The sequence below is a fragment of the Phascolarctos cinereus genome, unplaced genomic scaffold, assembly GCF_003287225.1.
Source record: "Phascolarctos cinereus isolate Bilbo 61053 unplaced genomic scaffold, phaCin_HiC Scaffold_5;HRSCAF=322, whole genome shotgun sequence".
NCBI lineage: Eukaryota > Metazoa > Chordata > Mammalia > Diprotodontia > Phascolarctidae > Phascolarctos > Phascolarctos cinereus.
The window spans coordinates 426,305,045-426,429,920 of NW_027555958.1; the positions used below are offsets into that span (position 1 = coordinate 426,305,045).

The 124,876-nt window shown below is 40.9% G+C and overlaps 2 protein-coding genes and 1 pseudogene across 9 annotated transcripts in view; 1 reads left to right on the forward strand and 2 right to left on the reverse strand.

Annotated features, from left to right (window-relative positions):
- The window catches only part of DDR2 (discoidin domain receptor tyrosine kinase 2), a 246,942-nt gene extending 237,225 nt beyond the window's left edge, over positions 1–9,717 (reverse strand). The window contains exon 1 of the mRNA XM_078156524.1: positions 9,513–9,717. The gene's annotated coding sequence lies outside the window, so the exon portion shown is untranslated. The remainder of the gene's footprint in view (positions 1–9,512) is intronic.
- Positions 9,718–38,144: 28,427 nt separating this feature from the next.
- LOC110209995 (ubiquitin-like protein NEDD8 pseudogene) lies at positions 38,145–38,760 on the forward strand (annotated as a pseudogene).
- Positions 38,761–48,009: 9,249 nt separating this feature from the next.
- UAP1 (UDP-N-acetylglucosamine pyrophosphorylase 1) lies at positions 48,010–97,342 on the reverse strand. 8 transcript variants are annotated; one of them, XM_078156525.1, is made up of 13 exons: positions 97,182–97,342; positions 89,096–89,177; positions 88,445–88,767; positions 77,366–77,570; positions 75,450–75,625; positions 72,748–72,798; positions 68,055–68,227; positions 58,810–59,003; positions 55,828–55,968; positions 54,817–55,005; positions 53,154–53,204; positions 49,565–49,631; positions 48,010–48,475 (listed from the first exon to the last, which is right to left on the reverse strand). In XM_078156525.1, the coding sequence occupies exons 3-13, from the start codon at positions 88,722–88,724 to the stop codon at positions 48,383–48,385; spliced, it is 1,620 nt and encodes a 539-aa protein (XP_078012651.1). In that variant the 5' UTR covers positions 88,725–88,767; positions 89,096–89,177; positions 97,182–97,342; the 3' UTR covers positions 48,010–48,382. The 8 variants fall into 8 exon arrangements, with proteins under 8 accessions (XP_078012651.1, XP_078012652.1, XP_078012654.1 ...); XM_078156526.1 differs by lacking the exon at positions 97,182–97,342 and adding an exon at positions 97,013–97,096; XM_078156528.1 differs by lacking the exon at positions 97,182–97,342 and adding an exon at positions 96,887–96,968.
- Between the last annotated feature and the right edge of the window lie 27,534 nt (positions 97,343–124,876).

A 124,876-nucleotide genomic window follows, 5' to 3' on the forward strand; every position in this document is an offset into this window, starting at 1 on the left:
ATAGATCCTCAGCTCCTACCACAGTGCCCCCACATAGTACTTGCTTAACACATGCTTGCTAATTAATTAGCAGCCCCTCAGATAACTACCAACGATGCTGCAGCCAGAGGGAGTTATCATACGGCCCTCCAGCCTCTCCTCTCCCTAAGCTGACGCTCGCCCAGAACTTTTCAAAGGCTCGAGTAGGCTGTGTGCCAGCTGATCTTGTACCTTTCATTGCTCCTCTAAATTTTACCAGTCTTAGGGGAAATGATCAGGGCAGTGAGGCATGTTAGTAGTACAGGGCAGGCTCCAGAAGGCCTTCAAGGCTGGAATCTCCTTTGCCACACTTTGTTATAATTTTGAAAGGCAGCAAAATATATCAGAACGAACCTGTCTTAGAGCAAAAGAGCTGAATTTCAGTCCTGACACCAACCCTGTGTGACCCTATACGTTACTGTTGTTGTTATTGTTAATATCCTTTAAAAAAAAAAAAAAGATATCCCTGAGGAATAACAGCCTCAATTAGTTGAAAAATATCAGCGCCATGAATCAGTATTAGAAGCAGCTTAAAAAAAAAAATTCCAAGTGCATCTCCAATCAAGCCACTGGAGACTGATGTAGTAGAAAGAATGCTTGATTGGAAGTTAGGAGCCCTCTGCTCTAATCCCAGCTCAGACATATGGACTTTGGAAAAACCACTTCCCCCTTCCAGGAGGCCTCAAGTTTCCTCATCTGTCAAATGACAGGGTTCGATTCAATCATCTCTAAGCTCCTGTTCAGCTCTGACAAGTCACAGTCCCAAGACTAAAGTCATTTTCTTAGGGGACAATGACAATGATGATAACAAGCAGAATGACAACACCTTTTTTCTCACCCATCCAACCCTCTTCTGAACACACCCCAGGGTCTATATGACACAATTGGCAAGTATATTCTATTGGTCTTTAATTGTTTCCTGTGATTTCCTTCCAAACTGTAAACCTCCTTAGGACAAAAAAATGTCCTAGTAAGAATAGCTAACATTTCTTAATAATCATGGCTAGCATTTATATAGCAGTTTAAGATTTATAAAGTGCTTTCCACAGGTCAGCTCATTGGATCCTTACTACCCGGTGCTATCATTGCTGCTGTTGTTGTCATTTCAGTCGTGTCCAACTCTTCATGACCCCTTTTGGGCTTTTCTTGGCAAACATATTGGAATGATTTGCCATTTCCTTCTCTGGTTCATTATACAGATGAGGAAACTGAGGCAAACAGGGTTAAGCAACTTTCCCAGGGTCACACAGCTAGTAAGTATCTAAGAATCCAGATTCAAACTCAGGAAGATGAATCTTCCTGACTCCAGGCCCAACGCTCTGGTCACTGTGCCACAAAGCCCTGTGCTATTATCATCCCTATTTTACTGATGAGGAAATTGAGGCTGAAAAGAGCTAAGTCATTTGCCCTGGGTCATATAGTTAGTAGAAGCCCAAAGCAGGATTGAACACAAATCTGCCCATCTCCAAGTCCAGTGCTCTATCCACTACAAAAAAACTGCCCTCTCTTTATCTTTTTATCCCATGTAGAGCCTAAAATGGAACTGGGTAGGTAATCAGTGCTCAATACATCAACTAATATATTCCCTAGTTTTTACCATCCATCTAGCTCTGGAGGGTCTTGGTGTAAGAGACCTATCTTTGCTTTTTAGTGTTGGTGTTGTTAGCATTAAAACAAAGAGTAAAATCTGCCTAGCCTGGTCCTGAACACCAATCGAGGGAATGAAATACAAATTTGGGGCAAAAGTCATTTTTCAGAGTCTCATTTTTCAAAAATGATTTGTCTGGTAGGCTTCATATAGCATCCCAGAGAAACACACCACTGTATTCATTATTTGATGAATGATTATGATGGTGGTAGCTGGAAATAATGAAAAACTTAGGCATTTCAGTCTAGAAAAGAGTCAGACAGGAGAAAGAACCCAATAGGGAAAAGCTTGAAGGTGGTCCAAAAAAAATCAGACTTTGAACGGAAGTCACCTGTCAACTAGTCAATGTCATGACTATTATTAATACTATGAAAACATCTTGCCAGGTCTCTCAAGGGATAGTGGGCGTAGATGAGTGGGTGGGACTAAGGAATGGTTATAATCAGGGTTTTACTACACATAAATTGTTGAATCCTCATAGATGTTTTAGTAAGGTTTTATGTACTAAAAACAATGCAGTTTACAGTATTCAGCACCTAAAGTTGGGGTGGAAAAAAGGAAGTGGGATTGTTTGGGTAAAAAATGCCTTTTCCTATTGATCCATTCCACTCTTTCCTTTTCCCTAGTTCCAACCACTGTAAGTTCTAAGGGAATTCATTGAAGGGAAAGATCATTTTGGGGATGTAGAGGTGAAGGATCTCAGCAGGAGAGGAGATCAGAGAAAAGGTATAGGAAGAGAGGAGTGAGTATGGTGAAGAGGGAGCAAAGGAAGGAGGAAGAAAGGACAGAAAGAATCAGAGGTGGAGAAGAAAGAATGGATAAAAATCTCATTTCAGGATATTTCTGCTTAAGGGAAGAGTAGCAGTATGATTTTCAGCCTTGAAAAAGGGTATTTGAATGGCATTGCATGTCAGCACCTATACTGCTCACTCATTCAACTCAAGCAAGCCCTGATGATAGAGCCAAAGCCCATTGGTAACTGGAGGTTCTGTTCAGTTTAATTCACTTCAAAAAACATTTAGTGGGTATCTATTAAGTTCAAGACACAAAATGAAAAGGAACACAGTGTTTGCCCTCCAGGAGCTTACAGCCTGATATAGCCCATGCTGTATGATGTAGCATGAACAGAAGACGTGAGCACTACCATCAAATGATAATACTAACATCATCTGCTACACGCAATAGAATATATTCTTTTTAACTTCTTTAATTCTAGAAATGAGAGTTCTTTTAGATTTACTAAACTTATTTTTAAATTCACTAAACATCCAAATTTTAACAAAATTTCCAAAGAATGTTGTATTATGCCTCACCATTTTGCAACTGTGCTCTTTTTTAAAAAAAATTTAATTTTGCTTTAAGTCATACTGATACTGGTGGGATCTTTTGCCAAGGGCCAGTTTCATTAAGTTAAGTACTTGAGAAAAGATCCTTTCCTCTGGTTCCCCAGAATATGTAGTGCTTCCTCAAGTTGTGAACCACATTGCTCAGCAAAGGAGATGAGGCAAGCAAAGACATCCTAATAACTGGATTTCCTGTTCCCCCATGATGTAGAAGCCATGGTATCTTTGAAGCCAGCAAAGGTCATGGAGATACAAAATGACCACATAGAGTCACCTGATGGCCCAATCCAAGGGACAGAGAAGTTACAAGACTGCCCTTTCTGTTTCTATCCTGCCAGGGATGCTGGTGAATTATGAAGAGACACAGGAGTAACTCATACTCTCAGAGTGTATCAGAAGCCTTGAGAAGTTCATGAATTTATCTTCCCCCAGCAAAGGTCTTTAATGCTTTTGGAAAGAACTTGATTTCGAGGCTGAACTCTCCAGGTGTCCTCAAACCAAAAAAGATCTGAAGTTCGGCTGGGATATACATAGTTAAGAAAGCAATCACATAACCCTTGGGGGAGGAGGGGAGAACAACCACTTAAATAGGGAGGAGAGGAAGTAGAATGAAGAAACACCGAGGGAGGGTCAACAAAAATGAAGCCATAAAGAGAGTGAAATCATCTCCAGTCTAAATTTTTCTGAAGAGTACAAACTAGGTCATAATTTTTGAAGATCTATACAAATCCAGGGAAGTAGGTTGAGGAGAGTTGAGGTGCCCCATGATTATCAAGTCATTCTAGAGCTCAGTGACAGAGAAAAAAATGGGACATCCAAGCAGAGAAACCTGGACATTCTGTTGACTCTAGCAAGATGTTTACAAAAGAAAGTGTGGTACAATGGAAAGAACCTTGTATTTGGAGTCAGAGGACCTCGGTTTGAAATGAAGCTCTACTACTTACTATTTGTGTCATCTTGGGAAAGTCACCTCATCTCCCCAAATCTCAGTTTCCCCATATGTAAAATGAGGAAATTGGATTAAATGGTCTCTAAGGACCCCTCCATCTCTAAACCTATGACCCCATAAGAAGGCGTATTGCCACAAATGTAACAGATATCCCTAAATCAAATGTATACCCAGGGATACCAAGGAAGAGAGAAGGTACAGGCCCTAGGGAATGAGACAGGTTGAGGGAGCAGTGCAGGGGTATGTTAGTAAATGTTTAACAATCAGCTCTCCAGGAAGGTACTATTATTAACATTTTCTCCATCACTTTCTTATGTCTAGAAATCAATAAATCAATACCTGATTTGTGGTGGTTCCTGAGGTATATATACTCATGCTGAAAATCTCACAATAGGCTCTCATAAGCTTGTATAAACCGGCACTCTCACACCCTTGGAGTAGTAATAAAGATCTGATTACCAGGGGAAAGAGAAAGTAAGGGTAGAAATTGAGATACCATGCTCTTTACACAACTAATGGAGAGTTCTCATGGACCCATCTCCAAGATGGTTCCAAGCCGACCCAACTAATTACTACAGTGTCTAAAAACAACGAACTACATTTACCAGCCCTGCACAGATATCCCCTTTTCTAAAGTCCTACAGTCTGAATTCTTGTTGAAATTTAAAATCTGTATCACACAATTCAGCAGTGAATAATAGAACATATGTATGTGTATATATACATATACACATACATATGTGTGTGTGTGTGTGTGTGTGTGTGTGTGTATACACATACACATATACTGCTTGGGCCAAGCCAGGATGATTGCTTGCTATTTACTCTGTGTGTGTGTGTGTGTGTGTGTGTGAGAGAGAGAGAGAGAGAAGAGAGAGAGAGAGAGAGAGAGAGAGAGAGAGAGAGATTTTGTCTTTTGGGGCAGAGGGGCTGCCCTGAACTAGACTATGAGGTGAGAGAATGAAGGTACTAGGTGACATGATATTAAAGCTGAAAGGAGCAAAGATGTGTTTTTAGTTTTGCTGCATTGCTTCTTTCTTTATTTTTCTTTTTCGTTTTTTGTTACAAAGACTCACTGGGTAAAGGAAATGATATATTTGGAAACCAAGTTGATATAAAAAGATATAAAAATTTCAATAAAAATTAAAGCAATTTTGGAATTTCCTCTAATAGCTCTTCTTATTATTAAACACAATGATGAGTGTGCATAATAAAACATCAGAGCTCACTGAAGACTTAATTAAAGGGGCAGGCAAATGAACAAAACTGTTCCCTCCCACTTCTTCCTCTCCAGAGATGCTTACTGAGGAGGTCCAAGAGCTGCCCAACTGGGCCTAGGATGCTCTCTAAGAACTTTGAAGTCTTAGGTACTTTACTTCTAGAATTATCTTCTCCCACAAGAGTTTTTAAGAGCTTTTAGGATACCATTTCAGGGAAACAAAATCATTCTGAATTGGCATTACTATACTTCTCCTTTTTAATAAGTAGAGGATGTTTTTAAAAATGACAACAATATTCTTCCAGTGATGCTTTATGACCATGAGTCTTGAGATACTTCAGTCTCCAAAGAATTAAAGGTCAGAGCCACCCACAGGATCATAGGTTTAGAGCTAAAAGGGATCTTTGGAGACACTGAGTCCAACTCCCTTATTTTGTAGGTGAGAAAACCAAATCCAAGGAAGATAAATGACTTATCCAAGGCCGTGCAGCTAGTTAGAATCTGAAGCAGATCTTCCTGACTTCCAGTCCAGTGACCCATGCACCAAGGTCATGACGGGCATGAGTAGCTGTAACACATTGCCAGCTGAGAGTTGTACCAGAAAAGAGGTATCTATAAAGGATGTTGTCAGAAAGACACAACCAAAGGGGTGGCCCAGTCATTTAGCAAGAGGCAGTGGTGCCCAAAGAAGGACCTTGATATGTATACAATGTCAAAGGAACTAGAGAAAAGTTCCCAACCTGTTGCAGAGAATTTAAAGGAGGGCAAAAGCAAGAGTCATATAGGATGGGCCACAATCTGTATTACTAGAGGCAGCGTCCTCCATCAACAAGATCACAGTTCTACCCAAGTACCAGTTCAGTGTTAGTACTTAGAGAGCAAAAGTTGATTGAACATGAATTTCAGGAAATGGAGAGAGAGTATGGAGAAGCCAATGTTTATAGGAGATGACATTATGAGTTAGCATGTATTTGTAGTGAGTCCATTTTAGGGCATGTATTTGCTTTCATTTTCATTTGCCTGTGAATTGTGTATTTCCAATGAGTATGAAAAGTTATCTTAAATCAACTTTCATAAACAATCTCAGTTGGGGGATGGGGCAGGGACGCTGATTGATTGATTGATAGAGAGATGGGAGGGAAGCAGTTTAGGGGGAGAAAAAATCTGAGTTGTGGCAAGTAAGGGGAAGAAGAGTGCATTATTTCTGCTAATGAGGAGCTAAATTCAGTTATTTCTAAGTTTAACTGCTGTCAGCACCTTCTAAATTTTGGCACCCTGAGGCAAAGTGCTGATTGCCCAACCCCAGTAAAGTCCTTGCTTCAAGTAGCCATTTTTTTGCTCAATAAAGAAGGATCTAAAAAACTGAAAAAAGATCCTGACAGTGGCCCAAACTCCACCGTAAGGTCTAGTAGAACTCAATTCTGTATGGTCAGCTTTTTTGACTGGCCTTTTGGCTAGTGATTTATTTGGTGTCAGAGGTTCAAATCTCCACTCTTGTCATTTATAACTTGTGTGACTTTACCTCCTTCAAGAGGCCCCACCCTTCTACCCAGCCTCAATTAGAGTCACTAGGCTGTGACCCTATATAATCTGCCCTGCTGCTATGCCTTTTTGAAATTCTTTTCTATTATATTTTATACATATGTACATATGGTATGTTGGAAAGGGAAATAAAAGGGGAAGGGAAGGAGAAGGAAGAAAGGGGAAGACTGCCTGTGCCCTCCAGATTCTCAGATATTGCAATCTGCCCCATCTTTGTCCCCCAGGGACCACTGAGCTTTGCCATGTGCCCTGCATCTGAACCCTCTTAAAACTGTTGTTTTCCCCAATCAGCTCATGAGTTCCTAAAGAATAAAAACTGTCTCCATTTTCTATTTGTATTCCCAGCACTCAGCACAGTGCTTGGCACATAAAAGCTTCTCCATTCCATTCCAAAGGATTTAGAATGGGAAAGGACTTGAGAAGTTATTCTTAGCCTGGTTTCTTCTGTGAACTTGGATAAGGAAAAAATACATCTTTGTTTTCAATAACCTCTAACTGAAAGCTATCATTTCTTTTCATTATGAATTCTTTAAAAGAATTCTGCCGAGAAGACATTCATATGCTTCACCAGACTGCCAAAGGGGTCCATGTCTCAAAAAGGGTGAAGAGGCTCTGATCAAGTCCAACCCCTTATTTTATAAGCAAGAAGATGAAGTCCAAGGAGGGAACATGACAATGTCACATATGGTAGTATGAAATCCATAAGAAATCCCTCTGATTCGAATAAAATTGGTGTTTTTTAACCTCACAATACTCTAAAAACTACCTGAAAAGAAAAACCAACTCACAACCAAGCACAACAAGAGGCGAACAGCTATATTGGTCCAATGATCTTTCCTGTCTCAGTACCTGCACTTAGGAGGATATCTGGCACATAGTAGGTGCTTAACAAGGCTTGTTGATTCCCTAACTCCTCTTGGTAGCAAGTAACTTAATGTTGCGTGATATGCAGACCTACTGATTTTGGGAAAACAATTATGAAGCCCTCGTGGTACAAAGACTGTTTTGTCCCAGAAGGTGGGAAAGCACTGATTTGGGTGTTCAAAGTTCTGCCACTTGGTACCTGTTTGACCTAAAACAAGCCATGTTACCCCTGTGGACCTCAGTGTTCTCATCTGCAAAATGAAGGGGTAAGGCTAGACGCTCTCTAAGGTCCCTTCCAGAACTGAATTGTATGATCTGCCATGATATCCAAGAATAATAATAATGGATATTTATATAGCATTTTAAGATCTGCAAGGTTTCACATACATCATCTCCCTTGAGTCTCACTTCAATCCTATTAAGTAGGTACTATACGTATGTATTTTATCCCTATTTTACATATGAGGACACTGAGGCAGAGGACAATTATATAACTTACCCAAGTGTCAAAGGTAGGAATTAATACCAGGTCTTGCTGACTCCAAGTCTAGCATGCTGTGTCCCAGTCCCTAAGAGCAAAGATTCAGAACTGGAAGGAACCTTGAAACGCATCAAGTTCAACTTCCTCCTTTTACAAATAAGGAAACTGAGGCAAAGAAAACATAAGCAACTTGCCCAGGGTCACACGATACTAAGTGTCCAAGGCAGGATTTGAACTCAGGTCATCCTAACTCTGAATCTGGTGGCCTCCCCATCGCACCATGCCAATTCTATGAATGCAACATGGTACCACGGGACCAGCACGGGGGACTTGGGAATCAGGACAGGCAAGTGATAATCCTGGCTATGTCACTCTGTGACCTTGAACAAGTGGCTACACCCCTCTGGGCCTCATGTCCACATCTGCAAAAGGTGGGGGTTGGCCTAAAGGCTCTCTATGGGCCCCTCCAGTAGCATTACTCTATGTTATTCAAAGAGGAAAAAGGAAGAAACACAAACAGTCGGCAAAATGGTGCTGTACCCCCTGCTGGCTTGAACTGTGCCGAACTCTCCTCTCAAATGGCTGAGCTGACTGAGAACTCCGGCCAGTTGGAAAAATGTTCTTTTCCTTTGGATGAGACTCCTGAACACGGGCCAAAACTCAGAGATCCCAACAGAAAACAGTGGGGAGGAGGAGGAGGCCAGTAACAAAGGGAGAGACACCAAAGCCTTAGCACCAAGAAAGAATAAGAAATTTCCTCCTCTGTAAAATTGAAAGAGGGGGTGTGCTTGGATGAGATGCTTTCAGGGGGCCCTTCCGCCTCTAAAATCCATGAAACTTTTGGAAAGATGGCCCTGGGCCGCCTCTAGCACCCTGCCTGATTCGCTCCTCCCCATCCACTCTCCAAACTCCAGGCAAAGTTGTCTGTCCCGCTATTTTGGAGGGGGGAGGGGGGAGGGGGGGCGGAGAAATCTATTCTGAAGAAGACTGGCCTGCCCCACCCACCCGGAGCTGGGCCCTCGAAAAGAACTGGCCCCTTGGAACCCCAGCCTCCTGCATCGGTTCCCCAAAGTGGCTCCACAAAAAGCCCATCCGGCCTGCCCCCAGCTCCTCCATCTGTCTGCTCTTTGCCCCAACTCTGTTTATTGCCGCTTTCGACCGCTATTGAATCTCCTCTTTTGCTCCCTGCTTCTCTTGGGTTCCTGCCGTTCCCCTTCCTTTGCTCACACCAGGGGATTCAGCCCAAATGTGAAGTCTCCAATAATGTGGCCCCAAGGACGCGGGGCCCCCTGCCCTCCTCAGTAATCCTCTCTCCCTTTGCTCTCCTAAAACTTTCGGCTTGAGACGAGAGAGAGTTCTCTCTCTCTTTTTCTCTCTCTCTCTTTCGTTTAACTTTCGGTTTGAAGCAGCCCAAGAAGAGACGGGAGGGGGGCAAAAACAGAACTTACTTGAGTCCAAGGCCAGCAACCACTTCAGCCCAGAGCTAGTGGAGAGTTCTGATCCAATGTATTCCCCCAAACCCAGCAGGCAAAGTTGGGTGGGAAAGCCCGCTTCTCCCCTTGCTCACTGATGGAGGAGGCTGGGGGTGAGCATACATCCATCCACAGGCTAATGCAAGATGCCTTTGAGAGAAACCTCGCATTCTGAGGATTCCTGGGCCAGGGCCAGGGATCCCAGCATCCAACATATTGCACATTTGGTTTCAATTAGGAAGGGGGTTGGGGGAGGGAAGCAGGAAAGTCACCAATCAGAGCTGTTTTCTGTTTAAAGACTATTTCTCTTGACCCAAGGGACCACGGGCAAAGCTATAATTTACAGCAAAACCCATTCATAGAAGAAAAATATATGCATAACCATGGGACAACCTTAAAGACAGAGTGGCTTTCCGCCTCCCCCACCCCTCCTCTCCTTTCTCTGCTCCCCTCCCACCCTCACAGTCTTTCTCCCCACCCTGCACCCCCTACCTCATTTTCCTTAGTTGGGCTTAGATTACAAACAAAACTGAAGGGCTGGCTTCTTTTCCACTTTAACAGCTTGGAGCTTCCCAAATACTTTGGAAGAGCACATGGAGAGATCTGCAGCAATGCGCCCACGAAGGTGCCACAGCCATGAATTCTCTGGGCACATCATTCCTCTACTTGCTTGACCCCTCCCCACAGGAACCCAACACACATATACACAAAGTGCCACAAAACAAACAATGATGATGAGAGCAGTATTCCTTGTGCCACCAAATCCCTCCACTCAGCAGCTCCTTTTGGGGGTCCATTTGCTGCCCTGTATTTGTACTACTGAATAAAAACAAGCTTACTTTTTAATTGTTTTTAATTGTGTTTTTTTTCTTTTTATTTTCCTGGGGGCACAGCCAAACATCTTGTGAAAGGGGTGTGTGGGCGACAGGGGAGGAGCCTTAGCTCAGCTCTCCAAGATCATAACTAATAATCCACTCCATCCCAAAAGGCTGAGAGAGCCTTAACTCTTAAGTGGCTGGATTATTCAGTCATTGGCAAGTTGCATTTGCTGCTTAAGGTCCTAATATGAAATGCTGGCCAGGACAGCTGGGAATACGAAAGGCTCTGAGGGCAGGAAAGCCCATAGGTAGGATGGAGGGCAGTGCTGAAGCTTAGAGTGTATAGTCCCTCTCTTAGACCACTTTCATTTCCTTGAAAAAAGATGTTCCTCTATCAGCAGGGCCCCTGAATTATCTGAACCTCCTCTCTGCTTAGGCAAAGCAGCTGAGAATACAGAGTCACTGGATTCAGAGCAGAAGAAATATGAGGAGAAAACAAAAAAGAGAAGTAGGAAGGCGTAACAGGTCAGCTAGGAGCAGGAAGTCTGGGACAGCAAGTGTTTGACGGGAAGAATTGGAAGCCAGGAGATAAGGTTGGCCGTGGCATACAGGGCAAGAAATCCAAAGCAAAGTTGTCACAGCCCGTAGTCTGGGAAGCATCTGTACAGTTACTGCTGGGTTGGAAAGTCCTTCCTTTATCCCCAGCATTGGTTCAAAGTTCTGTGTTCTACAACATGAAAATGGTAGGGAGGACTTGGAGACAGTTCAGAGAACAGCCACAGTGATGATTAAAGGGTTGGAAAATAAAAACCCAAATGAAAAAATGTGAGGAACTGAGTTTACTTAGCAATGGGAAGAGAAGGTTGGGGAGTGACCAAGATAATAAGTAAAAAGAAAACTTTAACTTTCTGAGAACCTCATATTAGCAAACTGGGCCAATTCCTAAGAGGTAGGAAAGACTAAAGAAAAATTGTATTGTGTCTCTCCCCCAATCCAATACAGATGAAAACTGGCTAATGTTAGCATCAACTTCAGCCTTAAAGGCAAAAAGACAGTATTTACATACATATCTATATCTATATGAAAGAGAGAGAGAGAGAGAGACAGAGACAGAGACAGAGACAGAGACAGAGACAGAGACAGAGAGAAAGGAGAGAGAAAGAGAAAGAAAGTTATTTTCAGGGAGCCAGTCCTTAGCTCACCCTGTTATAATAGAATGCATATGACTCTGAGGTCTTTTTAAAGCAGAAGTTGGGGAGATGCATTCTTCTCCTCCATGATGATCACTGCCTTCCTGAGTGTCCCCTGCCCCTGACTCCCACAGCAGTGAGACCCAAAATCCCAAGGCAATTACTCTGATCCATCATACTATAGGGTATGCTCTGACAACATGACTTGCAATGATGCCAATTTGGCTACATTTCCCAACAAATATTTTCCCTGAAACAGATAAGAGTATAACAGCTAGATTTAGCCAGATTCTGATAATAAATCTGCTAGGAGAAGTGATCATCCTGGTATCCCAGCACCAGAATCATAAAGGGTGTCCTTTTTTAAAAAAATCAAATTGGTGGCCCCTAATAAGAAATTAGAAAATTTAGATTAGAAAAATTAGACTTCAAATAAATAGGTTTAAACAGCATCGGAAATTATTTGGGTTAGAATGAAGGACTTCTAGCAGTGAGGATCATTAAATAATATAAATTAATTTAGTGAGGAGACTGTGAGGTTTAATCCTGGGAGTCTGGTTAACAAGATGTTGGACATTGATTTATCTGAAAGTTTCTATGTAGTCCTGTCAAAGGGGAGAGGGAGAGCTTAGAAGACTTTTGAAGCATTCTTTCAGTCCCATAACCTTAAAGATCAGAAAATATCAGAGTGACAGTAGATACCCACCACTGATGAGTGTATAATATTCTGAGGTGTGCTGGAGCCAGCTCAAACCAGCTTTTGCGAGCTGATTATTAAATTTTCAGGGTGAGCTTTTAGACCTCAAAAATTGACAAATGCTATAAATCAGTTCTTAGTTTATTGTTTTGTTGATTGTCTAGACCCAGGGTGGAGATGTGGCCTTCTAGGTCCTTGGGTGTGGCCTTTTGACTGAGTCCAAGCTTTACAGAACAAATCCTTTTATTAAGGGGATTTATTCTGTGACGTTTGGATTCACTCAAAGGGCCACCCTTGAGGACCTAGATGGTGACATGTGACCTCAAGGCCACAGGTTCCCCACCTCTGATTTAGTCCAATTTGGACCTCAACAGAGATTCCATCTACAAGGTTCCTGATGAAGAATCACCCAGGCTTCACTTGAGGACCCCAAGGACCTTCCAAAGTAGTTTGTTCCACTTTGGACCAAATTTAATTGTCACGATGGTTCTTGTCATTGCAAGCAAAAAAATCTATCTCTTCATACCCATTATTTCTAGTTCTGCTCTCTGGGGACATGCAGAACAAATCTAAACCTTCCATACAACAGCCCTTCAAATATCCGAAAACAGCTCTCATACCACCCCCACCCCTCCATCTTCTCTAAATATTCCCTGTTTCATGTCAATGCGTGACATGGTTTCTAGTCTCCTTAATGTACTGGTCTTTTACCCCTGCATACATGCAAGTTCATTATTGCTCTTCATAAAATATGGAGCCCTGAATAAACCTGCCATTCTCAATCCAGCTCCAATTTTATAATCCCAAATGTTAAAATGCACTCAGACCAAGGCAGAGTAGCTATTGCTTCTATTGTTCTGGACATTATGGCTTTCAATATGCCCTTTTTGATTGTCACATTTCATATGAACTATTTATTGGCTATACATGTCAACTCTATCCTGATTTTCACGGTTGTTTTTTTGGACCCAAGTGGAGAATTTTACATTTGTTCTTATGAGCTCCTATTTAATTCAATTTGCCCCATTATTCTTGCCTGTCAAGATATTTTCTGTCCCCAGTTTTGTCTAACATATTATTTATTCCTCCCAGTCCTGTGTCATCTGCACATTTGATCATCACGTCATCTGAGATATCGTCCAAGTAATCGATTTTAAATGGTAAGGTTAATAGAGAAAAGGAAAGATGTGGGGAAGTCTAGTAGAAACATTCCATTAGAGGTCTCCCTCCAAGTTGATACCAATCCCATTAATCAATCTTTTAGGTCCATCTATTCAAGCTAGTTTCAGACACACCTAACTATTATTATCTAACTCACATGACTTTATCTTATCCATAAAGATATCATCAGACATCTGGTCAAATGGCTCAAATATGGGCATCTTATGTCTATGGTATTCCCCTTATCTACCAATCTATTTATTTAGATCACTAATGGCCATTTACTTCACAACTGTCTCAATTATGTGACACTGGAACACTCTATTTGGTCCTAAATCCCATAGGCCTTGAGAATTACGTCTTCTATTTCCATCTTATCCTCTCTCAGCATCCAATGTAGTTCTCTGCACACTATGGACATATAATAAATGCTGATGCCAGACTGATTGGTCTTAATTTTGATCCAAAACTAATGTTAGATAGGGAACAAGCCATTGCCAATTCACTATGACCTTAAGAAAATGATTTTCTCTGGGCTTCAATTGCTACATCTGTGTATGATTGAGAAAATTCAGCATTCATTCTCCCAAAGCATTTATTAAGCTCTAACTATATGTAATGCATTGAGGGAGACACAAGATACAGTAATGACATCCAGCTGTTAGAACTGGAAGGAACCTCAGAAATGATTTAGTGCAACAGATGAAGACAGTCAATTGCTTGAATGTTGTCTCAGATAAAGTGCTGATCAAATATGCAGATAACACAAGGCTGGGAGGAACAGATAATACATTAGATAAAATCGGGGACAGAAAATATCTTGACAGGCTAGAATGATGGGACAAATTTAACAAAATAAGAGCTCATAGGGACAAATGAAAACGGAAATGAAGACATTTAACAGATGAAGAAACTGAAAGGTCAGAAGACATAGTGACTTGGCCAAGGTCACACAAACAATAAGTAGTAGTGACGGGATTCACCCTGCATTTCCTAATTTAGAATACCATGATCTTTCTGGGCAGTTAGGTGGCTCAGCAGGTAGAATGCCAGGCCTAGAGCTAGGAAGACCTGAATTCAAATGTGGCCTCAGATATTTACTAGCTGTGTGACCCTGGGCAAGTTACTTTGTTTGCCTCAGTTTCCTCATCTGAAAAATGAGATGGAGAAGGAAGCAGCAAACTACTCTATTATCTTTGCCAAGAAAACCCCAAATGGGTCACAAAGAGTCAGACACAACTGAAAAGCCAACAATGATCTTTCTACTATACCATGATATTCCTTCCCATTCTTCAAAGAGCTTTACAATCTAGTAGCAATAAGGAAGAAATGAACATGGCTAAATATATCACAAATTAGAAGGGAATATGTTTATGACATGAAGTTGAGCAAGATATCACTTCTAGCTGAGGAGGGGATCAGGAAAAGTTTCATGGTGAAAGTGGCACTGGAAAAATGGCACAATATCAATAATTAGATATCGCCTTTAGGTATAAATCAAATTCAGTAAAGATGTATTAAACATTCATTCACTCAAGAAGTTCTTATTAAGCATTTACTACATGCCAGGCACTGAGCAAATTGTGAGGGATCCTACCTGGTATTTCTAGTACATAGCACTCCAGCTTCTAAAACAGTGATAAAAGTAATAACATGCAAAATATGCATCATAAACAAATTCAGAACCCTTGACCTTACCTATGAAACTCAGTCTGGCACACTAGAAAAGATACTGGATTCGGAATCGAAGACCTGCGTTTGAATACTTACTTTGCTTCATACTACATATACAAGCCATTCCAAGTCTTTGAGTTCCAGTTTCTTCATCTACAAAATGAGGGGAGAAGGGCTAGAAGATTCCTAAGGTTCCCTCCACATATAGATCTATAACCCTTGGCCTTTCCCCCTCATTCTTTATTTTGATATCCTGCCCAACATGGCCCTGATTCCAAGTCAAGCTAAATTTTAGCACCTAGATTAGTATCTGGAAAGAGTTCATTCTTCAGTGATGTCAGATAAGTGCTTTGGGAAGATTTTTTCTCAAGGTAGAGCTAAAATGTACCTTAAAGATCATCTAAGTCAACCCATTCATTTTAACCAATCGCTTGACTTGACTTACCCAAGCTAACATAGCAGGTAGCAAGAGAGCTAAATCCCCTGCTCTATGTCTGTGTGTATGTATAAACCCACACGAACACTTTGTTTTCTGAACTTGACTGTAATCCTGTAGAGGGCAAGGGTAATTCTTTATTCTTCATTTCCCCCTACCCAAAGCTGCTATTATAGAGCTGTGCACACAGTAGGCACTTGTTAAATGATAGCTTATTATCAATCAATCAATATGCATTTATTAAGCACTTATTGTATATCAAGCACAGAGCTTGTCACTGAAGATACAAAGACAAAATAAAAACAAATCTTGACCTCAGAGAACATAAATTCTACCAAAGAGATACAACATATACACAGAGAAGGCAATAGATTTGAGAATGAATACATATACATATATATGCATGTGTACATGTACTTATGTGTCTATGCACACATATAGCCCCTTTCAATGCCTATATACATGTCTGTGTGTATGTACATGTATATATGTGTGGACATCCCTATATGCATCAATGGATGTTGGTATATATACAGATATATATGTATATAATGTGCATATGTGCATATAGACATAGATATTACTAGCCAGTTTTTGGGAGGAGGCACCAACAGTTGGGGGGAGGGTTGTCACAAAAATAGAAAAGCCTCAATAAATCTTTGCCCACTGCAAAACTCATTTTCCATTCTCTGTATACATATCGCAAACATTAAAACCACTCAAGTGGCACAATTGCATTTGGGGAAGAGAATCAGGCAGATGGTAAGAGATAATATTTAAAAATATTTAAAAGTCACTAGATGTGTGACTTTGGACAAGTCACTTAACCCCAATTGCCTCACCAAAAAATAAATAAATAAATAAATAAAAGAATTCCTCCCCTATTCCTCCCTTCTATGCCCAAACAGTTGCCAAGCCCCCTGGCTCTGACTTGAAAGAATCCTTTGCCATCATCCATCCTGTCTTCTTCATATACATAACAACTGCCCATCAGATCTGCTTTACCTCTAACCTAGACTAGGTTCTCTCCCTTCTCCGATCTATCCTTCACATCATTCTCCTCCTCATCCACAGGCTCACCTGTCCATGTCGCTCTCCATCTCAAAAACGTCCACAGGTTCTCTTCTGCCTATCAAACAATCAACTCCTTAGCTCAGCATTCAAGGCTTTCCCCAGCCTGGTTGCAGTCCACCTTTCCAGCCTTATTTCATTCTTCTCCAGATGTTTATAGTTAGATAATCTGTGTAAAGCACTTTACAACCCTTAAAGCACTACACAACTATTATTATTGTTATTATCTAAATGTAAACTGTACCAGTGGGGGGAGGGGAAAGGGGCTTGACTTCATCCTGCCCACTCCACAGAAGGTCATCTCCCTCCTCCCCTGCTCTCTATGCCTAGATTGAACTCCTTTGATCTTCATGTTGTTATTCAGTCATGCTCCAATCTTTGTGACCCCATGTTGGGTTTTCTTGGCAGAGATACTGGAGTGGTTGGTTTGCCATTTCCTTCTCCAGCTCATTTTCCAGATGAGGAAACTGAGGCAAACAGGGTTAAGTGACTTGCCCAGGGTCACATAGCTAGTAAGCGTCTGAGGCCAGATTTGAACTGGGAAAGATGTCTTCCTGACTCCAGGGATGGTGCTCTGTGCACTGCACCACCTAGCTGCCCCTTGATCTTCATAGTTTCATGTTAAAATTCTCTTCATTCAAAGTCCAGTTCAAGGTCCACCACCTTCCTGAAGGTGTCCCTGGTCCCCAGAAATGAAAGTTATAAGATCGTAGGGTTTCAAAATCAGAGGCACTCTAAAGAGCACCCCTTTGCCCTTATCACTTTCTGTCTGGAATCAGATTCCCTTGTCCTATCTCCCCCTTAGAGTATGAGCTCCTAGAGGGCTGGGTCTGTGACGTTCTTTATCTTTGGTTCTCAGGCTTTACACTTAGTAGGTGCTTAGTATTTGTTTAATTGGCTGAGCATACCCAGCTCCCTTCTTATAACAATCTAACATCTAACAGCATGTTCTGGCAGAAAGTTCTGCCTCATGCTTGATATCATTCTCCAATGCTTCCAGATGAGCCCATTTCTTTATCTCCTGTCATCAGTGGAAAAAAGAAAATAGTTAGTCCAACTTTGCTATGCATTGATGACCTTCCTTCTGTCACTTGGAAGTTCTCAGCTGTTTGAGGAGGGATGACATAGTGAATAGAGGGCTAGGTGTCAGTAAGATCTGGGTCTGAATCCCTCCTTGCTAGCTGTGTGACCATGGGCAATTTCCTTAACTTCCCTGGGTCTCCTACTTACTTGTGAGGGCCAAATGAGATATCCTATGTAAGTAACTTTTCAAACTTTACAACACTATACAAATACTAGCTGTTATTGCTATTATCTAATAAAATGGGGATCATAATATCTGTAGAAGCTTTCTCACAAGGTTTTAGGAGGTTCAAATGAGATAATTTACATAAAATATTTTGCAAACCTTCAAGTGTCAATAAATATGAACTATCATACTTTATCTTACCTGCATCTTGTTTGGACATAGCTGTTTGTATGTTATCTGCCCCACTGGATTGTAAGCTCCCAGAGGAGAGGGGTTGTTTGGGCCTTCTTTTATATCCTCAGCACTTAGCACAGTGCCTAGCACATAGTAGAAGCTTAATAAATGCTTTCTGGCAACTTGACTGATTCGTATGAAAGATTTCATCTGAGAAATGTGAAACAGGAAACAAAAGATGGGCTAGTAATATAGCGAAAGCAAGGGACTTCCATTGAGATGACTATAATTTCAGGAGAGTGCAAAAAAAGACTGTCAGCACCCTTGGTAGACTCTTTGACATGAATTTATGGGAGAATATAGACAAGAGTTAAAGAGAAGTTAGGTTGTGGAGTGGATAGAACACTGAGCTTGGAATCAGGAAGACTCATCTTCATGAATTCAAATCTGGCCTCAGATACTTACGAGCTGTGTGACCCTGGGCAAGTCACTTAACCCTGCTTGCCTCAGTTGCTCGTCTGTAAAATGAGCTGGAGAAAAGAATAGCAACCCATCCCAGTATCTATCAAGAAAACCCCAAATGGGGACATGAAGAGTCAGACATGACTAAAGCAACTCAAAAACAACATGATAAGAACTGTCCATAGGATGAACAGGCCCTCACAATGGGATTGTGAATCACTGGAAGAAACAGCATGAGGTCCTTAAGAGCAGGGACTGCTTTTGCCTTTCTTTGTATGCCCAGTACTTACCACATGCTTGGCACAGTAGTTGGTACTTAAGAAATACTTGTTGACTTGACCTGACTTGACTTAACATTGATAAGATCATAGGTCCATGAGAATAATAGAGTATTATTATTGTTGGTGTTTTTAGGGACCTTTAGAAGAAGCCTAGAAGTTCCAAGAAATTGGGCAAGTCAGTACCTTTCATGTAGTTTTCCTTTGTGGGACTCCTGCCTGCTTTGTGCCTGCCTTAAAAAGCCCTCAGAGCTCAGGGGTTCATGTTGGCAAGTGCCTCTGACAGAAGGCGTTATGTAAATATTATATATATTATTCCATCATCTAAAACATCTCACATTAAAGATTATTTTTTTAAATTTCTTAATGTTCAGCCCACACTTCTCAATGCATAATTCCCTGCCATCACCCCCAAGTCATGTCATAAACACAACCGCTCAGCTCTTCATAAACACCCTATTTCAGAGCAGGGAGGAATTCCTAGCACCACTGTTATTTTCCACATGCTGTTCCTGTATGAAAAAATAGTAACATTCAAATGGCCTTGCAAGAGACAGACAGACCTTCCTTCTTTCTCCCTTTTTCTTCTCTGTCTGTCTCTGTCTGTGTGTGTCTCTGTCTCTCTCTTCTCTTCTCTCTTTCTCCCCCCCTGCCCCCCCATCTCCTCCTGAGAAGGTTCCACTGATACTCTCAAAGGTGACCATGTACGTGATAGGGAAGCAACCCAATATCACTCCAAGAAGAAAGTTAATAAGCTACAAGACCTCATTTCAAACCCATACACTGATATTTATCTAGCTCTGCGATTATGGGCATGATACTTACACTCTCTGTACCTCAGATTACTCATCTGTAAAATGGGAAGAAAAATAGTTGACTGGTATTCCTCTTTGAGTTGTTATAGGGCTCTAATGAAATACCGCAGATGAAATGCTTTGTAAACCATTTAGAATTACATTAATATCCACTATTATTTTGGATGGCAATATTATAACCAGTGGTATCTTTCCTGCACAAAAATGATAGGAAAAAAAGATACGCAAATTTTGTAACAGAGTCTCCTCATTCCCATTCACACCAGAAACATGTGCATCCTTCTTCCTTAACCAGATGCATCCTGCTTCCACTCTCAGGCCATCACTCAGGACCTGAGCCCTGCATAGGAGGCTTAGGTGCGTATGATAGATTACATAACACATAAAAAAGGGTATGTGGAACATTTATTTTATAGATGATGGACTTCCCTTTCCTGACTCCAGGTCTCCTGATCCCAAGAGTAGTCTGTGTTCTTTCCACTTTCCATAAGGTTTCATTATATCCTCATACCCATCATCTGGGCCCAGGATGAAAGCCATCACTAAAAAGTATCCCAGATTGCTAGGAGCCATGCCAAGAAACACACAAAGCCTTTGACTGGACCACTTAATCCAGGACCAAGCAGACCAGAAAAGGTTAGACTAGATCCAACTTCTCACATTAACTCCCTAGTCTAGTCCAGCCCAGGGATGTGGCCAAGAATTTACGACATAGGAGAAGATAACTCTGCTTCCTAGTTCTACTGCAATCTGTTAGTGTCTTCTAGAGAGTTACTAAAATAGATTGAGCACTCATGCATGACTTTGGAAAGTCAGCCTCAGTTTCCTTATCTATAAAATGGGGATAATAATAGCACCTATTGTAACCTTAGAGACCATTCTTCCCAAACCTTTCATGTGACAGATGAGGAAACTAAAATCCAAAGAAATGAGATTGTTTTTCCAAGGTCCCATAGTAAATGAGTTCCAGGTCCAGAAGTAGAAAACAAATCTTCCTGGAGTTGGAGGCCTTGTCAGTCACCAAACATCGATTAATCACTTACTTTGTTCCAGACACTGTACTAAATGGAGAGACAAACAAAATGAAATATGGCCCCTGCCCTCAAGGAGCTTACATTCTCCTGGGGGAAGACAACACATAAAAGGGAGCTGAAGTGGGTGGGGGGAGGGGCAGGGAAGGGTGGAGGAGGTAGCCAAGCAGAGGCCTGGTGGGGGCCAAGCCCAGAGAATAACGACCCGCTGCTTCATGCCAGAATCCTGGTTCTTCTCACTGATGATACTCTCATTCCTCCTGTCCCTCTGCTTCCTGATGCTCAGTTCTGTCCACAGAGATCCCACTCACACCCTTGCTGCTGTCTTCCGTCCTTTCTCCCCATTGCCTTCACAAATGGCTCTCCAGAAGTTGTTCCCTCTCCTCAGTGCATGGTAGCAGCTTTGGAACAGCTGAAATGTAGTGAGATTAAGCGTCCATCATTAGTTTCCATCGTTAGAGTCATTTCTTTTATTCTTTTACATTATATCTGCCAGGTGCTTTGGGAACCTCCCCCTACATACTCTGAATAATCTCAACTACCCAAGTGAATTTATTTCAAGAGCCGTTATTAAGTCCTTACTGTGTGCAAAGCACCCTACTAAGCACTGGGGGTACAAACAGAAGAGTGAGACAGTCAATGCTCTTAGAGAGCTCACATTCTAATGGGGGACACAGCACATATGGGAGGTTTCAGCTGCAAGGCTGATGAAAAGGTTCCAAGGTCTTTACAGAGCAGCAGCAAAGCAAGTGTTTAAGCCTTTTCTTTCATGTCATTTCCACTCATAAAATCATATTAGTTTTGGGTGCTGACTCATTTGACAGTGGCAAGAACTTTCCCTTGTGAAGGATGTCTATAAAAACAAAAATTTTTAGAAAAAGAATAAAAAGGGCAGCTAGGTGGTGCAGTGGATAGAGCACCAGCCCTGAAGTCAGGAGGACCTGAGTTCAAATTTGACCCTAGACCAAACACTTGACACTTACAAGCTGTGTGACCCTGGGCAAGTCAGTTAACCCCAATCGCCTAAAAATTAAAAACAAAAATTTTTTTAAAAAAGGATGTCTACACTTTTCATTAGACAGAGCCATGGCTGTAGCACCTAAAGGAGCAGTTGCCAGACTTCCTCTCCACAGGGTTTGCTTCCCATGATGATGGCACCAGGTTAGAAGCACTGCTCTTCCCAAGGCCCTTGAGTTCAAGTCCTAAGCTATCTCCATCAGAATGGGAGAGGAGATGGTGGTCAAGATGGTGGTGGTGGTAGTGGTGATGGTTTGATTTACCTGGCACATTCTGCCTCCTATCTCTCGAGATAGATTGTCCAGGACTCTCAAATTCAACTTTCTAGTGTAGTTCCTTAGGATGTGTCTCATACTAGGGCTTTGGTGAACAGTCTACTTATCTCTTCACCTGCATTTCACTCCAGCTTCCAGAAAATGGCCTTATAATCTCTTCTTTTATAGCTCTCTCTGCTGAATTTCCCATCATATTGTCCTCCAGTTTTTAGCAACACACATACACTCACACACATATGTATGCACACATGCACACGTGCTTAGCGATGTCCCTCTTACGTTGTTCCCTCAGAGTTGTGGAATACTCCCAGAACTTGGTTTGTCTTGGTCAGAGAGTCAAGGTCTCTGTCCACTTTGTCAAACAAAGAATTTTGGGCTTCTCCCTGCAATAGCTCTGCTGACCTCTCACCTCCCAAAAGGATGCCCAGGCTCACTGAATTCCTCTGTTATTCCTCAGGGCCCCAGGCATCCTTCATAACCAAGTGTGTGACTCCTCAAAACCCTACTCCTACATTCTCACAATACTTCCAGGGAGGGAAATCATCCTAGGAATCCAAACACCAAACCTAGTTGGTTTGAAGATACATAGAAGGCTCATCACTTCTAACCATCTCATTTGACATAATAACATAGCTAGCATTTATATAGCACTTTAAGGTTTGCAAAGAGTTTTACAAATAGTATCTAATTTTATCCTTCTATGGTTATTATTATAAAAGGCTGACGAGTCTATTAAGCAGCATATTTCAATATGTATAACTTCCACCAACAACCAAAGGTGAAGAGAGAATACCCAGAATCCCAGAATCTTGGAATCCAGGTTTGGAATGGATCACATAACGATACAATTATTTAAACAATAACACAAAAATGCATTTATTCTCTGCTTCACATTCCAGGCCATCACCAGACTTGACTGCTGTCTTGCCACTGGACTTTGATGACTCTGGACAAAAGAGTGAGGCTGATGACTTGTTTAACTCTGCCTTCCTTAATTCTGATTCACGCACAAGAAAGACATCACCAGGAGCAGCTAGGTGGCACAGTGGATAGAGCACTGGCCCTAGATTCAGGAGGACCTGAGTTCAAATCCAACCTTAGACACATAACACTTACTAGCTGTATAACCCTGAGCAGGTCACTTAACCCCTTTGCCTAGCCAAAAAAAAAAAAAAGACATCACCTATGATGTTATTGGTCCTCTTCAAAAATCAAAGGATGAACACCACCACCTCCAGCAACAACAATTTTATCCTTTCAACAACCCTGGGAGGTAAGTGCTATTGTTATCCCCATTTTACAGATGAGGAAACTGAGGTTTCCTAGGGTCACACAGCTGATAAATGTCTGAAGTCTCAGATCTTCCTGATGCCAGTCCTAGTGCTCTATCCACTGAGCCATCTAGCTAACTCTAGAAGGCACGCTCAGGGAGACCCTAGAAAAATGCTCAGAGACTCAGGGAAGAGAAAGCCTACAGAAACTCAGACTCAGTTCCCTTAAAGGGAAGTCTGCATATCTGCCATTTCCCTCCAAAAAACCACATATTCCCTGAGGAATGGAACCCCATGGCCAAGAGATGACAGCAGCTGGAAGCAATAGTAAAGTAACCAGGAATCCCTGGACAAGCATCGAAATGTTGGATATGAGCCTCCTGGACAATGAGGAGGAGTGTCTGGATAAGGTCTGCTGGAGAGAGGGACAGCAATTCCCCAACAATTCCACATTCATGGACCAAGAGGAACTAGAGCCACCGAGTAGTAAGGACTGAACTATAATATGAAGGGAACTATAATATGAAGGGGCAGCTAGATGGCATGGTGGATAGAGCACCAGGCCCAGAGTCAGGAAGACTTATCTTCCTAAGTTCAAATCTGGCCTCAGACACTTCCTAGCTGTATGACCCTGGACAAGTCACTTAACCCTATTTGCTCTGTTTCTTCATCTGCCAAATGATCTGGAGAAGGAAATTGCGAAACCGTTCTAGTATCTTTGCCAAGAAAACCCCATGTGGGGTCAGGAAGACTCAGATGTGACTGAAAAATGACTAAACACCAAAATAATCTAAAGGAGTAAACCCAGACCTTGCCGTTCCTTTGAATTAAAAGAGTGTCAACACACTAGTAGCAGTGAATGACCTGTCCTGTCCTCTTTTAGAGGGAGATATCAATCACAGGCCAGTATCACAATAGCAACAAAATCAGCAGCAGGGATATAACGCTTTCAGGTTTACAACATGCTTTAAGCAGGTATTATACCGTCCTCCCAACACCCCTAAGAGGCAGGCGCTGTTGTTATCTGTGTTTTACAGTTGAGGAAACTGAGGCAGACAAAGGCTAAGTGACTTCCCTGGGTCACAAGCTAGGAAGTATCTGAGACTGGATGTGAGCCCAGGTCTTGACTCCATGTCCACTGCACCATCTAGCTCCTTTATAGTCTACAGCATGAGCGTCAAACACATTGTCCACGTACATAATGTTCCCAAGTATGAGCTGAGCCAGATTAAAATGTAATTGGGAGATATTTTAACAAAAAATACATTAAAATGGCATTTTAAAACTAAACCAATATGGAGCCTGCAGGGATTCTTATATATATATATAGATTAGTGGTGCCTGTTTCTTTTTGAGTTTGACACCACTGGTGTAGGTTCCACACGAACAGTGGGATTCACTGGAGAGAGGAATAACACCTTGACTATTTATGGCCTCTGGTACAAATTCTTTGTGCTTTGCGTTTTCTGCTTCATGAAATAAAGCCTGTCCCATATTGATGCATTGTTATCCCAAGTGCTTGCATGGGATCTGGGAATCATTTTGTTTTTTCTATAGAGACTTCTTGTTGTTGTTCATTAGTCATACAGTTGTGTCCAACTCTTCACGACCCTGTTTGGGGTTTTCTTAGCAAAGATACAAAGGCAAAGAGTAGTTTGCCATTTCCTTCTCCAGTTCATTTTACAAACGAGGACACTGAGGCAAACAGGATTAAGTGACTTGCCTAAGGTCCCACAGTTAGTAAGGGTCTGAAGCCAAATTTGAACTCAGGTCTTCCTGACTCCAGGCCTGGTGATCTATCCACTGTGCCACCAAGCTACAAGCTATATGTAGATGTTCCCAGCAGACACTGTGATGGGTGAAAGATGAAAAGACTAAAGAAAACAAAGGTTCACACTTCTGAATATATTAATTTATTAAGCAATGCATGCCAATTGCTCAACGAACTGAGACCAGGCCTCCTTAACTTCAGCACAGGATCCAAATGGGTGAGGGGGGGAGAGACAGATTTTTATGCATTAAAAATAATTAATCAAATAAGGCTAATTAACTAAAAGAAAACAATTCACCAGGATACAAAACTGATTTCTAACTGGAGGAAAGATTAGGTACTTTGCAAGCTGGGAGGGGGAGAGTGAACAGGTGCATTTCCCAGAAATCAGAAAAAGAGGTGTCCCCCTCCTCCCAAGTGTCATGAACAATCAAAGGAACATGGAAATAATAACTGATTGATCAGGACAACGCCAGCTTTCACTTAAGACTTATGGGTTGCCTGAGACGTACAACTGTGAGAAAATTTGTCGTATCGGTCTTTGAATTTGGTCATCAATCTTTGGTTTCTGGTCAGCATAGCCTAGGTTCTTGGTTAAGGGTCTCTAAGCAGCAGGTAGAGGTAGGCGGTCCAGCTTCCCAGCCACACGGTGCTAGGTTCAAACAATGCAATACAGTTTTCTCTCAATTCCCGCAACTGAATAAAGTTTTCTCACAAGACAGAAATTGAACTAGACTCATAATTGAATAGAAAGGGAACTGAGCTAGTTACACAATTGAGTCACAAAATGGAATCAGTGTGGTTCACTCAGTTCCCACAATTAACCTGTGCTGTTCTATTCCCCTTAACACCCTGGATGGAAGCAAAGCAAGCCAAATTTTAAAGTCCCTGGGGAAATCACAGAGAGTGATTTGTGAGAAATCAAGTCAAGTTGTGCTAGGCACTGTGCTAGACACTGGAAATATAAAAATAAGCAAAAAGAAAGATAGTCCCTGCATTCAAAGGAGTGTACATACTAATGAAGTGAAGATAACATGTAAATGAGAGAAGGAAGGTACCAAGAATCATGGTGGAGAAGAAGTCTGAAGAGTCAGAAGAGGAATAAAAAAAAAATAGCTGCCCTGGCCACTTTCCTTAAAATAGAAGTTCTAGGAGGAATTGACCAATCGGAAGAATGGGCCACAGGGGTGTAGTGATCTTCCAGGGTGGGAAGATTGCTGGATCATGACAGATAAAGAAGACCAGAGAGTCAGAGAGGAATGTTTCCCTCTTATGTGCCAAGCAAACACAAAGGCAAAAGTGAAATAGTCCCTGCCCTCAAGGAGCATGCATTCTAATGAAGGAGAACATATATACATACATAAGCATTTACATAATGTATGCAAAATTAATATGAGGCAGTTTGGGAAAAGAATGCACCAGCAGCTGAGCAAATTGAACTCAGCTTGTACAAACCCAGAGGACAATTCTGCAGTTCTGGGCGGAGGTTACACACAGAAGAGGACATTCCTTTGCTCAAAGTCTTCCAGCTTAGAGACCCAGTGTGGGCAGGCATTGTGGTATGAGATGGTGTATATATATGTTAATTTATGTTATTTTATTTATTTATACTTTTATATTTAATTATATTATTTATAATTATATTTATTATAATATATTATCTATTGTATTTTATGTTATTTATAATTTTAATATAAATATATTATTATATTTATAATTTTCTATTTATATATAATTTATATGGTAATAAAGTAAACAATGCAGTCTGTCTTAAGATGCTTCCCCCAATCAACCCTGGTTGCAACAAGATAAAGCAGAAAGTTCACTAAATGAGGAGCTGGGAGACCCGAGTTCTTACTCTAAGCTCCGCCATTAATTCCAGCTATGGGTAAATCATTTCCTCTCCATGGTTTTCACAGATACCTAGAACACAGGAGCTAAAATGCCAGAGGTCCTCTGGTCCATTCTTCTCATTTACATGAGGAAGATGAGGTTTGAAATAGTTAAATGTCTCAACAAGCAATCACTCAGAGAGTTACTGACGAAGCTGGATTTCTTACCCTGGCTTCCTAACCCCTAATGTGAGCCTTTTCATACTCCATTGCCCCATCTGTAAAATGAAGAGTTGGATGAGGTGATCGTGAAGCTACTTTCCAGTCCTGTGATTCCTTTTTATGGGCTCTCCAGCTGGAAATTATCTTATAGACAGGGGTATATGCTGGAGACATGAGAGCTGATTGTTAAATTAGCAGTATGAGCATTTACACCTCAAAAATCAAAACATGATACAAATCAGGGCTTAATTTGTTGCTTTGTTGATCATCTAGATTTAAGAAAGTGATGGAGAAAAATGTTAGAAATACTAATTAAACTTAAATGTATGTCCTGTACATTTTTCATTTCCCAACACACTATTAGCACATTGGCAGCAGTTTCAAAGGATGGTCTGGGGAATCCTGGGATTCCTGAGGCCCTTCTAGTGGGATTGAAAAGTCAAATCTATTTTTATAACAATACTGACATTTTAATTTCTAATACGGGAAATATTGATAGATATAACGCATATAAACAAAAGGGGGGGGAGGTCCTCAATAATTTGAAAGAGTGCAAAGGAGTCTTGAAATCAAAAAGATGGAGAACTGCTGTAATAGAGACCATGTAAACCAACCCTCTCATTTTGCTACTAAAATAAATAAAGGCCAGAGAGGGTCAAACTTTAAAGTGCTAAATGCTAGCTATTATTATTCTTAAGACAGATTGACTTGACTTGATTTCTCACAAATCACTCTCTGTGATTTCCCCCAGGGACACTAAAATTTGGCTTGCTTTGCTTCTATCTAAGTGTTAAGGGGAATAGAACAGCACAGGCTAATTGTGGGAATTGAGTGAACCACACCGATTTCTACAGAAATAGTAAGATTGTTTGATCAAATTATATTATAGAATCGTAGATTTAGAGTTAGAAGAGACCTCAGATGTCATCCAAGCTAACCCTCCTTCCCGCTTCCATTTTGTAGATGTTAATTACCTCTCCCTGTCACACCTGCTGTAAACAACAGAGTCAAGATTTGAACCCAGGCCCTCTCACTTCAAAGCAAGTGCATAGATCTAACAGGTCGACTTCTTATGTAAAAGAAGGAAGATCCAGCTGAAAAAAGGAGAAGCTGTCTTAGGACAGTCCTTCTTTCATCAGGCTCCTTTTTTTTCCAACCTCCATTTTTTAGGGGTTTTTTTTCTGGCATTACTTTAAAAGACAGTGTCTCTAGAAACAACCCACAAAGTATTCAAGATCTGAAACAGAATATTACTACACAATCATAACCATATCCCAAAATGTGCAATTGGAGTAATGGAGAATTCTTTGGTGTCTCAGAGAGAATGCCAAACCAGGAGAGGTGACCACACACAAAATGTTCTATAAAAAGGGAGGGGATGTAGGAAAAAAAAAACACAGGAACTATGAGTTTAACGAATAATTAAAGAAACAATCAATTGGCACAACCCCTAAGATCAAAGTATTTAAAGGAGGAAGAACCTTGGAAATCATTTAGTTCAACTCTCTTATTTTCTAGATAAAGAAACTGAAACATATAGAACTTAAGTATCTTTACCCAGCATCAAACAGGTAGTGATAATAATGACAACAATGGTGATAAAATAGTTAACATTTATCTAGCAGCTACCATGTTCCAGGCACTGTGCTAAGAGTTTTATAAGTTATTATCTCCTTTGATCATCAGGACAATTTCAAAAGGTAGGTGTTGTTATTACCCCCATTTTAGTTGAGAAAACTGGCCAAGGTTAAGTGACTTGCCAGGGTCACACAAGCTAGTAAGTGTTTAAGGCTAGATTTGAATTCAGGTTTCTGGGTCCAGGGTACTATCCATTTTGCCACCTGGGTTCAAGTCCTACCTCTGAAACATACTAGCTATGGGATCCTTTAAAAAGTCCCAAGATTTCTTTGAGTCCCAGGTAATCTCCTACCTGTACAAGTTACAGAGCTGTCTATAGTGGTAGAGAGAGTTTCCACACTGGAAGTCAGTCAGTCGCTAAATATTTATTAAGCACTAGGCACTGTACTAATCATTGGGGAGAGCAAAGAACCCCCCAAAACACACACATACACACACACACACACACACACGCCCTTGCTTTCAAAGGGCTCAAAATTTTAATAGAGATACTGATGAAATCACAGATCCAACTCCTCCCCCCACCCCACTCCCAAGAAATGTGCAAGGCATTGTACTACATGATGGAGACATAAAGATAGAAATGAAAAATAGCTCCTGATCTCAAGGAGCTTACATTCTATCGGATAACAATGACAGCAGCTTATGTTTTCATAGTGATTTATAGTTACAAAGTTTCACAAACGTTTTCTCCTTTATCTTCACAGCAGCTTTTCCTAAGTAAGTATGATTATCCTCACCACGCAGAGAAAGCTAAGGTTTAGAAGGTACTTCTTTCATTCAAGAGCACAAACTTATGCTGGGAATTTAATGTTGGTCGTCTGATACCAGCAGCAGGACTCTTCCCACTGCTCCCCCAGCTTTTCTCAACAGGTAAGAGGGTAAGAGTGGCTTTTTCAAAATCAGAAACAATTGGGGCAGCTAGGTGGTGCAGTGGATAGAGCACCGACCCTGGATTCAGGAGGACCTGCATTCAAATCTGACCTCAGACATATTACACTTACTAACTGTGTGACCCTGGGCAAGTCACTTAACCCCACTGCCTAACCCCCCCCCCAAAAAAAAGGAACAAAATCAGAAACAATTGCCAGGCACATCAGAAGAAAATAAGGGTTTCCCTTGTGGATTGTGGGTCGTGTTTTACTTCTAGTTAGACAACTTGGTAGTTAAATATCCCCACAAGTGTTCCAATCCCACACATTACCAATGGTTTTTGCTATTGTTCTCCTTCACAAGGGACCAATTACTGGAGAGAACCAGAGAAAGGAAAAGGGGCTTGTTTTGAAGAATAAGGGGAGTCCAATTTGCTATTTTGGGAAGAAAAGAGGAGTCAAATGACAATAAAATTGGTAACCTGGGTTGAGGGTGGGTTCATATAGCTAAGCAATTTCAACTTAAAAAACCAACCCAACAGATTATGGAAATATGTGGCAATGAGGACCATAATTTTAGAAACATGCTTGAAAAAACAACACAGAGAGAAAATGACTAGAATTGCAATATTTTTCTAGCCCCTACCAACTGAAAGCAAAACGGACAGCGAGGAATGCTTTTGAAAGCTTCTGAGAACGAGGGAGGGTTTTACTTCAAAGGTGTTCTCAGTGTGAACAGACATTACCTGGAAATTTTCTCCTGACTGTGAAAGATCATAAAATAAGGGGAAATTTTCCCTTGGTAATGAGTGAATGGAATGGAACTGAATTAAATAAAACGGAATTGCTAATTCGAGCTTGTCAAATTTACAAGCAGAAGGTAAGCATCTCCTGGGCTGGGACTATGTTTCACCTAGGCAGCATACCTAAAGAAAAAGCACTGGAATTGAAGTCAGAAAACATGGGTTCAAATTCTAGCGTGGCCACTCACTACTTAGTGAGTGTGTAGTGTGACCTTATTACCTGTGTAGTCCTTTCCTCTCTTTTGGCCTCAGTTTCCTCACTTGTAAAATGAGAAGACTGGACTAGAATAACCTCTGCTGGTGGTGGTGGTGATGGTGATGGTCCATCATTCTTGAACACCAGTGACGTCTCTTCTACCTTAAAATCTATGATCTTTTAAGCCTATGCTGGGAGAGGTATGGCTTCCACACTGGCACCCCTCCCCAAAGGAGTGGTATGTAATGACTAATGACTTTGTATCCATAGTCGTATTCTAATTTGCTCTCTTCAGAAAATTTCCTGGTAAATGTCTTTTTCATTCTCCAACACACACCTTTTTTTTTTTTAACAACCTGCCTTTATCAAGAGGCCAGACTTTTTTTTTAAATATATTAAAGCCGCCAAACTAAACAGACCAAGTTTTAAATGAGGTTATGCAAGTTTCTTCATAGCTACCACACCCAAATAATTTCTTCTGCATTTCTTACCCCAAAAGTCAGTATGAGGTAGTGTGATTCATGGGTTAGATTCAAATACTGTCTCTTACACATACCAGTCAGGTGACCATGGGCAGGTGCTTTATTCTCTCATTATCCTCGTGCAATCCCAGTTCCCAAGCACCCTTGATGTCAAAATTACCACGTATTCACTTTGTATATGTTCGATTTATTCTTATAGAGGAAGTATGGGATGGAGGAAGTGGGGGGGGAACCTTGAAGTCAAAATGACCTGGGTTCACTTCCGACATATAGTGACTGTGTGACCTTGAGCAAGTCACTTCAGTTCCACATTCTCTAGAAAGCTCTTGAAGACTACAAAGAAGATGATGGCACTGTTGGAGGGAGTTTCCTCACCTGAAGATCCCCATACACCAATGAAATCACGGGTTCAGTCCATATGTAGCCCCTGTCCTTCTCCCTATCTGTACATACTTAGTTTCATATTTGTTGTCCAGTCGTTCTTTGAGACCCTGTGGACCACAGCAGACCAGTGCTGTCCTTGGGGCTTTCTTGGCAAAGATACTGAAGTGATTTACCATTTCCTTCTCCAGTGGATTAAGGCAAATAGAGGTTAAGTGACTTGCCTAGAGTCACACAGCTAGTAAGTGTCTGAGACCAGATTTGAACTCAGATCTTCCTGACTCCAGGCCCAATGCTCTATCCACTAAGCCACCTAGCTGCCTCCAAGTTTGATATTAAAGGGAAGGGAATAAGCACGGTTTTTTAGCACCTACTATGTGCCAGGCCTTGTGCCAAGTGCTTGTTTACAAATATCTCATTCAATCTTTGCAACAACCCTGTGAAGTAAGTTCTATTATTATCCTCAATTTACAGTTGAGGAAACTGAGACGAACAGATGATGTATGTATATAAACACCTTCCATATGTGTGTATCTATGTATATGTGTTATTTATATTGCTATGATGTCAGCTCCTTGAAGGCAGGGGCTATTACCCTTTTTCCTTTGTATTCCCAGTGCCTAGCACTTAGTAAGCTCTTAATAAATATTCATTGGTGGATCAGGTTTAGATCTGGCAACTTAGATAACAACAGAGTGATTAGAGTACTGAACTGGGAGTCAGGAAACTGAGTCTGAATCATATATCAGACGCTCATTAGCTGCGGGAGCCTGGGGAAGTCACTTAACCTCTAAATCTCAATTTCATCATTGGTACAATGGGGATCATAAGAGTACCAGGGTTGTTATGAGGAGCCAATGAGATAATATATATAAATCATATAAATACATATTTATTATATTGTATTATATTAATATAATGAATATATTTATAAATATATAAATCACTTTGCAAACCTTAAGTTTGCAAATCCTAGCTATTATTACCTCATTTCCTTTGGCATAGTTATAGTCCAATTCTCTGTCCTGGGTCCTATCCTTTTCTATCTGTGCTTCCCTCTTTTTCTCTCATCAACTCTAATGAATTCAGCTTCCATCTCTGTGCAGATGACTTCCAAATCTATATACCTTATGCTCTCCTGCGTCCCCCACTATTTAATGGGAACCTCAATCTATTTTTCCCATAGGAATCTCAAACACAATACATTCCCAAATGGACCTTATTACCTTTCCCCTAGGCCCAGATTGGGAAAGGGGGATAGTGTAAGCAGAGCAGAGGTAATGGTCTGGTAAAATACTGAAGGGTGAAAGAATTGGAGGTCACAGAGAGAACTAAGAATACTTTTAGAAAGAGTAGAGCATAGAGAGTAGTAGAATGAGAGGAGACTGTGATTAGAAGAAGGAATTTCAGAGTTGTTGGTCATGAGAGTGGAACTTTTGAGGGTTTGTGAGTAATGACAAGTTCAAGGGTGTGACCTCCTTAAGTGTAACTGAAGTAGAATGGAATAACAGTGATAGGTCATGGGAGGTGAGCAGATTGAGGAGCTGGGAGGAGAGGGTATTGAAGGGAACATTAATGCGTATATTGAATTTCCTTAGTGTGAGAGTGGTGAGAGCTATTGAGTTAACCACTGAACTCATTGAAAAGGGAAGGAGAATGTCCTAGGTGGGGTTGGGGGTGGGGAGTCACTAGAAAATAGTCACCAGTATTTGGACTGGATAGTAAATTCGGATAGACGAAAATTCAAAGAAGAGGTTTCTGAGTGGTAGGAATAAAAGGAGAGCTTGGAAGCAGCATTGTGGAGCAAGCAGTATTCTGATTTCCTCATCAGGACCAACGAGTCCGGCGGTCTGAAAGAAGGTACAGTCCTAACTGGAAAGGAAGCCCAAGGATGCATTGTCATTGAGAGGAAGTGTGGTCTCAGTGAGAGCCAAAAGATGGAAGGAACTTGAAATGATTAGGTTTAAAATGAAATATGTTCATTATTGATTGTTACTTCCCAAGGACACAGTGAAAGGGATGGGCAGATATGGAATGGGACATGGGTGGGTGGGGTGTCAAGGTGTTTGGTGATGAGAAAGGAAGTAGTAGAGATTAGAGAGGAGGGTTTGCTTTTTGGCCAGTGGAAGTTTGCTGTGTTTATCCAAAAATCTGATTCCAGTATTTCCTGTGATTATTCAGGGCACCATCATCCTTCCAGTCACCTAGGGCAGAAAATTCATTAATCATCTCTGACTCATCACACATATCTAATTTCTAATTTCTATCTCCACAACATCTCTCAAATACATTCTCATCTGCCCAGTTCGGGCCCTGATCACCTTTTGACTCAACTATTTCAATAGTCTCCCAATTGGATTCCCTGCCTCCATTCTCTCTCCATTCCCATCTACCCCCTAGGCAACCACCGAAGTGATTTTCCTAAGGTTCACATTTAAATTCTTCTTCCCATAAGATGGTTCCAACGTAACTCTCCAATCTTATTACACATCACTCCCCTTCACACTCATGTCACAGTCCAACCAAACTCGGCTTTCTTGCTGTTCTTCACACCGTACCCTTTCAGTGAGTCAGTAATCTTTATTAAGTGCATACCGTGGGCCAGGCATTGTACTAAGCACTGCGTAGTCAAAGAAAAGCCAAAGATAGTCCTCGCTCTCAAGGAATGTCCACTATGCCTATAAAGCTTTCCCTCTTGCTTTTTACTTTTCAAAATCCCTCATTTCCTATGGAATAATAAAATAAAATTATTCAATCATTTTCCAATATTTGGACATATAGACAGTTACGTTGCATAGTGGGCAGGGGGCTGGAGATGGAGTCAGGAACATAGGAATCTGAATTCTGCCTCAACCGCTTACTAGCTGTGTGAACCTCAGCAAGTCACTTAACCTTTCTTGGCCTTAATATGGTCTCATCTGCAAAATGGGGGTTATAACATTACTTACCTCACAGAGTTATTTCGAGGCTCAAATGAAGTTTTATACACACACACACACACACACACACACACACACACACACACGGGTGTATAGTGCTTAGTCTGTCATGTACACAATAGCTATCATTATTATTTCAATCGAATAAACATTTATTAAGCACTTAGTGTATGCCAGCCATTGTGCTAAGTTCTAGGGATACAAGAAAAAGAAAGATAGTCCCTGATCTTGAGGAGCTTACAATCTAATGGAGGAAGACACAAAAGGAAGCTGGAAGAGGGTGAGGGATTGGGGGAGACACCAGGGTGGGTGTCATGTTCCATGGAGTAAAAACCAGGAAGAGTTGCAGATACAAAAGTGGAGTGAGCTAGAAGTACAATTTCTGCCCTGGAAAAGGAGGGGAGAGGAGGTGGAGGGAGGTGGTACCCAAGGCTCCAGTTAGCAGCATGGTGATGAGATTAGAGCTGGAGAAGGAAATGGCAAACCACTCCAGTATCTTTGCCAAGAAAACCCCAGATGGGGTCACAAAGAGTCACAACAAAGATGGGATTAGAAGTGATGAGCTTCTCCAGGGAGGGGCAACTTGTTCCTTAAGAGTTGAAATCAGGCAAAGCTAGGAATATTTTTGTGCAGATAACTAAGGGTTTTTTTTTCCTTTTTATGTTATCTTGGAAACAGAGTTCTAACAAAAGAATTTCTGGGACAAAAGTCAGTCGATAAACATTTATTAAGCACACATGCTAGGCACTGCTCTAATCTGGGGGGGAATACAAATAAGAAAAAAAGACAGTCTTTGCCCTCAAGGAGCTTACAATCAAATGGGTAAAGACAACAGGCAAAGAAAAGTGGAAAAGTGGGTCGATGACGGGGAAGGCACCCTGCAGAGGCACATGATGGAGAAGGCAAAGAAGTCCAAAAGGAGGGCAGCTGGGTGGGAAGTGTAGATGGCTATCCTCAGACCCCTCCATAATTGGAGGTTTGGGAGTTCATGGCTCTGCTCTCCAGTCACAAGGGCAGGGAGTGCTGGTGAGGTGCTACTGAGATACAATAAATTTTACAAATTACCATATTCTCCAAAATATTTGCAGCAATCCACCAAATAAAGTATTAGAGTACGTATATGCCTTTAACCCTACCAAACAAATCATGAAATGTAGGGGTACCTTTAATGATATTCAGACAAAGTTGAATTTAAATTGGAAATTAATCCACTTTGTAAGTCTAAAGCATTTTATTAAGGGGTGGGATGCCATTAGTCAATTTGCATTTGACTTTATGATGCTTAGGTTAATCTTTTCTTCCATTGATCACTCAGAAGGGAATATATGAATTCTCTCCCTCTCCCCTTTCCCCTCTTTCTTGTCCTCCTTCTCTCTCTCCCCTGTTCTTTTCCCTCTCCCCTGTCCTTTCCCCTTCTCCTTCTCCCCTCTCCTCTCTCTCTCTCTCCCTTTGTCTTTCTCATTCTCCTCTCTCCCTCTCCCCTCTTCTCCCTCTCCTGCCCTTCTCCTTCTCTCCCCACTCTTTCTCCCTCTCCTCTTTCCCTTTCCTCTCCTTCTCCTCACTCTCCTCTCTTTCCTTCTGTCTCCCTCTCTCCTTCTCTTACTCCTTCTCCCCTCTCCTCTCTCCCCCTCCTCCCTCTCCCCTGTTGTTCTCGTTCTCCTTCTCCCTATCCCCTCTTCCTCTCTTTTTCCCTCTCCCCTGTCTTCTCTTTCTCCTTCTCCCCTCTCCTCTCTCTCCCCCCTCTTTCTCACTCTCCTCTCTATCTCCTGTCGTTCTCCTTCTCCGTCTACCCTTTTCCTTTCCCCCCTCTCCCCCTCCCTCTCCCTTAACAGGTAAAAGGTTCCCCATCACTAGAGATTTTCACACAAATCCTGGGTGTGTAGTAGAGGGGATTCCTTTTGAGACACAGGTTGAACCAGATAGCCCCTGTAGTCCTTCCCATGCCTGGGAGGCAATGGTTCAGCAGAGGTAACCAAGAAAAGCCCCAGCAGGCGCCTCAGGCTGTAGTTTTGCTGGCTTGGCTTAGCCATAACCCCACCCACATCATTTGGCCGTCAGTCTTTTTTCAACTGATCACCTGCACTTGGAGCTGGCTGCGGCCAGGAACTACAGAAAGGATGAATCAGCAGGGGCCAGCCGGGCCCTTTACTCAGAGGGCAGGGGTAGGACCAGCAGTTAGAATGACTTTTCATTCTATTTCTTCCTCCAGGTCGCCTCCTTCCACTCCTTGAGTCCAATATTGAAAGGAGGAGAGACTGGTCATTCGGCTGTCCTTCCCCCAGCAGTTTCAGGCTCTGTGCCAGGCCTGCCAAACAATCCCATCCATCCCAGCAGGAAAGTAAGGCCAGGAACGTCCCCCAGAGTTGGGCCTCTCCATTCATCTGGCAAACACTTGGGGAGGTTTATTTAGATAAGCAGCTTCAAGAGTGTGTAGGATGGTGGAGCCATTTAAGGCTGTCTACACTGGGTAATTACAGGGTTGGGGGGAAATAGTTATTCAACTCTGCCACTAACTGGCCATGTAACTTGGGGAAAATAATTTCACCTCTTTTGGTTTGTTTCCTTGTCTGCAAAATGTGGTGGATGGATCAAATGACCTCTCAGGTCCCTCCCAGTTATGATTCTATGAAATGATCTCTTGCCTTTCTTTGCAAGTCCAGCACTTAGCACAGTGCCTGGCATGCAAGGGGAGCTTAATAAATGCTTATTGACTGACTCATCTCTCATGTGATATTCTATGCTATCACATGAATGGGGAGTTGGGCGCTCTTAACTCCAGCCTTTGCTCAGTTAATTTCCATAAGATCAAAAAGGCAATGAAGAAACCAGTCCTGAAAGAAAAGAAAGCAATTACTGCCCCAGGCCCATGATGGTTGTTTCTACAAATGTTTGATTTTATAGCAGCAACTCCAGCCCAGAAGGCAGAGATAGACTTTTGAGTCAAGGAAGGCCCTAGGACTAGTATTATCATTATCACTTTAATAACCCCAACTGCCCAGACAAAGAGAAATTCTCTGACCCAGGCCTAGACAAGATCTCTCATAGATGGCCCAGAAAAGACAGGAAGCTCTAGAACAGACCTAACATGCTATAGAAATTCTGATTTCTATAACATTTTTTTATTTACAAAGTGTTTTTTGAATATTATCTTGTTTGGCCCTCAAACTGATCCTGTGAAGTTGGTAGTGAACGTATTATTATGTTTATTTTACAGATGGGGAGACTGAAAGTCAGATACAGTAATAGAGCTGAGACTCAAACCCAGGTCTGTTGATGTATGACAATTAGGCCACACTTCCTCCACTTGAAGTAGACGGGATCTTCAAGTCTCTAGTCTAGGGAATGAAAGTTTTCACTTTGCAAAGACTCCTGCTTGTCAGTTCACTGCCTTTTAACTATCATACCACCTACCCTCATTGGACATTTCTGAGGCTGGCAAAAGCCTCGTTCTAGGTCATGGAGGCTCAGAGATATTTCCCTTCTAAGCAGACCAAAGACTCATTAACCAGAGATATTTATCGACAATATAAAGTGCAGTTCATTCAATGACACATACCATGTGACTTTGAGCCAATCCCTTGTCTTCCTGGCCTTCACTTTCCTTCTCTGTCAAATTCGGAGGTTGGACCAGACGATCTTAGGCCTTGTCAAGCTCTAACTAAACCCCAGCCTGGACAAGGATGGCTACAGGAGATCATCTAAGCACCTCCTCCTTTTTCAATTCCTTCATGTCTTGAGCAGGTTGTTAACTTACCCATATCAGCACCGTTCATAAAAAACAGAATTGATGCAACATTCCAACTAGACCAGAATTTTATCCTACTTCAGATCCAAGGAACATTTGGTGCAAAAATAGGATCGTCTCCTCCCATGCCAGCCTTGGAAGATTATGGGCAAAGGGGTGCTGGTGAGCGGAGGCAGCGGCAGCAGCAGCAGCAATTCATCCACAAGAAGCTTGGCTACAGGGGGAAGATGCTGACAGGAAAGGAAATTGAGATTGACGTTGAACCCACAGACAAGGTGGAACGGATCAAGGAGCGAGTAGAAGAGAAAGAAGGAATTCCTCCACAGAAGCAGCGACTCATCTACAGTGGCAAACAGATGAACGACAAGAAGACAGCTGCTGATTGCAAGATCCAGGAAGGTTCAGTCCTCCATTTGGTGTTGCCTCTTCGTGGGGGAGGTGGCCTTGGGCAGTGATGGACCTCCCTCTACTTTATTCCCTTACCCCATCACTTATAATGATGCGCCATACACCCTTCCACTTCCTGGAACAACAGAACCACCACCTCCTCCCCAGGACAGATACCCAGGTGTTTCTGTCTGTCGCTGGGAGGTCTGTGAGGACCCCAGAGTGCAGCCCTCTGGGCCTGCAGGGCCCTTTGCTAGCTGTTGGTTTTTAGTTTGTGATCTCGCCTGCCCCTTCCCTCATGGCTGTGTCTTGGTTGTTAATAAAGACTTTTCCCAGCCTCCTGGAAAAAAAAAAAGATTATGGGCAAAGGGCCCATCTAACTCAGAATTAGATCATTACATACTCCAAGAGCTTTCTCACTAATAATAATAAAAGCTAGCATTGGATATCATTCTTTGAGGTTTGCTACATGCTTTACAGATATGATCTCTTTTTTGTCAGCATCCTGACAATAAGAGCTAACATTTGCTAAGTATGTTACAATTACTATATCATTTGAGTCTCACAACAACCTTGGGAGGTAGATGCTATTACCATCCCCATTTTACATGTAAAGAAACTGAGGCAGAGATTTAATAACTTGCCCAGGATCACATGGGAATAAGTGTCTGAGACAGAATTTGAATGTAGATCTTCCCTGACTCCAGGCCCGGCACTCTTTCCACTGAATCAATTTGCTATAGACCATGACTTTTATCTAACTGTTTTTTAATCTATGGTAACCATCCAACATAAGAAGGGCCAAAAGTTTATAACCATTTGTATGAAATGGATACTTTTTATTAACCCAGCGCCTTAGCCCAGTGCCTGGCATGCAATAAGACTTAGTAAATACTTGCTGCCTGTCTCATTCTATACACTATTCTATTTTTGTAGTCACTGAATCAGACATTGGATTGGAAAGAACCATAGAGGTTCTCTGGTCTAACCCATTCATTTTGCAGAGAAGAAAATGGAGGCACACAGCTAGGTTAAATGACTTTCCTGAATATTAAGTAGCAGACCTGATATTTGAACCCTGAATATCCAACTAACTCAGGGTTCTTGTGGCCACCCTACCTCCCGAGGCACCTTTCTCTGCCTCATTTCTAATTGTCACATCTTGCCAGTTTAGGTTCTTGGGCAAAATAAATAGCAACACCCATAATCCTCTAGGTACAGAAATAGAAATAAGCTACGGTTTTGTAGAAGGGTGTCACAACATTTCCTCTTGTGTTTTCAATGCCCTTCGTGGAGGTGCCCATTGTGTTGGCTTCTATGGCTACTCTATCATATCAGGTTGTTGTCTAAAAAGAATGGGCTGCTAGGTGGCACAGTGGATAGAGCACTGGTCTTGGAATCAGGAAGATTCATGCTCAGAAGTTCAAATCCAATCTCAGACATTTACTAGCAGCGTAACCCTGGATATGTCACTAAGCCCTGTTTGCCTCCATTTCCTTATCTGGAAAATGAGCTGGAGAAGGAAATGACAAACCATTCCAGTACCTTTGCTAAGAAAACCCCAAATGGGGTCACAGAGAGTTGGACTCAACTGAAAACAACTCAACGACAAAATAAAGAAAACAGTTTCCAGTGAGTCTTCGCTCCTTTTTTCTAGGCTGTAATTGAAAGCTTGAAACCCATCATCCTCCAAGTCAGGAGTTATTCACCTTTAGAATATCATGGACCTCTTTGGCAGTCTGGTGAAGCTTAGGAACTTCTCAGAATATTTTTAATTTTTTTTAATTTAAATTGAAGGACATGATCAATTTAAAGATTAATGACAATAAAGATGTAGTTTTCCCCATCTAAGTTCAAAGATCCCCTGAAATCCATTGGTGAGCTCCAGTTGAAGAACCTCTGCTCCAAGTAGAGTCGCAATGAACAATTTATTTCAGCCTCCAGCATCTAAGACTGCCAGCAAACAATCGATGCCCATAGAGTTACTGAAAGGCAAATATCTGTTGGGGCTTTAGATCTTTTGAAATTAAAGTTAAAACCCTGGAGTGAAATGAGGAGGAAGGAGTATTTCAGTAATTTCAGAGGGGTGTTTTCTTTCCCTTGACCTCGTTACAAAAGACCTTTTGTACCCACTATCTTACGAAGACTTTCACCATCAGGGAAAACTGGCACATGCTGATAAACAAGGCAAGCACCAGGCCTGTGGAAGAGTGATTTACTGGAATCTAAATCAGTATCCAAATAGGCAAGTTCTGCTGTAATTGGCCCTGCTAACTCAGCCACGCTCGTAGTCTCAGACACCTTCCCCCAACATTTTTTCCAAATCAACAGGAAAAAATCAGCAGTCAGCTTGACTTTATTCATGCGGCAGCACATTGCACCTTGAAGTTAAGTTGAATTTCACATTTTGCCCTACTATTTCATTATTAATCATCATGAAATATAAAACAAGTTTTTAAAAAGTTCCTCCTCGACTACTAAGAATAAATTATTTCAAAATTTTCTCCCATTTTTATTTTTGGTTTGTTTTTTTTCTTTAGGAAACAGAGCAAAATATATTAAGAGGGGGGAAAATAATTGGTTTGGACTTTTTCTCTAAATATGTGGCATAGGAGGAAAACACTGAATTTTGAGTAAGAGAATATTAGTTCAAGTTATAGTTTTGTTATTCACTGTGGGAAGGACATTTCTTCTCTGTGTGCCTCAGTTTCCCCAGCTGTCAAATGAGAATTGGACTAAAAGAGTTTTAAGGCCTTTTCCAGCTCCAACATTCTCTGATCCCATAAGAACATGGCAAAATCACAGGTTTAAGGAGATTAATTAGGAATGCCCTGGAGAGCAATTGGGCATATGTTTGGTAGTTTATAGGGTAACTAATCTTTTTTTCCCCTTCTAGAAGGCTGACTGGAACAATGGCCCCAGGATGCTCTGACCAGAATGCCCTTTACTATCTTAGGAATTTGCTTAGCCTGGTGTACAAAGTTAGGCAGAAACTAAAGGCCAGGAAGACTTCTTATATTGAAGATGGGGACAAGAACAAAGATCCCTCCCAGAAAAAGGCGCTTGAACTCTTACCTCATTCCCAAGCCCTTTCACTAAAAAGTGAAAATGGAAAGATAGACTCGAAGATAGAAAACCCAAGTCCTATACTAGGTCCCATGCTAATTACCTATTTATCTTTGGTCAACTATCTTTCCCTGTCTAGGCCTCAAGATTCTTCATCTGTTAAAAGGAAGGTTTGAGAGAGGCAGAGGAGGGTTGTAGATAGAGCACTCTCCCCTCTCCTCTCCTTTCCCCTCCCCTCTCCTTACCTTTACTCTCCTCCTCTGCCTTTACCCAAAGGTGTTCAGCCCAAAGGAAGGCAAATTTTGATGGCCTAATGCTACCTTCTTAATTTGAGGTTTACTGGCTAGATTTTTTTCTCAAAGACCAAGCCTTAAACCGAATTCACTCTGGAGCTCACAAATTAAACAACACTTCCCTGCCCAAGCACCACTTAATGGTTATTGTTTGGGCCTTCTTGGCTCAGAGCAAATGTAAATAGTAACTGTTTCTCTTTTGGCCAGCAAACCTAAAGGTCTTCCCCTCCCAGTTTGATGCCTGCCCCCCCCATGAAAGGGGCCATCCTCTGACTCACTTTTTTTTTTAAAGCTAATTAAAATTTTTAGTTTTAATTTATGGAATAAAACAAGCATTTCCATAACATAGTACAATAAAGAAGATGATCGTACATGAAACTTCAAATCTACTACACACAATTTGCTATTACTTTTAAACACACAACAAAATTATCATGGGAATTTCTTTTTTTCCCCCTTTCCTCCCCTCCCCCATCCTACAGATATCTACCATTAGACACAAAAAGGCAGATATCTGTAAAATTATTCTTTTTTTTTTTAGACAATACATATACATTCCTATTAAACATATTTTCACATTAGTGATATTGTTAGGAAGAATTAGAACCACAAGAAAGAGAAAACAAAACAGAAGGAAAAAAAGCAGCAAATAGTATGCTTTGATCTGCAAACTCCATAGCTCTTTCTTTGGATCCCTGACTCACTTTTTTTTTTGTTTTTGTTTTTTGGCAATTGGGGTTAAGTGACTTGCCCAGGGTCACACAGCTAAGTAAGTGTCAATGTTTGGTCTGAGGCCGGATTTGAACTCAGGTCCTCCTGACTTCAGGCCGGTGCTCTATCCACTGTGCCACCCTGACTCATTTTTAAAGAGGCCTCACTCAAAGTGAGAACCTAGAAAGACCTTAGCTTGAAATGGCCAAGGTCTCCCACTGCATCCTGGGCCATCTCCAGTCATCATGATTGATATCTGGCTGCTGGACCCAGATGGCTCTGGAGGAGAAAGTGAGGCTGATGACCTTGCACAGCTCTCACTCACTCAAATCAAAGTCAATTGCAAATCACGGCATCATCTCCCTGATGCCATGGGCCTCTTCAAGAACCAAGGACCAACCACACAGCCTATCTTGGAGGCAGAAAGACCTCTCTTGCAGTCTTGCCTTTTCTCCAGACTGGCTGTGTGAACCCACGCAAATCACTTTGCACTAGAAGAGAGGGAGCGAGAGGGAACTCACTGAGAGTTCCCTCTATCAATGAAAACACAATTGCAGAAAAAAAAAATTGGGAGTTAGAGGGAGCCCAGTTTGGGCTAGATGACCATATAGTGTCTTTCCAGCTTGATGGCTTTCGACACATTACTTTTGGGTTGTTTCTGGGGGAGGGTTTTCCATACTGTGTGGGTCTGCTGCCCTCTGCTGAACAGCATCGGGCCTACCCAGGACAGAAATGATTACTCTCCAGTGAGCACAGCCAACCTAGGACAAACCTCAAACTGACGACATGTGTCTGACTCACAGGAACTAGCTTATTCTGCATGTGCTAATAAAATAAAAATTTTAAATCAAGTAATAAAGTCTGCTTAAGTTACACATTTGATACTCATTACTTCCGGGCACATTCACTTTCACTCAGAAGTGCCCACAAATTCCTTCTCAAGCCAATTTTTCCCCCTTTTTTCCCTTTTTTTTTTTTTTTGCTTCCGGGCTTCCTCTAACGTCCATGATCCAAGGCAATCCCCTGGCCAGTCTACAAGCCCAAAAGTTAGGGTGGGCTGGCTACAAGAATGTTGACATCAACTTCAGAAAAGTGAATTCTAATGCACTGAGGGGAGCAAAACATATGAAGATACAAGCTGAAGACCTCCAGAGCAGCCAGGTCAAAGCAAATGCTTAGAGGATCTGTGTCAGTCAACAGTCATTTACCAATGTAGCACAGCCAGCCCTGGTCCCCACTGCCTGAAGGCCAAGTATGCTATATTTCACTCCTTCCCCAGGGTTCCAGGGTACCCTTAAGGGAGTTTGAGGTGTGTATCTACGCTCCCACCAATGGCATTTTCCCAAATGGGAGGGTCAGTCCTTTGCAACCTCAGTTCCATTTGACCACTAACAATCAGATTAGATTTTACAAGGAAATATTACTCAAAGATATAATTACAAGTAATAAACCTACTCCCCCAACACATGGGAGGCATAATCTTCCCTCCCCTTTTTACAACACCCTGGGGAGGGCAAGGGGTAGGATTCACAGCTTAGCTCAGCTCTTATAGAGGCCAGTCCCAGATCCAAGCTAACCTCCCCGCCCAAGCTCAAGTCCCAGGCACTCTGGCTTCTTAGGACCTCACTGCTGGGCTGCCTGACTGCACCGTCACTAGCTCTAAGGTCCCCGTGGCTCTGTCCACACTTGAAACTGCAGACAAATAAAACAGAACAGAAACAAATACTCCTGAGCCCATTTCTTGGAGCCAGGGTAGAAGAGGGTATAGGGGAAGGAAGTCTTTTCCCTCTCACCGTTGCAGCCCATACTGTAGGGGAACTGTTATCTTTACCCTCTGGTTTTGTTGTTGTTTGTCCTTGGCTCTCGAAGAGAAGAGGAAAACACTTGGAGGGAAAGAGAGAGGAAAGTTAGGTAACATTATCTCCCATAATCAGAGTGCTCAGGTAGAAGTCCATACAACAAAGAGGAAAGAAGGGAGGAGAGACTGACACTTGAATCTCTCTCTGGACTAAAGAAAGAACACACACACACATTTGCAAAGCAAGTGTCATAATTCTTGATACCTGTGGCAAAGGAGATTTAGGGAAAGCAATCCCTTTAATCTCTCACAAAAAGACATTATTTCATATACTACCATGAAATTCATAGTATCCTTCCCCCTACGATCAGGATTCATCATAGAATCGTTGATTTAGAACCATAAACGGATCTTAGCAGCCCTCTAATCCCTTTATTTTCAATATGAGGAAACTGAGTTTGGGGAAGGCCAAGAGATTTGGTCACAGGCCCACAATTAGAAAGATGCAGAGCTGGGATTCAAAGGCCCTCCTGTCACTCTTTGCTCTGTGTTCCCTTCCACTAATACTACATTTGTTTTCTTAGAGAGTATAGGTCCTCCAGGGTTATCATATTTCAGAAACAGGGATATCAAAAGGCAATTACGGCCAGCTTCCAGTAAGCTGTAGAAAGGAAGAAAATGGGAGAGAAGCAAGCTGGAAGTTCAATTCTATCTATATAGAACCTTCTTGGAGACAACAGGGAAAGAAGGAAAAAAGCATTAAGTGCCTACTGTGTGCTGCGCATCCTGCTAAGTGATTTATAAACATTATCTTATTTGGTCCTCACAACAACTTTGGGAGGTAGGTACTATTATTATCCTCACTTTACAATTGAGGAAAGTGAGACAAACAATGGTTAAGTGACTTGCCCAAGGGTCACAGGGCTTGTAAGTATCTGAAACCAAATTTGAACTCATGTCTTCCTGACTCAAGGCCCTGTCTACTGAAGCCACCGAGGTGCCTTGATGAAAAACAACTATAATTTACATTAGGTTTCTAGCAGGAATTTGCTAATTGCTGATCAAGGAAACCAGGAACATACTATTGGGTGGGGGGGGGGGGACTTGGGCAAAGTCCCAGAAACAAGGCTGACTACAGATAAAACCTTACCCTAGAGTTACTAGCAAGTACGACAGAGGGCTAAGAGCCTTGGGCAAGCCTGGAAGACAATGAGCATTTCCCAGTGACCCAAAGACAGTCTACTATTTGTGCTTCTGCATGTAACAGCTACTACGAACAAAATTTACACACAGAAGGCTGGACTTTGCGCTAGAATTGGGGGTTATCTGGGTTGGAAAGAACACTGGATGTGACCCTAGAAGAGCCACCTTAGCTGTCTAATTATCTAAATCAGGGATGAAGAATCTGAGGCTTTGAGGCCACATGTGGCCCTCTAGGTCCTCAAGTGCATCCCTCTGACTGAATCCAGACTTCACAGGACAAATTCCCTAAATAAAAGGATTTGTTCCGTAAACTTGGACTCAGTCAAAAGGCTGCATCCAGAGACCTAGAAGGCCACATGTGGCCTGAAGGCCACAGGTTTCTAAACCAACCACTGAGCATTTGAAGTAAGAAGTACAACTATCCTTTTATTAATAGATCATCAAAGTTAAGAGACATTCTCATGATCCCATGGTAATCTGGCACAGTCAGGATTTGAACCTAGGTATTCTGAATCCAAGTTCAATGTTCACTCTACTGTCCCCCCCCTCCAAAGAGCTCCCTACTTCAGATGACAGAGTATGTGACTTCAGAGCAGGGCATACTTCAATTCTGACTTTGTTTCTCCAGCCCCAATACAGAGACTGGCACATGGTCAGCCCTTAATGAATGCTTGCACAAAACGAAATTTGACCATTTTATGAAATTTTCCCCTGAATATAAAAGCCTTATGGCAACGTTTATGCTTTTTTTTTTAGATTCAAATCTGACATGGAAAAAAGATTCAAAAACTTATGCAAATTGGAACAGCTAGGTGGTGTGGTGGATGGAACATTAGCCCTAGAGTCAGGAGGACCCGAGTTCAAATCCAGCCTCAGATACTTACTAGCTATACGACCCTGGGCAAGTCACTTAACTCCGGTTGTCTCCAAAAAGAAAAACAAAACAAAACCTTATGCAAGTTGCATTTCAGACTAGCCAATGGACAACCCAGAAAATCCTCACAGAGTACATAGAGAATTGCTGATTAAACTTTTTATCTCACTGGCAAGAGAACTAGGAGAAAATTTCGCAAGACAATGTCATAGAATGGAAATAGCCCTGGGGTGGAAGTCAGAAGACCCACCGAGTTTAATTCCTTACTCTGAATCCTACTCCGGCCACTAACTAGTTATGATCAAGTCACTTCATCTATGGGTTTGGCTCTTCATCTGTAGAAATGAGGCCTGAATTAAATGATCTCTAAGGTCCTTTCCAACACCAACATTCTATAAATCTATTAATATTTGGAATTTGTCAACTTGTACATGGGAAAACAGCAGATTGGCAAAGATGACAAACAAGGGAAAAGGACAAATGCTGGAGGGTCTGTGGGAAAACAAGTATATTAACTCACTGTTGGTAGAGTTGTGAACTGGTCCATCCATTCTGAAAAGCAATTTAGAATTGTGCCCCCAAAGCTATGCATACCTTTTGGCCCAGTTATTAGCGCTATAACCCAAAGAATTAAAGAGGAAAAGGACCCAAAATTGGAAACAGATAGGAGTGGCCATCAACTGAGGAATGGCTGAACAAGTTATGGTATGTGTATACTAGAGAATACTATTGTTGTAGGAAATGATAGAGGATGGCTTCAGAGAAACAAGGGAAGACTTGTAGAAATTGGTGCAGAGTGAGGTGAGCAGACTTGGTGGCCCATTTATACAATTAAACAACAACAACTTTGAAAAACTCAGATATTCTAATCAACAAAATGACCAACCAAAATATGTTACCTAATTCCTAATAGAGAAGAACTTGGCGTATGAAATGACACATTTTAGGGTGGAGGTGAGGCACGGTGAAATGCAAGAATTTGTGTTACTTGATTCTACATGTTTGTAAGAGGGGTTTTGTTTTTCTTGCTTTCTCAATTGGGGTGTGGGGAGGAGGAGGGAGAGAGGAGGGAGAGAATGCAGATCTGAAAAAAAATAGAATTTTAAAAACCCTGTTGGGGGGCACCAGCCCTGAAGTCAGGAGAAGCTGAGTACAAATCCAGCCTCAGACCAAACACTTGACACTTACTAGCTGTGTGACCCTGGGCAAGTAATCTCAATTGCCTTTAAAAACAAACAAACAAACAAACAAACAAACAAAAAACTCTGAGAGAAGAAAGTACTGATACAAAATTCCAAAGTCTCAAGCAAAGCAAAATGAAAGTAATACTGAAGATACAAAAGGGATAAATCCTGAGGATGTTGTCCAATGACTTTGCAAGCTTTTCCTAGAAGAATTTCTTTTTTCTCCACACATTATCCCATGGTAGTTCATGAAAGTCTTAGGCTGCATATCTTCTTTTTATATGAGCCAGGTAGTAATGAGATTTAAGATTTAAAGGACTCTTCCAACTCTGTAATTTCTACAAGGTCTAAAACCCAACAGCAAGAAGGAGTTTATTTTATGATCTACTTTTTTGTTTTTTTTATGAAAAGGTAAAGTCAGAGAAAATAGAATTCAAACTTAGTACCACATAAACGATTCGTGTACAATGGTTTATTACTCTATACAACTTGAAAAATAAATGTTCCCAATTCTGAGTAAGACAGCAAGAAACACCTTTGATGGTGTTTAGCCAGAGGAAATTTCCTTGTACAGCCATTGTGTTCCTTTTCTGGGCAGAAAATATACAATAAAAAATATAAATAAGAACTTCAATGAGCCACAAGCCAAGAGGAAATCTCAGTCTGGGCAATGAGCTCTCCAGGGAGTTTTTAACAGCTGGAACAAGTGAAACAATTAACCCAATGGATTCCCAAACTTCAGCCTTCTATGACTGCCCTTGACATTCCTTCCCAGTTGGCCCGTTACAAATGAGAGTGACTCCTGTGGATACATGGCACAGCCATGTAGCTCAGATGCCATTCTTCACCAGCTCATGGACACCATTCTCATCAATGATTAAAGGAGCATGGAATTCTTTTTCTGCCACATAACTTTCAAGGCCCTAAAGGTAGAGAAGATGAAACACAAAGTTAGAAATCTGCTGGGCTTATTCTTAGTAACAATGAACTAAAGGGAGGGTATCCTAAGTCGGGCTAACATGTGAAAACTCAAAAACCCAGTGAGAATCTACGAAATACAGGTTTCCGAAGCAGGCTCACTGGCCCAACATGACCGAAATTTAAAACCTAAAAAGAGGGAATCAGTCTATGATTATGTTACAGTTACTTAACCTCAAAGTGCAAGAAGACAACAATCATTCTTTCCATCCATCCCCATTACCCAACATGGCTGTTTCTAGCAGGAGATGGTCTTGGAAGACAGACCTACAACACTGTTTCAGTAATGCTGCCAAAGAACATAGTAAGAAAAAGCACCCAAAGAGTTCTAGAACCTCTCCATTCACAAGATTTTAAAAACTGAACAGACTGTGCATCTAAACAAGTTGGATTATTAAGGATTAAAGTTACGATGCATTAAATAGAAACAAAGAGAACCTATTTTAAAACAACACCATTTGGAATCAGTTAGGCCCCAATGACCCCCAGAACAGCGGCCAATCCAATCCCACAACAATTTCATCATCAGTATTTCATGTGTACAGAGCATGGTGCTGAGCTCTATGGTGGGGTGTGAGGAAGGAAGTTTAGAGGCCTCAAGCTTGTAGTTTACTAGCACCAAACCATGCTTGTGGCTTTGATATAGAGTTTTAATGGCAGAAGAATCCAAATGCAGGGATTCATAGCCTGGGGTTTGTGAACTTAATTTTTTTGGATAAATGTATTTTATTAGAATTGGTTTCCTTTATAACTCTATGGATTTAATTTTATGCATTTAAAGACATTAGGGAGAGGAGTCCATCGACTTTACCAGACTGCCAAAGGGGTCCAGGACACACGAAAGGTTAAAGAGGCCCTGAGATTAAGGATATCCAAAACAAATGCAATTTTTAAAATTTGCTGCTATAGTACAGCTCTGTTCTGTGGGTACACTTAGAACATTTCTGACAATTCTATGTTCTATGATGTTTTTGCAGATGGATATAAACAAGTAAAACTTGAAGTGTGTGGGGGTGTATAATTAGAGAACTTACTTCGCCAGCATAGGAGACAAGAGGCGAGATTTCACACTGAATGGGTAGGTCATTGGCATCCTTCAAGCTAAAAAAAGAGAATAGCACCAACATCAAAAACTCCACTTCTTTAATTATTTATTAGATTGGAAAGCGATAGAGCTTGCAACTTCCTTGAAGTCTGGGAGATAACATAGGTAACTCACTGTTATATTTCATATCAGCACCTGTACTCACAAATGCATTCAATGAATGCCATTTCACATCAACAATAGGTCCAAGATTGAAAAATGCTACATTCATGGGAAGTTGCCTTCATATATTGTCTTCGTGGTCATAAAATCTATCAGGGACTCATGTTAGTGACTTGCTGTTCAGTCATTTCAATCGTGTCCAACTCCTCATGCCCCCATTTGGGTTTTTTTTGGTCAAACATAGGGGAGTGGTTTGCCATTTCCTTCTCCAGCTCATTTTACAGATAGGGAAACTGAGGCAAACAGGGTTAAGTGACTTGCCCAGTCACACTGCTAGTAAGTGTCTGAGGCCAGATTTGAACTCACGAAGATGAGTCTTCGTGACTCCAGGCTTGGCACTCTATCCACTGCGCCACCTAGCTGCCCCATGTTAGTGATAACGGATAGCATAAAGTTGTTCACATTAGAAAAAGACATTCAACGGCATTACTATTTAAATCACTTTGTTCATATTAACACATTCACCTCTCCTACATCTTAAAAATATTCTTCTGATTTCCAAAACCATCATTAGCCCTTTATGTTATTTCTCAGTACCTGCTTTTCTACAGAGATGGATGAAAGGGCAAATGACATGTTTCCCAAATAAGCCAGGCTGACTCATTTAATGAGAAAGAATTGGTCGTTTTTACCTGCAAAGTAGTTCTCTGTGCCTATTACCAAAGACCCTTTCAAAGAAGTGGCATAGCCTGGGTACTTCAGGTTGACAGTGGCCTACCTCCAGTTCTGGGGCTGACTCCATTGGTATCACAGCAGTGACAAGGCCAAATTCACCACTTTCTTTTGCATAAATTCATATTTAGTCCAGTTTAAGACTCCAAGTTTCTAAAATATTTAAGTAATATCAAAGCCAGCAATGTTGGCAATACTTTTTAGTCACTTGGCTTCTGGCCTGTGCATTAATTCAAGGGGACAGTGACCAACAATACCAGAATCTAATTTCCTGCTGACCTTATGGCATCAAATCATAACTGTTTCAGAAGACCTGAGGTGAGAGACAGTGCTGCTCAGTGGCTAGAGCCGACCTCCGAGCTGGGAAGGCCTGTGCTCAAGCACAGGCTGGAACTCCTCAGTGCTCCAGATGTGACTCAGGCTCGAGGCTGCAGTTCACATGCTGAGGTGCCCTGGCATAAAGGGCACCTGCAGCAATGAAATCCCAAGTGTGGATCGAAATAAAAGACCCTGGGCACTGGTGGAATAAGCCAACCTAGCCAGAGTTCTTACTGTCTGTCATCCTTAGAGAGAAGCAGGACTGCTCAGCCCAGCAGGCAAGGCTCTCTGTGATCTCTGGTCTGACCTTCCCTCTCCTACCGCTGCCCAACGTGAACTTCCACTCCAGCCAGGCCTAGCTCCTTGCTTGCCATATCCTCAATATGCCATGTTCATTCTCCACTTTTTCTTGCTTCTGAGCCCACTCAAATGCCCCACCCCCTCTCCTTCTGCCTCCCCAAATCCCACTAATGCTTCAAAGGTCAATCTCAGAGCACACTGAGCTCCTGTTTCTTTGAATTGCCATAGCTCATCTATTTTTATTACTCCCTTTTGCACTTAATTATATCTAGCTCTGTAGTCTTGTTTAACTATTTCATTTTCAACCAGAATACAAACTTCTGAAAGGCAAGAAACTGCCATTCTTATGCTTCCTTTGTTTTCATCACTGACTAGCATACTATTAGGTACAAAACAAAACACCCAAAAATGTTCTACTCTCAGAGGTTTTAGTCGGCAAAAAAACACCCCACAGGACCGGTGACTGGAGAGACTTTAAAATATAAACTTACCTAATACAGGTAAGGTGGAAGCTATCACCATTAAGCTTAAAATCTCAAGGCATAAACAGCTTGCATTCTCCAGCCGTGGGCATCTGACGGGATTGGGGCCCCCTCCAGGTGCTAGCACTTTCACTTTGATGAACTGTTTCTTACCCTTTTCATCAAAAATACCTCTTTTTCCTCTACCCCTATTTTGCCTCTTCTCTTTCCTAATCCCCACTTCCATTCAATCTTGTCTTCTGGCTCTAAGGACCCCCCCAAAAAAAAACAATTTCAGCCTCTCATGACTCTATTTTAGGAGAAATTTTAAATTAGACTTCATTGGTCCAAATTACAATATTAAAAAGGTTTAAGTACTAAAAAATGAATGCTACTACATAAAACTCAAACTCTTATTTTAGTTGAGATTATTAGATGCTATAAGGCAGACATATAAAGAACCAATGCTTCATTTTACAATAGCAGTTGCTGAAACCCAATGATGAGAAATCTGGCATGAGAAACCAAGAAGATGGTATACCAGCCAACAATTTTTTAAGAGATCAAAAGGAGCTGCTCTGACCATTCACTAGAATGAACCTAAAGAATGAGCTCTTTTCCTCATGGATAAGTGCCATCTTACAGGATAACCATTCTGATTAGGAGTGGATGGTCCTTCACCTACATTCAACAGGACTCTGGAGGGAATTCACATATACTACTCTTGTCAAGATCCAACTGTGTCACAGTGGTAGGAGAAAGCTCATGGGTGAAGTTGATTTCATAGCTGACCTATTGAAAAGAAAAAAGCTTCCCTTCCCAGAGGCCCTTTTTCCAATTTTTTTTTCATTTCCCAATTCATTTTACTTAAATTCAAATTACATTTTACTTAAAAGTCTAACTCAAGCCTACACATCTTCAGAGTACATAAAAATGATTGAGCTGACTCTTCAGGTGCAAAGATGTCGATTTCATCACATCCTGCACTAGACACCAGGCTAGAGAAGGTATATCCTGGTTTTAGCTGAAAACTCCTTGTCAGTATAATGGGGTAAAATTTTCACTTTGTCATTCTAGTAAAACTAGAGAAAGTAAAACTAGTGCACAATGATTAAAGAGAAGAGCCATGAGAAATTTCACTACAAATTCAGGTCCCTGAAATGAATGTCCATGTCTCAGATGAGAAGTCATCTTTCTGTAGGCAACACTTTCTTCTCCCACACAAGCATAATTCTCAAAGCTAGGTGTAGAGAGTGCAATTTTTATCTATAGTGATGCCCTAGAGGGTACTAGGAACCCACGCCAACCACTGCTAGCTTATAACCTGCTCTCACTCTGCAATAAACCTATCCACTGCAAACTTGACCACCCCTCTTCAGATTCTTTAGTAAAGCATGCCCCAGCTCCATCATGCACAGCGATTCTCTGCGTTAGTGTGTCTTCCAAAGGCCTGCTACCAGGGAAGCAGTGCACCCCACCAAAAGCTCAAGTTATTCTCCCCCAATATGTCTCGTAGCTGTCCAGTACTCTGAGCTGCAAAGCCTGTAAGTACCCAGGGAAGCACAGCCCCGTCACCATGCACTGCAGGCAGCCAGGTATATTTACTTGTGATTGACATCAGCTGTGAGCGGCTCTGACTTTCCATTTGTAGCATGGCTATGTGGGAATAAACAAGCATTAATGGGAATGAATACAAATAAAACAATAATAATGAAAGACAATGAGTATACAAGACGCTTGAGCGGCCTACTGGTACTTTGTTATTAATGTTGAAATTACAAGTAAGACAAAGAAAAACCAAAGGAAAAAAATCCAATGAACAAAGCTAGCTACAACAATGATCTGCTTCAGCATACTCATAGATCAACCTTGTTGACCCTTATGCAGAAGTCTGCTGACCTTCTTCCATGAACTGAAAGAGGTCACAGTCCCTGTTAAACTGGAAACATGGTGTGGGCGCGGACTACGTGGAATGCGTATCACACAGAAGAAATTTTATCTGTCATCTAGTCTAACTCCCGTCTGAATCATGAATTCCATCTACAGAATCCTCAGTAGGAGAACTCTCCAGCTCTAAGTGGACATCTCCAGTGACAGGGGCTTGCCATCCACAAACACTCCCAGGCAATCAAGTCATAATGTGTTACTGGAGTCAGGACTTCAGCAGCAGCTAAGTGTTTTAAACATAAAATATGAGATACATGCAGTTTAAAGGCTGTATCTTTCTCATCATTTCATCTGGATCTTGAATACTTCCAGCGATTACTAACTCTGACAATCCAAAGTACTATAGGTTCTTCATCCAGGAGGGTCAGGGCACACCGATGGAATACACTTCCCTCCAGGGCACCTACGTTTCACACTTAGTACCATGGTGACCCTATTCGCCACTCTTCTGAGACCTCTGTGAGAGCGAGGGGAGCTCCGGTGGGTTCCAGAGGATGTGCCTTGAACAGTCACATTTCTATAGCAGCAAAGCAGCTGCTTCCAAAGAATCAAGAGGTACAGGAATGGGAGAGAGAACTTAAACCATGGTGGAGAATACCACTTCTGATTTCCTTGGGTAAGGGGGACTCCTAGGTGAGGAAACTCCCTCTACTAATGCAAGTTGGCACCTTCTTTGCAACTGAAAATCTTAAGAGAGTTGTCTACAGCTGTGGTGTCAAACTCAGACAGAAATGGAAGGAGATCGCCAAGGACCACATACTGACTTAGAAAACCACAAATTAACATTATCTATGTTGTGCTGTATTTTTATTTTGTTTTGTCAATTATCTCCCAATAACACTTTAATCTGGTTTGGGCTGCACATGGGATTCTGCCCTAGCTTGGGAAGGACACCTTTGGCCTAAAGCCCCAGGGTGATAACAGCCAAAAAGGTGTCCGAGATAGGACTTGAACCCAAGTCTCCCAGGCTTCAGGCCACTTCTCTGTCCACTACAGCACGTTGCCCCTTTCACCACATAAAAAGTGTATGGGATATAAAAAGAAAGTACTTGTCATCTACTATTCAATAGGTAACTAATGATAAGATGGCATATTATGATAACAAGAGATTCAGGGTAGTTAAATCTTTAACTGGAAAATAATCTAGTTTTCTCTGAGGCAATCATCATAGCCAAATTCTTCACATGAAGAACCGCTCAAATCTCAATTATCCCCTTTCTAAAAGAGTGGAGAATAATGGACTATGTGAAAGAGAAGTGGGAAGCTGCACAGTCCCAGGGGATATGCCCAGGGTCACAGAGTGAGCAGGAACTGTCCTTACCGAGGAATGGCAGGAAGACGAGACCCATTTTCATCTATGAAGTGACCCCCAGCGTTGAGGACCCAGCAGTGATGCAGGGACATTAACGCATGCCGCGCAGTCGTGGGGTTGTCCTTCCCATTCTGACTGTCTGCATTCTTCAAGGGCGAGAACTCATCTTCCCGCAATACTTCATACACCACAAACTTCCTGGAGTAGAACCATAAGAGACAATTATGAAATAACACAAGCCTAGCTATCTCCCGACATAACAACACCCTTCAACTTCAATACTATGCTCTCAGTTTAATCCCACACGAATGCTACATAAATTAATGTTTATGGATCAGTTTCAGTCCTTCACACTGGAAACCTGAGATTTTTCTTTCCAATGTGGAACTGAGGTGGTTATGTTCATATCTCAAATGAAAAGTGTATTTCAGAAAAATTAGAAATCCTAACATGAGGAAAGACTATGCTAAAATTTGTTTTAAGCCAAAAGTACCACAAAGAAAGAGGCCAAAGGATCTCTTAGACATATTGAAGGAGAAGCTATTCAGAGCAAGGGAAATGTTAGCTCTTCTTATGTTAATCAAACTCTGAGAAGCTCATTTCAAAACAGAAATGGTATCTGCTTCAGAGAGTTCTGCAGTTTCAAAAATTTGCAATGAGATAAACATTTATTCACAGATCAGAAATAGCTTCTAAATACAAAACAGTCGATCCTTCATCTTATCGGCCATAGGATTGGAACCAAAAGAAACAGTTCAGTTTGTAAGGGAGCCAACCAGATAAGGTCAGTGATGAATTCAGGAATTTATCCCATGGACAATTCTAACCAAACTACTAGGAAAGAGGCTTCACATATGGGGCAGAGATAGTAAGTTTAGATTGAACACTTGTAATCAAGTAACCATGTCTGGTACCACAGACATAATATTAGCTTATCAAGTCTTTCTTTGGGGGCAGCACAGTGAGTAAGAGATGGCATTACGTTTGTTTAATCTTGTTTGGGCACAGCAGAAAACATACTTAGCAAACTGAAAGATGTCGAAGACAAATTTTTCCATCTTTATCCCATTTGGTTTGTCTGGCTTAATGAGTTGCCCCTGGGTATCCACATATGGAATCTTCTTCTGAGCCACGTGGTGCTGCAACTGTGGTTCATAAATGCTAGGTGGGGAAAAGAATGAAGTCATAAGCTTCCAGACTTGGAATGCTAGGTAATCTATTTGTATTACATCTGTCACCCAAATTTCCAAGTCCAAATGTGTCTTAATCATTGAGAGCCATTCAACACCAAAGCTCCCAGGAATGAAATACTAAAAGTATCCAGGACCAACTATTAAGTTTCAACTCACTTCTAAAATTATAAAATTATAAATTATATAAATTTTAAAATGAACAAACTTGCCTACATATGGGCTTACATTATTCATAAGCCAAAAATATAGCACAAATTGATGAATCTGGCCTCATGTTTTGGTTCTTTTTATGTTTTCCTTTTAGCTTAACCTGTTTTAATCAAGAAGAAGAGATCCAAGATGGCGAAGGGACCACAAACAATACCATGGTTAGGTCTATTGCTACATTCTTTCCAGCAATTATAACATCATAGGTGAACATTTACTATTAATACCCATTATTACTACAAAATGTTAAAAGTTTCTCATTTAAAACATCACTAGCTCTGCAAGATTACAGGACAGGTGCTCTTACTGTCTTAGCATATCTACAAAGAAATATGATGTGATGCAAGAGCCCATCTGAGTAAGATGATGTCTCTTCCCCCCTCAATTCACACTCCCCAGATGCCTTCTGCCACTACCTCCACCTTCACCCCATTTCATATTATGAAGTGACCCTTCTCTTTGACAAGGCAAACCTCTCTATGTGAACAAGCAATTCCGTTCCATTTCATCTTTCCTTCTACTATCCCCCATTCTCTCACTAATCTTCAATCTCTCCTTGTCTATTGTCAGCTTCCCTACTGCCCACACACGTGACCATGTCTTCCTTAGCCTCAAAAAAAAAAAAACCAAACCAAAACCTCATTTGATCCATCCATCCCAGTATTTATCATCCCATCTCTGTCTTCCCTTTTGTGGCTAAACTCCCTACAATAGGTGACTCCACTTCTTTCCTCTCACTATCTTCTTACAACTCTACAGTCTTGCTTCCAATCTCCCCATTCACCTGAAACTGCTCTCCCCAAAGCTACCAATGATCACTTAGTTGCTCAATCAAATGGCCTTTTCTTCTCGATTCCCATCCTTCTTGACTTCTTTTTTGATACTCTCTTCTCTCTAGGTTTTCAGGATACTGCTCTCTCTTGGGTTTCCTCAGTCTCTTTTGCTAGATTTCCATCCAGGTCATGCCCACTAAATGGGTGCCCCCTGGGTCTCTGTCCTGGGCCCTCTTCTCTTTTTTTTAAATACTTGGTGACTCCATCATCTCCAAGGGATTCAATTATCATCTCTAGGCTAACGATTCTCAAATCTGCTTATCCAGCTCTAACTTCTATACTAACCTTAAGTTTCATATCTCCAACTGCTTATCGGACATCTCAAGCTAGAAGTCTCACAGACAACTTAAACTCAATATGGCCAAAACGGAACTCATTCTCTCTCCCTCCAAGCCCTCTCCTCTTCACAACATCTTTACTATTGTGGAAGGTACCACCAATCTCCCAGTCACCTGGACTCCTCATTCTCACCACCCATGTCCAATCTGTTGCTACATTCTTTTTGACCTCTGTAACCTCTAACACCCCCTTGCCACCTGTGACATTGCTACCCCCTGCAGGCCTTCATCACCTCATGCCTGAACTATTATAATTGCCACTAGTTGGCCTCTCTGCTTTAGGTCTCATGCCTCTACAATCCATCCTCCACTGAGCCATCAAATCGCTCTTCCTAATGCACAGATTTGACAATGTCACTTAACTGTCTACTCAACAGGCTCCAGGGAATTCCTATCACGTCCAGGATCAAATATAAAATGCAGTCAAAGCCCTTCACAACCTGTCCCTCCCTTCTGCCCCACTACTCCATTCTCTTACACCTTACAACCTCTCATACCCTGTGATCCACTGACACTGGTCTGCCAACCTGGCATTTTCACTGGCTGCCCCCTCACACCAGGAATTCCCTCCCACCTCATCCCCACCTCCTGGCTTCCCTGGCTTCTTCCAAGTCCCAGATACAATCCCATGTTGTACAGGGAGCCTTTCCAAATCTCCCCTTCCTTCTCTGCTGATCATCTCCTGTCTTTTATCCTGTATTTCTCTTCTTCGTACAGTCTTTTGCACGCTGTCTCCCCCAGCAGACTGTAAGCTTGAGAATAAGGGCTGTGTTCTATCTTTGTATCCCCAGGGCTTAACACAGTGGCTGACACACAGTAGGCACTCAAATATTTACTGACAATATAGTTATAATATTTCAGTGTTTCAAATGATCTCTAATCTCACTGACGTGGGCATTTCCTCCAACAAGGTAGTTATTGTGGTCAAATTCATCACTGGGTGATCAGTTTCCTACTATTCAGCTTTTCCAAACTTAGCTAAGATGGTTCTTACACAAAACAATAATTTTATTAATAATAAAAACCCTTTACATCTGTATATAGCTTTGCAAAGCACTTGGCATATGCATTACCTCATTTAATCTTCACAGAACTATCAGGGAGGGGCAGGGTAGGAACAACTACTCCCATTTTACAGATAAGGTAATGATTTTGGAATGTGTAAATAATTTATTTCCAGGCACATAGCTGGTAAACCTGCCTCTCTTGCTCCCTCAGAGGGTTACTGTAAAGATCAGATGAGATTATGGATATGACAGATGAATACAGATATGTACAAATGTTACATGTTGGGGTGACACTGCCCACAGGTCAGTCTGAGTCTCCTGATTTGGGGGGTTACGACTTCAAGCTGTCAGGAACAAAAGCTGAACATTTAGGGTTACAGATGGAGAGTAAATGGGAGGAGTAAGGGCTCTGGAAGGTCCATACTTGACCACATCTCTCAGGAAAGGCACAGTGAAGAAATGATTGGCAATGTTCCCTGCATTGAACAGCAGCCGTCCATCGGGGCTTCGCCTCTGGGCTGTGGCCAGTGAGATTTCACTATATTCTACCACCTGGTAGACACCATCAACTCTACACACTACCCCAACAGGCTCCGTAGGGTTCGTCTTCTCCACAACCTGCCCACAAGTGAAAGAAAAGAGAACATACTCAAATGCTGCTGACTTGCTTCAGCATCCTTTGCTATGGTTTTATTAATTAGTATTTCTCTGCTAGCAAAAACAAAAACAAAATAGAACTTTAGAGTCAGAGATTCTTAACCCTGGGTTCAAAAACTTTTAAAGGAATTTATTTTGAGAATTCCATTTCTAAATAATGGGTTTCCCTTGTAATACTATGTATTTTAATTTTTGCTTTTTAAAACATGATTCTTATAAGGGGCACAAAGATTTCATCAGACTGCCTGCCCTAAGGGGTCCATGATACACAAAAGACAAAGAACTTCTGGTTAGGAAGAATGTCAGGCTGGTCCTCAGTCATTAGACATGTTATCCCTTGCCAAGCCTAGAGGTAAAGACTTAGGAGAACCTAACAGAGACTGTACTCTGTTAAAATAATTTTTAAGAACCTAGGGTTAGCTCCACACCATGATGGAACATCAGACTAGTGATATGATGGAGCAGAGGAAACAAAACACTAGACCATCTAGTCAGCCTGGATTAGCTGAATATCCTTACATGTTTTCATATGGAATATTTCTTAATTTCATATGGAAATGAGCTGTCTCCTTCCTAGTCAGCTTGCCTAATTAGAAATCTCCAACTAGAAGATTCGTTTTTAAAAACACATATATAAATATATAAAATTCAATATACATATTGAATATGCATACTACTATGAATATACATACCATACATACATGCTTAAAGGAAAGTAGACTAGAAATAATTAAACCTGGAGTTTAATCCCCATTCTGACAATAAATCTGTGCCTGCAATCAAATTACTCTATCCATTAACGGTTTCTAAATCTATCTGAACCTAACCAGAGCTAATCAAAAGATAAATGAAATAACATGATTCTTTGGGATTCACAAGAGAAAGGTGCTTCAGGAATTGACACCATTCTCATTTTATTATCCAAATATTTCTTACATGTTATTCTTTTCTAAGTACAAAAGTCACTTTGAACATATACTCATCATTCCCACCTAGCTGCTTGCTACTCCACCACTAATGAGCTATGATTAGGGCAGCCATTCCACATCTCTAGGCCTCGATGTCCTTCACTGTACAATGAAAGGCCTGAGCTACATGGCTTCCAAGGCCCATTTTAGTTCTACTCATTTATGCACATGTCAGTTATGATGATCATTCTATGATTCACAATCAATGGACACTCAGACAAGCAAAGAGTCTCAAAAGCATACAGAATTTATACCAACCAATTGGATACCCTTGACCCTAATGCTGGCTTTAATGTGTGGATCAGAGAAAAACAATTGAACTCCCAACCAAAAATGACACCAAAGTGCCAGGTATTTGGAAGAAGAAAGAAGGAGAAGAAAAAAGTAAGAGGGAGAAATAACTCCCCAAGAGCATAACCAACTGGTTTTGTGTATAGAACGATCTAGGTGATGTGACTGTACAAGAAGGCAAGTTGAAGTCTCACTCTAGAAATAAAATCGGCATTCCTATCATATTCCTGCTTACACAAAACACAGATTCAACATTCCAAACTCAAAATGTGTATGTCAAACAAGGAAGGACTACAATGTCTGCTGAAAGCATCAAAAGACCTTTCTTAGGGGCTTAAAAGAACATTATGAGAGGAGTAAAAAAGCACATACCATCAAGTTTCAAAAAGGAAAATGAAAGCAAACATGCAACGGAGCAAAGGACACTGGAAAATTTAAGAATTTTGTTTCATTTGAAGACATTTCTTGGTTTCATCATTTTATAACTTAGGTTGCTTGAAAAAAAAAACTTTTTAGTTCTAACCCAAGCTGGAGAACCTTCAGCTTGAAGCAAATGCTCACGAGAGGCAGAGTGGGAGAGTGGATGGAATGCAAGATGTGCTGCCAAGAAGGCCTGGGTTCTAAGACCACCTTTGACACTCACTAGGTCTAAGATCACAGGAAAGTGACTTAGCCTTGTGGCCTCAGGGTTGGTCCTCCTCTATAAAATGGCAGTAACCCCACCTGAGGTACCTACCTTACAGGACTGTGGCAAGGCTCTATCTAATAAGCTAAACTCTGAAATATTGTATGATTGCTATATTATATAATGTCATATTATGTAATAAAGTGCCATGTATTATTATTAAGTTGGATCCACTGAATCCTTTTCATTAGGTTAAACAAACTATTCTTCAACACTATGATCATAAGAAGCAAACACAGTCTGTGACAACACTGTTACCTATGAGAATCTACTGCCAGGCCTCCCGCTGACAAACCAGCGACAGCTGGATGCGCTTGCTCTGACCAGCACCCAGAGCCATTCTTACATAAGCGAGTGGTGGAGTTTCACCACGGAACTACCATGGAGCTCACCTGGAAGGAGCCTCAGAGGACAACTGGAGCAACACTGAACCGAAAGGGAAGCTTGCTGGAAAGATAAAGCTGCATGGCAAACATCTATTAATAAACCAGCCCTCATCCAGTTCATTAGCCTATTCATAATAATTAAGGAAGGACAAGGACCAGCACTGTCTGATATAAACCCTAGGTCCAAGGAGGGCTCAAGAGTTCATAGGAAGAACTGAGAGGATACCAGTAAATTCTATGTGTGTGTGTGTATACGTGTGTGTATGTATATACATATATGTATATCTGTATGCATATATGAATATATTTTTTAAAAATTTTCCCCAATTAAAAGTTAAAACAATTTTTTAAAAGTTTTGAGTTCTATATTCTATCCCTCCCTTTCCCCGTGCCCCCCCGAGAGGGTAAGCAATCTGATGCAGTGTATCATATGGATAACAGTAAATTCAAACAGTATGGGATTCTGCAGAAACACAAATGATTCCAATGAAGATAAAAAGTTTTTAAAGAGATTAATGTGGTTCCACAAGGAACTCATCACAACTAAAATTTCTGAAAAGACATCCATCTACCCAAAAGATAAGTGGTCAAAAGACATCAACAGTTTTCAAAAGAATTGCAAGGCATCAATAACCAGATGAAAAAGTTCCCCAGATCACCAATAAGTGAAACAAGAATTACAACTGGGGGACAGCTAGGTGGTGCGGTGAACAGAGCACCGGCCCTGGAGTCAGGGGACCTGAGTTCAAATCTGGCCTCAGACATATAACACTCACTAGCTGTGTGACTCTGGGCAAGTCACTTAATCCCAATTGCCTCACCAAAAAAAAAAAACAAAAAAAACCCTAGAAGGTTCTACTTCATACCCATCAAAATGGCAAAGATAAAAGCTAGAAAGTCAGATCTGGTAGCTAGGGCTTGGGAAGAAAGCCACCCTAATGCCCTGTTGGTGTCACTGCGAATCAGTCTACTCTAACCAATCTGGGAGACAACTGGGAATTAGATGATTGACTGGGTTACACAGGTTCGAAAATAATCACCTTCACAAGATAAGGAAAGTCAAACTAAAGAGAGGTTCTGAAAAAAGATAATGGCAGTTTTAAGGGACTGCTAGTTTTAACTAATTTGACAGCCAAGAGAACTGATGTGATCTTAGGACACATTAACAGAAGCCTGGGGTCCAGAAGGAAGGAGGTGATGATTTCCTTATATCGTACCAGCATCAGAGCAGTCTATGGAACATCGTGTGCAGTTCTGGACACCACATTTTAGGAAGAATCATATGCTGGAGAACTTCAGAAAGGGATATCCAAGATGCTGAAGGGTTTCAAGTTCATGTCATACGAGGATTTGATGAAGAAACTGAGTGTGTTTCCCTTCAAGAAAGGAATATTTAGGGAGGATGTAATCACTATCCTCAAGCATCTGAAGGGCTGCTTGGATCCAGAGGACAAAACTTAGAGCAACGGGTAGAAATTGTGAAAAGGCGATTTAGGCTTGATGTAACTAAAAAGCTCCTAACAACACTACTGAAAACTGGAATGAGCTCTCTGGGAAAGGAGTGTGTTCCTTCTCCTTGGAAGTCTTCAAGCAGCCACTCATCAGGTGTGCCGGAGGAGGCTCGATTAGATACTCAATGACAGCCATCCACACTCACCTTCCTTGCTACTTTTGCAGAGTCAATCCTTCTGTTTTCTGAATACATATATCCAGCACTTTTTCCCAGAGAGTAATATCTCACATCTTCTGCGGCCCTGTAGGCTTCCAACCTGAGGCTTAAAATCCGGACTAAGTTCAGACATTCAAACTCCTTCCATTGTGACAAAATGTTTCTTTGGCATCTTTAACATTACCGATGTCTTTCAGCAGTGAGCAGGTGCAAATAAGTAATAAGCTCAAGTTCAGTGATGGGATGATGGAACATTTTGAAACTGAATTGTTTTAAATTTTACCCAGTACTGGGGAACTATGATGAACACATTTTTCTCATTTTACTAGATTTGTAAAGTACTTTTTAAAGTTGAAATTTTTATTTTCTTTTTTTCCATTAGAATATCAACAAATGTATTTTAGGGAAAAAAGTAATAGATGTGTATTTATTACTTATTTTTATAGTTTTTTTAGTACCTTGCACATTTATAGCAGATGTTCAAAAATGAGTTGGCCAACTGAATATTTCTATTCCAGAAGTCTTTGAAAAAGTTTTCATTTATTTTTACAATATCTTTGTAATAAGAAAAAATAGAGGTAGCTAAAAAGTCAACATACTGATACAAGATACTTAAAAAATTAAAAATCTCACATTTATTTGATTATCTCCTATGACTACCATTTCTAAATATCACAAGAAATCACTCCTTGATTTTGTGGCATCTAAGCATAGACAGGCCTTAAAGGTCACCAAGTCCAGCATCCTCCTTCATGCAAAACCCCTTCCACAGTGTTCCAGAGAGGCAGCTGTCTAGCAGCTAGCCCCTGCCTAACCACTTCTGGTGGTAAGGAGCTCATCATCCCATGACAGCCCATTCCACTGCTGGGCAGCTATGTCAGACAGTTCTGTGGTAAAGAAAGCAAAAAGAGCTCTGGACTGGGGGGTCAGGAGACCCAGGTTTGAATCAAAGTCCCGACACTTACATGTGGCCTAGATCAATCAATCACAAGTTCTTATTGCATACCCACTACGTACTAGGCACTAGGAATATAGAGAAGGAAATGAAATAATAGGTGCCCTCAGGAAGTTTATATTTTTGGGGAGGAAATATTTACACAGAGAAGTAAGCACAAAACGGGTACAAAGTAAATTTGGAGAGGGAACACTTAGGAGAAACTAGGGAGGGTCTTCATGTAGCCCTCATGATGTGCTAAGCTTTGGAAGAAGCTAGAGATTCTAAGAGGGAGAAGTGAGCAGGAAGAACAGCGCAGGGACAGGGAAGGGCCTGACCAGAGGCACAGAGATGGCAGAGGGAGCATGTATGCAGCCACGAGCAAGGCAGCTCATCTGTGTGGAACATGGGAAGAGGACATGAAGGAGGAGACAATGCAACCAGCCTGGAAAGGCGGCTAGGCTGGCCTCAGATTAGGAAGGGCTTGAAATGCCAAACAAGGTGTGTCTGCACGGCCGTGAAGCCCTGGGGGAGTGTTCTGAGCAACACAGTCAGAGCTGAACCTCAGGAATATATTCATGTCACTTTGGATCTGAATGGAGGCAGGAGAGGCCAGAGGAAAAGAGACTAAACCTTGACCGAGTGAAGGATGAGCTTCTGTTTCATAACCTATAACATAGGAATGAATAATAATCCCTGCACCACTTATCACACAAGGCTGTCAAGGGAATCAAATGCATGAGTGAATGAAAAACATTTGTGAAGTGCCAACGACATACCAAGCATATAGTAAGATAGTAAAAATTCTCTGTAAGCAGGAAAACAGTATACTCAATGACCACAATAATACTGTTCGAGAGGGAAAATGCTAAATGTTCTGGCCTTATAATGACCAAGTCTGGCCCTGGAGAAGACTTAAGAAAATGCACCTTCCTCCCTTTGTTGAAAAGGTAAGGGACTGTGGCTGCAGAATACGGCATACACTGAAGCACTGGATGGTTCTGCTGAACTGGTTTTTACCACTTTTCTTTTTTAATCTTTGTTACAAGAGATGGCTCACTAAGGAAGGGAAGTGAGAATTGTATATATTCAAGAATGAATATCATATAAAAACAAAAAGGCATCTTTTTTGGCATCTATTTTTAAAAGGTATTTTGTGACCCTAAAGCATTATGTAAGCAAAAGCTAATATTATAATTATCACATTGAGCCAAAATCCTCCTCTCAATAACTTTCACCCATTAATATTAGTTCTGCCATCCAGAACTACATGAGGGCAGACCTAATCCCTCTTTCATATGATATAAAATATCAGTTATTATTATTCCCATAATTATATTGGAACTAATTAAACTTTTCCAAGAACGTATCAATAAAACATTTACTACTACAGTTTTTCAAAGTACATAAACCATTTTGATTTAACAAGCCAAAAAACACTGATATATGTAGAATTATAAAAAGTATTACTGTTAACGTACTATCAGTCTTACCTGAATTGCTTTGTTTTATAGACAAAAAAAATCATACAATTTGAGTTAGATGGGCCCTAAATGGTCACCTAGTCTAACCCATATCAAAAGGAGTCCTTAATGTGTGTTATAATGCCAAAAACAGAATCAGGGGCCAATAATAATAATAATAACTAGCCTCAATGAAGAGTTTATGTATTAACAACACCTCATGATGTAGGTGCTATCATTATTCCTATTTCACATGAGAGAGGTTAAGTGACTTATCCAAGGTCATATAACTAACCAGTACCTCCCAACTAGCAAGTCTAACATTCACTCCACTACTCTACAAGCCACAGGGCCCCTAGATTCCAATTGCCTGAGTTTCAGTCTCAGCTCTAGCACTCACTGTGTGACCTTAGAGACAGTAGATACAGCACTGGGCTCTGAGGGAGGAAAGAGCCGAGTCCAGTGCTGTGACCAACAGTATCTCTGTGACCACAGGCCACTCTGAAACTCAGTTTCCTCATCTGTAAAGGGAGAGGGAGGCAATTAGACTAGATGACTGCTAACATCCAGAAAGGCCTCTAAATTGTACGATCCCGTTCCAAAGATCCCTTGTAGCTTGAAAAGCCCAGTATGCTACCTATGGTGCTAAAGTAATGTATGGATATTAAACAGAAGAGCGGCACCAAGTGGATAAGAGTGAGAACTACATTTTGTTTCCATTAGTGGACCTTGGATGCTTCCTATCTAAACAGGGATGACAAATAAAATCAATTTTAGATCTATAAGGAACAGATTTTAGAAAGAGAAAAAAGGAAGTCTTATCAGTCCTATGAGCTCTGTTTCTCCAGGGACCCCTAGCTTCTATTTGTCTATGTGCTATTATTTTAATATTTTAAGAATTATAATTGTCAGTGTACTTCAAACTTAGATGATATTTGAGGGCTGCTGTACCCCCCCCCCAAAAAAAAATACCCCACAGCCATCCTGCTAACTGGGCTAGGCTGGTGGAGACAACAGTTAGCTTCCATGGCCAGGCCATACTAAAGGCCTTTCTAAGCTAGGTAGGGCATGCCAGAGTTTATGTTTTGCTGGTACAGCCTTTAAGAACCCAATGCCAGGGTACTGCAATGAGGCACAAGAGCAGGGCCATGCCATGCCACAGCGTATTTCTAAGTAGTCTCTACTCACTAGCTGGAGTCTTTGTTCTTATTCCTCACTGTGATTAACCTTGTTATAGGCAACGGGGTTAGAACTCCAATCGAACGGGCAGACCCACCACTGCCACAGATGTATTGCTGAATGCTATCTTCAAACCAAGGTTCTCTTCTGCCTGACAGGACAGGTTATTCAAATCCAAACTGCTCTCAGCAGCACAGACAACAAAAAGCAGGCTATAAGGCTATTTGTCCCTATTGTGAGCAAAGCTAACCCAAGGTCATTTTTTTGAAACTCAAATGCATGGTACCACTCACTAACCAGAACACATTCTTCTAATGCCATTCTAACAAACATTATGTAGTTTTCATTTGCTCTAGTTCTCGTAAAGTGTATGTTCTTGAATAGAAAACAATATCAAGTTCATGATGCTTATTTTCATTACCACAGTGCTTTGATGAATGGCTAGGATTCTCCAAGAACCACTGAAACCCTGAAGAGGAAGAACTGTATAAAGTTTCCACAGAGCATATATAGTACATTCATATATGACATACATAAATGTATAAGTGCATATGTGTATTCATATGTATGTATGCATGTACTAACGTTATGTATGTATGTATATGTTTAATAACTTGAAATGTCCCTGATTCAAAGTCTGATCTGCACTACATCAGATGATATAGGGAAATCAGTCTGGTAAAATGCTGAAAAGTCATCAGCCCTGGCATCAAGAGACCAACTCTACCACTTACTTACTAGCAATATGACCACAGGCAAGTCACTTCTCCTGTAAAACAGGAACAAGAAGAAGAAAAATCCTGGCCTTATCTGCCACAGGGGATGGTTGTGAGGCTAGTGCTTTATGACTCATAAAGCACTCTGTGAATGTCAGCAATTATCATTATCTCAAACCACTTCAACAGGCAAGTGAAGACTACTTAAAAAGAATAGAGGGAAGGCAGCTCAAGCAAAGTTCTTAAGTGAAAAGATCATACCAACCCTTTTCATAGCTACATTTAGATCACCTTTTCTTCCAGCAAAAGGGCTTACAAAATCTGCCACCACCCACCTTGAATGTCTTCCTAAAAACTGTCTCAAGCAGGCACCTAACCAGGCCAGCCCACAATGAGACACTACCCAGGGGGAGAGTAGGAATGCTAAATCATTTGACTACTCCAGTGGAAAGGGTGCTGGGGGAGGAGGCCGACATCCTAGAGATTCCAGTGCTTGTCTTGGGAGACACTAGGTCTCCCTCCTCTCTAGAGCTGATTCCTCAGCTGTAAAATGAGGGGAGGAGGTCAGACGATCTCCACCCCAGAGATAATGACTGAAGACCTTCACAAGGCCACCTTGATTGGACAAGTTTAAAACCTAAGACGATTGTTAACATTATTCTATTGACTCATAGGGGATAAAAATAAAGCCTCCTTGTAGCTAATCCAGGCAGTACGTTACCTTTGCTCCACAGTCTGCTCCCTTTTGAATGCAGAATCCAATGAAACGTGGGTCTGCTACTTTCACCAAGATGTTGTCAACACAGTAGACATGGATTCCCCAAATGCCCCTTTTCTCCATATCTTCCACAATGCCATGGGCTGCAAGTGCTCGGTAAAGACCACCATTCCCGTCTGAGAAGTAAAACAATTCAATAATGAACCAAAGCCCACGAAATGTTACCCAAAAAGTTGTGTACATTTCTAAATTGGTATGAAGACTTCTGAAAACCAAAGTTTCACATTGTAAAGTTAGAAAATCAAATGCTCCAGAAAGGAGTCAAATGCTAGATGACAACATACTTTTATAAGCAATGTTTAACCAAGATAAGTAGCATATCATTTAAGTAACTTGGATTTTCTGCCTCTTTTCTTTACTCAGTTCCCTCAAATATGTCTTATTTAATAAACTGGTAAAATACCACATTCTTTAAAAAGTAAATGTTATTTCATATGGTTTCAGGTTCTATTAATATCTCCCTGAAATAAACCAATAATGAAGTTACAGCCCCAAAGACACATTCTTCAGCCTCAAAAATATGAACGTGTGAAGGTGTCATTCAAAGTCACTTGCCAGTGAATCAAGCTATTGTACTTTACCCTAAAAGAATGGAAATGGAAATAAATTGGTATCTCTTAAAGGTCCCCCCTCCCCAGGCAGTTTCTAGTGTAGTTTCACATCTATTTTCTCCCTACAAAGCTACAGGTGACTTTCAATAATGTGCACCCATCACACCTTTTCACAAAATAATGACCACACTTTTAAAATCCAAAACAACCCTAAAAAAAATATTTAGGCCTGTCTGCCTCCAGGTAATCACCCAGCAGCAGCCCATTTTCATCCCTTTTGGGGGGGAGGGGCAAGGGAGACATAAGCATATCAGTGTGCCTTTCTCAAAGCATACTGTATAAGAGGCTTCCTCAAATTATCAACATAAAGGGGAAGGGAGTCAACAACTAAGTTCTGAAGAAAATGGAGAAAAATATTCTACTCTAACAGCAAGAATTCACATTATAGAACTTAAAGGTACACAAAACACTTTCCACACAACAACCCTTAGAGGTAGGTGGTCCAAATATTATTTCCTCCCCTTGATGGATGAGGAAGCTAAGCCTCTTAGTGGTGAAGTGACTCAACCATGGAAACACAGTTAATAAGTGCCTGGGGCAGGATGAGAACCTAGGTCACCTGACTCCAAGCCCCACATTTTTTTTTACCACATCATACTGCCTCTCAATACAAACTGGAGACTGCTGAAGATTATTAGGTTCAGAGTACAACCATAAAATCTTTATGAGAAAGTTTAATATGCACATGTTGAGGATTTCTTTCATATAAACAGAAGAAGTGAATAGGCAGGGTTTTGTTAATTATTTTCTCCAGCAGACCACAGCTTCACAGTCATGTAACTAAGAGAGGTAGAATATACGTGATTCGATTTTTTGTTTTGTTTTTTAATCTTATTCAGGAGAACAAAAATGTAAACCTGAAAGGCTTCCAATTGGGTATATCACACATATACGTTACGTTCCTAAGACCTGTACATGGTTACATAGCTAATTAGCCTCTAAGATGGGACTTGAACCCTGGCCCTCCTGGTCCCAAGTCTGGAAAAATATCAAGCAAAGCACAAAACTGGGAGGCAAGTGCTCAGCAAAGGCGTTCTCCACTGTCATGGAGGATACCCAGTCCAGTCCAAATGGAACTGGATGACACAGAGGGTGCCCTAAAGATGGTGAAGACCTTTAGATGCTCAGGATCCATGAAAGGATAACACACGGTATTTTACAAGTTTATTAAATAAGACACACTTGAGGTAACTGAGTAAAGCACAAGCCTTGGAACAAGGAGGCCCTGGGTGTGAACACCACCTCAATGAGCTCCTAACTGGTTAACCCTGGGCAGGTCACTCACTAGTCTCTCTCCTACTCTGTGAAGACAGCATGATGACAGCAGCTATCTCACAGAGTTGTTGTGAAGATCAATATCAGGCCTCAAAGCGCCTATCAAATATTAGCGATCATTGTTATTATTGTTACTGTCACAGAGAAAACAGGAGCATTCAAAGGCAGCATTCACCATTTATCCCAGGTGGGTCTACCTATCATTAGAACACCAAAAACAGATATTCCTTACACCTGACCGGAAATGAGAGTGGCATGATGGAAGGTGTCCTGAAGGGGCAGGCAAGACACCTGGATTCTTAACTATGCTTCAGCTACTAACTAGTAGTAACTTTTACCAAAGTCACTTAACCCCTGGGTGGAGAAGTGGGGAAAAGGGGGAGTGGTGTGGTGAAGGGGTAGTCTGTCTGTATGCAGCAATATAATCCTACTGTGATTGTTTGGGAGCATGGAAGAAATATGTTCATACCAAATGTTCTATGTCCCAAGCACATATCTGTGTGTAGTTCATGTGAAGTTCATAGTCTAGAAAGCTACTCCCTCATCAGTAAACAGCGAAAATCTTAGAGGAAGACATGGGGTAAGAGGGAGGGAAGGGCCAAACAGAGTTACCCAGTGTTAACTAGATAGAGTAATTATCAGTTAGCACAGTGCTATCAATGGTCTAAGCATGAGGATCCCAAATGAAGTAAACCTGGAGAGAAAAAAGCTCAGAACAGATCATTTCAACAGGTCAATAGAAAGGAACCACCATGCAGGTGGCAGGATATAAAGAATCTGGCTAACGGGGAATCAAGCTAACTTAGGTTCCATGTATTAGGATAGCTAGATGGCCCGCAATGGAAAGGAACCCTAGGACAGAATGGCTAATATTTAAAAGGGCAAGACCCACTAAGTATAGACTAAGGCTACTGAGAAAGAGGTAGCTTCCAGAGGACAGAGCACCAAGATCCCTGGGAAACACACAGGTTAGGATTTAATTCTACAGACATTTATTAAACATCTACTGTAATTACATAGCTCCTTCTTAAAGTTCACATACTGCTGGATCCTTGGGATGGGCATCATCTCACTCCCAGAGGAAGACAAGGGGCAAGATCAGTATTTCCCCAGGTCAGAGCATCTCAGAGGAGAAAGGAACAATCCTGGGGCAGAAGGTCTAAGCCCAAGATCAAGAGCCTGTTGGGAAAGATGAAGGAAGAGAGGAACTGGACAGAAAGATTAGGAAAGGAGATTCTAAGAAAACTGTCACATCTCAAGTTCTACCAACTTCTTTTTTTACCAAAAACTTTATCAAGTTTTACCAAGCTGAACTTAGCAGTTTGTGACTGAGATCCAGGTTAATTCTGGAACAAGAAATGAGCTATTAGCTAATAGGCAAATGCAGCATATTCCAGTGGAAAGAACAATGGCTCTGTGGTCAGAGGCCTGAATTTGAATCCTCCTTCTGCTGCCTGTGTAGCTAAACGCCATTTTCCCAAGGGCCTTGGTTCACCTTTGAGGGGTTCGATCAGATGCCCTCGGTTTTTTCCAGCTCTATATCTATGATTCCCTGATTCAGATAAAAACAAGGCCAAGAACAAAAAAGACTAGCTCCAGTTAATAGTTATTTACTCTGCCTACCATCTTTACATGGCTCCATGAAAACACAAAATTTGATGAACTAATGTTACGGGGAAACTTAGTTCCACAGAAACAACTTTCATGTGCATGCTGCAATGTGAAGAGTATCTGCAGACTAGCCCCGGGAGCATCACTGACCCGGGGGCTGCCCCAACGCTGGCTCCTGTCAACACTGAACTGTTCCTTTCAGCCGTGTGGGAAAAGCTGAACTAGATTACAAGGGATTTTTGCCTTGGTAAGCTGAAGTTTACTGTGAAATGATATTGGACAGGACATCTTTATGAGGGGCATTCATGAAAGACTGGATTTTATTTAAAATATTTGTAACAATGGAAATGTCCTCTACTGTTATATAATAATAATAATAATAATAACAACAACAGCAATATTTGTATAGTGAACTGAGGCAGGGTCAAACAACTAAGTCTGAAGCAGGATTTGACGACAGGATTTCACCCATCAATTATTTCTTTGCCATACTTTGCAATTAAGCCCCTCTGAAATATCTAAAAGTAGGAGAGCATTTTGATTTCAAAGGAAAAAAGGCGACAAAAATTATGTGTTTTTCCCCCAAAACAAACTGGAATTGAGGAACCCAATAAAAGGGGGAGGGTACCAATGAGGCACCAACATAGGGCATGAGCAATACAGTCTAATGGAGAACGAATGCCAGCCTGGGGCGGGGAGGGCGGGAAGGCAAGATGGGGTAACAGGGGGGTCTCCAAGAAGAGCCTACTGTACCTCATCTCTAGCTCTAAAATCTTTATGTCTCAATCACTAAATGTTAGGAAGCCAGAGGCCAAAGATATCGCATTATAAAAAAAGGGCATCAAGACACAACTTTTCCTCAAGAAGGGGAGGTGTACATGAGCATACACACACATCTTCTCTGTGTAAGCATGCAGATGTTTGGGCACAATTTAACCTTGTGAAGTCAGAGAGGCATTTAACACAGTCCCTGGCACATATGAAGTGCTTGATAAATGCCAGCCAACCATCTGAAGCTCTCCCAACAAGAAGCACCTGAGGGGCAGCTTTACCTAGGAAGGGCAGTCGGTCAGAGGGAAGAGAAGGTAGGACTTGGCGTCAGGAAGATCTGAGTTCAAATTCTGCCTCTTGACACTTACTAGTTATGTGACTGGCCAAATCACTCAACCTCTCTGGGTCTGTTTCCTCATCTGTAAAATGAAGGGGTTGGATCAGATGGTGTCTAAGGTCCCTTCCAACTAGAACTCTGTGATCTTATACTCCTTCAGTCTGCTGTCCTAAAGTCTGTGACAGAGGAATGTGACACCCAGAATTCCCTTCCTTCACCAAAGGGTGGTGGCAGAACTGAAGTGTTCATTGATGGGTTCCCTAAATTTGCTATCCTGGACATTAAACTGGAAGCCTCCCCTAGGAAACTGAAAACTCAGAGTTAGAAACTGGAGGCATGCAATGCTCCAGAGATTAAATGAAGCAAACAAGGTACTAAATGTAGCACTTGGACAATACAGCCAAGGAAGATGCTGGGACAAACACTGTGCTCTAAACTTCAGAATAAGTGTGGCTAAATGGAAGCATTGTAAAAGGAAGCCTGGTAAGCACTTCTAGGGGAAAGGGGCTAAGCTGTGATATAATTAATAGAGGGAACTTCCAGATAAGGAAATTCCCTCTCCTAATGCAAGCTGCCACCTTCTCTGCACCTTCTAGTCTTAGAGAGCTTCTTGGAGCACTGAGAATAGACTATTCTATTAAAAACTCTAATAAGACTGTTGGAGAGAATCCCCTAAGACTGCAAGCATCAAACAGAACCTTTTAGGCATTAGAGGAAATCTTAGAACAAAACCAGAATCACAGAATCTTAAAGTCGGAAGGAATCTTAGATATAACGCAATAAAATCATCCCCTTCACAACATCTCTAACAGTTGTGAGTGGCCTCATTTGAACACTTTTGGGGACAGGGAACTTACTGTCTAATTGAAAGGTAACCCATTCCACTGGCTACTACGTTCTTTTTAAGGTGCCCTACTAGGCCCAGGACCTGTGTTCCATGCTTTGCATGCTTCCTTTTACAGTCCAAGCTCAGAGACACCCTGCTTCTGACAGACACAATGCTTTCCTTAAAAGGTTTCATTAAAAAAATTTCTATCCAAGTTATCATAATTTCATTAGTCAGAGCTTTTCAGGTTCCACTCATTCCCTTTCACAATCTTAGCCCATGTCATCATCCCTAGCTTTCTTCTCATCTTTATGAAATCTACATTCTAAAAATGTAAGACATAAGTTGAGGCCCAGAATTCTCGTACTTCCTACTCTAAGACAGTGTAGTTATTTTGACTCCAAAAATTATTGTACTCTTCCTTAATGGTCAGCATTAAGCCCAGGGAAGTAGGCCGAGTTGTTTTTTCAGCCTTTAGAGACAAAAAATCAATATGACAAATGAAGAATTAAATCAAAGCTTTTCACAGAATAAGACTTTCATCAGATTTTTGTTGAGTCAAAGACTCTATCTCTTTCCTCTGTACTAGTCTTATTATCTGTCTCAGGAAAGTATTATGCATATCTTCAGCTGATCCTCCCACAAAATTATCACCTTTTTTTTCTCTTTTTTCATCTCCTAATCATATCTATCTAACAGGCTTCCAACCTCTGGTTCAGTTTCCAAATAGGTATAATATACTTGCTAAACAATCTAACCTGATTCACTGCTTTTATTATATAAATATTACATTATTTTAAACAAAGTATATTTCATATTTCCATTTTCTAGTCATGAGTTCCATCCCACCAACTCTTGATGATACTTAAGACAGCCTTTTTACCTTCATGCGTTAAAAATCCAAGTTGGCCTTGTTTCATTACTCATATTCTATGCAATGATGATCCTAAATATTCTTCCTGATCCTCTTCCTAACTATTTTGTGTACCATCTTCATTACTTTTGTGTGTGTGAGCTACTACAATATACACACAGGCCCACACTAGTTAGAAAGAGCCACAGGAAACAATCTAGACCAACTGAGCATACATATCCTCTAGAGCATCCCCATGAAGTGACTGCCCAGCTTCTGCTTGAATACCTCACTGAATAGGAACTTACCTCACAGGGCAACCCATCCCACTTTCGAAGTTTTTTTTCTAATACACTGCCGAAATCTCCTCCCTGTTGTATATCATTCAGACATCTCCCAAACCCAGGACCTGGCCTATCTAGAAAAGATCCTTCACAGACATTTGCAGACTTTCCAATCTGAGCTTGTCCTAAGAAACCAAGGGTTCAAGGTCATGGGTCGATCCACCACTAGATAGTACCAGTACTGGAACAAGGTGGGGAGGGGGAGCAGGGAACTATAGGGCTACGTAATCTCTCCCAAGTAAGAACAGAAATGTCATAAGAGGATTCGTTGTCCCTATCCCCATTCCATAACATCCATAACTTTCTACATGACTTCTCATATCCATAAACCACTTCTTAACACTTGACAAAATCACAAAGAATGTTTTGAAAGATATTTCAATAACAATGACTCCAATGATGAGAAAGAACTGGATAGAAAGACTGGCTAATTGTAAGTTTTTGAGAATGAAACTCTCTAAAACAAATCTCAAAACTATTGGGAGACTAAACAAACATCTTCATTTTATTAGGCAATTTATATTTTTGGATTTTTAAAGAAATCAGTCTTCTGAAGATCATTCCTAATGATTAGCTTTATTTAAGAAAGTATTACCAGAGCCTGATTCATTTTTATCTTAGAGAACAATTAAGGTTCACTTAGTTAATTGAAGTTTGATTATTCAGATCATTAGCCCTTCTAATCACATTAGATAGTGATCAACACAGACCTGGAGCCATGGAAACTTTGCTCTTCTCTTCTAAAATAATTTTCCCATCAAACTGCATAGCAGGTAGCATTCCTTGTTGAAAAAAGATTATATTCTCCTTTTTCAAACCAAAGTACTTGTGCTTTGAGAAGAACTCCTTTGTAGATTCCATGGTCCTGCCACTGGTCATAATGTACCTGGTTAAGACAGAAGAAATGTCCAAAAATCATGATTCTCTACGAACCAGACAACAGAAGGACTGTCCCTGCACTGACTCACAGCAGAGTCTAGGCAGCACTAGACTATTCTGGTCTCTTTATCTTTCTCCCTAGATGGTTCCTATGAGCTGCCTCCCAAGCACAGAGTCTTTTCAGGACATTCCTCAATCAACTCAGTAGTGAGACTCTGCTACGAAAGGGAATCAAGGTACATTTCTAAAATTCTTGGAGCATCTGAATTCTTCCAACTAACCTCAGCATACATTTATTTTATGATATGAAATGTATTCTAAGTCCCTGCAAGACATTCTACAAGAATGAAAGAATGGAAGCAACATCCAGTCGAATGCTCAACTATAGACATTTTTACAAAAATTCTGAAATAGAATTAGAAATATTCTCTTGACACTTCCACTGACTTTGCAAACATAAAATGATAAATAACCCTCTACCTTGCCTGGCACAAGGGTTATCTGTGGAAATGGGCCACTTGTAATATATATATATGTGTGTGTGTGTGTGTGTGTGTGTGTGTGTGTGTGTGTGTGTGTGTATGTATATGTACACTGTTCTAGAAATTTACATGCATAAATGATGATGAGCAGACCATTTTATGTGATGGACACATATTAGAACAGCAGAAAAAAATATATATATATATATATGTACTCTGTTCTAGAAATTTACATGCACAAATAATGATGAGCAGACCATTTTATGTGATGGACACATATTAGAACAGCAGAAACATATTCAATCCAGACTGACAATTACACTCAACATAGAGTATTAAGCATATGTAAGAGAATCCTAGGAGGGCTATTTCCAAGATAATATTGAAATGAATGATACATACTCCAGGAAGTTTGGAAATACACAGAAAGGCAGATGTAATTCAAAACCTCAAACAGAAAAATATGGTTTCAGTTGTGTTAATGTGGTTTAAAAAAGCACAAAGCAATAAAAAAACTCAGTTTTCCCTGTCAATGACACCAAAAGGGAGAAATGCTCAAAAAAATTAGTAAATCTGGTGTTATAGAAATCAAACTACTATTAGCTTGAGGAAATTATTTTTCATACTTACCAGAACTGCCCTTCCCCAAAGTGCAGGAAGAGTACACCTACACCTGAAGGCAAAGTGCCTCCTTTGATTTATAAGACAACAGATACCACATAGAAAAATCCAGTGTAAAATGAATTGTTTAAAATATCCTATTTATAAAGCACTTCTGGTAAATCCTCTAAGGGAAAGAATCCTTTATGTTAGTTAACCTAAAGGTAAGTTTAATTTATCATATTTATAAATCTAGATTTTCAGATATTATCTTTGTCAATCACAAGGCAAACTCCTTAGGAGAGTAACACAAATGTTCAGATTGAGATGTCACATTTACGCAGTGTAGCTGATCTCTACTCAATCTCTACTACTCTTACAACATAATTGATTTCCTTTCTTATTCCTAACCCTAGGAAGAGCATTCAAAAAACACTTAAGTACATCATTCTTTGAAGCCACAATGACTACTGAAATATGGTTGGTGAACTATTTAAATAGAGATGGTTTTAATATAGATATTAACGTAAATGATAAAGGAGGTTGCGACAATGTCCCTTTCTCCCAGCATCATCAGGCAAAATGCCTGGTTGTTATTATCGATATGCATTTTGAATATCACAAACCAATCTATATTAGGAAATGCTAGCCAAAAGCTTTTTTACCAAGGAATGATGCACTGGCTGCCATGATGTTTTTCAACTAGCTGTTGTAGTTTCAAAATGCGCTCAGCTTGGATCTGGAAGAGAGTTTTATGAGATGGCAAACCCACGTCATACATTCCTTTGGGATATGCCACACCAAGTCTTGTGCCCTGACCACCAGCCAGGAGAAGAACTGCCACTTTGTTTTGGGAAATCTGAAGAAGGCCTAGAAGAGAAAAAAATGGATTGATACCAACTGGTCATAAAGACGTCCAGCTGCATAGCTGTTTTTGTCCTTAAGGATCTAACTTTTTTTTTTAGCAACTGTTCCCATATCCAGCACACATATACAAGTAACAGTGAGCTCCCAGCTGCATGATTTCTAGCTTTAAGGTATGAATGATTAGGAATTAGTATAGAGTTATATTTACAAGTTTTTCTTAACTGAAACCATTAAACTGAAAGAGAAGCCATGCTTAAAGCATGACAAACTTCCCATTTTCATTTATTTTCTCTCCCTCCCACCTCTCCAACCCCACTGAGAAAGGAAAAGAAAAAAGAAAAACAAAATCTTTGTAACAAAAAATGCAAAATCAAGTAAAACAATTTCCACATCAGCCTTCTCCCCAAAATGAATGTTTCATTCTATGTCTTGGGTTCATCCTCTGGCATCATGGTTGGTGAATGCACTGATCAAAATTCTTAAGTTTTTCAAACTCAATTATTTTGACAATATTGTTGTAAACACGTACATTGTTCTCCTGGTTCTGCTCACTTCACTCTGAATTCGTTCATACAAGTCTGCCTAGATTTCTCTGAAACCATCCTTTTCATCACTTCTTAAAGCACAATAGTCAAGCCATGTAGATAAACATTTAATAAATGCCTACTATGTGCTAGAGATAAAGAGGAAGGTAAAAACCAGTGTCTATTCTCAAGGAATTCAGTCTAATGGGGAAGACAACATAAAAACCACTAGGTACAAATAAGAAATGCACAGGGCAAATTTGGGATAATCTTTTAGGGAAGGGACTAACATTAAGGAGGCTAGGAATATTCATGTACCATATTTTGTTTTGCGATTCCCTAACTCTTGGGCACTCCCTTACTTTCCAGTTATTTGATGGTTCAAAAAGAGCTGCTATAAATAGGTTTTTGTACATAAAGGGCCTTTCCCTCTTTCTTTGATCCCTTTAGGGTAGCGACAGAGTAGTGATACAGCTGGGTAAAAGGGTCTGCACAGTCTAGAAACTTTTTGGGCACAGCTGCAAACTGCTTTCTAGAACGGATCAACCAATTAACAGCTCTACCAACAGTGTGTTAATGTATCTGGTTTCCTGTAGCCCTTCCAACACATGTCATTTTCCTTTTTTTGATAATCTCTGCCAAACTGATTTCTTTCCCTGAGGATTCTCTATCCATATCCTTTGACCTTTTAGCAATGGGGGAAATCAGTCAGTCAGTCAGTCAATAAACATTTATTAAGCACCTACTATGTTCTAGGCACTGTGCGAAGTGCTAGGGACACAATGAAAGGCAAAAGGGAATTCTTGATCTCAAACAGCTCACAGTCTAATGGGGGAGACGATGTACAAACAAGCTATAAACAGGATCAACACAGGAGATAATCATCAGAGGAAAATCATTAAAATTAAGGGGGATCTAGAAAGTTTTCCTGTAGAAAGTGAGATTATAGCTGGAACTTGAAGGAAGCCAGGAAAGCCAGGAGGCAGAGATGAGGAGGGAAAACATTCCAGGAATAGGGGACAGCCAGTGAAAATCCCCGGTGTCAGGAGTGTTCTGTGCAATTATCTGCAAGGAGGCCAATGTCTCTGGATCACAGGGTATGGGGGGCGGGGAGGGCGGTGTTTATAAGGCATAAGAAGGATGAAAAGGTAGGGAAGAGAGAGGTACAGGCTACGAAGGGCTTCAAATGCCAAATTAAGCATTTTGTACTCAGTTCTGGAGGTGCTAGGGAGCCACTGGAGTCTGAGTAGAAGGGTGACATGGTCAGACCTGTGCTTTAGGAAAATCAATTTGACAGATAAGTGGAAGATGGATTGGAGTGGGGAGAGACTTGAGGGAGGGGGAACAACTAGCAGGCTACTGAGATAATCCAGGTGTGAAGTGATGAAGGCCAGCACTAGGGTGGTGACAGTGTCAGAGGAGAGAAAGAGGCAAGAGGTGTTACAAAGGTGAATGGCTACAAATTGGATATGGTGGGAGGGGAATGAGAGAGAGTGGGGAGTTGAGGGTGACACCTAGATTGGGTGACTGTGAGGATGACAGTACCATCAACAGTAAAAGGGAAATAAGGAAGGGGGAGGAAAGATAGATGCAGCTTGTGTCATACTGAGTTTACGACTTCCATGGAACATTCAATCTGAGATGCCCAAAGTAGGAAATGCAAAACTGGAAGTTATCAGAGAGGTCTGGAGAGGTCGGGGCTGATCAGCTGATTTGAGGATCATCAGCATGGAGCTGATAATTGAATTCCTGAGAGTTGATGAGATTACTAAGTGAAATAATACAGAAGGAGAAAAGAGGAGGGTCCAGGTCAGAGCAGGCAAGACCTGGATGAAGATCAAGCAAAGGAGACTGAGAAGGAGCAGTCAGACAGATAGGTAGGAAAAGAATCAGAAGAGTGTGGTGTCACAAAAACCTAGAGAAAAGAGAATATTAAGAAAAAGAAGGCAATTGACAATGTTAAGGGCTGCAAAGAGATCAAGAAGGATGAAGATCAAGAAGAGGCCATGAGATCTGGCAATTAAGAGATCATACTTTGGAGAAAGCAGTTTTGATTGAATGAAAAGGCTGGAAATCACAGTGTAGAGTTAAAAAGTCAATGAGATGAAAGAAGTGGAGGCACTTGTTTCCAAAGACTTTCTCAAGTAGTTTAGCCACAAAAATGAAGAGAGAGATGGAATGATAAATTCTGAGGATGGATGGGTCAAGTGAGGGTTTGGGGTTTGTTTGTTTGTAGATAGGAAAGATATGAGCATGTTTTTATAGGCAGTGGGGAAGTAGATAGTAGATAGGGAGAGACAGAAGATAAGTGAGATGGCAAAACAGAGGCAGCAATCTGCTAGAGGACAGGATGGAGTAGGTCACTTGTGCATGGAAAAGGGTTTGCTCTGGTAAGAAGGGCTACCATATCATGTGAGACAGGTGAAGGTGGACAGAGTGGCTTAAGCCATCTAGGAGATGGAAGCTTTCAGCGAATGGCCTCAAATTTTGCAGTGAAATATGAGGCAAGGTTCTCACCTGAGAGACTGGAAGGAGGGGAGTTATGCAAGGTTTGAGAAGGGATGAAAGGCTTCAGAATAGTGGTAAATGGGATAATGAGTCCATTAAAAAGAATTGCCTTGCTGTAGTGAGGGCCCAGTTGAGATTCTACCATGAATTTGTAGTGGATACAGTCCACATGAGTCTGTGATTTTCTCCAGCTTCATTTGGCAACAGAGAATAAGAGTATGCAGTAGATGGTGGAAATAAGCCAGTGCTGAGGATTAGTGGGGCAAGTCTAGGATAGGAATGGTTCTTATTCTCATAAATTTAAATTCGCTTCTTACATATCTTGGAAATGTGCACTATTTCAGAGAAACCTGATGCAAAGGTTTTTTTTCACAGTTAACTGTTTCCCTTCTAATTATAGCTGTATTGGATTTGATTGTGCAAAACCTTTTAAATTTCAAATAAACAGTTTACCTTGTGATCCTCTGTATCCTTTACTTCATCATCAACTTTTTCCTTATCCATAGAAAGGTTTGCTTGTCTCATTTATTTATTATGTGACTTTTTATATATGTCCTACATTCACTGGGAGTTTATCTTAGCATACGGTATAAGGTATTGGTCTACACCTAACTTCCAACAGACTGCTTTCCTATAGGTCTTTTACCTAATCTTGCCTCCTTGAAAATCCACACTTGGTTCTTCTAGAGGAGGTTACTCTCCTCTTACTTAAATGTAACTTAGTCTCAGGATAGTTAGAAGCTTCCTTTTGCCTCAGACCCTGGCTGCCTCCTGCCCTTTCTTCTCCAGGAAGAGATCTGCTTACTTCTCCAGCTTTGTCTCTCAGAGAGAAATCCTGTCTCTCTCCAGAATTTCCCTAGCTTTCTCAAGTGATGTGAGAAACCAAAGATTACCTGCCAATAAAAGCCTACATAATCTAAATTCCTCAATCATAAGAGAAATGTTCCTTTGAACGTTATGACTTTTTCCTCACAAAAAAGAAATACTCCCAAACCTTAAAAAAGAAGTCAAACATTGGCTTTTCAGTTTACTTGAAAAGCCAGCTGAGGTTTAAGCTTCAAAATCCCCAATTAACTTAGTAACTAAAAAAAATTTTGAAAAAATAAATTACAAAACCAATCTACAAAACAAAACAGGAAATGAAAGAAGATGCAAAATGTTTCCTCACCCTAAAGAGCATGCTTGCTGAAGTGGGGGGGAAAAAAGGCAAGATCCTGGCCAAAAATTAAAGAAAAACAAATAGGAAAAACTTGTATTTCTGGTGCAATACTATCCTGCACTTTATTAAGTCAAGCTGTTCCTATGTGATACAAACAATAGGGATTAAGAGACATGGAGCCTGATATTTCCCAATCTGCTTACTAAATGGTCACAAATATGCTAATAAACAGTATCTGTATCTGTGGCCAATTATGACTCCCTATCTTTTTTTTTAAATATAGACCTGTGATTTCATTGACGGAGGGACTCCCTATCTTAGTGTGGCTGTCTCTTCCCAGAACCCCCAATTCTTGGGCCATTCTGGTATTCCTTGTTAGACCATGCTTGCTTCTACACTCACTCTAAGTCAATTATCTTTCCGCTTCCCTGATCACAGAGACATGGTCTAAATCATCTTCATAGGTCCAGAAGCAATTGAGGGGCCATGGTCAATTTATTACCTATTGTACCTCCTTGTGAGATCTAGCTGGAAGTAATGTAGATCCTTTAATAAATACTACTGGAATTTTTTTTAAAGGTCTACTCCACCTAGGCCCTAGATCTAGTTCAACCCAGGCTGAAAATGATCTCCTTATAGTTACCCAAATTTTGATTCTGACTTCTTGAGAGTTGCATAAATCTCCCCGTGTTAGCCTTTTTTCTGGGCCATGCTCAACTCTCCCAAGATATTCCTGCTTTTCAATCCTTTGTAATTCCTCCTTTCCTCCCGAAAATTTTTTTTTTAATTGAATACTTAATATGACCCTTGGATCAGAAAGTTCTCCAACTTCTGTCTGGGTTTTCTGAGCCCCTTTCTAGAGCACAGTCACCAACCACCACCTCTTACTCTTCTTACCTCAGGTCCCCACAGGTACTACCTAGGGCATGAGCAATCCCATAATGGCATGAGATAGGCAGTACCCTCTAGCAAGAAATCATTTTGTAAACCTGAAAGTGCTGTTAAGTATAAATTGCTATGATTTCTTAGAATTAAAAAAAAGAGAGAGATTGCTTTCTCTCTCTTTTGTGTCTATCAATTTTCTCACTCATCAAGACTGGCTGAATATTGCGTTCTCAATCTTAGTAGAAGACTCCAGCCTAGGATAGGACACTCCCAGTGTGAGGGTGTACATGTCTCTCCACTTATGGGCAGCCATCATAGACAATGCATAATCTAGGCGTCCTTCCTGAAAACTTCTATGCTAAGTAGTTACAATGATGCTCCCAAGGTCAAATGCTTCCTGAATAACTTCCTGCTTGGATTACATTACCTCAGACACATACAGACTCGCACATTTGTTTGGAAACTAGTGCTGGTGATGTGGTAAGATAGCTAGAGGCTTTTAATTTTATTTATCAGCAACCTGGGATGAGGGAATTGGGAGCACAAGCTATCCAACCAGAAAAGGAAAAAAAAAATATAAAAGAGACACTAGGAAGTGGTACCTAAGATTTTTTTTTCATTTTGTAACTGAAAGTATTTCCTATATAAATAGTTTCTCAATATATAAGTTTCTTCACTCATGTGAAATATTCACTCTTCCTAGTCTGATAATTACATCTCAAGCTTTCAGTATTAAAAGGGGAGTTTCTGGCTGCTCTTCTGAATAACATTTTACATACCAAGTTTGACTGTCTGAGTTAATGAATATTAAAAAAAAAAGACCTGAAACAGAGAAAATTGGTCTGTTAGTAATGAATAATTTTCTAACTTGGGGATTAACAGCAGTCATACTATAGTTGTACCTTACCCTCTCCTGAAAATAGACTTCTCTTAACGTATCTGCCTGGGACCCAGTCAATGGTTAGGAATATACCTCTGAATATAATCATCCAGAAGGAACATCACGATATGGGTAAGAAGTCCTTGCCCCTCAGTATAATTCTTCAGGGGAAAAAATGGACATTTAATGAAAGAGAGGACTTTCAAGTATCTCTGATGAAAGGCCAGAGCAATCACAAGACTCAGGAGAAGCATAAGAAGACAAACATGAAAGAGTAATCATAAGGGACTCGATAAAGTTAAACTGTTTACATTCCTATAAGGGAAGATAATACATGTAATTCTTAAGAATTTTATCATTATTAGGGTAGTTAGAAAGAATCTACATAGACAAAGGGCACAGATATAAGTTGATTATATTGCAGGGCTCTCAAGAAAATGAAGGGGTGAGAAAGAGGGAGGCACTGAGAGAAGGAGGAAGGAAGAGGTAGAATGGAGCAAAATTGTCTCACATAAAAGGGGCACCCAGAGAAGAGCTTTTATAGCGGCAGGGGAAATGGGGGGGAAGGGGTTTGGTAAGCAAGGCTTGAACCTCACTCTCATCGGAACTGGTTCAAAGAGAGAAGAATACACACACACACACGTATATATATATATATATATATATATGTATATATATGTATATATGTATTATATATACATATATAATACATATATACATATATTATATATATACATAAATACATATATTATATATATACATACATACACATATATATATATACACACACACACACACACCCCCTCAGTGAAGTATAGAAATCTACCTTATCTAACAGAGAAATAAGAGAAAAGGGTGATAAAAGATATGGTGTTGGGGGGGAAAGCGGGTTGATAAAAGGGAGGGAAGATAAAGGGAGGGAGTGGTCTCAAGCAAAACAGACTTTTGAGGAGGGTCAGCATAAAAAGGAAGAAGGATAAACAGAAGAAAATAGAATGGAGGGAAATACACAGCTAATAATCATAACTGTGAATGGGATGAGATCATCCAAAAAAGTGGATAGCAGAACAGATAAGAAACCAGAATCTAAAAATATGCTGTTTACAAGAGAAACATCTGAAACAGAAAGACATACACAGAGTTAAAATAAGGGGCTAGAGCATAGTCTACCATGTTTCTGCTGAAGCAAAACGGTAGGGGTAGCATTCATGATCTTAGACAAAGCAAAAGCAAAAACAGCCCTAATTGAAAGAAATAATCAGGGAAACTACATTTTGCTAAAAGGTACAATAGATAATGAAGTAATATCAAAAATTGTGTAGTAAGTTTCTCTGATAAAGGCCTCATTTCTCAAATATATAGAGGATTGAGTCTAATTAATAAAGGCCATTCTCCAATTGGTAAATGTTCAAGGGATATAAATAGTCAATTTTCTGAAGAAGAAATCAAATCTATCTAAAGTCATATGAAAAAATGCTCTAAATCACTATTAATTGGGCAGCTAGGTGGCACAGTGGATAGAATGCTGGGCCTGGAGTCAGGAAGATTCAAATTCCAAAGTTCAAATATGGCCTCAGACACTTACTAGCTGTGTGACCATCAGCAAGCAAGTCACTTAACCCTGTTTGCCTCAGTTTCCTCATCTGTAAAGTGAGTAATAGAAGGAAATGGCAAACCACTCCAGTCTCTTTGCCAAGAAAACCCCCAATGGGGTCATGAAGAGTAGGACATGACTGAAACAACTCAACAGCAACAAATCACTATTGATTAGAGAAAGGTAAATTAAAACAACTCTGAGATACAACCTCAAACCCATCTGAAATGACTAATGCTAGAGGGGTTAAGGGAAAATAGGTACATTAATGAACTGCTGGTATAGTAGTGAACTAGTCCAACCATCTTGGAGAACAATCTGGAACTATGCCCAAAGGGCTATAAAACTGTGCATACTCTTTGATCCAGCAATATCAGTAGTAGGTCTATATCCCAAAGAGATCAAAGGAAAAGGAAAAGGACCTACCTGTACAAAAATATCTATAGCAGCTCTTTTTGTGGCAGCAAAGAACTGGAAATTGAGGGAATGCCCAACAATTGGGGAATGAATGAACAAGCTATGACACATGAGTGTGATAAAGTACTATTTTGCTATAAGAAAGGACGAGGGAGGTGGTTTCAGAAAAACATGGCAAGACTTATATGAACTGATGCAAAGTGAAGTGAGAAGAACCAGGAGATCATTGTGCACAGTAACAGCAATGCTGTAATGATGATTAACTGTGATGAACTTGGCTACTCTGATCAATATAACAATCCAAGACAATTCCAAAGGACTCATCATAAAAAAAAAATGCTATCCACCTCCAGAGAATTGATGAATTGATGAGTACAAATTGAAGTATAATTTTTCACTTCTTTTTTGTTTTGTTTTGTTTTGCAGTATGGCTAATATGGAAACATGTTTTGTAGGATTCCACATGTATTAACTGATATGTTTCTTGCCCTTTCAGTGGGTAGGCAAGGGGTAGGAGGAAGGCATTCAATCTAGAACTCAAAATTTAAAAAGCAAAGAATGTTAAAAAAAAAACAAATAAATAATAAATTTTAAAAATTTAAATATAAAACACAAAAAAATTCCTTGCCTTTTACTTCATTAATCATATTTATAAATAAAAGAAGAAAACTCCTAAGCCTAAAACAAAGAGATGGTGTATACTTCTACACTACTTTAAAAATGACACCACTATAGATAAACATTTGCTATTTATTAAAAATGTACTATCTAAAAAACTGTAGGAACCAATGTACCTATGAAATCCTCTTTCAATCCTCATATATGCAACTTTATTTCCCTTTGAAAATTTACTACATGCCACTTTGTTAGTTAAAGCCAGCTTTCAAACACATGGTAGTTTAAGTTGACAGAGAAAGAGATGGGCAATTTCAAAAACTGACCACCTCCACCAGTCCTTTAAACTACAAATGAATATTATACACAGGTTCTCTGCTAAAAGCAAACTTGAGCTGCACCTGTCTAATTTTTATGCTGTAAAGCAAAGCTGTACATCACTCTCAGGCTTCCAATGTGAGAATGTGAAAAGGACCTCACGTCAAACACTCACTGGTTCTCCAATCAGGGCAACCCGAGACTTGGGCATTCCATTCATTTTCTACCTCAATTCTCAATGATAAGACCAAAGCAGGGGCTGCTTTTAGTTCCCACAAAGAACAATGCTATTTTCATTCCAGAAAGACTGGCTGAAGTAGAGCATGAGATAACCTTACTCTACACATACTGATACTAATTAATTCTAGCTAATTTAAAAATCTAACTAATTAATACTAATTAAACCTGCCTGAATTCATAGCCGGACTTTGATACAAGAGCTCCCTTTACATCACTAGCACAAAATTCAAGGACAGAAACAGCCACAACTGAGGGGCACCAGTAGTGTGATGTAGTATAAAAAACAATGATTTTTAGTCAAAAGATCTGGATTAGAATCCCACTCCTGGTATTTCTAGCTGTGAAACCATGGCTAAGTCAAAATTCTCTGAGTTTCACTTTCCTCACATCTGTAAAATGGGGACAACAAGGTTGTTGTGAGGATGAGATGAGAAAATGAGTAATTTACAAACAGTAAAGTCTTTTACTACTACAGGATATTTCCAGTAGGAGTGAGGAGCACCGCTGTGTAGCTCTTGCCTTTGGGTAATGGTACTTTTAAAATCAACATGTATAAAGAAGAGCCCATGGTGTCTAAGACTGAGAATCACGGCACCCTTTGAAGATATCTGAAGCACCCATTTGGAAGCAACTGTTTCAAACCTTAGTGAGAGAGCTCCAAGTGCCCCCAAAGGCAGCTACTGGAAATTCAAGGGCTCTAAGGCAGAGGTGTCAAACACACGGCTGGGAGGACTCCCCACGGCACTCCTGAGTGTGGCATAAACCAGGTTTAAGATGGAATTGGGAAATATTTAACAAAGTAAATAAAAACACAAGAGAACATAAATAACGTCGATATGCAGTTTTCTAAGTCAATATACCACTGCAGGGATCCTCATATAGATTATATAAGGATATATATAGGATATATGTGTTGTATATATTATATGTTTTATATGAATATGTACATGTGTGTTTGTGTGTGTGTTCTAAGTCTAAGGATGAAAGAGAAGAATTATTAACCATAAATACAAGTTTCATCTGCAAGACTCAGTATTGTTTTCCATTAGAATGTAAATAAGTGCTGGCCCTTGTTTCTACTTGGGCCTGACATGACCGCTGTAAGGCAGGGCGTTTGCCCCTCTTTATTAACCTAATGCTACCCAATGGAGGAAAGACAATCAGGCAGAAGGATTAGCAGAAAAAAAGAGGCAGATGATGAAAGGGCACACGACCAAAATGAAACCTAATGCCAACCAAGGGGCCAGCTGATCCTACCAGGACTACAGCAGCGTCTGGTATTACAGGGCTCAATGGATTTCTCTGGTCATTTGGCTTAAATTTTGCTTTTCTAAAAAGCATTAGAATTTTACATAAGGAATTATGATTTTGTCATCATGGGAAATGCTCAGTGTGGGAAATCACAGAAGAGAAGCCCTAGAGAATTACCTGAGAAAAACACAGGTTAAGAAGGATCACACAGCTACTACATGTTAGAAGGGGGATTTGAACCTAGGTCTTCCTGACTATAAGTCCAGCATTCTATCTATTAAACCAGGCTGATGCTACAATTCATTACAGTAACAGATTTTACGACAGAAGAACAAATGATTGGGCAATTTGTCTCTCAGAAATATAAGGACTTAAGCCACTATCAGTCAGACTAGATCAACTTCATCTATTTTGTTTAGGCTGCTTTTAGCAACTTTATTAAATCTTAAGTGCCAGTCTTGCAAGTGTTTACAATATGTTAAATACCTTCTCTTTCCCAGTGTTGGATCTTTTCTTGGTCCCTTGTGGCACTGCCCAATACTTCTCGAGGTACAGGCTCCATCCGCGCATCTACCTTTTCTGGACAAGAGGACTGATGAAATCCTTCCATCGCCTTTTGGAAAAAGCAGTTCAGCTCCTCAAAATTAATGGCTCGTAGCTCTTCATAAAGTTCATCCTGTTGGGTTTCTTCCAGCTCATCCCAGAACTGTAGTAGATGGTCCTGCCCAGCCTCGGACAACCTACACTTGAGGTCATTCACATTCATAATGTTTCAGTTTCCAAGTCTCTTAATAAAAAGGCTGTAACAGCTATAATTGTAAGGATGAAAGAGAAGAATCATTAACAATAATTATACGCTTCATCTGCAAGATTCAGTGTTTTGCTCTACTGAAAATGTAAATAACTACTGTTTTGAAAAACACATTAAAGCCATTAGCTTCCTTCAGATGAGGGCTATAAAGGTCATAACTGTAAACTAACAACCTATAAGATAAAAGGAAAATAGTGAAAAAACATAGCATTCCCCAACGGATAAATGGTCAAAGGATATGAACAGTTTTCAAAAGAACTGCACACTACTACTAATAGTTATTTTTAGGAATGTTCCAAATCACTAATAATAAAAGAAATGCAAACCTAAATAATCTTGAGGTTCACCGCATGCTCTGCGAACTGGCAAAGATGACAAATGATGAGAATCACCAACGCTGGAAGAATACTAGAAAGACAGGCACATGGGTATTATTGGGGGAACAGTGAATCAGTATGGTCATTTTGGAAAGCAGTTTAGAATTATGCAAGTAAAGTAAATAAAATGTCCATACCCTTTAACCCAGAGGTTCGGCTATTAGGCCTAAAAGCCATGGAGGCCACTGACAGGAACAAAGGCCCCATTTACACCAAAATATATTTTAGCTGCACTTCTTGTGTTAGCAATAGAATTGGAAACAAAGTAGATGCCCATAGAAACGTCTCTTCTACTTAATACTTGTATGACCTTTAAGCAGGTCACTTTGATTACCTAGAATTAGCAGAGTGAGCTAAATCGGGGTTTCATGGATAGATTTCAAGGGGGAAAAGGACTGCGAACTTGGGTAGGAAAAAATCACAGCTTTATTTTCACTAACCTCACTAATTTCCTTCAATATGAATGCAGTGACTGAAAAATCACCAAAGTTCCCAGCAAACACATAAGGAAACATCCCTCCCTCCAGAGGGTCAGGAAGCTACTAAGGCAGTATCCTGCATATGTGGCCAGAGGCAGTCACTGAATTGGATATCAGTGCTTAACGGCTTTCAAAGGATTCAATGGGGAAGGCGGAGATTCCCTAACCCCATAAATGACAGTGATATAAAAACAAAAGGCATCAATAAGGAGGATCACAAAACAAAATGGCGTTGATTAGCAAAATCAAGAGGCCCAAAGCAAGGAAATGTATGCTTACCATTATCAGTACTGAATGTGTTCCCAACTGATAATAAACTAAGATTCTTGACAGATACGAAAAAATGAAAATGACTTGCGATAAACTCTAACCTCAACACCTGAAGTGCCCAGGGAAGGCTGAATGGAAGGGCTGTGCCTGGAAGGAAAATAAGCCCTCTGAGAGATAGTGGTGAGAAGGGCCTTTAGGCCAGGCCTTAGGGAAAGCTTCTAACAAGGCACAGGGCTTCTGGGAATATGGAGCAGTCCACTTACAGTGGGGAGGAGCCAGAATGTGGATGGCTTCCAGTGCCAGGTTAAGGGGCTTGGATTCCGTGTTTCAGACCTGTGTCTTAAGAAGATTCTTTTACTGGCTGTGAAGGGCAGATCAGATAAAAGAGAGGCTAGAAATAAGGAGTAACAGGAAGGGGATAGAGGCAATGAGGATCTGATCTAGGATCAGGCCTGCGTGAAGGAAAAGAAGGGATCTTAGGGTCATAGATCTAGCAGTAGAAGGCATATGGGGCCAATGAGTCTAACTCTCCCATTTTAGCAAGATAAGAAAACTGAGGCACAGAGAGGTTAAATGACTTGCCCCGAGTCGCACAGAATGTAAATGCCTGAATCGTCAGGATTCAAACCAAGGTCCACCTGCTACCAAGTTCAGAGTGCTCTTCCCTATCTAATCCTGTCTCTCTGCAAGAGGTAATGAGGTAGAATCAACAAGACTTTGGGAGTGATTCTCATTGCCTGAGAAAAGAATGAAGCTTTAAGCTCTTTTCCAGAGAACTGAGTCTTTTCTGGGTGTCATTTATACTTCTGTATCCATAATAAGTGAGTAAACATAAAACAAAACCTTGTTCAAAAAAGTAACTTTTAAAAGGCACCATTTTTCACCTGAAGCATATGAATTAGATAACTAAAAAGAAAACATTACAAAGAAATCACAAAGAAAAATATTATTTTTATCATAAAAATTAATTACCAAAGTACACCATGGATGGCCTGTGAAAGTTCCCAAGGTTATGTGAGTTGATCCCTTGCACGTGTTCATACTATGCCTTGCTTTGTTTAACACAGACTACTTGGGGGTGGGGGTGAGGGTGTTAAACCTCCACTGAAGTCCTACTCTGACCTGGATGGAGGGTAAAACACCTAAGAGGAAGAAAGGAAGAAGAAAGACATCTGAAAACTTGGAACTAAGAAACAAATGGGAGGCTCTTCCCAAGGAGCAGAGAGCTCCAAGCAGCTGTTTATTCTGCCAGCAGCAATGCTGTGGCCACACAGCTGCTATCGGGGACAGATCACCCAGGAAGAGATAAGAGGAAGGGACTCCGGCTGAAGGGTGCTGAAGTGAAGCAGGTCTCCGCTCTCCACGGGGAAACAGACTTCCTTCCCTGTCCTCCAGACATGCCCACCCAGACATCACATGCTCACTTCTGTTACCCTTGATGGAGGACATAAGATCTGTGACTAGAATACAGCTCTGGAAGAATTTACCTAATTCAAAGCAAACAGGATAGATTTTTTTTTAAGGGGATGGGGTTTAAGGTAACCTTATGTAGTAAAAGACATACTCGTGAAAAAATCCTAAAATAAGAGGGAACAAAGATGGAGAAGGTACCTGGATGAAGATCAGGAAAAATAGGAAAAATAAAGCAGTTTTATCAGCAGAGAGTACTACAGAGATCACCAGGTCAGAAGGAGGAAATAGATGAAGAAATAGGAGAACAAATCACAAGTTCTGGCCCAGAGATATGATACAGGAATAAGGAGAGATTCCAATTATTTTTTAATTAAATTAATTTTTTTTCAATTAACAAAATGCATTTTCTCTTCTCCCTCCACCTCTACCCCCAATGGGGAAAAAAAAAGCAAAGAGAAAACTCTTCTTGCAAATATATAAAATTAAGAAAAATAAGTTTTTACATTAGCCACAACCAAAAATATGTCTCATTTTGCATGTTGCACCCATCATCTTCTTATCAGGAGGTGGACAGACTGCTGCAGTATTGATCTGGATTTATGGCTGGTGAGTGCACTGATCAGAGTTAAGTCTTTCAAAACTTTGTCTTTATAGCGTTGTTGTTATTATATAAATGGTTCTGGTTCTGTTCACTCTGCATTCCTTCATATATGTCTTCCTAGGTTCCTCTGGAATTGTTCATTTTCTATGGCCTAATAGTACTTTATTACATTCACATACCATATTTGGTTCAGCCATTCCCCAATTCATGGGCACTCCCTTCCTTTCTAGTTCTCTGATGCAACAAAAAAGATCTGCTCTAAATATTTCTGACCACATAGGTAAGAGATGGCAATCATCTGGACCTCTACAGTAGCTCTTTCTCTGCTGAAAGCAGAAAGTTGGTGGACTTGACTTGAAGATAATTTCCTCCTTCAAAAGATGGAGGAATATCCAAAAGGAAATTATGTTTTGGCTCTAATTCTTAAAACGAAGAAGAACAGGCTGTTTGCATGTAAATGATGGAAACCTTTGTGGATATGGCCCTTCTTACATCTTATAATTTTTAACAGAAGACAGGAAAGCCAAGCGTAATTGACATGCACCCTGGATTTTGAAAATTTCAAAGGATTCTGAAGAAGAATAGGTGTTCCTATACTAGAATTCCAAATGGAGTCCAGACGGGATGAGAAGCTCTCAAGAATGAAAATCTGAAGATACAAAGAAGAAACAGTTCCTAAAGATTTATATGGATGCAAAAGGTATCCAACAGCCATGTCAAAATTTTAACAAGGGATGTGGAGAAGCTGGAAACAAGAATAATTATAATGGATGACGAATACAAAGCATGGCTCAGTCACATGAGAAAGTGTCCAGAGTGCTAAAGCTGAGAATAAGGTGAGGCTGGTGAGGAAAGGTAAGGATGACAAGAAAAGTTGTTTTAAGTTAAAACAAGGCAAAGAGATGGATCAGGAAAAGGATAGGATGATGACTGATAAGAGAAAGAAAAACTGATCAATTTGTATTTTATTTCTGCTTTCTCTGCCAAGATGATCTCTGAACTGGAAAGAACAGAAGAAAAATGAATAACAGAGCTAGCATCTAAGATAAGTAAAAAGACAGTAAGAACATCTAGTTATCTATGATGAATTCAAGTCACTCAGCACAGAGAAGGCAGGGTGGTAAACGGGACACTGTGCAGACTTTGAGGCCAAAAGATCTGTGTTTAAATTATTCCTGGCCACTTAATATGTGAAACCTTCGGAAAACTACTGACTTTTTATGGGCCTCACTGTCTTCACCCTAAAACTCAATGACCTCTAAGTCCTCTTTCAGCTCTGAATCTATGGTCCAATGATTTGTTACATTATAAATTACTTAAAAGAACAAGCAGAATGGATTACCAAGTCATTACTAGCTATCTGTGAAAGATGGTAGGTAAGAGAAGTACCACAAAACTGGAAACAGGCAAATGTCACGATTTTTTCAAAAACTAGGAGGATGGAGCGTGCACACTAAAACTTCTGGCAACTTTTTCAAACATACTATTAAAGTATGGTACAGACATCTAGAAAAGGTAATGATGGCAAAAATCCAATACCACTGCTAGGTCTGCATCCCAAAGGGGGTAGTCAACAGTGCTAAATACTGCAAAAAAGTCAAGGATGTGGGATGACAAAAGGTCATAGGATTAAAGAGACCACTAGGAAACAGAAAGGAAAGCTTCAGTTGGGTGATAAGGTCAGATGCCAGACTGCCAGGAATTTAGGACTGAGTGGAAGGAAAAGAATTGGAAATCATAGGATAAAAATATGCAAAGCACTTTAAAGTACTAGATACATGTCATCATCCTCCTTGTGACTTTTTTGAGGAGTTTCATGAAAATGAAGAGTCTTTAGATGATGGATTGCGCAAGAATGTTATGAATGATTTTGAGATGAAGTATATTGACTGCTGCTATGCATATATAGTATTGTTAAAGATAACATACAAGTCTTAGGCTTTGAAGAAGTTGACAAACAGAAGTCAGAGGCATCTGAAGGGCCATTAATAGATATATTGAAGTCCCCAACTAAGAGTCCCAGGGTAAGGGAGAAAGGCAAGATGAAGTGCCAGCTACCAAACTCCTTAAGAAAGAAAGGGAGAATTACCCAAGGTCCCAAAGAAAACTATAAACAGGATCTAGATGGAGTGAACCTCAACTATAAGTCAAAATAAGCAGAGGTAGTCTGTCTAGATATAAGAAGGATGATACTCCTGGCCCTGTCTTTTAGGAAGAGTTTAAGAAGAGCATGAGATAAGATGCTCCAAATAATGAAGACAATGGCCAATGATACAGTGTCTTTCATTGTGAGTCTGATTTCTGAAAGGTCAAGAAGATGAAAAGAAGGGGATCAGGGAAAATCCAAATGCAAGAGAAGCCCAGCATCCAGGAACAAGGAACGGACAGTCTTCACGTACTGTCACAGACAAAAAGTATGGCTTTTAGTCCTAGGTATATTTCAGAAAGGACACTGACAAATGGGGAGTGTTCAGGAGGAAAAATGGAGGATGGTTAAGGTCACTGAGTTCCTGCCATATGAGGCTCAGTTCAAAGAACACAGAAGGTTCAGCCTGAAGAAGAGATGACTTGGGGGTGGGGAGAGAAGAGGCATGGCTCTCTCTACGCAGTGAGATGGGGATTGGATTTGTTCTGGCCCAGCGGGCAACAGATACAAGTTGCAAAGAAGGAAATTTAGAATGGATATGAGGAAAAACTCACTAATAATCAGAACTGTCTGAAAATAGAATCAGCTGGTTTCAAAAATAGCAAGCTTCCCCCACTGAAGGTCTTCAAACAAAAGCTTATCAGAAAGGATTCTTATTCAGGTATTGTTTGATTTTCATCTCTGAAATTCTGGGATTCTGTGAAAGAAGATGCAGAAGGTTTGCAAGCTACATCAATAACGCAATACCCATACTGTTGGAATCACAGATTTAAGTTTGTTCTTAAGGGACAGCTATTATATCACTGTTCTCACAAACACAGGACTAGTCTTTCCATTTCCATCAAGCAGGGAGCACAATGCCTAGAACACTGTAGGTGCCATATCAATCCTTATTCCCTTCCTTCCTCCCTCCCATTTAGGAACCCCTTTCAATTCCACCAAGAGATGAGCATTTGGCAACAAACAGCAACAAATAGAAGACCTAGTCTTGGAAATTTTTGGCCTGCATAAAGTGCTTTCCTCAAAGCAGATTCTGGATAATCACTCTGGGGACGACGCAGAAGATATATGTCGAAATAGGGCTGGAAGGGACTACTGAGCTCTATCCAAACCCCTCTTCTTCTAGATAAGGAAACTGAAGCCAAGTACTTTTTTTTTCCATCCAAGTACTAATCAGGCCCTATACTCTGTTTACTTTCAAATGATGAGACTGAATGCATTCATAGTAGCATGGTTACAGATAAATAACTTTCAACAAGGTCATATAGATAATATGTGTCTAATGCTAGTACTCTTTCTAAAAAGTTTCTGATGCACCTCCATTAGAAGAAACCTTTTGCAACCCTGATTTCTAAAACTCTGCTTTTCAGATTTAAAACAAACATGATACTGTTCAGAAAATCATGACAAGATCTGATACAGTCAAGAAGCCTAAGGTCTATTTTTTTTCCCATCTATTTTTAACCAGTGAAATTTTACCTTCCTTTGATTCCATCAGTTGCTATAGCCAAATGATTATCACCAAATGACCATGTAACAATGTTAGATATATCCAATTAAGGGAGAGAAGGGTAACAGAGTAACCCCTTCCTTAACCCCATCCTTAAGCAAAGGCTTAGAAAAAGAGCCTCCAGCTGGCATATGGAAAGGAGGTCTAGCATATCTTAATATTATATTTGTTTCTAAGCCAACTTCCACAAACACAAAGACAAAACTTGTTATGACACCTTCCAATCATTATGACTCTCATATTCGAGTGGTTCAAGTAGTAGATTCCTTTAAAAAGTACTATAAAGGGGGCCGCTAGGTGGCACAGTGGATAGAATTCCTGTCTTGGATCCAGGAGGACCTGAGTTCAAATCCAGTCTCAGACACTTGACATTTACTAGTTATGTGACCCTGGGCAAGTCACTTAACCTCAAATGACTCACCAAAAAGCAAAAAAAGATAAAGTATTATAAAATCACTTCCTTTAGAAGTGATATATGATTATCAAATAGTCACCAGTACCCCAACATACAGTAAGTATTTAAGTATTAGTAAAACTTAGTATTTACTTACAGTAAGTATTTATTTATTTAGACTTCAAAAATTGTTAAAAAGACAAAGGAGGGTAGGGGGGAAATGACATTAAATATGAAAATCAGTAACAGTTCTCTTGGGCAACCAGGTAAAGGCCTTTACTGTTTTGAAAACTAAAACTATTACTGGAGAACTGACAAGGACATTTGATCCTGCAAACTTTTGGCAATATATTCTAGGAAGCATTTTTTGGTCACTGTTAAATGAGCCAAATGACTAACAGAGAAGACTTGGACAATTACATTCCGGTTTCTTCCAATTCAACAGTCTTCACCCCACCCCCAAAACACACAATAAATCTCCCTAGGACTTCCTTAATCCAAAGGTACTATGTAATCATATCCCTATAAAATCAGTCAAATGCCATTAGTGTATCATTCACCAAATTCCCTATAAACTATCGACAGGTTTGCCATGGTTTTGGCCCACACCTGATAAAAAAAAATCAGCAAACCCCCGTGTCCAGGATGCACGACCCCTTCCAACCACTCCCAGGATAAAGCTTTAAACACACACACACACACACACACACACACCCAGAGGCAGCTCCATCGGAAGCCCCCTGACTCCAGCGCCCACCCTGGCCTCAAGTCTCATCATCTCGACCACCCTTTCCCCCAACCCAATTCCCACTTCAAATCTACCCCTCCCCAACACTTTTATGCCACTGGCCGGCCAAGGCGATCGCTCATCACCCCAGGGGCCCCCTTGACCTTCCCCCATCCCCAGGACCAAAAGATCTGACATACAGTAAGCGCTTAATTCGTGCTTATCTCCCGGTTCTCGCCCCCTTACATCCTTCTCTCTGTGCCCCACTGCCCACCCTATGCCCAGCAGCCCAACCCGCTTAACTGGCGAGGGAAAGGGAATCTGACAGGGTATCCGGGCGCACGCGTGTCCATCTGCGTGGACGGAGCCCGCGTGGACGCTGCGTGTGTGTCTGAGCACCGGGCTCTGGGCACGAGCTCGGAGCCGGGTTGTGCGCGTGCGCGATGGAGCCCATCCCCTCACGGAGGGAAGCTGGGGGCCGCGGGGATCGCTCACCTCCTGCCGCGAAGCGTCTCACTCTCTGTCCCTCAGCTGGACCGCTGAGGGCGCCCAGCACCGCCCCTCCTTTATAGCCTGGGCCGAGCCTCCGGCCAGCCCGCCCCCGTCTACCCGCGCGCCGTGGTTCGAGCTGGCGGGGGGCAGGGCAGGGCGGGCAGGGGGCGGGGCTAGGAGGCCACGCCCCCCTAGCCGGACACGTCAGCGCCTGGAGCGCCACGACGACGGGGCCGGCACTGAGAGGGGGGCTGAGAGAGAGGGGGCGGGACGTCCACACGTTACTCCCTCGGGATGGCCCAATGGGGTTGGACGTCCCGGAAAGAGGCGGGCCCCTCCCCTCTGGGTCCGGGACCAGGTGGCAATTGCGTCAGCTGGACGGGAGGGGCGGCTCCCTGAGTGCTGCCTGGGTGACGGGGCCGTTCCTTGGAAGTGGTCCTTTCTCCAGGGGCTGCCAAGACCGATGGGCCGTTGCCTCCGTCGTTCGCCTCCCTCCTGGAGCCGGGCTCGCGCCCCTCTCTGCCCCGACAGGACGGGATGGATTTGGAAGGATGCAGACATTCGAGGCTCTTATAACCTGCTCCCAACCTTTACAGCTTCCTGCTCTCCTCCCCCTCCCCCCGCCCTGATGGCCTCCGGGCATTTCCTTGGGCGGTGCCTGCCACCTGTTCTGCCAGCGAAAGTCCTCCCCTCCTTTCTAGGAGTCACCTCCTCCGTTCAGCTTTCCAGGATTATCCCCACTCCCACCCCACCCCCACAAAAAATAGGTTCACAGGAATTAAAGCAGAAAGGAGTCTGGCACCACTCCCATTTTATAGTGAGGAAACTGAGGCCCAGAAAAAGGAAGTGAGATTACAAGTTTACTATATAAAATTTCATAGAAATCTTTGGATTTAGAGCTGGAAGGAACCTTTACCATCTAAGCAGTCATTGCACAGATCTAGAAACTGAGGCCCAGAAAGCTCAAGTGACAAGCATAAGTGACAGAGTAGGAATTCCAGCCTAGACATTCCAACTCCAGATGAGTTCCCCAGTTAACCACAGATTCCAGAGCAGAGCCTTCTTCCTCCCAGAGAAAAAAAGATACATAAAAGATATGTAAAGAAATATAAAAGATCTCTGGAAGCACCTTGGAGAGCCCTTGGAGCATGATAGATGGCTTGTTATAATCCTGTTTAGAGGACACAAATAATTCCTTTAGCAGGGGTTGCCTTTAAGATGGTGAACTGATTGGGACTCTGGGAGGGATGGACACTTGTGATCTATGAAAAATGAGCTGCATGACTAGCTCAATCTCTCTCCCTCTCTTGCATTTCTGCTTTTTAATAGCCAGCATAATGAGTAATTGGCCTCTTCTATCCCAAAGTCAGGCTACATCTCTCCCTCAGAGTCTAGGGGCACCCCTGTGGAGGGTCAGGGGTTTCTCTTCTCTAATGCCCTCGGCTTAAGCCTCCACTCCTGGTGTGTTCTTCTCTCCCACAATACTGTTAGCCATCAGTGACTAGTGCCCTGGTTCCAACACTGATTAACTTTTACAAAAGAATATTTACTTTAAAGATACATCAAGAATAGAACTATATTCAATGCCCTGATCTCTCAGGGACATACTCTCCCCTCTCTCACCTCAATGTCTGGGGAAAGTATGCTCAGACTGTTGGTTGATTGACCATTGTCCTACCTTCTCAAAGAAGACCAAAATGACAGCACTATGTTGGGGTTGGACACACGTGGCTGATCAGACCAATGTAAGTTCGAAAGGCTCTACCACAGGTCAGGCACAAATAGTTCGTATGACCGTTTGGAGTGGAGATGTCTCTAAATTTATGTATCTCACGTTTCTTTTGAACTACTGCAATTCTGCTTTGCTCATTGTTTGATTTGAGTACACAATACTGGATGGTCTTGTGCCAGCATCTCCCATGCTAGGCTCGGACAGTACAGTTTCTACATAGCATTGGTCCCTCCAAGTTCACATCCAAATGCAACATTGCTACGGGATGAGTCCTCATCTCAGCTACTGATGTGATGAGTCCCAAAGGTCATTCTTTGTTTCTTGAAGCATCACTGATGGACCAGGTATAAAACCCAGATGGACTTGATCCAGGACTCCCCAGACTCCAAGATGGCTCACTCTTTTTACCTTTTGCCACTCACAGGGTTAGTACCTACAACTTTCTTCACTTAAAATTAAATGCCAAGGCAGACAAAGAAGCAAAGCTGATCTTCAGGTCAGCTTGAGAAGAAAAGGACGCAAAGCCTCTCCCCTTATAGCATTGTCTTTACCTGAACATCACCAGCAAAGGAGTCAGACCTAGAAAAGACATCTAGTCAAGAAAGGCCAAGGCTGACTAATGCCTTTTGAAGGTACCTCTAGTACCAATGCTACTACTGTAGCCAATCAAAGAAGCTGGTGTTACAATAACAGCCACGTTATGCAATGACTAAGATTGTTAAACTGAACCCTTCTCAGCATTACGAGGATCTAAGACATCTCCAGAGGCCTCGGGATGGAAAATGCTGTCCACAAGTCGAATCATTATCACTTATTTTTACCTTCTGTTGAGTTTTGTTTCATCTTTCTGATGGTTCCTCCTATTGGTTTTAATTTTTACTTACAACTTCACTAATGTGAAAATATGTTTAATGGGTATGTAAATGTAAAGCCTATATCAGATTGTGCGCAGTCTTGGGGAGGGCAGGAAGGGGGAGGAAAATTTTCAACTCAAAAGCATATGGAAGTGATTGTTGATAAATCAAAATCAATCAATCAATAAATAGATAAATAGATAAAAAAAATAATAAATAAAAGAAACAAAGAAGCTGGCGTTAGCTGACTGGAACCAGGTACCGAGTATCTATGCATGCCGCAAAAAAGAAGGCACTTCTTTTTCACATTGATATCACTCTCCTGGGAACAGGCTTACCAGCCTCGCCATGTGGGGAATTAATAAGCAGCACATTGCTCCTATTCATAAGGACAGAGTTTATTGGTCAGTTCCTCAGGAAAGAAACGCAGACCTGCTTCTATAGGGGAAGGGGGAAATACATGCCCACGTACAAGTTTTCTTCATCGTGATTTGTTTTAGAAGCACATATGAGAGGTGCTGATGTTCTTACAGGAAACCTTCTCAAAAGATTATGGGATCATAGGCCCAGGTTTGGAAGGGACCTCCTAGGATATCTAGTATAGCCCCCATTTTTTAAAGATGAAGAGACATGTGATTTGTCCAAGGTTAATGGACTATGTTCCTTAACCTCAATCTCCTATATTGAGGAAAGGGAATTTTGAATTCTCCAGCCATTGTGATTCTGGAATCCAACCTTCCAGCCACAAAAGGGATATTTTATGGGCAGCACCAGTTTGGGGAATTCTTCCCAAAGTCTCTTTGAGTCTGAAAGTCCACAGTTTCAAGGGGTAAGGACTTCTAGAAAAAGTGAGGGATTTCCTGAAGCACTACGCTCCTTGGAGATCCCTCACAAGCCGTCACGCAGCATCAAAGCTAGAAAACAAAAACCATTAATAAAATGGACAGTGCAGGTCAGGGATGAAAGGAATTATGGGTTTAGTGGCCCCCAAAGCATGTTTATTTCCCAGGAGGAATCTAAATAAAAGTTTAGTACTATATTCCAGTCTTCAGAGAGGGAGTTACACAATCCTTGGTGGGAAAGCAAGACTCGTGAAAATGTCAGTTCCCTAATAGCATCCTAAATTTGGTTCCCTTCCGTGTGAAACTGATAGATTATTTGAGTGCTTTATGGATTTTTCTGTTTATAGGGCAGCTAGGTGTTGCAGTGGATAGTTTTGCCTAAAGTCAGGAAGACTCATCTTCCTGAGTTCAAATCCAGCCTCAAATACTTGCTAGCTGTGTGACCCTGGGCAAGTCACTTTACCCTGTTTGCCTCAGTTTCTTCATCTATGAAATGAGCTAAAGAAGGAAATGGTGAACCATTCCAGGGCAAGAAAACACCCCCCCCCAAAATGGGGTCACAAAAAGTCCAACATGACTGAACAACAAAAAGAACTGTTTATGGGCTCCTAAGAGTGCTTTTCATCTTACACATTTTCTATGGGGTTAAATAAAAGCTAACCCATATCTCGCATGCATTTGTCATATTGAGTGTTAGTACAAGAGCTGGTGAACCCTTTTACCCACATTTGGGGTAAAAGCAAAAGTTATACCTCTACAATATAATATTTCCCTAGAGAAGCTTCATACGTATACACACAAAAACAAACAAACAAACAAACAAAAGAAAAGATGTTTTGAGGGCTACCTTTGCCCCCAGAATGAATGAGGTCTGTGTTATTCCAGCCTTAAGGGAGTCATCTTAAGAAACCACAAGTTATGTAAGGATCAAGTTACCAATCAGATATTTATTAAGCATATACTTTGTACTCAGGTCAGAATTGGGATGCTCAGACTTCATTTAGTATGTTTTTAGTAGCAATCACATATTTTGTTTAGTTTGTTTAGAATATTTGTTTAGTAGTTTATGTTTATATATTTTATTAAATTTATTTCAAGCTAAAATTGTATATCAGTTTCAAAGAATTCAGAGTGGCATAATGCCAGTAACTTATTTTGTTTTTCATTTTTTTATAGCACCTATCCCAAAGAGAGCCATTTCTTCATATGAAAATTTTAAAGTATGTAACAGTGTGGTAGGTCCTAGGCAAGACAGAGAATCACAGAATCTCTCTGAGTTAGAAGTGTTAAGGGGTCCCCTGAACTTGTCTTTTTGAGTTGCCATATTTTCCAGAACCACTGGACCCAGAGCATGCAGGAGGCCCTGAATGTGCCAAGGATGAAGCTTCTCCTATGCTGACATAATTTGTTGTTGCACCCCAAACTGGAATCCCTGTGTGTCTTTGGGAGGCAAGACAGGAGCTGATGAGGATGGGAGCTAGACCCCAAAAAGGAAAAACCCTGGACTTTCCCACATGGCCAAATCTCTAGTGTTTGCCTGAGACTATAATCCCATCAACTGGCCTTTCACTGTGACTACACCCAATCTCCCAATTCTGTTAACCTTAACCTAGCCTAGCTCTCTATTTTCTTACCTCCCTATGTCCCCTAGCCATTTCCCACACTTAATCCTAGCTAGGCTCCATTCTCCCTTGGCTACGTGGACCAGATCCCAGGAGTTCTGTTCACCTCAGCTTACTGGCCACTCCCATCCAGATCTTCCTTAGACCCCTCCTCCGGTCACCCCAAACTACTTGGCCGCTCCTAGATCCCTCCCACAGTCTTTCTGTAGATAAGGTCCACCTTGTCTTCATTAAGGTGCTTAGATTCTTAAAATCTAGCCACTGCTCAGACTCTTAGAATCTAGCCAATACTTCACAGACTCTCAGATTCCTCAAGAGCCTGACTAATATGGCGGATCTTTAAAAAACCTTGTCTTTGGCTGAAAGAAGGCTTGGGTCAAATTCTTTCGGGCAGGACCCACATGTCATGATATCGGGGTCCCAGCACCCCTAAACCCCTAAACCTCAACAGTCAGCCAGTCTGTGCCAGGTTGGGATAATGCTTGTGTAGCTGGGGTCCTTTGTTGATAAGCAGACCGTCCCATCTTCATAGTCTAGTGGTTCCCAAAGGAAAAGAAGGAGACATTTGCCATCACCTTGCTCCTTCCCATGAGAGTGGTCTTGTCTTTTTTTCCCATCTTTGGTGCACCGTTCCCTGGTAGTCCCTCCTCCCTTTGTCCTGCTATTATAAAAATGTAAACTGCTGTAAAGACTGGAAACCCTTTGGAAACCACATGCATGTTCGTTTCTCTTGTAATAAACCTGCAAAAAAAATAGTCCCTGCAGAGCAACCAGGCTCATTTTCCAATAAGGAATCATATCTGTCCTTCAAGACACAACTGGAATCCTTACAGAGAGCTCTACTATGTCTTTATCTGGTGAAAAGAGATGTCAGTCTAAACCAAGTGACAGTTCCTAAACCAGTGAGGAAAGGAAAGGCAACCACAGAAACTAACACAGTGACGTATTTGTTTGTTCATCACATTCTTATAACACACTGTCAGAATTCCCTTTGTGGAAAGGCCTATCACCAAGATAAGACTGCAGCCTCCTTTCTGTTCTTTGAAGTGACAGACATGGAGATGCTTATCCTTAGAAATGAAATATTCCATAGGATCAAAGACTTAATGCTGGAAGGGACCTCAGAGGCCATCCAGCCGATCTTTTTATTTTACAGATGAGGAAACAGGCCTATAGAGATTAAGTGGCTCCCTGAAGGTTACTCAAGTAATAAACTCAGAGGTAGAATTTGAACTCAGGTCCTCTGACTCCAAAGATTACAAGAAGCTATTTCTCTAATTCCTAACCTTACTACCGAATGTATGTATTAATAATGTAGCACATATTACAGCAAGGACTGAGTATGCTAGAAGGAAATGTTAGGCTGCTATGGCCTTGACTGTGTCTGTACAGTGGCTTGGACAAATACCTACAGACCTAACTGGTATATTTTCAGGATTCAATGAATGAGTCTTTCATTTAATCAGTGAGAATTGGAACTCTTCTACATCTCATACTATGCAATTCTTGTCCCTGTTCTTTCAGTAAATTCTTCAGAAATGACCTACCTGATGAGCTAGAGGCCTTCAATACATATTTCTTGATGCTGCCTACCTACACATATGTATATATGCACATATATAAGCATATACAGGGGAGTCTTCATAAAAGAAGTGGAATTCAATTTAGCTCCTGAAGGCTAGGGAGACTGTTAATAGACAGAGAAGAATGGGGAGATTGAAGATTTGAATATGAAAGGACCCTTAGAAACCACTGAGTCCAACTTCCTCATTTTACAGACATGGAAACTGAGGACCAAGAAGAAGTGACCATGCCCAAGGTGACAGAGTTGATAAGTGATAGAGTCACGATCTGGACTCAAGTCTTCTGACATCAAAACCAGTGCTCTTCCCATTACATGACAGTGCGTTATCTTCATGCTATAAGAATGGTCAGAGCAGAGATACAGTGGAAGAAACATACAGAGAATCAGCAATAGATTATTTTGGGAGGAATAGATGGTTCCCATAAGAGAGGAATGGAAATTTTGAAGCCTTGCAGGGGTGAGGAACCTGCAGCCTCCAGGCCACATATGACCTTCTAGGTCCTCGGGTACAGCCTTTTGACTGAGGCTGTTTTACTGAACAAATCCTTTGATTAATGGGATTTGTTCTGTAAAGGTTGGATTCAAAGAGCTGCACTTGAGGACCTAGAGGGCCACATGTGGCCTGGAGGCTGCAGGTTCTGGGCCCCTGATAGGGTTTTTAGATGATGGGAATTCAAGGAGGAATGAACATGATCTTTATCCCACTCACCCTCTCTTTTATTCTCCATTGTATTACCAGCAGTAGAACTCACCAATGTCAGCCATGGCAAAGACAGGCAAGCTAAGTTAGTCCACCAAAAAGCATTTAGCCAAGGTTTACTTTGTGCTGGGCTTTATATCCTACAGAAGCCATGGAGAAAACAGGCCTTTGCTTGGGAGGCCTTGAAGAGTGCTTAGGATGGGCCACGAGAAACCACTAAAGGGTTTTCTGGGAAAAACATGAGATTGGGAGTCAGGAAATCTAGATTCTAGTCCTGACCCTGACACTAAGTATTTGTTTATTGATTGGTCCATCGATTGACTATTAGACTTTCAAAAGATCATTTAACCCCTCTCAGCCTGAAACTCTTCATCAATAAAATGAGAGTAAAGATGATGATCTTACCTACTCACAAGGATGTTTTTGGGGAATAAAAAGTAATAACAGTACGTTAAAGGCCTTTGAAATAAAGGTAAGGGTTAGTCAACTATAAGGTTAGAAATAGGACAAAGGTGAAAGTTGGCTTGTGGGCATACCTGCTCTACTCCTTCCCAAAGAAAAGCTGGTCAGACTGGTCAGGGGCCTAAGCATCTCCTCTGGTATTTAGTGGACTAATCCAGCCCTTGATTGAAGTGACTATTGCCTCACTCTAGATCTTTTCTCTTCTGAAATCAGGAAGAGCTGAATTCAAATCCTGTGCTCTTAGCTGGGTGACACTGAGCAAGTCATTCAACCTCTATTTGCCTCAGTTTCCCAATCTGTAAAATGGCAATAATAACAGCACTTACCTCCCAGGGTTGTCCAGATGATCAAATGAGATATTTGCAAAGTGCTTTACCCACATTAAAGCATTATGGAAATGCAAGTTGTTATTATTAGTATTACCTATCTGCAGAGAAATGTAGCCAACACCTAGGCACTGGTCTCATTGGATCATTTAAAATACTACATTCAAGCTCTTTGAAGCCACTAGGGTTATATTATTAGGGCTCATTGCTAGGACCAAGAGGGGCATCCTGGAATTACCGGATGAGTTGGCAAATCTTGAGCTATAGGCTTTTTTATTTAGTGTACTTAAAGGAAGATCTTGTAACTGAAGAAGTACAGCCAAGAGAGCATGAAGGGAAAGGTAGGGGCTACAGAAGGTTAGTAGGGCTTCATCCATCCCTGACCAAACTGGGAGAAGAGCCAACAACTCAAAACTAGGTCATCACATGATTCTCCATAATGAGACCAGTTATGGACAACTCTAAAGCAATACAAGAAAGGGCAGGGGAGCAGGGTTTTTGGAGAAGTTTGGGTATGATACTCTGCATGGGAAGGAAACCGCAATGCTCTTGAGAGAGATTTTGACATGATGGTCTGGAAGACAGTTGGGGAACCCTGATAAACCAGCTGCCACCTCAGGAGATAACCAAGGTGCTCCCTCAGACTGAGCCTGCTTACTTATCCCCTCTCACCATCCTGTCAATGGCTCTTCCTGGCCAAAGCTCCACCACTGCTCTACCACCAGATTCCTCCCTGCCCTCACCCTAGGTTCTGCCCCACCTCAGGTCTTTGCCCCTGCCTTCTTCCTTAGATGAATACAATTGTCTGTATCCCCTTAAGTTTCCCCATCCAGGGAAAATGTTTCAGTTGCCCTGCCCTATTTAGGGCTCTGCATAGGGCTCTAAATATGGAAGAAAAGGAGAAAAAGAGCAAGGAATGAGGGGACAGGGTGTATTAGAAAAGTAAGAGTGCAGGCATGGCTGGGCTGGAAAATCTGAGAAAGAATAGGTTCAGAAACAACAGAGGATTTTCCAGATAACAAGTATTTATTATTATTATTATCATTATTATTATTAATAGCTAACATTTTAATAATGCCTACTGTATTCTGGACACTGTGCTAAGCACTTTACAAATATCTCAGTTAAACTTCACAACAACGCTCTAAGGTAGGTGCTATTATTATCCCCATTTTACATATGAAAAAATTGAAGCAAACAAAGGTTAAGTGGCCTGCTCACAGTTATATAGCTAGTATGTGACTGAGGCCAGATTTGAACACCAGTCTTCCTGACTCCAGGCCCAGCGCTCTATCCACTAAGCCAATAATCTACCGCAGTTATCCTTTGTGTAACAAGCAACCACAAATGTTTATCATAAAGTACTTGTAAAAAAAAAGTACACTATAGAATATGCTGCATTTTGCCATAACTCATTGTTAATAGTCATTTATGGTTTACAAAGCACTTTGCACCCATTATCTCACTTGATTTTCATACAACCCTGTGAGGTCAGTGTTCTTATGATCCCTACTTTACAGATGAGGATACTGAGATTCAGAGAGCCAAGTGTCTGGAGTGGGATTAAAACCCAGATCTTCCTGATTCTAGGCCCAATGCTCTGGCTACTGTGCAGCACTGCCTTTTGGAACCAAATTATAATTTGGGATTTTGTTCCTGTCAAAACTGTTGGGGTCAAATTTCAGACGTAGTCAACAACGTTAGGATCTATAATTTTGTTGCCATGGGAAGTCCTTTCTCCACTGCAGATAATAAAATCACAGATGGCTTTTGAGATTCTCTCTTCTACTATTGCTCTAGGTGGTGTTACAGTGCTCCGAGTGTGGGACCTGGAATTAGAAAGACTAAAGTTCAAATCCAGCCTCAGACATTTCCTGGCTCTGTATCCCTGGGCAAGTCATTTAACCTGTTTGCCTCAGTTTCCTTGTCTGTAAAATGGGGGTAAAATGTAAAATGTTATGAGGATCCATTGAGATAATATTTGTAAAAAACATTTAGCACAGTGTCTGCCACATAGTAAGCACTATTAAAATGTTAGCTGTTATTATTATTGCTCTCTCCTTCATACTTCTTTCATAAGAAGAGGTGGTTCTTCTCCTTCCCAAGGTAAAACTTCTCTACATGTACAACTGATCCGTTTCTATCATGTGTTTTCTACTGCTTTCACTCATCTTCAATCTTGGTTTTCTAGCTATGCACTAAGCTCTTCTCTACTGCCTACACACATGCCCATGTCTCCTCCACCCTCACAAACCATCCCTTTATCTATCTGTCCTGCGTAACTGTCATCCCATATCCCTCTTCCATTTTGTGGCTAAATTCCCTGAGAAGGCTGTCTACATAGGCCTCCACTTCCTTTCCTCTGACTCTTAACTCTTTGTAGTCTGGCTTCTGTTCTCCTGTCCTAATCATCCCATCCAAACTGCTCTTTCTAAAGTTACCAATGATCTCCCAGTCACCAAATCTAATGGCCTCTTCTCAATCCTCATCCTTCTTGATCTCTGCAGACTTTGACTCTGTTGATCACCTTCTTCTTCTTGGTTTTTCCTCCTTTTTCCTCTCTAGGTTTTCACTGATCTCTCCTAGTTCTCTTCCATCCTCCTTCCCAGTCTTCTTTCTTTATCCAGGTTATGATTGCTAAGCATGGGTGTCTCCCAGGGCTCTGTCCTGGGTCCTTTTCTCTTCTTCCTTTAAACAAATTCACTTAGTGATCTCATAAGATCCCATGGTTTCAATTATCATCTGTATGCTGATAACTCTGGGATCTATTTGTTTATTTCTAACCTTTTTCCAGACCAGTCATGCATCTCCAACTGCCTATTAGACGCCTCAGATGGGATATCCTGTAGACATCATAAACTCAACACGTCCAAAACTGAACTCATTATCTCTCCCCAAAAACCTCCTCTCCTCCAAACTTCTGTTACTGTCAAGGGTCCCGCCATCCTCCGAGAGGCCTAGGCTCCAAAGCTAAGAATCCTCCTCAGCTCCTCACTGGTCAAGGCCTATTGTTTCTGTCTTCATAACCTGTCTCATATATTGTCCCCTTCTTTTCTCTGACACTGCAGCCACCTTGGAGCAGGCTTCCATCACCTCACACTTGAGCTATTGCAATAGTTGCTGGTTGGTCCTCCTGCATGAAGTCACCCATAAATCCTCCACTAATCTGTCAAATTGATTATCCTAAAACATAGGTCTGTCTTTAGTACCCTCCACACATACAAACACATTCACTAAACTCCAGTGACTCTGTGCTGCCTCCAGGATCATATATATAATCATTTATTGGGCATTCTAAGCCCTTCATAACCTTCCCCTCTCTCCTCTACCTTACCAGTTTTCCATCTTACTGCCTTCCATTTACTCTGCAATCTAGTAACACTGGCCAACTTTCTATTCCTCACACAAAAAACTCCATTTTCTGTCTGGACATTTTCAATGATTGACCAAATGAGATAACATATATAAAAGTGCTTTGCAAACCTTATAGTACAATATAAACACTAGCTATTATTATCATTATTGGGGCAGCTAGGTGGTACAGTCAATAGAGCACTGGGCTCAGCAATCAGGAAGACTCATCTACCTGAATCACATCTGGTTTCAGACGCTTGCAAGCTGTGTGACCCTGGGCAGGTCACTTAACCTTGTTGGACTCAGTTTCCACATCTGCAAAATGAGCAGAGAAGGAAACAGCAAATCACTGCAGTATCTTTGCCAAGAAAACCCCCAATACTTCATAAAGAGTAGGACACAACTGAAATGACTGAACAACAACAAAAATGATCATTATCAAAGGTCAGTAGACCACAAGCTGTGGTCTATCCTAGCAAGCTGGAGATGATTCAAGTAAAAAAGTTAGAAAACTTTGTAACAATTTAAAATAATAAGATTGTTTCAAGTGATAATTTTTGAGCCAGATAGGACCTTAGAAGTAATATATTCCAGCCTTCTCACTTTACAGTTTAGGAAACAAGCCCATTGAAGTCGGGTGGTTTACCTAACAGCCCACAGGTCTTTAGAGTCAGGGCCATGCCTATGAGACTCACCTCTCCTGACTCCTTCAGGGCTTTCTCCACCACACTGCCTCATTAGAAAAATCCTGTGCAGGAAACAAGATTGTACTATGCACATCAATTAAACAAGGGGCCCGAATGTACTCTAAAGTACACACAGAGCACAGTTAAAAAGTTACCATAAATCTAAAATGAATAAGCTTGCTGTAATAAACATTAAACATTTAGTAAAATAAGATAATATATGTGAACTGCTTCGCAAACCTTAAAGTACTGCATATATTCTAGCTATTATTATTATTATTATTATTATTTAGTTAATGATAGATGTTAGACTTTGGGGAGATGGTTTATATTAAACATCTTATTTTGTTGTTCAGTCAATTTTCAGTCATGTCCAACTCTTTGTGATTCCATTTAGGGTTTCTGAGGAAAGGTATTGGAGTGGTTTGCCATTTCCTTCTCCAGTTCATTTTACAGATGAGAAAACTGAGGCAAATAGGGTTAAGTGACTTGCCCAAGGTCACACAGCTAGGAAGTGTCTGAGGCCAGATTTGAACTCAAGAAGATAGGTCTTTCTGACTCTAGCCCCTTCCTTCTATCCATCATGCCACCTAACTGCCCCTAAGCATCTTATAGTTATTAACAAAAGCTATCTGTGTCAGCTCAAATGAAAACTTTATTTTTCTAGGAGTTTCCCTATAGAAAGCATAAGTGATTCATAATAATTCCAGGAATCATTCTCTTTCAAAAATAATCACTGCAATATCTAAGTACTTAAAAGGCTCACTAATGATTTTTATTTGTGAGGCTGTACAAGTTAGAAGTCTCTGCACAGTGTAGAAAAAATCCTGCTAGATTTGGCGATAGTTTTGATCTGAATTCTGGCTTTACAACTGCCTGTTTGACCTTAATTAAGTCATTTAATCTCTTGAGGTCTCAGTTTCTTCATCTGCAAAGTAACTAGATAATGGTATTTTGTATATACTGGGTATACATTTTTAATTTGCTTCTATGTGTATATATTTCATCCTCTAATAGAAGGCAAGTAGGGACTGTTTGTGATTTGTCTCTGCATCCCTAGCACATAGCATAGTTCCTGGCACAGATTAGGCACTTAATGAATGGGTATTGATCGATGGATTAATTAACCTGGTTCTCCTATACATCTTTCTCTTGCTTCTTCTCCCTACCTCTGAACTCCAATATTATGGACATCCTGGACAGAGAAAAGCCTTGGGTGTCTTCCACATTGTAGGAACTCAGCATGCATCGCTTGAATAAAAGTTTTACTATAAGAGAGCAGTGTGGAGATGGGGAAGAGGCCCAGGCACACGCTCTCACCTTGCTGATGGGATGTTTAAAGGACTGACTGGCTGTCTAGTTGCTTTAGAACATGTTTGACACCAGCTGGCAAAGCACTTCCCTCTTCCCTTCCTGGTGCTTCTCTGAATCACTCAGGAGCCCTGCTAAGGAAACTGAGGAATATAGGAGTACAGGCCTTGAGAGGCATAGGTGCCATTTATCGAACACTGAATGACTGATGAAGAGCAAGCATCCATATCAGATGTCAGTACAAGAAGGCCTGTGTGCTTACCTGTGGTGATAATTGTGTAAATGCATGCATGCTCTCTGTCCTAGTGTCCTTTGCAAACAACACAGATTTTCTAGACATTTGGCCCTTGTTTGGGGTGGGGGGCAATACACTAGAGTGTAGCCTCCTCAAGTGCATTCAGTGGTAGCCTAGTGGCCTTGAGAGTAAGTTCATGAATTAGGAGAAATTGGCTTAATACATGTTGGGCAGAAGCTAGGATATAAGTATTCACAAAAAAGAAAATTCTATTTCAAGCACGAGGGGAAAATAGGGCCAGAGTAAGTCATTTCCTACAAGGTGAAAAATTCAATACATTGTAAGGCCATTCTGACAATAGGTCTACACTTTTTCCAGGCTGTGTGTATGTGTAAACACACACATATGCACACATGTATGTATAAGTACATATTTACACATATGTGTGTGTGTGAGTGTGTGTGTATACACGTATAACCAATTCATAACTTAGTTCCAAGAGACAGTACTGCACAGTGGTTGGAGTATTGGGCTTCGAATCAGGAAGGCTTGGATTTTACTCCCATTTCAGACACTTATTAGCTTTATGACCATGGGTGAGTCAATCTGTTTGCCTCAGTATCCTCATCTGTAAAATAGAGATAATAATAGCACCTACCTCACAGGGTGGTTAGAAGAATCAAATGAGATAATGTATTCAAAGTGTATCCTAAATATCCAACGCAATGTATTCTAAACCTTAAAGAACAATACACACTGAGTTATTGTTCAATTATTCCATTGAGAAAATGCAGTACACTCTATAGTGATTCATTGATTGACACATTTTTTATAAGAACATTATGATAAACGTTGGTAGTTGCTTGTATACAAAGGACGTCTGCGGTAAATTACCAAATATAAATACATGTTGCTGTCTGGAGAAACTTCTGGTGTTTTTGAGACTGTTCTTCCTCAGGTCCAAAAGCCACCACCAGCCGCCATACATGCTCCCTTACTTCCCTCTCCCCTCATTCCTTGCTCTTTTCCTCCCCCTCTCCTGTATGTGGAACCATCTAGGAAGAGCCCTAAGTTGGGTGGTGTAACTGGGGCTTTTTCCCTGAATAGGGAAACTTAAGGGGATGCTGGCAAGTGTATTCCTCTAAGGAAAAAGGCAGGGGGAAAGACTTGTGGGGAGTGGGGGTAGGAGTGGAGCTTTAGACAGGCAGAGCCATTGACAGGATGGACAGTAAGGGTATATGTATCTACATCTATCCAGATGGCTGATAAGATGTGAGGTTCCATCAGGGTCCCTTGAGGAACATTGAGGGTAGTCACTTTCCGGCATTCCAGCATCCTTCTTCATCATCTTGGGATATTCTATTAGCCAGCTCTTCTATAAATGTCAATAAACTCTACTTAGACACAAATGTCATCCTTTGGGCTTCCCATTCACTTTTTAGTAGGCCAATAGTAATGCTGATCACATAACAACCCATTTTGAGAACATTTGCTGCTAGATGTTGAGAGATTGAGCAGGAGAAACTGAACATTTTAGGTAACTAGGTGGTGCAGTAGACGGAGTGCCAGGCCTTGAGTCAGGAAGATCTGAGTTCACAATCCAGCCTCGGGCACTAGCTGTGTAACCCTGGACAAGCCACTTAACTCCTGTTTGCCTCAGTTTCTTCATCTGTACCTACCTCCCAGGGTTCTTGTGAGGATCAAATAAGATAACAATGTTCAAGTTCTTAGCAGGAACCTGGCACATAGTAAGAACTATATAAATGTAAACTATTATTATTAGCAATAATAATAGTTGTTATTACAATCATCATCATCATCTATCCAATCCCTAATATTATCCCCTTGGACCTAAGACCTAGGAGGTGTTAGAGACTCCGAGTATATGAGGCTCATCAGCTCGCTCCATGAAAGCATGTCTACTGGCACAGGCACCTGTAGCCCCAATTCACCATTGCCTAGAGTTGCAACCCCAAAAGTCCTGGTGTGAAGGGGAGAAGGTGTAGGGTAAAGGCACCTAATGCTATGGTGAGAAAAGATGAATTCATTACCTGTCTATGTAATCCTTCTTTTCCAAGTTCTAATGTCACTACTTTTGTGATCTCTGGGCAAAATTCTGGTACCCTACATACATCTAGCTTCCAGAAGCTCCTTTGCAATTCTCACTGACTGGCAGAAAGGAAGACTTTCATTGTTGAGGGTGGGTGTGGAGCTGCTTCAGCCATATGGGGCACTGAGAGAACTTTGTCAACCGTGGTCTTTCTAATGATATATATTGACATATATCCTATATTGACATAGATCAAGGACTGGAACAGAGCTCAGAAGACATCTAGTCCAACCCCTTCATTTTACTGATGGGGAAACCGAGATCCAGGGAAGGTGAAGTGATTTCCCAAGGTTACATGCATAGGAAGTGTGAAAGCCAGATTGGATCCAGATCCTCTGTCTCCAGAGGCACTATGGACTTAGACAATGAATCTCCTTGGTTCTTAAAACTAAGAGAAAAGGAAAAGGGAAAAAAAAAGAAACAACTAACGCCATCAGGAAAATTTTCACTTAAAAATTACAAAACATGAATCCTTAACCCAACAACAACTCTACAGCCTGTATCTTGGAGAGTTACTGCCAGTTATTATTAGATCATAGGGTTGGACTAAACTGGGTAGATTTCTCTTCCCATCAGTTTCACATTTTGTTGTTATTGTACAATCATTTCAGTCATGTCTGATTTTTCATGAGCCCATTTGGGTTTTTTTTGGCAAAGATACTGGAATGGTTTGCCATTTCCTTTTCCAGCTCATTTTACAGATGAGAAAACTGAGGAAAACAGAGTTAAGTGATTTGCTCGAGGTCACACAGCTAGTAAGTGTCTGAAGGCGGATTTGAACTTAGGTCTTCCTGACTCCAGGCCGGATGCTCTATCCACAGCACCACATAGCTGCTCTAGTTTCACACTGGTATGGATTAAATATTCATATGACACATACAGGTTAGCTGGGAGGAACACAACATTTTAATATGCTTTTAGAGGCAATATCCATTCAATTCCACAGATTCAATAACATTTAGCATTCCTGCCAAGCTAAAAAATGACTCATGAATCCTAATTTAACTAGATATTTTCCCATGAAGCTGCCCATAAAGCTACACAAAAGAGTGGTGAGGAGCCACTGTTATTTCTTCTAGGAGATTATATTCAGCATGGGTTTGTGGAAAGAACACAGGAGTTCAGAGAAGCAGGTTTCTGCCAGCTCTGCCACTAACAAGTTGTGAGGCTTTGGTTAAGACACTTAGCTTCTCTTAGGCTTGCTTTATGAATCGGTGAGATAAACAGGTTGGACCATAGCAGTATGGGACAGAGGAAAGAGGACTAGAGTTAGGAAACCTTTACAGCCATCAGCTATCCATATAACTGTGGGTAACTTACTAAACCTTACTGGGACTCAGAAGGGATTGGAATGGATGGTTTCTAAGGTCCCTGTTGGAAGAATATTGGTCTTGGAGCCACCAGGCCTGAATTCTCTTCCTGGATCTGACACTTATTAGCTGTATGATTGTAGGAGAGTCACTGCCCTCTCTCTGGGCCCATTTCCTTCTCTGCATGATAAGAATGATGACAGTTTCACTATTTACCCACTGAATTGACTATGACCAAGTAAAAAAAGTGCTTTGTAAATCCTAAATAACATATATGTGTGAACTGCTGCTTCCAAAAAGGGTTAATGCAGATATAAACACAGCAGACATTCAGAGATCCTATATACAGAATAAAGTCCTGAGTCAGAAGAAGAAAGGTTTGGAAGGGATAAAGCAAATGTTCCTGCAACCACCTTCCCTGCCCCAACAACTGCTCTGGGTCTTTGCCTAAGAGCTACTGCCAACTATTAGCTCATAGAATTGGGTGAATGCTCCTCCTCTTCTTCAAACTCTTGAGTGGTTTCCATTTCCCATCATTTAAAAAAAGCTGAAGTGCAGATGGAGATTCTGTTTCCAACTCAAGTAATCCTTAGTGGTAAACCAGCCAAAGGCATGTAATTTCTGGCACACCTTTGTGTGGGCTGCTGCTTTGGTATTATATTATATGGTATTATATTTAGTATTATCTTATCTTATCTTATCTTATATTATATTTGGTGTTATATTATTGTCTAGAAACAAGCGTGGGACAGGTCCCATATGCCTTGGGAATCCTCAGTATCCCAGACTCAGTGTGGGGTGTTGTGGATAATTGTGTGTGTGTGTGTGTGTGTGTGTGTGTGTGTGTGTGTGTGTGTACAACAGAGAGATAGATAGACAGCAATAGATAGATATAGCTCCCACATATAATCATTTTCTACCAACAGAGCAGGCTAAACAAAATATGATACACATATTATTGTGTTGTAAAAAATTATGAAGGAGATGGTTTCAGAGAATACTAGGAAGACTCATGTGAAGTGATGCAAATAGTAGTGAAAAGAACCTGGGGAATAATTTATAATATTAGTATTGGGATGCATGGGGTGTTAAGGGAAGACTGGTACCTCTGGTGTAAGGGCTTGCCAAGCTTTTTTTCAAGGCTTTTTTTCATCCACCTTTGGTGTTCACCTGTCACCTAACTCTCAACTGTAGCTCCAAGAAGTTGTAGTATGTGCAGCAGCCTTGCCCTAGTAAAACCATTTTGGCAGATGGGCTAAACCAAGTTGAGAGTAACCCATCAGTGAATTAGGGGGATGTCAACCCGAAGCATGTGAAGACCTCCCCCAGCAGAATGGGCAGATGAAAATAGTTTGTTCCTACTGCCATGAAGGTGGCCTTGAAGAGAAAAGAGATACAAAGTCACTGAAAGCTACCAATTATCTTAAGTTCCATTTGGGAGATAAATGTGAGGAAGTTGCTTTTACTTTTTAGTCTTTGCACCTGGGATAGGGGGTGTAGACCCTCTCCCCTACTCTTTCTCCTTTAGCTACAAATTTGTGTGTAGGATTCTCCCCGTCCATAGTTCTTCAGGTGAAGAGGTCTAGGAAAGGTAAATAATTAGTGGTGATTATTTCCTCACTGGAGTGTTTGGTATAGCACACTATGTGCAATAGCCATATGATCACCACATACTGAATGTCTAAATCCTAGTTCTCCAGTATGTGAGTGCCATGAGAAATGACCTGAGAGGAAGATCCCTTTTGGAATGGGAACTCGGAGTCAGATAGGTAGTATATTTCATATTTTAATATTTAACCAATATCTCATTCCATCTCCTAGACTTAATTGGAACCCAGACAGCAAGAGTGTAATATCAAAGCCACTTCCAAGTCAAGCAGTAAAGCAGCAGTGTGAATATTGGTTGGTGGAGTAGGCTATGCTTGCAGGTCTGACCATCCTCTAGTGGTCCATGAGATACTTCAGCTTAGGGTTTATGTACATGTAATTAAGAGTGACTGAAGGTCCTAGGGTGGTGTTGTTTGCCCGAAGAGGACCAATGACATCACAGGGTGGTGTCTAGACTTGCACGTGAAGTTGATTTAAGTGAGGCAGAGTTGCACAGTCATCAGCCTCTTTCTGTCTTTCAGAGTCATTGAAGTCCAGTGGTAAGACAAAAATCAAGATGACTGGTAATGGCCAGGATGCAGTAGATGACTTTGGTGTCTCTGTTGTCTGACCAATCTCTAATTGCTCCACAGTGCCTGCTTCGGCCACCTTTATGGCTGTAGGAACAAAGTGTTCTCATCTACCCACTCCACTGGGAGAAGTCTTCACATGTTTGAGTAGGGAGGCATTGGCTGACTAATTCAGATATTATACTCAGGCCAAATAAAACCTCTTGCTTGGATGATTAATTCAGTGACACACTGTATGCTTAAGGAAAGTAGCACTGAGCCAAATAGTGCACAGTTGGGCAACATATCATTTCACACAGTTTCTCTATAACAGAGAAGTGTTGTTTTTGATTTCCCTCCCATTATTCAAAATGAACACTTCAATGCAGGCAGGTGAAGCAACCTGCTTAGGAAATATTACTGTGGTTTGATTGTGCCATGTCACACCACTCTTCACCAGGGTTATCTGGGGTAACCCAGTTTGTCAGATGGATATCACCTTTCTCACTCTCCAGCAATATATCCTCTTTCTTCTTCATGCTGTATCCGCAGAGAGGATGACCCTACCTACTGGAGTGCTCATGCAATTTGGTCAAAGGCACGTGCATAAGTGCATACCCCTGCCAGAACTAATGAAAACAATCGTCTTTTTATGTAAAATATAAGTTCATCTGACACTACTTTGTAAATCAATGGCAGTATCAATAAGTTAAGGTATTTAGGTTTCTAGAAAACAATTTTTGCCATGTCAGCAGGATTGCCTTGAGGCGGCAGGTTCCCCACCCCTGGAACATAGACCAGGGTTTCCCTTCCATCTAAGGGAATTCCCCATAACCACTAAAAATACTACTAGAGTGTGGCTTTCATTAAAACAAGAAAAGAGCAAATAAGGTAGTGTGTCAGCTCTTTATTCCTGCAAAAACTAATCTATACTGATCATACCCTAAAAATTACTGAGGCATACCACTCCAGAAATAAAAGAGGAACACAATCACCAACAGTGAGGCATGGCATGCCTTGGCATACATAATGGGCACAAAATTAAATGAGAAAGGGTTATTATTTAATTTATATTATTTAATTATGATATTAGTTATTATCATTTAAAATTAGAAATTAGAATTGTTCTCTCATCATAAAGCAGGGGTTCTTAATGTGTGTGTGTGTGTGTGTGTGTGTGTGTGTGTGTGTGTGTGTGTGTGTGTTTAATGGACCCTTTTGGCAGTCTGGTGAGACCTATGGATCCTTTCTCAGAATAATATTTTTTAAAGCATAAAAAAAATTTAGGACTGCAAAGGCAACTAATTATGCTTAAATACAATTATCAAAATATATTTTAAAAGTTCACAGACCCTAGCTTAAGAACTCCTGCTTTAAAAAAAATTTTTTTTAAGAAAAAAACTCCTGCCTTAAAGGAAAATACTTCACTACTTTAGTGAGTGGATAGCCCCTAAAATTCCTCTCCATTGCTTATTCTTATTAGAGAATCTAGGAAAGGGAGATTTGGGGAAAAAAACTTCAAAGTGCATCCATAGCATCATAAACTTAGAACTGGAAGGGATGTTAGAAGCCATTTAATCTAACTCACTCATTTTACAGCTAAGAAAACTGAGTCCAAGGTTAAGAGACATGTCCAAGGTCACATTGGAAATAAGTGGCAGAGCTGGGATTTGAACACAGGTCAGATTGTATGGCTATCCAATTTGTATGAATAACACAATTAGTTTCATTACATTGGCTCCTGATAAAGATTTTGGTAAAAGGAACAAAGATGAAAAATGTATTTGCTTCAATTATAGAATCTTGGAGCCGGGAGAAATTAAAAGATTATCATGTAACAGGCTCATAAGATCATAGATTTAGAGGTAGAAGGGACCTTGGGGTCATCTGATCCCACACTCTCTTTTTACAGTTAAGAAAACTGAAACCTTGAGAATTTAAATTATCTACCCAAAGTCACCCAGGCACTAAGTGGCAGACCCTTGATTCAAACAAAGGTCCCTTGCCTTCAAATCCAGCTTATTGCACTGAAGAGGCCATTTAATTCAGCACAGAGGTGACAATCAATCCCCTCTATAATATCTTTGACAAGACTTCTTTCAGGATCTGTTTGAAGACTTACACTAAAGAAGACATTCTACAGCAGCTCATTCTAAGTTTTTGCATGGTAACTAAATACATCTCTCTGAAATTTCTACCCATTGCTCCTAACTCTGTCCTTTCAAGTAGAGCAAGACTAATGCCTCTTCCATATGATAACCCATGTCCTCTTAGCCCCAATTCTTGTCTTCTCTAGGCTGAATGCCCAAGTCCTCCATGCCGTCTTCACAGAGTATGGACTGTATTCTCACCATGCTGGTCACTCTCATCAATATTCTCCAGAAGCTTGCCAACATCTTTTCCAAAATGATTTGCTCAGGCTGAATTTGGTATTCTAGTTGTGGTGTGACCAAAGCAGACTATAGCAGAATAATCACCTCCCTTTTGTTAGACACTATTATATTATATGATTGTGATGGAATACTACTGTGCTGTAAGAAATCATGAAGGAAGTGGTTTTAGAAAAAAACCTGGGAAGACTTATATGAACTGATGCAAAGTAAAGTGAGTAGAACCAGGAAAAATTTACATACAGTAACATCAATATTGTAATGATGATCAACTGTGAAAGGTTTAGACACTCTGATCAATATAATAATTCATGAAAATTTCAAAGGACTCATGATGAAAATGCTATCCACCTCTAGACATAGAACTAGTGAACTCTGCAGACTGGAGCATATTTTTTTCACTTACTTTTTCTTGCTTTTTTTATGGAGGGGCAGAGCATGACTAATATAGAAATATCTTTTGCATGAAAAAAGAAATGTACATATCCTCTTTCTACATTTGTCATGTAAAAAATTGAAGTTCGTATGACACAACCTATTATTGATTCTTTAGTAACTAGTCCATACTGCCTTTTTAGTTATGGAGAGGAAGAGAGAGACAGAGTGATACAGAAAGAGACAGAGACAGAAACAAAGAGACAGACAGACACAGAGACAGACAGAGACACAGACAGAATAACAGAGACAGAGAGACAGAAACAGAGATACACAATGAAAGAATTATTGATGGATCAAGCTCACAAAGGGAATGAGGGTGTATCAGAGCAAGAATATAAGTAAAAGGACGGCTTTGGAAAAGAGAACCATCTCTTTCCCAGAGACTTAAATAAAGGAGGAGAGGATGAGTAAAGTCAGGTTCTCAGGTATGGAGTAAGGGATCTTGATGAATAGCCTTGATTTTATCAGTTCTGTGGAAAGTAATTTCAAGTGTTGTGAAACACTTTTGTTCTATCCTTAGGCCAAAGATTCTTCTCTTTGGAAAGGAAAACAAGTGAAGTACAAATTGAGTTGTTGAGCATTCTCACCATCATTCGTTATCATCATTCTACTTGCCCTAAAGAGTGGCCCTATCCCCTTCTTTGATCCTCTGTTTGCCTTAAAGATGGTTAAAAATTAATTGGCACTGTTTTGCCTGGTGTGTGGTCTGAAACTGCTTACAAATACTTCGCTATCCATCCAAACCCAAAATAACCCAAAGTACACACAAAATTGACCTGACCAATGTGATTTGACAATAACATCATCTGATCTCTTCCTTTCATGCCTTTCCTTCCTTCCTTCCTTCCTTCCTTCCTTCCTTCCTTCCTTCCTTCCTTCCTTCCTTCCTTCCTTCCTTCCTTCCTTCCTTCCTTCCTTCTTTCTTTCTTTCTTTCTTTCTTTCTTTCTTTCTTTCTTTCTTTCTTTCGCAATCAGGGTTAAGTGACTTGCCCAGGGTCACACAGTTAGTGTCAGGTGTCTGAGGCACTTCCATGCCTTTTCACAGGCTGTCCTGTATTCAGTCTGGAATTTACTCTTCACTCAATTCAACTTCTTGGAGTTGCTGCCTCTGTTCAAGGTCCAGTTCAAGTGTTACCTCCCAAACAAGTCTTTCTGGACCATCTGGTTGTTAAGACTCTCTTCTCCCTCTGAAGTAACTTTGTATTTATTTTGTATTGACTTCTTTGTGAATATGTTGCTTCCCTTCAGTAGAATATAAACTCCGGAGGGCAAAGAATGTTTTGGTTTTGCCTTTGTTATCTCTAATGCAATGAACTTTGACTTGAACATTGAAACCATTTAATAAGTGCTTGTTGAATGAAAAAACATATTTGTGCTATATAATCAAATCCAATCAAAAAGCTTTGAAATCCTGTTGTAACCCCGTTGGACTAGTCATCCACTGTTCCAGAACTAACCTGTCCTTTAGCTCACAGAATCACTTAATCATGTTAGTTATGGAATGGCTGAACTAGATTCCAATTTTAAATGAGTGAGTGGTCTTTTCAGCTCAGCAAAAGAAATATGAGTCTTTTTAAAGCTGCCTTTTGGCCAAGCCAAAGCAACTCATAGTTACTCCAAAAAAATACCAAAGTGGTTACAGAACTTGGAATCAAACCTTAGGGTGTCCTTTTTGAAAACATGTGGATGAGTAATGAGCTCAGCTGGGAACTGAGAATGGAATTTAATCTGCAGCAGCAAAGTCAGAAGCAAGAGGTACCACTCCTCCCCACTCCTCATTCTGGAGAAAAACAAACAAACAATAACTTAAGGCATGACTACAAATACTCTGAAATGACTTCTGAGTTTCTAGACTTGGACTGGACCTGCAGTTTTCATTTTGTTTATGCAAACAAGGTGATCAAACCAACAAGTCTCTACTTACCCGTTTTGGTGTACTGCTTTTTAGAGGCAGGAAGGCCGATCCCAATGCCTCCTAAGGCAGCTCATCTCTCTTCTGAAGAGCTCTGCAGGAAGTTGTCCTGACATCATGCCAAAATGTGCTCCTTTGAGACTTCCAGCCAATGGCTCCTAGCTTTGTCCTCTGGGTTCAAGCAAAATGAGACCACTTTCTTCCACATAACAACCCCACAAAAAAGTAGGAGGACGTTTAGCCTGTGAGGCAGGAGGGAATTATAATAGGTTAAAATATATCCCTAGGAAAAAAAGATGCAATTTTATTTAATAGTGAAGAAGATAATAAATAATAAGCTATAATTTTTATATAGCACCTACTATGTGCCAGGCACTGTGCTAAACACTTTACAAGCTAATTCAATTTATCCTCACAATAACTCTGGGAGGTAGGTGCTATTATCCCCTTCATTTTACAGTTAAAGAAACTGAGGCAGACAGTAGTGAAGTGACTTGCTCAAAGTCACACAGCTAATAAATGTCTGAGGCTGGATTTAAACTCAGGGGTTTTTTTAGACTCTAGGCTCAGTGTTCTACCCATGGCACCATCTAGCTGCCTTATTAGGAAGGAATCTTTGACCGTAACTAAATGCAGTATTCCTACAGCTTTGGGGAATTTTCCTATTCCACTCCCACTCCTCTCCAGTGTGATTAGGGCCTATGATTGGCTGTAATTATCTAGTGAAGTAATGAGTCATGAAGAATGAGAACATGTGGACAGCAGAAAACCTCAATATTAAACACACAGTAATGATTCTCCAGATGAGAGCAAGCTGAAGTCATCCCATACCTCATGTCTCATCATCCCCCACCCCTGTCCAGTCAGGAAGTGTTAGTTATTAATCAATGAGGCAGTTTAGCTTCTCCTATTACCTCCTAATTTCTATTTAGTTTATACAATGCTAAAATATAAGTTGTAGTAAATACAACTGTCTATACTTTTAAAGGAAAGTGAGGCTGTTGTTTAAAAAATGTATATTATTAATAATTTATGTACTGATGGGGATCAGAGTTTTTCCAGTGAGTCTAAAATTTGTCCCTCTTTCTAAGTCAGCAGCATCCTGGGACTCTGCCCAAGCTTACTTCCAAAGTTATGCTACGCATTACTGGTCATGGAACTTGATATAATAAAGAGTTTCTTTTTCATCAAGCGAGCACTCAGACAATTGGGATATTAGGTGTGGGGGTGAGGCCACATGTGGCCTCTCTAGGTCCTCAAGTGAGGCCCTTTGATTGAATCCAAACTTCATGGAGAGGGCCACATGTGGGTTGCAGGTTCCCCACCCCGGCTTAGAGATTTCTCAGAGCCCCAGTGCACTCTTCCTTTCCTTCTTAAAGTCTATTACTTACTTAGCAGTTTTAAAGATCTGGGCCCAGATTATTACGCTTTTTTCCCCTTTTTCTTGTCATGTCAACCCCTCAGACAAGAATCTATGGTAGTTTTGTGATGTTGAATACTGTATTAAGAGTGAGGAGACCTGGCTTTGGAACTTATTAGCTGTGAGATTTGGAAAAGTTATTTAACTTCTCCAGGAGAGTTTCCTCATCAGTAAAATGGAGAGAATAATATTTATATTATCTACCTTACTGTGCAGTAGTGAGGAAAGTCCTCTGTAAACCAAAAATGTGACATAAATATGAATAGGGTTGAATTGAAAATATATTCTCTTGAAAGTGGCACATTTCTAATAGGAATTGTGCCTGAAATCCAGGTAGCTGTCACCCTGAGCGGTGGGGCCTACTTTGAATAACTTCTGTAGCAGGAGTCTCCACAGTTCAGCTATTCCAGGCACTTATAACTTGGAATAATGAAAGTTAAAGCACATGAAGTATTCTATGTCTTTTTTCCCTATAAAAATAAGTGTTATTCAAACCCTCTAAAAATACATAATGAATAAGATATAAAATGGAACAAGCTTTGGGGGCAGCTAGGTGGCGCAGTGGATAGAGCACCGGCCCTGGATTCAGGAGGACCTGAGTTCAAATCCAACCTCAGACACATTACACTTACTAGCTGTGTGACCCTGGGCAAGTCACTTAACCCCCATGGCCCAACCAAAAAAAAAAACCCACCAAAAACAAATAAAATGGAACAAGCTAGGTGATTTAGTGAATAGAGGACTTGAATCCAGAGTCAGGAAAATCTGAGTTTGAATCTTGCATCAAACACTTCGCAGCTATATGACCTTGGGCAAATGACTGAATTTTTTAATCTCAATTTGCTTATCTGTAAAATGAGGGGGTTGGATTCAGTGGCCTTTAATGTCCCTTCCAGCCCTAAATCGATGATACAAAGGCTCAGCCATGCCTCTGGTGACTTTTTAAAAAGCAAAACCTTCTTTAGAGAGTGAGTTGAGGCAAGACATAGCTCAAAGTGTGAACACTGGCAGCTATGAGAAGAACCCATCTCTTGAGAGGGAATTACTCTTCATCTCTTGGGAAAGATGCTCTTTTGAGCTAACTGCATTATCTAGCTGTTAAAGGCAAATGTACAAATTGGGGCTTATGAGCTGCAGTTTCAGGAGTGCAGATTCCAAGAAGTGCCTTGAACTTGAGGTAGTCGTCTCCCAGGGAACCTCAGCTTTTGAATCTAAGTTGGAGAGATATCCTGAAACAGGTACTATATTATTATTACAATTATAGTAGTACCTACAGTAGAACTGTAGGAATATTATTATTATGGAAAAAAATTTTTTGCCATCTCATTCAATGGGTTCAGACAGAAATGGTCCAGGGACAAGTTGCTATCTTGCCATTCTCGTTTTTATTTAATGTTCTGTGGCCTATTGCACAGGTAGATAAATAATTCCTTTTTACAGATAAATAAAACTATGATATAAAGCTACCTTTTGTAGGATTGCTGAAGCATCCTCAGTGCATCTCTAATACCAAACATATGGTACATACATCATGCTGTTCCCAAATGATTTTGATTTCTTTAAATAATCCTCATTGAGTCACTAAGTTCGAGCTCATTAAGGAAAACCATTCCGTACTTTTCTGGCAGTAACGTTTTCATATGGAATTGCTATCATAAATTCCTGTTTCTATAAACAAATCCACAGGCTTTAGCCATTTGTTTGAATTTCTTTGGAAACATAATATTGGCTAAAACCATGTGGATGTGGATATCATTTATGGAGAGACTTCTGAGCCTACTCTTGGATTTTAGCTCTATCCCAAAGTAGGACACTTTCAGTTCATCTGACAAATCCAGTAGTATGACATCAGCATTTACTATTATCGCTTGGAAATGATGTCTGCATATTCCAAATGTTTCTGTAGGGATTTCTAGCTGTTTATCATATGCTTGGAAAATATCAATCAGTCCTCTTCCTCCTTTTTCCCCAACCCCTAACCCTACCAAGTTTTCTTCTCTGGGCTAAAATATCCTCAACTTTATCAAATGATTCTTATATGAACAAGATACAAGACCCTTCAACATATTGGTTGCTTTTCTAAGGACATCTTCCAACCTATCAATTTCCTTATTAAACAATGGCATTGAGAATTTAACCAAATACCCTAGATAAGGTCTGATAGGGCAGAACTTCCTTATTTCTGGAAGCTATGCTCCTCTTAATGCAGCCCAAGATTGCACCACTGTTTTTGGCTGTCACACCACACTGTTG

Coding starts and splice junctions, on each gene's coding strand:
- UAP1 (XM_078156529.1), bottom strand. CDS start 88,724: ATGAATGTGAATGACCTCAAGTGTAGGTTGTCCGAGGCTGGGCAGGAC. Junction 68,228..72,747: donor TTTGGCCAGTCACATAACTA/GTAAGTGTCAAG, acceptor TTTACTTCTCAG/ACGGGAATGGTGGTCTTTAC. Junction 48,476..49,564: donor TTGTCTCCTATGCTGGCGAA/GTAAGTTCTCTA, acceptor CTCTACCTTTAG/GGCCTTGAAAGTTATGTGGC.